Source organism: Ptychodera flava, chromosome 17, assembly GCF_041260155.1.
Source record: "Ptychodera flava strain L36383 chromosome 17, AS_Pfla_20210202, whole genome shotgun sequence".
Lineage (NCBI taxonomy): Eukaryota > Metazoa > Hemichordata > Enteropneusta > Ptychoderidae > Ptychodera > Ptychodera flava.
The window spans coordinates 4,534,071-4,678,249 of NC_091944.1; the positions used below are offsets into that span (position 1 = coordinate 4,534,071).

Consider the following 144,179-nt stretch of genomic DNA (forward strand, 5'->3'; position numbering starts at 1 on the left):
CCATTTGATTGACGGCGATTTTCAATGCACCAGCTATCCCTCCTTTTGTAACTTTCCAAATCGACGAAAAGTAGGTTTAAACCGAGTCCATTTCAAAACAAAGCGCTGTAATCGAGCGTTGACGTACTTTATTTACGATGACGGCAACATTGGTTTTTGTGTGTTTTTCAAACTAAACAAACTCAATAAGCTATAAATCATTGCCCAATATCGCCTGTTCATGTGACGTAGCATGAGTGTCATTTCTTCAGGAACGAGATATAGTAATCTCTCAATTCAATATATAATCTGTAGTGAATGAAGTAATATGAGACATTGAAGAATAAAACATATGTATGGTGATATTTTATGCGGTTACCTTGATACTATTCCTATGTAAAAAGCCACTCACTAAATCATACAGAGAAAGCATTTTTCTGTTCCCTTCCCACGGGGGAAGTTTCTGCGTCATAGCCAGTGAGTTCACAGAGTAGCTCCGGTTACCACGTCTATCGGTATACCGTCAGTCGCCAGGATAAGATGATAAAGTCCCTGCGTCTCAAAAGTGTACGGTCTTGACCAAAAAGCTGCTTGAGAATAATAAAAATGCAATAGATATAGGTATCACACTCATGACTCCAAATGTAACGGTGATATGGTATCGAAGCTTCCTTGTATCTCGCACTTTTTGTGTCAAGAAAAATGTAATCACGTCTTGTAATCAACCACAGACTGCACAGACTCAGAGATTGGTGATATAACTCGTTTATTCTTCTACGCTGCAGTTTGTGATTTCTCGCAGTAGCAGATAACTCGAAGGCATGCATTTCTGGTAGATACTGGATTGTGGTAACTTTTACCCGAGTATTGGACCGTTCTCTATTCATATCGGAGGAAAACAAATTCTACGGCATGACGGAAAAACTCTTTCGAAGAGGTGATCGTGATCAACGTTTAACATGGAATGAATATATCAATAAGTTACCGTTATGTTATATGGGAAACACAATAGCAATGGGGCAAATATGACGTTCAAGGAAACCATTTTTTGCAAAAGAGATATTCACCTGTTCGTTTAAACTTCCAAATGACTTTCCAATGGCAAAATAGTTTTCGTTTTAAAAATTATTTCAGTTAGACAGACGCTACTTAAGCTTATCTGTGTCAGTTATGTTCACTACTATCAAACATGTTCCACATTTCGTAAGTATGCAAACAAATCTATGCAATGTAGAGCATTGGCGCTAGGAAACACAACCATTGTCAATTTATCTTAATAGAATGAGATTATTATATTTTTGTACGATTCAGAATTTAAAAAAATACTCTGTATGTAACTGTAAACGTGGTTTTTACTTCACTTGCATATCGGTCGGACGCCCTTAAACGCAATAAATTACTGGTACCAATAGATAGCCTCTCGGGCCATCTCGTAAGGATTACATTATCATTGTAGATTAATATAGGTCATGTTAGCTTCCAGTATCGTACTTCTAAATTTTTAATTAAATGTGAAATGATATAAAGACGTGTAAAAAATCGGTAACTTTCAGTGATTATGAAAATATCTATTAGAAAGCATACTTGTTTGTAATCAACAAGTCTATCCTAAATGGATGTAAACGCATGCAGTTATAATTGTTAATTAAAAACAAAGGGTTGAGCTTCCTCTCGCTACTCTTAATTCATCGTTAATCTTGTGCACCTCATCCTGATGATACTGTGCCAGTCTTCCTTGTTAAGTGCAGATGGAAAATTTGCTTTCATAGAAATCTGATGAAAGAGTTGTAACCTGGTTCCCTGTCCCATTTTTACCGCTGGCTGCGCGCTCACGAAAAGGCATAGCAGCCAGCGGTAGAAACGGGACAGGGAACCAGACTAGGAAGAGTTGTCCCTTAATCGCTGAATAAAAAGTGACTGTCCATCAAACACACCATTTTTGAAATTTTTAGTTTTATAGTGTTTTTTATTGACTTACAGTATGGTGCATTGACGGATAAATATTATGAAGGATTATATTATGTACGTTACGTAAACGATAGAGATTACTCAAACGTTAACTTTGTAAAATCCATGCCCACATCAACGGCATGTCATGTCTACAAAACTCTACTTGTTGAAAAATACACAATTATTTGAGAAAGATATATACAAAAGTCCGTGGTTATTGAAGATAATTATTTCAATGATATTGGCCTCTGCGGGCTTTAGCAATATATTTATTCTCAGTTCGCGCTAAATTGTTGGTTTAAATTGTTGGTTTCCAAAGTTTAACCATACAGATTTTCAAACCAAAGTAAGCACGAGTGAAGATTGGTCAACGTAACCATTTGATATGAAGGAAAATGATTTTTCTGAGGAGCTTTAGCTATGATGTAGTATTTAAGCCTAGCCCCGTCGACTCCCCAGGTTATTAATGATTAATATGAAACTCTGCCTGTGTCCACCAATCATTCATTTTTGTCACAAAGTAATAACTATGCTTGGACAGTACTGCTGACATTGGTCGCTGCTGTTGACTTTGTAGTGCCCGTTGTACCCGATTTGTTCGAGACGGCAGTCGCTCTTGCTGTGTCTTCGGGTGAGACTTTCCCCTCCTTGCACTTATGAAAGCACGGGAACAACTTCTTGAATTCCTTTCTGTAGTTCTCGTTGAAGTAGGCGTACAGAATCGGGTTGATCCAGCTGTTGCAGAGCAGGAAGAAGGTTGTCATGGTGGCCGGCGTGTTCGACCAGATGAATGGGATGAGGGGAACCCGGGTAGTCACGACGAAGTAGAGTTGTAAACTGTAGTTTGGCAACCACGTGACGGCAAACTGTATCACCACGAAACTGAGCATTTTGACGGCCTTCTTCTTGCTTCTATTGGAACTGTTGGTGGGTGCCTTACCAAACCAAAGGGTGATGATCATACATGCATACAGCACGAACAAGATGACCAGAGGAATGAGGTACATGACAACCAAATCGACATAACGGAATATCATGTCAAGTTTGAAGTCAACGATGTGGCATTCAGACGAAACGACATACCCGAACACAGTTTCATTGCCGTACACCTGGATTGATGTGAAATTCCTCGTTATGACGTCGTTTGTGAAAATCTTGACTGACGAATAACCGAGAGAACACACCCACACGATCGTACATCCAATAGCGGCGTGAGTGACTGTCATTTTGGGTCTCAGCGGTTGGACGATCGCACGGAATCGGTCAAGCCCGATGCAGATGAGGGAGAAGGTGGTTCCACACATGGCAGCCCAGTGAATGTAAAACAGGAACTTACAAGCTCCCCGGTTAGAAATAGGCAATCTGTAACCGAAACTGGCGATGTGCACGGGAATAAAGACCAAAGCTATAATAAGGTCTGAAACAGACAAGGAAACGATGAAGAGGTTCGTTGCCGAGTTGCGTAACTTTGGCTGACGAAAGACAGCGACGATGACCCAGATATTACCCACGGTGATCAACAACATGAAAATCCCGCCCAGGAACGCTTGGACCCATGGCGGCGTGTCAAGAGCCACGGCAGACTCGTAGAATTCGTTGAAATCGAAGTTTTCGGGATAGAGGTCGTCAAAAGGGTCGACTTCAGACATGGTTACAGTGTTATAATCTACAACAAAAACACAAAAATACGAAACAACCGTGAAGATGTGAAAACCAACACGATGATTCCTCTCAAAGATTATTGCTGATGTGATTGCAACTTCTCATTACATGTTCATGACAACTTTACAAAAAATGTTAATTAGCTATTGATTAACCAAATGATTAATTAATAATTGGTTAATAAATCAATTAACAATTGTTTAAATCACTTCATAATTGGTAAACTTAATTTACTAATAAAGTCGTCAATAACAGGCTTAATCAGAGACTGATATAGCTGCTATGTCTTGACAAAATACACTGGTAAAGGTACACTGTCACCTGTTTCAATTTTGCCACAGTTACCATGGAAAGAGAAAATCTAACCAACCACAGATTTTAATCGGTTGGCCGTTTTTAAAAAAAAGCGCCCCCACATGGGCATTTTGAATACCAAGGAACGCCCCTTTGACCATATATGGACATATTTAGATTACAGGTGACTGTATACCTGTAAGAGCCTTTCTCAAGGTTTCGGTACAGTGATCACGCCAAGATCTCAAAGTACATAATCCTCTGATAGCGAATCATGTGAATTTGTATAAATATGAAAATCAGATGCAACACTCTCCCAACAGTGCTGGTGCTACGTGAAGTTTTGTATCACAGTACAGTCCATCCGTTAGAGGGACTTTTACCACTATCACAAGTTACTCAGGGCAATAAAACGCATGCCATGAATAGTTCCACTTCACGTCAAGTTCGGATGCTTCACTTTATTAAACGTTGGGCATAATTTTCGTGATATGATAGCATACCAAGCTGTTTTAAATTAAACTGATCTCGAATACACGCTTTAATCTCAGTCTTTCCATGCTTTAAATCGTCTTCCCACTAAGTCTTGTCCCCTTCATAACAATGTTTTAAACACAATATTTTGTAAATTTTTGAAAGATGGTGAGATCTTTAGAAAGGCGACGCTACAATCAGAATGTGAAAATACTTATGAGCCTAACATAACAGTAACTTACCTTTTTTGATTTGTAAGTGGATCTTATGGAATATACATTACATCGTTAGACACTGACAGAATTGTCTCCATAGGTCAGCTTTGTCTCCATAGGCAGCATAACACCAACACCGACACCACGTTATTGATATATCAATCGAATCAAACTTTATCGACTGAAATTAATCACATATAAATTCGTTTTAATGATCAAACATTTCACATGCCATTGTATAAGTCATCTAAAAATGTACGAGGACAACCTTCAGGTAAAATCTATATAAAAGATTTGGCAGTTGATATGACTTTCATTTTGTTATTTTATGTCCATGAGAACAAGTTGGGACGCAAACGGAACTAAAGAGAAATCAAATTTATCATCAAAGTCTACATTTTCCGCTCCAATTACATTCTATTTGAGACGCTCTGCTTGTGTTAAGAGGAGCATTATAACTATCTGTAGATAAAAGAAATCTAAACTAAACTTGAATTACATGATAACAGCAATCCATTGTAACTATTGAATGAAATTCTTGATCGTTTTTTAAGAAAAAATGCCTTTTCGGAGAGCAGAGAATTTTCCTTAAAACGTTCATTACTTCTTGTTATAAATACAGTGACAAGGAAAAACATTTTCTTGAGAAGAATCGTGTTCAGTAAATAGAAAATTTCATTCCTTGGAAGCAATTCATCATGACATAGCGAAATACTGTACCATGGACACTCAGTGGGAAGAGGCTTTTGAAAAGTGACAAGTGGGCTCAAACTAATTATCGGAAGTAAATACGATTTTCCAGTGGAAGCAATGGAAGGATCTCTGAGGTAATTGACTTGCTATCTCAATTTGTTCAAGTAGATTTGATGCTTGGAGAGAACACTAGAGTTTATTTGTATCATCCGTATGAACATCTAATTATTCTACATCTGATATCTAGAGCGCTTGTCGTTGTTGTCGGTCGCGACTATCAAACTCTAATTTTTAAGTCATGCTTTTCCCGACAAGATAGTATGGCAATCCTGTATAATGACGGCTGATGGCAAAACAGCACAGGGTGACGTATGATCGTAGCATTCATTTTTGGCTCGATTTTATCTTCGAAGACAAGTATGGAAATACATTTAAACTGTGTTCAGAATTTCTTTGTTAATATTTCAAGTCTCATCTATAGCAAAGAAAAAGATGTCAATTATTTTTTCACCCGTACTCCTTAGCAATGTCAAACTTAAGAAGTTACAAATGCGTAGGACCGGCCGCCATCACGACAAGTGATATCTGTCTGTTCGACTTACACGCCGCCAAGGACACTTTGTTTACCGACTTTTCTTCGGACTTTGAATGGGGACAGCGTGACAGGCAACTGATATGCTTCTTTCAAATCTCAAACACGAATCTTCAAAAGAACCACGGTTAAGTCTCGTCATTTGACAATTATGTTCGAGATCATGCGAATTCTCTGCCATCTCCTGTCAAACAAGTTCACACTAATCGGTCGAATATCGAGAAGTGTCGATGACATGGCGCCAACTTACTTGTCTCAAAACTCCCCCAGTAATCTGTCGCTGAACTCAAATGGCGCCAAACTACTAGTTTCGAAGGTTATTAATCATGATATCGTTAGAACTTGAGTTGCGTTGCCGCATAGGGGCTACAATATGCAGAGCGTATGTGACATTGAAATGACACTGATATTCAATAGCCTTTGTCTGTCATTCAATCACTTGACACGCTTTCCATATTTTCGACATTCAGGCTCCAAAAAGGAGCATATTCAGGCTTTTGCTGAATTTGAAGCAATAATTTAACAAGTTCTCTGCTTAGTGTAACCAGATTTACGGCGGTAGAACGTAAATACGTTGCACGAGATAGGTTGTTTACACTGTATAAGGAATAGAAACTAAAAAAGATAAATGTATAAATAATAAAATACACAATTCTGATCAAAAAGTTGTTACGTAGCAACCTCCAGTACTTATATGATAATTTTGTAAAACCAATGAAAATTTTCTTAATAAATTAATAGCAATTATATCCGTCCGTTACCCCCCAAATCATATGTCAAAATTCGTATATATAGTAAAGGACATCACAAACTACCGGTACACCTAACTCAGTCAAAGTCGTGAAGTAAAGATGTATGGATCTCTGGTTAAACAACCAACGAGTGATGTCAGATGTTTCAAAAGGGTAAGCACATCCCGCCCCACATTTGGTACCGCCATATACCAATCTGTAAGTCCAAATGGACAGTACATGGTCACAATTTACAGACCGATGTTATTGATTCCATCAGTGATCATCTGTCTGAGAGACACATCATACTTGTCAACAACTCAATGACACCATTGGGGATAGCCTATATGTCCGTCCCCAGGGGTTGGTAGGTGTTTTGTTGTTGTATTGCTAATAAAGGTTTATTTTACCAAACTTTGGTGTTTTGGTCTTGTACTGCCCTTGACAATCTTGCGTAAACGTTTTATCAGCATGCTGCATCTATTATCTGACCAGTTTGAGTGCCTAATTTGCCAAAGTAAGCAAGGGTAAATTACTAATCTGTGGACGCTGTCACCAGATTATCACCGGATTAACTTTGACAAAGTCAACAACGAGCGCACCAGCAAGGTATAACTGAAGGTCAGTTATACCTTGCTGGTGCGCTCGTTGTTGACTTTGTCAAAGTTAATCCGGTGATAATCTGGTGACAGCGTCCACAGATTAGTAATTTACCCTTGCTTACTTTGGCAAATTAGGCACTCAAACTCATCAGATAATAGACTAAATTACTACCTTGCTTGCTTTGGCGAATTAGGCAATCAAACTGGTCAGATAATAGATGCAGCATGCTGATAAAACGTTTACGCAAGATTGTCAAGGGCAGTGCAAGACCAAAACACCAAAGTTTGGTAGAATAAACCTTTATTAGCAATACCGCAAACACCTACCAACCCTGGGGACGGACACATAGGCTATCCCCTATGATGACACCTGCCAAAACGTTTGCATTCAGAGACTTGCCTTAATAAGCACAGTTGGTAGTATGAGTGTGGCACCAATAGACGATGTTCCGCTAATTGCGAGACTTTAATACATGCCCGTAGAAACAGGTTTCCAGCTTAGTAATACAAGTCAAACTTTGTATGGAACTAGAAAAAGTGCAGAACTGAGCAAAGATTGCAACTTCATATATTTTATGCAGTGTTTAACGTAATTAGCGACTTGTCCTGTTTTAAGCAGTTTGTCCTGTGTTGCGAGAACACGTCCACTGCGAACCACATATTCTCGCGATATCTCGGAATGTCTCGCGCGGTTCGGAACATGGTCTATTGCTAGAAAATGTTGAAATACCCGGTATTTTAACTCCATGAGTATGAACAAGTTGAATGTGAGTGACGATGCTTCAAGAAACAGACTTGTCATTGAATTGATATTGAAATACGCAAAACAAAAACCCTGGAAACGGTTTTCAAAGTAGTTGCTTAACTTTCGAACTACTTTAGTTTCGATTTACCGAAGCTGTTGAACACGGAAGATACTCCTTTCACGGTAAATAGTGCGCGCACGCGCAATAGAGACTTCATGTAAAGATGGGAATCTCTTAATACTGTAGCACCGTATGTGCCAGGTTATTGCTAATATTTGCAGTTGTAAATCTTTTTTAATAGTCCACAGAGAACTAAAAACGACTCTCCTATATTTTTTCTCCATCTAGCTTTCGATGCGAAGACGGCTGAGAAGGCTCTCCAACAGTTGAAAATCAAAGTATTTGAAAAACGACCGAGTAAGTGATGCGGTTCTGTATAATAGAAGTACAGGTATATCTTATGGTGAAAGTTGAGTCGAGAGTACCTGATACTTGTTGTTTCTCGCAGTTGTAACGATAAAGAGATGGTGAAGAAGTCTGAATTCTCATGTAGCGAACACTTGATGTATTCAAGTAGCGATATATATCAGATAGCAATATCCATTAGATCCCTTTATTGTAGGTATTAATGGCCTATGTGTCTCCAATAAAAGCCCATACGGCCAATAAAAGCCCACACGGCAGTTTTTTCTCGAAATGTTGAATGAATCTCCTGACAAGATCTGTCATATGCCCTTGATATATTACAAAATGATGACTTTAATGGCTTTAATACAGCTTTTTTTGAAAGATGAAAGTTCATTTATAAGTCAAGTATAGCTTAATGATCACACATGGTTAATTCAATTGATGGTAGTCAATATTCCAGCTTGCCAGATGCACTCATTAAATCACACGCTTAGAGAGTCGGCCAATATGAAACGAGACCTCAACGATGACACGATCACTCGCAGTCTAAATTAGCTCATGTCTTAAGTAGAGTATTTGGCGCCATAGATCGTCGGCCAGTTCGCCTTGTCGTTAATAAAATGTCGCGATGTCTTAATGTCTTCGATGTCTTCTTTTACTTAGGAAAATTGAGAAACAGTATAGTCTTTTGGTTTTACAACCAAATGTAGGCAACACTTTTAATATTATTTCACTTATTTCCGGTAGTATGACAAGGTAGTTCCAATGAAGGAAGCATGCATTGCTGCTTCTGATTGTGTACTGAATTAAGATTCGTACGTTATACGAACACGTACGTCTACAAGGGCACACGTATTCTATGCGCAAAGTTGTCTTTACGAACTCAGAAAGCTCGGATTTAAACTTGATTTACGGTGCTGGTGACATAGACCAAACTGAAACATTCATAGTTTACGGCAAAAATAATTGTAATACGTGGTGGAGAATCCAGGAATAAATCCCATTAGAGATATCATCAATTAAAACACCAGCTGTGTTTAGCGATAGTGTCCGCAATATATGAAAATAAACTTATAATTAAAATACTGGTGTTATGATTAATCACATCGGTGAACAAAACAAGGATACACAACATCAAACTACAAAACAATACAGAAATATAATCGAATTCCCTAGGTCCTGAAACACTCTAAAAACGTGTGGTATGAAAGTTGTCTCAAATGAAATTGGAATGGAAAATAATGAGAATCAGATATGAATAATCGTCCTTACAAAAATACAGCGAGTACATCGCATTCTACGTGCAAGGTTATACGCAGATTTTCTTCTAAAAATGAGAAATTGTCTTTAAGCAAAGGCAAATGAAATACTAGTATATCGCGACATGTCCAACAACCTGGCAACGTGCAGAGTATTATTAATACAGACAAGCGAACGGGATGAAAATTTTAAAAAACCTGTCCGAGTTAGGCACAATTAATGTTTTACCGAGAATATTAAAAAGTAGTATCTTAATACGCAAAATATCGCCCTAGTTTGGAAATGATATCATCCTCAAGGTAAGATTTAAACACACCACCAAGATACAGAAATTTTGATACAAAATCTTCTACATGATCTTTGGGAGTAACTGTTGTTACAATCCTTCAATTATTTCTAAACATAAAACACATCAATTGCATAGCTTGTTGTCGATTTCCTTTAAAGTCCACTTAGTAATAGCTATCAGGAAACCAGACAACAAACCTGAAAGTTATCATCCCAGTGGCAAAACAATGATAGTATATCGTGTCAGTTCGACGAATTTGCCATGAAATAATTATGATATCGTTCAGTCAAAACAAGATAAATAACATTCAACATTTAAAAGCAGCCTTCTGGGCAAAGATTCTGTATTACATTGTGTGCATTTTGATTCATTGATACAATAATTCAATTTATAAAAGGATGGGGAGTATCTCCTCTGTATATATTTATTATCATTGCTGATAAATAATTGAGAGATTATAGACTCTCTATTGTCAATAGCTGAGTGGGGAAGACAGAAAACGTGTGATGTTTCAAAATTATACTTTCGCCAAGAGGCAGTGCTTCACTATACGTCTTCATCGAAATGAACATGATATCAATTATGGTTTCTGTCGTGCGTCTGAGACGTCTCGAAACACACAATCAAGATTCTAGGATTTTACTGTAAATAAAGAGTTAGTGAGACGTGTGTGTCCAGCAATAAAGTTCTGTTTCTTTAGGCTTGAATGTGCCTCGGGAACATTTTTTATGGGACCTTCAAGTTTTAGGGTACTGTTCCGGTATATTGCTTTTCTGAATTGAGTCTCATTTTGAAACTTGCTGAGTAAATGATATTTTATTGCTTTTACGGAACAATGGAAAATTGTTTTTTTTTCCAATATGGATAGGCCTAATTTCGGGTAAACCGGCCATTTTGAATTTCGAACAATATTATCAGTATATATTTTTGGTAATACATTTCTCAAATCCTATGACATGTATGATTTACACTCCAACCGCCATCTTGATTTTGAAAGAGTAGGGGTTGACGTTTCCCTAATGACAGTCGGAGCAAAAATTGGAAACTTTCTATTCCGAGGAGCGTACTTGGCCCTATTCGCCTGTTCACAAAATCAGTCGGTCTGTTTGATCATTTGTCGATGATGTTAAAGTTCTCGGCGTCACATCCGCGTTTGTTGCGTGCGAATAATATCGATATCACAATACACTATGAGTGTAATACTCAACCGATGATATAGCTAAACGTTCCATTGTGACACCATTTTCATTATGACGAAAAGGTGACGTCATGTCCATTGAAAGAAAATTAGTCTTATGATGTCAAAGCCAAGCTTGCCTTAAACTTGATATTTCATGCTGTGTAATATCCTGTCGGGCTAAAGCGACATAGGATTCTCTTTGTACCATCAGCCTATAGCTAATGTGCCATTGCAGACGTTAAAGCAGCCGACGGGCGTAATTGTCGCAAAACGATGGCTCATTTTACGGTACTTGACTTTGTGCTCATATTACTGTGCATTTAAAATATCGTCTTATGGAAGGAATCATCATGATCAAGTGACTTTTGTGAAATGCGACGTGCCATTTCAATCTTTTTAGCAATAACAAACGGAAGATTTTAAAGATGAAGAAATTTGTATGGGAATTAACCCATAAATTTGAGGTTGTTAGAGTGTAAATTTATGAATCCGGGATACGTTATGAAAGCAAAGATGTCAAGAGTATGAAATTGAGCGAAAAAACTCACGCCCTGTAAACACTGATCATTGGAATTCCCGACCTGATTAAAGTAATACACTCCTAGTGCTATCGCTTGTTGATCTACTCTTACTGAATGGAATCGCCTTCGTCAAGAGATACCGACACTGAAAGACGAACCACAGACAACAAAGGCCATTCCCCGATGGACAAGATCAAACATTGCGCCTAAAACTGAAAAAGTAGAGTTCGGAAGAAAATGCAAGTACATTGGTGAATACGAAAAATTTGCTCCATAAAAGTTCCACTTCTAAATATAAAATGTGGTTATAAAAGAAGAATCAAGAATAATATTCAAGAGGGTTAAAAGAATATATACAAACTTTCCACTTCTAAATATAAAATGTCGATATCACTGAAGAATCAAGAATAATATTCAAGAAGGTGTAAAGAATAATATTCAAACAGCCATTACGCCGATTCTCGTGGGAGCCCTTGGCTCCAATTGTTGTGATAATGAAACATAATGATTTTCATCAAAAGGTTACTACAATTATTGCACCATCTTTGTCACTCTTGGTAACATCAGCTTCTGAAGTGTAATGAAAACTTTGTGCAAAGCTTTGCAAGTTTCTATGGTAGACGTCTACAACACCACAAATGAGATTTCAACAACAATCTGCCTTTAAAGCCAGCCTCTCAGTTTAGCCTCTCAACAACGTACTAGTACGTTCATGATGCAGCACGATCATCACGCAAACATCTATCACCGTCACAACAGGAAATAATGTTTTAGCGAATACGGGCGACAAAATTAAATGTCAATCTCGTTATTGTCAAATGATGCCAACCTTTAATCCTCTATTGAACAGCTAGGCTGGAGGTCATAATTACATCTTTAGTCAAATTGCTTCTGCTACGGACTCGTTCCAGTTCCTATAATATATCTTATAAATAATCAAAGGACCAATTGATCATTTTTTGAACACAATTAGGAGGCAGTTTATTGCATTGCAAGGTGTCGTTCAAACTTTGTATCTTCCATACGTACATACATCAAGTAAGTTTAGTCGCTGCATCTTTGCAATATTTGCCAACTCAGTCATGTCAATAATTGCGTTAAATTGCTATTTGACAAAATGTACTTATAGTTGGAGCGCTCAAAAGCCAAATGTTTGAATAGAAACATTCTGATAGCAATGTCGAAATCACAATTGACTGTATATAGCTGTTACTAAATATACGGGGTCAACGGTTATGCTCCACGAATATGTTCCAGGGTGTGTCTTGGTTTCGTTGGTTTCAATTCTGTATTTGTTCACTGAAATGATTTTCTCTGCAGGCTCTAAGCCCTATCAATCAAAGGACTTTATGACATATATCGCAAGAATGTAAACCGGGAACTTGTCGAAGAGAAACGCATGATTGCGTCTTCCAAGATGTGATGACTCTTTCATCTCTATCACAGGGAAATTACTGTCGCGATATTCAGACAGTGACAGTCAGAAACAAATTTTTCGTCTTCTTTGATAAAGTCCTTCTTGTCGCCAATATGAAAACTGTCAACCTTGATGATCAATTTCGTCTTGATTTGCCTGATAGATGAGTTATAAAGCGACGCCGCGATTGCTACCTTACAACTCTTTGCAATGCTATTCATACGAGTCTTAATGTACAGAGTCAAATTAGAGCCAGCTGACGATCAAGTCGTTATGCATTCATCCTTCGAAAGGAAAAGATTAGGAAAAATGTACCTATGCAATAACCGGTGTGGAATCATATAATGATGTGCATGCTTCGGATGAGAATACGCTTGGACTTGGATGCACTGTTGCAGACAAAAGACAAAAGTTATCATTCTTTGAAGGGAACAAATTAAATCACTAAGTCATGCCGACTGAGTGAGATTTATTCCAATCTTTTCCTTCTCTAGAATCATCAGTACCGAACAAGAAACAAAACATCTCAATACATCAATGAAAACTCACGGGACTGCCTGAGGCGCGTACCATGATGGTACAAAGAAATGCCTTGTATGCGTACAGCTAGTCTTCCGGATGCCCGACATGGATTCGGTCCTGTTGTCATTGACAACGAACTTAGAAAAAATGACGGGATTTGCTTCAAGTCTTGGGGATAAGAGGACCTTATGACAAGGACGACAGAGCTGTTGAAAATCCCCATGGAGATCTGTTCAGTTTAATCCCATGGAAACCATAGGGATTCTTTCGTTTGTCAGAAAATAATACTTGTACATGATGAGATAGGATAAAACCCAGCAGTACATCTGCCGTTTCAGATTCGAATGCATTTATCTCATTACATACTGTCACTACTTTTGCTTGTAAGTTGTTGTATGCAACCCTCGGCAAACTAGTGAATGACGCATCAAGTCGGAGCATTTTCCCTGCGGCAAACAGGTCCGTTCTTTTGAAATTTTCCTCAAAGAACAAAATTATGAATCCATTACAGGATAATCAGGATAATGAAGACCGTCATCTCTGTATGATACGTGAAGATTCTAGGATTTCTCTTCTAGGGGATTTACATTGCAGGAAAGACTTTTCGCAGTGTCAACATCTTGGACGTTTGTGCTGTTAAAAGACATTTGATTCTGAAATTTTGCTTATACAATGTACATATCGTATGCGAAACTTGACTTAATAATTTTTTATTTTTTTTATTTTATTACTCAATGCCCTGGCTTCGTGTAGTGTTTTCAGGTTATTTATAGTACTCTTCGCTTTCGAATCGAGTACTCTTCTCCTCCGGGCAGACTTCTGCAATTCGGTGCAATTGTTTATGTATATTTTGAATTACTGAAATATTCATTCAGATAAACAACAAACGAACCCTTCCTATCTTGGATTATTATTTCATGTCTCTCTAAGGATAATGCTCCAAGTAATGGCCTCCGTTTCAACTGTCATCACAGTCGAATTTAATGATTTTGTCGTAAAAATCGCAGCGACACAATTCACGATAGACACGTGCGACTAGTCGTGTTCGAGGCTGCCACTATTGTAATAACCCACTGGCGTAATCAAGCCTGATTTACGTATATCCGGTCGGCGATATGTCATAGAAATCATTCAAGTATCATGTCAACATATTTTAAGTCGAGCGTTCATACTGACATTTTGAGAACACGGATCATATATTGGGTCGTCATTCATGCCGTGAATGAAAGTTCACAGAAAAATGGCTTTGGAGGGCACTGTAACCTCTGTCACAATGAAATAATTTAATAAAAACGAATGGATTTGTCTTTAAGCGTTCCTATAATGATGTGTCAACTGCTGCTTCACTCTAGTGTATTAACTATTTAACTCTGTCGGACCTTTCAGCTATTTTAATGCACACAAATGTAGCAGTTTTTGACAATAACAGAGCTGTAAGGACTTAAATGGGATACTTATCGTCTAGGTAGTGACAAACGGAATCCGTAACCATCCTCAAAGACGATAAACACGTAAATTCCTTGTGTGAAAACTAAGACATCTTTATAATTGACAGCAGATTTATCCGAGAACCTCTTGATACTTTTAAGAAGAACCTCAAAACTTTTCTGTACAGTAGAGCGTACTGAACAACTCTGACTCTGTAAAGCGCCATTTAACACTACTGCGTTTTGGAGTTTGGCGCTATAGAAATCCATTTGATTGATTGATTGATTGATTGATTGATTGTTTGATTGATTGAAGGGAAGATTCGAGAGGAACTCATATTGAGAGTATTGCTAAAAGTTTAAATTTCGGTTACAACCCAACAAAAACGGGCATAAACTGCTAGTGATAGATCTTCTACGCTTTGAAAGGGAGTTGTGAGTTGATGAGTCGATCAATTGTTTTAACCAAGAGACACCATGTGATAATATATAGGCAGCAGTCGTCTTGTAAAAGTCGTTCTTGTAAAGATTTTGCGCTATTTTGCTATAGTGTCAAGGATTTTTAAATCTTTTATCAGTTTGATGAACTTGTAAATATCTCTTAGGTGGAGACAGGGTCACTTTTTGCTACAGTGCAGTCAAAGCTACAGTCGAGGATTTTCTGGATCTATTATTCACATCATAGGAAACATGTCAGGTATCTGCTTATAGCTAAAGCAAAGATGGTATGTATTTTACGATGTTCGTTTTAATGAATTCGACCATTATTCCCCTGTTTTGAATGAGATGCATAGATCTCAGCGTGGAGTCAAAATTCTGATCGGCTAACATGACGAATCACGCCACCCCGACGGTGGCGGAAGCGCCGCAGCAGCGGAAGACGGTTTCTCACGTCTCGCCCGAAAGTAAACAATAAGTCATACAATTTTTGAATGGAGCTGTCAAAACGAAATCAAACAGCAAGAGATGTAATTGTACACTTATAAACACAGCGTCGTCGTATTTTTTTTTACAGTTTTTCCAGGGGAAGGTCGCCTTTGTTGAAATTTGTATGGCAGATGCCTCGGGGAACAAGCGAGGAGTAAATTGTTCACAACGACGACTAGGAATACGTTGAATCCCATAGGGATTTATATTTCCTGTGAACACAGGGAGGAGAACATACCCCCTGGAACAATGCACTCTAAACTTCCTGATGAAATCCGAATAAATTGATGTTCTGTTCCTATTATCACCTCCAGCTATAATATTAATGATTTTTCTTCACAGCATATGCCTGCCCTTGAAAAGCGGAAACTCGATTTGCCTAATGCAAACGGATACTTTAAGTGTTTTCTATACCTTTTAAGAACATGGGAAAGAGGGCGGAATGATTTAAGCTAGAAAGACTTGTTCATGTGCTTTCCATAACGAAATCGCTAAAGACAATATTTCACGGCTATTTGTGTACCATGTCCGTTAGTGACGGTATACCCAAATCCAGGTGTACGAGTAAACGTAAGTAGCACTTTGCGAAAGACTGTTTCGTCTTCAATATTTCAGATTATACTAAAGAAAACCCTTCGTAACCATGACAACGGTGCGTAGTTTTTAAACTGTTAGGAAAAGATCGTGAAAGTGGACGGGCATAAAAGACTAAAACTTAGCGAAATTCCCTGCACAAAAGCATTCAAAGTAGTACGTACTATGTGCTTTGGAAATATCAGCGACATAGCTTACTGCTGCTGCCTAGTGCACTAGAAATAGAAAACGGTAGAAGATGACGGGCGGCTTGAAATGAGAAAATACACTTTGTAAGAGCTGGCTTAGATCTCTATCTTTTTGATAATACTCTGTCGTGTCTATTTGTGTTTTTGGCGTCTTTGCAATCATTCATGTACATTTCCATCGTTATCATCGTCATGGGCGTACGATTGCAGGGAATGGTTTCAGATCATGCAAGTTTCGATTTCTGTGATTGATATTGGCACGACTGATGTACACTATTATTCCCCGAGGACACAGATATATCGACCGTTGATACACAGCACCTAAAGTCATATATATTCAAACGTAAAAAGAAATGTGGATTTTATTGAAAAATGTGAATCCATCTACCAACTTTAGTACCATTAAGAAGATATTATAGGCTGAAATGAAATTTCAATGGTAACATGTCAACGGATAATTTGTTCATTCTAATGAAATTGTAATTACTTTAGAAAAGTGTTCAAAGAATTTCTATGATTTTTATTCATGAACAAAGTCGAACGTGTCACGAATCATGACTAAATTCAGAGTCTATATTTTAGATCCTTTATTAATCTATTTTTCTCATTTTTTTTCAAAACATGGGGCTAGTTATCCAACATACCCATTAGTAAGCATAGGCAGCTTTAAACTTGATTAAATGGTAAAAACACTGCGAGTAGACCATTCTTTGTGTAATGAGCTCTGGAAATTTAATGGGCAGAATTCCCATTAGCAAAGTTCTAGAGCTATAAAGTTTATTGCCAATTTAATAGACATCATTAAACTATAACATCTCAAGACTTGAGTTCAACATAGCAACTTTATCCCCTTTACATGCTCCATGGACTTCATGGGTGTTGTCATAGTGACATCATCCACAGGTAGTGCAAGCTTAGTGTCCTCTCTTCAGTGACATCATCAGTATCTTGTCCAAGTCTCCTCTCTTTCTTACAAGAATGCACCGAAGAGAATATAAACCTTTCTTGAAAAGTAGGGCGATGCCGTAAATCTTAGTGACATTTACACTGTATCACATGGTTCAGTTGCTGATAATACGGGGCTTTGGTTCTTAACGCTGCTTGTTCGGATTACTGAGATAACTTTCGATAATGAATCGGATTATAAGCAAGATAAAGAAAGCTGTGTGCCATATGCTGGTGCGTGACGTGGGGGTTGTGTGATATAGGGTCGTATGATGTGACTTTTATCCCAGAATATGGATCACGCACTCAGATTGTCATCGCATTCAAAATAACCCCCGTGACAGATGTTAAGATGAATTCTAGTGGCGAGTAAAAGTCATGTTCCTACATCGTTAACAATGAATTGAAAGAGCCAGCTATCTGTGTGCGAGTACGATTGCTTCATGAACTCTACAGCCTATGGAAGAGTCGCGGTCAGAAAACTAACGACTTAGCTCAGGTATTGAACCACAAAGATCACTAGTTCCATTTGGAAAAATTGCATCATGTGATTTTCAGCTTAAATGCCAGTCGGTTACAAAGCTACTTTTTGCAAATTGTATCGAATCAACTTGTCATCATGACTTTCACCACACTGCAAAGCATTGCACTACGTCTCGCAGGGAGGGATATCTTGCCTTCATGTTCTGTGACGTTTGGTAATTGATATTTTGATCTTGACACCTACAACGCATTATTTTGTTTGTAATAACTTAGGGACCGTCTCAGATTGTCGCAGAAGTTCAAGAAACGAAATTCCTTCGTTTAGATCTTAACCCCCTCCCCCTAAACGAAACTTCAAAAGTGCGAAATGTTCATGTCTACCTGAGAGTACATGTTGCATTTTGCTACAGCTACTAAAGATGTATGCCCCTTGCCACACTACAATTAAAGTAATCGATGAGATTTGAGTGCTAACAGGGCATTTTGCCGCATAAAAATTTCATTTATTTTACTTCCCCTTTTTGCATCTCTTGTGCTGTTCTTTGTCTTTGTGAACACGCAATTTGTACTGGGTAGGGGCGGTAAATAAGCGAGAAACTTTGACAAGGGGGCCAAGGCATGTTCAATCATATTACAACGACTATGACCAGGTGCATTACTAATGAGAATAGAGACATCTAGTGGTTAGAGCAGACGCTCATAAATTATAATAGCACATTTTAAAAAATGATACTTTTGTCTTTGTATAATTTGATGAATGAAAGGTTTAGGATACAATGTTATTATTGGTATATTGTGTTTTGTGGCACAAATGAGATTGAAACAGTTACAAATTTGTTGGCAAGAGTGTGCAGTTTTTCTTTAATTTAAAATAAACACACGAAAACTTGTGATCACAAAATAAAAGTGCGAAAGTGAAGTTCACTAATTGAATGGAAGTCAAACCCCCTCCCCCCTCAACGAATGAATTTCGCTTTTTGAACTTCTGCAACAATCTGAGACGGTCCCTTATGTGCTATTATGAGGGCAAGCTTCGAATGGTGCATTAACAAACCTTGTACAAAAGGTCGTGACGCGACAACAGCTTGAAGAATATACAAAAGTAATAACGATACACTATTTGAAATTGCTTGAACATGACCTAATTTACAGTGACATACTTAAGCTCTGGAAAACGACATGTACAAGTGGTTTGACGCCATCAACGAGCTCTGCACCAAAGATGTTCTCACTGACATATATATGTGGCATATTCACAGTTTTTGATTATTTCGCCCTGATAAATGTCTGCCCAAACCGGTGTGTTTCGATGGTGCATTGCGATACAGCGCTGTTGGTTGTGACGAGCCATGTAATCTTCCTGCTATATTGAAGGACATGATTCGAAAATCAAGTTTTTCAAATGTTCGTACCGGAATTTGATAACCGCGGCAGATTATCTCCCTGGTCAACCCATTAATCGTGGGTTCTAAGCGTGTTCCGTATTTTCTGAATTTAGTCCATGATGATGAAGCTTTACGAAAGGATTGCAACTTTTACCCTACATTTATGTACTTACATACCACAAACCAGGTGCTACAAAGTCCGTGACTAAAAGGCGTTGGCCTTTATTTATTTGTCGAGGGACAAACTAGGCTTGTTGAGATTTCCTTTCAAAGAATTGTAGGAGAAAAGGGAGTAGCTGTCTGAGCTACCACTGAACAAAGAGAAACGTCCTTCCGTGACCGAGAAGGTGAGTTTGTCCAGCCGCAGACCAACAGAAAGGTTTTGAATAGCATGCAGGCATGTAATTAAAGTTTTCTATCACGCATGGTTAGTTATTATCATGTTAGGTTAGTGTAGAGTAAATCCAGGCAACGGCACAGATTCTTGGAGAAATTCAAGTCACTTTCGTGTAAAGTAGGTGTATACTTCAGACACATCTCTGTGGATTTGTTTCCAAGTACGTCAGCAACGGTGTAAGAGGGTGGAATGAAAAGGTCTGGATTCACCTGGGACTGCTCCTGTCCGTATAACGAGATACTCACGCTGTAAAGACCGATGATGGGCATATCAATAAACGCCTAGTTACACATTTGCCTGTTCCGTATACCGTGCGTCAGATCGCAAGATACGATGTTCAATGCCATCTCAAGGACAATGGTTCAGCGTCATCGATAACAGACACAGATGCATTGAATTTCGTAATTTTGTCAAAACTGAGGTTTGTAATTTGTTGATGGCATTTCAGTCAAGCATAAAGTGGTTTGTTTTGATGCAAGTAATGTAGATATGGACATCATTGATATTTGACCTGCAGGTACAGCGTTAACGTTGAAATTGGAATATACAAATGAAATCACGTCGTTAGGGGACGTAATTTGATCTTTTTGTTCAATTAAGGAACGCAATGATCGTAGTAGTTAGGATGTTGATATATTGTGAATTGGACAGTCCTTTAGGACACGTGGTGCATTCGATTTAACGACTGATAAGACCAAAGTCGAATCGGCGTACCTTGTAATTTCTCCGAAATTCAAATCTGAAAGTCGAATGATACATTTGACGAGACAAACCGGTTCGTGATGATCGGACCAAGGCTACCAGCTTGGAGTAGACTTGATTTGTTATTCAACTTAAATGTTGTAATTACGGCATATCGATCATAGAAGAGCCCTTTAAGATTATAGATTATAGAGTGAACAACTGTAAATATTCGCATTTTACAAGTTTTTGAAATCTTAAATTACTATAGAAGGTTACTGCTACATGGATCATAAATAATAATTAGCCTATGAGGTAGTTTCAAAGCGGCGCAGGATTCTCTAACATAATAGATATGTAATATTCCCGATATAAAGGTATTCTTGGTATGTCAGTAACCTTTTTTCAGTCTCTTTTACGACGTTTATAAACTTAATACCGAGGGAATTAAGTATTATATTAACTTTTAAGACTTAAACTTTCGCGCAAACTTTCCTCATGGAATATCGTAACCACTGTCTTTTCTAATCTAATCTAAATATGCCCATATATGGTCAAAGAGGCGTTCCTTGATATTCAAAATGCCCATATGAGGGCGCTGTTTTTAAAAAGCGGCCACCCGCTTAAAATCTGTGATTGGTTAGATTTTCTCTTTCCACGGTTACTGTGGCAAAATTGGAACAGGTGACAGTGTACCTTTAACTCTTTAAAGAAAAATAAAATTTTGGATGTTCGAAAAACTAAGACGGTGAAAAGTTTTGTTACCCCAAGAACTTTAAAATGAACCCCCACAAGTGGTAGATTAGAAAAGAATTATAACATTTTGAGACTCTGAATATCTGTCCCCGAGGCGCATTCTACCTTAAAATATAGGGATGTAGACATAACAATTTGTATAAGTCTTGGATTTTTATTCTAACACTGACTTTAACACTACACCTACAGAGGTTGGAACAAAATAGATGCTATTACTTGCCAGAAGATCTAATTTAGATTATTGAGCAAAGAACCACAATACTGAACTGCATTAAAGGCGGAGCCTCCCTTTAAAAGGACGCAAAGCTATGGCGGCGTTCAGTGTGCAAGTAGACACCAGATAGGCAACCCGCGGGCATAAGCTCCAGAAAGTGCCACTTTTTAGTTTTTTCCGGCCTCAAAAACGCAAACAGACTGCCAAGCGGTCAGCGCGAAGCTGCGGCCGATCAAACTCTGTGGTTATATTAAAATTCTAACGCCACTGGAAGACGATTTTTTAGGAAATTCGAGCTTTGTTGGTGGGGAGTCAATGACCGTTGGTAATTTGAACCGACCGTCAATCAAATTGTATAAACTCTGTTTGCAGGATTAGCAAAAGGTGATAAAAGGTTGAGATCAGTTTGTGTAATTAATGTTATAGAAATCAAACATCGTACTGGCCAGGTGTTTGACTGGGAGGAGAACTCCACTAAGGCGAGAACCTTGGATTTAAAGTTGCGGCTTTAGGCCTAAGCATTCGTCTCAGAGATTCACATTGTCAGGAGGTAATAATATAATAATTATGAAACATAATGTAAAAATTATGAAACCCTTGCTAATTAGCATGGCTGTCAGCAATATTATATTGAACAATATTAAACGTTTTTGTAATGTTATTAATCGAAATTGAAACTTTGATCACACCTCAATCATTTCATTATCAATGATTTTGGTCAATTACGACACAATAAAACGGCATGGATTTGAAGGAAATTATCATCATTGCCGTGACATGTATTGTTCTGGTTCAACCTCTGTCATAATCTAAATGAATGCGCTTTTAAGCTCTACCCCACAGCAATGTTATTTTCTTTTCTGCGAAATGTCAAATGTCTCATTAGGTGCCAGTTCCATGAACACTCGTTAGCCGTTCATAAGCATGGTTTTCATACTTTGACGTATGCAACAGCGCACCCGATAGAAACGTAATCTATCTTTTAGATTTTACGCCACACAGATATTCACAAACTATTAGACGACATGACGCCTGAAGCGACCTGAAAGTTGCATTTAACCGAAATTATTAGGTATTTGTGAATCAAAGCACTTTAATCAAAGCTCAAAAGGTCTTTATTTTGATTATTGCAGTGATACCTCCGTAGATCAGAAGCAAGAAGAAGAAAATAACGTAAATATCAAAAATCTAGGAAAAGTATCCTGATCTTTGTTGCTTGAATTGGTGAACGAGAGAAGTAGAAGTGATACTTACCTTGAATGTCAAGGTCAGTATGGGCGTGTTGAAACCTCTTCAGCTCAACGCATGCTTTATGAAGATAGAATAATTAATCTTGGGATGAGCCTTGAAGTAGCCCCTGGTCTATCTGCACCACGTTGTACATCTACTGTAAGCCGTCCACGAATGACGCACTGGCTGACAACGATCTCGGTGTTGGCACGCCTGTCGATAAAATAGAAGAATCGGTGTTATCACTCTCCTTATAAATGAGCTCAAGCGACTGACCCTCCACTGACCCCAAGACTCCCATGATGCACATGATATTATACTCCCTGTCAAATGACATTGTCGTGACATCTTTCGTAACAGACGGTATTTAATCATCGTGTCAGTGATTGTTATGTGCGTTGCATTACAGTTCTTGTGATGTTTTTTGCCGTCATCGAAAACGTATAGCAATTATCAATGCCAGTATTGCCGTCCAAAGTTAGATCTTAGTGGAAATTATACGCATCTAAAGGCGAAAGAACAGATATGCACTGATAAGGAGTAAACAACTTTTCTGTTTTACTTTCTCCGCTATAAAATGTTGCAAACTATGTAGGACCAGTAAACAGGACACGATAAACTTTGGAGAAAGTTTAAAGCATGCTATATCCAATCCTTCTGCCGGCAATTACAAAAACCTTTCTGTCAAGATAAAGATCGTGATGAAAAACAGATATAAACCTTAGTTTTATGTCTTTCGGCAATCAATCAACGCATTGTTTGTATATGTTTAGAGCCATACATTTAAGTATTACTAACCGATTAAACATCGCAATGTAGTGATAAGGACATGCACATAACAAGTGTGAAGAGTCTTTGGCACAACTATGTGTAGGATATTGAAACATAACTGAACAGATGTCATGAAAAGTTTATTTGACCTTACCACACAACAACTATAGTGTGGATATAAACCAACGAATCATCGGGTAATGTAATATCTTGGAATAATATTCGACTGGTTTATTCTGTTTGTGGACTACGATTAACTATTGTGTCCAGAAAGCAAGACATTAACCATCCTGTTGCTGACGGACAACTTCATTGATTGCTTTCTGGTTCAGAAGTTGATTTAGGAAAGTAAATTCTATGGAGAGTACTGATAGTATTGGGAATGACTTATCGACAACACAATTTTAAATCAGTGTTTGTAATTATTGGAGGGTTTGTAAACGGTCATCAGCTGGCAGCGGTCAGTCACTCTTATTAAACTATCCGTTTTGATAGGTTTGTACATTCTGAACGCAGTAGCCTAATAATGTAAACATTACTCACATAAGGTGACTGTTAATAAGCACACGGAAGCGATGACAAAGGCTGCTAACGAGTTGAATCTTTGCTTTAACCAGTGTCGATACTAAAAAAGGCTTATTCCACGTTCTAAGGGTACGAAAAACAGGATAGGTCGGTCGATACCCTATTTAATCTTTTTGCTCACTGCGACCCTTGAAAACGAGCAGTAGGTAAACTCACGTATTACATTTTGGAGAGTAAGAAAAATGTGTAGGCTAAGGGTGTAGCACATAAAAGGATAGATCGGGTTACCGGAAACTATGATATTATTTCATGGCCAAATCACGCGTACATGTATAGAGTGAAATGATAAGACGATTGAATTTTTAAGGCACCCTTTGTGCCATGGCGACACAAATATCACTCTCCTTGTTTAATATGACATACATGACAAAAGGCGTCGTAAAGAATTGACTTTATTTTAAGATGCGGAAGGATATACAATCAGAAGATCTTTGTAGCTAGTAGTTGTTATGGAAATAATGGCTGTGAGCGTAGTATTACAAGCAACAAGTTGAATAAATCCGATCTAATAAAGGCAGCAGAAAAATATCGCTATGGCATATTACTTGATAATTTGTTTTTCTATTACGTACCAAAAGCTTTCATCGCCAGTCCATATCCATATTAGGATAACGGTATTGTGTTTCCCTCCGATGAAAACTTAGCCCACAGAATTACCGTCCGTAAGGTACATGTCTCCGGAGTCCAAATTACGTCGGGGAAACGCGATATGAAATTCTCAAATCTAATTTCTCACATGGTTAGGATTAAATTTCCAATGTTAATAAGGCAAAGCGAGGGACATCTAACTTCTACAAAATAAATGTTTTGGAAAGGAGGAGGGATGTCAGTAGAATATGACGCACGGAAGCGGCACTGTGCTTTGAGGTATGGAAATTAATATGTTTTTTCCTGCTGGGGAAAGACGTCAAGTGGAAAGTTAGAGACTCGTGACGTGCCTCTTTGTAATCGTATTTCATAAATCAGTTGAAGACTGGTAGATTAAGAGACCCCCAGAATACAGTGTTTGTCTAGATGTCTTGGTCTAGGTTTACTACAGTTCCAACTTCAACTAGATCGGGTCGTAGGTAACAACGTAAACAAGGTAGACAGGTTTTCAGATTCCACCTTTTACACTGATTTTCTGCACTACACAGCTTACGTTTCCATGAGCTTAGTTTTGAGAAAATCGAATTGCATCCCTAATAGAGTTAACAAACGCTTGGCGACCATTTTGAATTTTAAATCTCAGAAACTATATTGGGGAGGAGGGGATGTATTTTTTACTAGTTTAAATTTTGCACGATAACAGATGTTTTTGTTCTGGATGTTGAAACGAAAGTTTTTAAGGTTTCTTGATTGAACGTTTGGCCAAAAAGTTATGTCTTTAATTTCAAGGTGATCAACTAAGGTTCCTAGGTTCGCACCTCAAAACTGAAAGACTTAAACTTTTTTTCCTAAAGCCGTCACCAAGTAAACTTTTTTCTAAAGCTGTCACCAAGTAAACTTTAAATCGCGGGGGGGGGGGTAATCGATCAAATTTTGGTACTGGAGAAACAAATTGCCCGAGATATACCGATGTTTGAAATTCAAAATGGCCGCCATCCCTGTGTTTCGCATGAATCGCGTTGAATGTATTCTAAATTACTTGATCATATTGGGATCCATATTATATAAATGTTATGTACAATGCATTGAAGAGGTTTTAATTTGATAAAAAAATGACATAAATTGATGCGGAATGAAGCAGTGTTAACAGTGTTCAAGCGGTTTTAACAGATGTATCTTAACAAATATCCTAGAGATTGTCAACGTAGGATGTAATCTCAGTCATAATAGCCATACGTACACACCGTCGTAACAGTGCTCAGTCGGTTCGAATGTTGACATCGTGATCAGCTAATTTGTTCACATTTTGTTAAATATACCGTGTGAAACCAAAATCCTTTATTGTCTCTGTCGTTTTTTCAATCTGGGTATTATCTATTTCCAGAATTGAATCAACAGTCGTGAAATCATTTGGCCGCATCATTGTCATCCGAGGCTATCTTTGACATTTCTATCAGCAAATAGTGAATTGCTGTCACCAAGAATTGCATTGTATTGAGGGACTGGACACAAATTACAGGGGGGGGGGGTGGGCCGGTGTTTTTTGGGGGTGGGTCGCCATTTTTCGCGCAAGCATTTTTGAAGGGTCATAAAATTTTGTGCAAGCCTATGGGGGAGGGTCACCTTTTTTCATGCATCAAAGCTGAAATTGCATGTGCACGTTATGGAATACTGAAAAAAGAAAAAATACCTCCTGGCACTTTCATTTTCTGCCATTACCATTTTCGGCGCGCCCTTCGGGCGCAAATTTGAGGTATAATAAACAATGTATTGATGTTCCAAGCAGCCACATTGATTTAAGTTGTCATGATTTCTACTTATTCAACACTATTGTGCATAACTGTCCCCTATAATGACTCTTTCAATAACAATTTGGGAGATTACTTATTTGACATCATTCTCCCATTGACAATACATTGGGTATAGGTCGGTGTCAAACGTTCATGTCGCTGTATGTACATTTTTTAATTTTTTGAGGACATTGACAGAATACAAACTATTCAGAATAGTGCATAGTGTCGTCAATAACAACTGGAAGCTTCAGGTCGAACAACTTTTGAATAACAATTTAGGATCAGATAACCTATGAGTTATTTGTAGTTTCCTCATAGCCTACAATGTATAGTGAATCAACATTTTGGTGAAATTGCAAAAATCAAATTTCTTGCACAACCATGGCCACTCTAGTCTAATCATGAATATTAATACTAATAATTAGGTGTACATAAATGCACAGGTTTACCAAGTTTTGTATTGGAAAAAAATTATTCATAGTTTCATCATAGACTGCCATGTATAGTGAATGGACATTTCAGTGAAATTCCAAAATCAAATTTCTTGCACACCCATTGACTTGAAACTACTCTAGTCTAATCATGAACATTAATACCAATAATCAAGTGTACATAAATGCACAGATTTTCCTATTTTTGTATTGGAAAAAATTATTCATAGTTTCATCATAGACTGCCATGTATAGTAAATCGACATTTAAGTGATATGCCAAAATCAAATTTTTTGCACAACAATCGACTTGAAACCACTCTAGTCTAATCATGAAATTAGTACCAATAATTGAGTGTACATAAATGCACAGATTTACCTATTTTTGTATTGGAAAAAAATTATTCATAGGGTTTCACCATAGACTGCCATGTATAGTGAATCAACATTTCGGTGAAATTCCAAAATCAAATTTCTTGCACACACATGGACTTGTAACCACTCTAGTCTAATCAAGAACATAAATATCAATAATCAAGCATACATAAATACACAGATTTGCCAAGTTTGTATTTAAAACAAATTATTCATAGTTTCTTCATAGACTACAATGTATAATGGATCCACATTTCATGCGAAATTCCAAAAACAAAGTTATTGTACACAGATGCACGTGTTACCACCCTCTTCTAATCAAGCACAATTATGTCAATTATTCAGGGTCATATATACACAAATAGTGCATATTTTTAATTCTGAAAATTTTTTTTTACAGTTTTGTCATAGACTCCCATGTATAGTGGATCAACATTTTATGCGAAATTCCAAAAACAAAGTTATTGTACACAGATGCACATTTTACCACCCTCTTCTAATCAAGCACAATTATGTCAATTATTCAGGGTCTATATATGCACAAATAGTGCAAATTTTTAATTCTGAAAATTTTTTGACAGTTTTGTCATAGACTCCCATGTATAGTTTTGTCATAGACTCCCATGTATAGTGGATCACATTTTGACAGAAATTCCAAAATCAAATATCTTGTTCACATGTGCACTTGTAAACAACCCATGCTAATCAAGTATATCTATATCAGTTATTAAACATCTGTATATGAACAGATATAGCTAGTTTTATACTGGAAAATACACATTCGTAGTTTTCTTATAGTCTACTACATGTATAGTGAATCAACATTATCGATAAAATCTAAAAATTACATTTTTTGTACAGCATGCACTTTTTACCTGCCACTTCAAGCAAAGTACATTTACATGAATAACACACATATGATTTGATATTTTTTGGACAACGCGTTATATCGGCCACATTTTGCCTTCCTTTCGGGAGGGCGACTTAAAAAGTATAGCAAGTCAGAAGGGGGTCTTCAACACATTGCGGTTTTTTTTGGGGGGGTATTGAGTAACAGGGGAGGGTCACTTATTCTCATGCACGGATAAGGGGGAGGGTCACTATTTTTGTGCATGAACTTTTGAAGGGTCACTATTTTTTACGCAGCGGTTTTTCGAAAAACACCGGCCCACCCCCCCTATAATTTATGTCCAGTCCCTGACGAGACACAGCGGTAGTCAGTCCACTGCCGTTGAGAATATCTATAGCCACATGCTCCTTGTTCGTTAGATTTCACTGAAACAGCTAGTTTGATCGTTGTCGATAATAATTATATAAAGCAGCGGCCAGAGCGGAACTGGCTCGTGTCTGCAACTTATACGAAGTCTTAATATACTCAGACACTAATTTTGCAACACTGGCCCATCTTATATCATTAGATGTTTTACAAGTAGGGTACTTTATAGAAGCGGTACTGGCGTTTTTATACTTAGGGTTGCATATCAAAATGACAATATAATTTTTAATCATATTTTAATTACGTTTGTCTACAAAACAAATACAGTTCCTTATTTTTTCCTTCAAGTTTGTTAAAATCTAAAGTATTAGCCGTACCGACGAAATGCATAGTCTACATACAATGTCATAGTTGACATATTCTAGTCCATGATAAATTGCCAACAATGACATTGCAGTCGACATCAAATCACATATGTAGGCTGGCTTGACAAATTGAACACTAAACATTTCGACACGATTTGAGAAATGGGGTAAGAAACTGTATTTCACGAGGGAAGAAAAATAACGGAAATTTTATCAAAAGTTGCAGCAAAGTGAGCTTTACCTACTAAATCGATGACCAGCAACAACATTGATATTCTAGTTTGGCATATATAGGTATATTTTTTTATTTGATACCTCCACCTGTGTCATAAAATCGGAGTGTTACCTTCACGCGGTAAATCACATTGAAGGCACAATTCATCGGAAGGACAATAATACATGTACTAAGGTAGTGTGCCCCTTGAGAGTGAAAGACTTTTGCTCAAACTTTCCTAAATGAAACTTTCAGCCATTCCTTACCAAATCAACAATAAAAACCCGGAGTCACCGTGCAAAGTGTGGACTTTGCGAAAATTACCAAAACTTTTGCGATATTTGAAATTTAAAATGGCCGCCATCCATGTGTTAGTTCTATGGGGAAGATTAACTTTTGGATTTTCGAAAAACTAACACGGTAAAAGTTTTTCTTTCTCCAAGAGCTCAAAAATAAGCCCAAACAAGTGGCATTTCGGAAAAGAATTGTAGAAATTTGAAAGACTGAATGTCTGTCTACAAGGCGCGTTCTTACCTTAAGACTCACAAATTTCTTATTCGGTGCGAATCATACCGAAACTAGTCAAGTTACTACTTCCTGCGTTGCATTAGATGTTATTTTGGTTTTTCTGGTGAAAATGACAACACTCACGAGACTTGTCGTAAATGCAATATCTGAGAAATAATTATTCACAAAAATGCGGTGCTTGTTGACTAAGCGTATGTACTTTATATCCGTGGTGTCACAATAATAGGATAACACTGATATGTAGTCATTTTTAATGTTGACTCCAGGTGAGTTCCAGTTTTAGAAGGTTTGTCTGCATTGATCAATCTTAAACAGTAAAAAAATCACTGACTATTCTTTCTATGAAGTTTTTATTATATTTGCAGTCCAATTTACACAACAATACGAGCCTTTATTGCTTCCTTGACATTTGCCCGGTTTTAGAATGATATTCAATGTTAATTTTTTTCTTTACAGGATTTATCGTAGAATAATTGAAATATGAACATCTGTTATTTTGTTTATCTATTTCGAAACGAGTCACGTTTCAATAAATCTAATACATTGTGATGCCAAATCCGACTATTCAACACATAGCCTAATAGATGGCCTAGCGTATACGCAGATGATTTTCCTCTTTTTCAAACAAGGTCCATCTCGCTATTTTTAGATTCTTCTTCTAATGAAAGGAACGTTGTAACAGCTGAGCGCCATAAGTGATCTTGTGGCTAATCACACACTGGTCGATTGAATTCGTTTTTCGGTGACCAGGAAAAGCCGCTAATAAGCAAGCTGACAATGTGGTCCCCGTGATTTGAATCAGCTTAATGGAACACAGTGTACATTCTAATGTTCAAATTGATAAAAACACAGCCACAGAATGAATGCCTCTCTCGCAAACACCGAATGAAAAGTCATGCTTGGCTAACCTAGTCCATGCTTTCCTACCTTAGTACACATCATGTCACACCCCCTAGCCAAGGGCATTGTACATCACACTCCCTAGCATGGGACATTGTACATCAAACTCCCTAGCCTAGGGCATTGTACATCACACTCTCTAGCCTGGGACACTGTACATCAAACTCCGTAGCGTAGGGCATTGTACACCACACTCCCTAGCATGGGACATTGTACATCAAAACTCCCTAGCCTAGGGCATTGTACATCACACTCCCTAGCATGGCACATTGTACATCACACTCCCTAGCATGGGACATTGTACATCAAACTCCCTAGCCTAGGGCATTGTACATCACACTCTCTAGCCTACAGCACTGCTTATCACATCATCATCATCATCATCATCATCATCATCATCATCATCATCATCGCATCATTTTCATCATCATCGTCCTGATTGTCGCCGCCGACGCTGTCGTCGTCGTCGTCATCATCATTATCATCATCATCATCATCATCATCATCATCATCTAATAAGACGTACGTCTAAGTACCCTTCATAATGTTGTCTTTTTGCAAGGGCAATGAAAGTTCAAATATCAGTTATTTCTAATATTGCTTAATACAATTCAATAGGGTTCGTTGACAGACAACTAAACTTACACAAATGAAGGTTTCCGACCCAGACACAGGGAGTTAAGGATAGGAAGGTGGAAATAGTTCAAGTTATCTTGTCCATGGACTTAGGTATAGGTATTAGCAGCTTTGAAGGATTTACTTTCGAATGCAAGGAAGATTTCGCTAAGCTAGCTAATGCTTTTAGTCATTTATATGTGTGTAGCCATAGACCGTAGTCGCAATGGCTAGCTAATTAGACGTTTTTGCTCAGGGATCGTAATCCCAAGATGTTAAGTGATAAGGTGAAATACAATGAGCACCGAACTCTTGTAACCCTGCCAGGAAGGCAAATTCAAATGCTGAATACTAACTAAACTGTAGTTACGAACTACACATATAAATTATAAACAATGAGCACTTCGATGCCTGTTTTGCATATGAAATACTCAGCAATGTCGACATTTATGTCTCATTGGAATTAGTCAAAGACAAATTGTTTGTTGCATGCCAATGGTGAACCAGCAACCATTCGTTTAAAGAACAGTAACACCAGGAGAAGTCATCGTACCTTATACGGGCTGGCCAACACCGTTTCTGAGCTCTCGCACTTCCTCTGATGTGGCGACAGACAGCAGCAAGATACGATGGCTCAGTCAAAGCACAGTATGCCAACAAACAAATCACACAGAAATATCCCCTTCAGTCTTACAAACAAAAAGCGGTTTATAACCCTTGCTGTCTTCTTACCTGGACGATAGCACCTGTGTTCTGATCTTATTTGTAGCTGAGACCTAACCGCAATAGAGTAGAGTACGCAAATGTGACATCTATTAGCCGAGCAAAACACACTAATTTCCTGGGATCGGCAACTCCACGTCATCTACTTGCCGAGGACGCCGCTTTCCCTGTCAAGACCTCTCGTGCGATGGTCAAATTGTGATCGTTTGCTGTCAAGTAATTATCTTGTAATAGAAGGGAATGGGAAACCTGGATATCCCGCTGCTTATTGACTTCCACTTACAGCGTGACTGTTCCAAGACGTCAGCTGAATGTCAAGTACTTCTTTTCCCCTGAAAAGATGTCCAGCAACTTTTTACTCTGGTCACCATGGTAGCCAATATGTGAAATAATTGCATAACATTTTTAAAAAAAAATAACGTGACGGTCACGATATCGTCATAATATCAATCGATTGATCAAACAATCAATGTATTTGTCAGTCAGTAATCAGTCATTTAATAAATGGTTGACTCGAAAGTCTTCCGATTCTTATCCACTGTCTCGTGTGTCTCTTTGAGTGACCGTGGATCCGTTGCAAACTGCGCGGCTTCGATAAAACAAGGCGCCGGTCACGTCTTTCGATCTCATGACAGGCCACATCAATACTTTATAACTTCCTCGCACGTATACAGGCAAAAAGAATTCAGCATGATTGAATCCCAGGATGTTCTCCTGACAGTTCGTGACGATTTAACTTCATTTGATCATCCTGGACACAATGCCCCATGCATACGCTGTAATATCTGCCGAGTTTCACCCTCTTATGTGCTTTGAGAGCAGATGAAAATGTTCTATTTATGGTTACCCGGCGCCATTGAAGGGCGCTTATTTCAGTTGTAGGCTTCAGTCAGTTGTTTGAGTGTGTGACAAATACAAGTATGCCCAGGGGTTGTATTTGTGTAAAATTAATAAGCAAGGCGACAGAAATTTCCGCCCAATTACCTTGTGGAGTACTTTTATCACTCATCGACAAATCTTACAGCTTTCATTCTCTCTACATTGTAACTGGGTCGGTATCATTTGCTAAAAAGTTATAAGGCGCCTTGGTACTTGGTACATTCCAAGTGATCCTGTCTAACATGGATGTTATATAGATATATCCACTGGGTTTCATGTAGCATTCGTGCGATATAAATCCCTTTCACCGTGAGAAATCTGTGATTATTCAAGATGTAAATTTAATTAATATCAGCTCCGTACTATGGATGTCTGTAAGAATACACGCTTTCTTGCGGAGCAGGTGTCAGCGAAATATGGCCGGGCTCTGTTCTTACAAGTTCATCGCGGTGTATTATACTATATGTGCGTTAAGTAATTAAAAAAAAGTAAAAAGAGAAATAACATGTCGAGACCTGCATGATGTCGGCGCGAGGAATAGGACTTTTGAAATATGGTTATATTAAATTATCTCATAAGGAAGGGACATATAAGAGTCACGATTTATGTCAATATCTCTGTATGGTATAGACACTAATATTTTCGTATTCCCTGTACTTACTCTACGGGTGTTTTCCTGCACAGTGGGCAGGATTTTCTAGGAGTCTATGAATCACTGTGTTCTCGGTTTCCGTTTTCAATGTTACTGCAAATTAATATGTCGCTCATGGCAAACATAGATAGAAAGTGATTTGATTCAGTGATAGTGTATCGTAGCAATCTGAGTTAAAATAAACTTTTAAATGGTCAATTACATAGATAGAACTTTAACTCGAGCTGACCGCGTTTCCTACATAGAACGTTAGGGTATATAGTAAATGTGAATTTATATCAAGCAAAATCGTGTTCACCAACACTAAGAACTACTTCGCACGGCATCTTCGTTGATTTGACCATGGTTACTCTACGAAGCGTAACATTGCATAATTTCGTGAAAGTGAAAAATATAGAATCTCGATGGAGGCACGACACTAACATCCGCAATATATAGAATGACTGCTAACCAGCATGAAATACAGGGCACCCTGGTTCACCGTCATGACATTTATTCATCCTCTGTAACAAAGACGAAACAAATAATTACCCCCTACGATATTACCAAACATTATAATGCACTTCTATCGTTGTTTCATGGTCGGCTGGTTGATCTTGATGGACTGGTGAAATCTAATGGCATTCAGTTCCCCAGCGGGAGTAAATAGACGCTAGGAGGCATATAACGTATTACAAATAATTGAAGTCATGTAGCGTTTGTTGCCCAATGGCTTTTCTAAATTGGTTGAAGATTTCGCTCCAGATGTTATAGTTTGGAAAATGCTTCCCCTGACGAGTAGTGTGCATCGCGGCCCCTTGTTTGTTCGTAATTGTATCTTTCGTGGTCATCAGGTGATCGTTTGCTTTCAAATTCACCCAATGGTCGAGCCAGATGCGAGATAGTTAATACCGACTCTGACGAGATTAAAATAACCAATCTTTATACCATTGCATGGATGCTTCATCACCTGTAGGTGCGCCAGAAGTGATACTAAAGACAAATTAGACCGTTTGCAAAACGAAGTTTTGTCTTCTGCAACACAACGTAGGCCTACAGGTTTCCAAACCACTCTCAGTAATTTACGAAGATTGAAAAGTCGTTTAACTACACAGTACCCGAAATATATCCTGACGAATTTTATGGACTAGTTGTTAAACGAACGTGTATTTCCACAGCAGACAGATGATACTGTAATCAAAAATGAGAAATAGTAATGCACTCCAAAAATAGTATGCCCCAAAGCTCTAACAAACACATGTCAAACCATAATTGCAAAAGTCATCTGAAAAAACTACACTGTCTGTAATTACCGACATCTAGTTAAATTGCGTAAATTAGATTTCAGTCCCAATATTAGTTTTTCATAGATGGATAGATGCAGCTTTTCCATTTACGGTTCAGCAAATTGACAAGTGAATTTTATAAAGTTTGATATTAGGTAAAATGCGCCTCGGGGACAGGTATTTGGAGTTTGGATATGTAAACAGATATTTGCCATTTCTTATCTGATTTACCACTTGTAGGGGTTCATATTTGAAGCTCTTTGTATAAGAAAAACTTTCACAGTCTTAGTTTTTCGAAAATCGAAAATTTTATTTTTCTCCATACAGTTAACACAGGGATGGGGCCATTTTTAATATCCAAATATCGGTAAATCTTGGATAATTTGTTTCTCTGATACCAAAATTTGGACGGTGACCCCGATTTTTATTCTTGATTTTGAAAGTGAATGATTTAAAGATTCCTCGAGGAAAATTTGACAAAAATTTGAGTCTTTTACTTTCGAGGTGCATACTCCTTTAAAAGCCCATTCCTATAATTTCATGACACAAGGCCACGCCAAAGCGTGCTGTAATACTTTCCAAGTATTTATCTATCTGTGTTGTTCTCCCTTACGGCGACGGATGGCAGATGTACGTGCGCTGCAACGAAGTTTAAGATGATCTCTGATTTACTTTGAGAGTAAATTAAGGGAGCAAACCTTTGCTGTACAAAGAGTTGGTTCTGTTTCTCAATACTTTATAGTTTGGCGAGAGTGAATGCAAATCTACAACGTTTCGCATTTATCACCATCAACATAGGGAGTCGCCGGGTTCAGAGGTGGGGATAGCATGTTAGATGGCCAAATGAAAACTTTTTTGGTTCCTAATCAAAGCTGCGTGACCACTCATCTTCCTTCGCACTCGTGCGTTGTGCTAATAACAAAACGAAACGTCTAGTTGACATGTACCCAAATCTTACAGGATGAAAGGATCTGTGCTTTAACTTTTGATGATTTTTTACACTATTTTTGTTTTTTTATGTCAACCACAGTTTCTTATTCTTCTCTCCAAGGAATGTTGAGATACATAATATTTAACTTGTCAACTCAGCCTTTAAGTGTGTAAACTTCACTGTTATTGTTGACAGGGAAATTCTTGTCCGGACTAGAATTCAAATATAAACAATATCACAGCATTCTACACGTACAAACGATGTATTGACAAGGGAAAGTAGCTATTTCATCATACTTTAGGAAGTAGAACAAGAACTTGCAATTGACATTCAAAACGTAAAGAAATAAGAAAAAATCAACAAAAATCAAAAAATCAAAAGTTACATCTAATGTCCCTTTAAATTACGAAAACATGGATGGCTTGGTATGATTCCATTGAAAATAGGAACAGTTAGAAATGTTGTCAGTGCCTCAATCACAGTACTCCGGGACCATTTATGGTAGGAAACAAAGTTCAGCAAGCGCCACCTGCGGGTCATATTTTAGTTGTCTGGATGGATGTTACAATGTGGACTTTAAACAGGAAACGGAATACTACACCATGAATCGCAGCCGTCATCGATCATGAAAACTCAACAAGATAGCAAACCACATTGCATTGCAATATTGAAAAACAAATTGAAAGAAAAATCACGGAAGAACAATTTCAATCGGTAAATGTTGTTTTAAGATAACGACATGTCAGTGATATTGTTAAGTTAATATGATTGAACACATGGAACTTCTAAATCGTCTACATACATACGTTTGCTTGGAGCTTGAGCTTTTCATGCGAATTCCTCTTCATTCAGTTGATAGAGAACTGAAAATATCGTTGAAATGAATGAAACTGCACAGCTGAAAGCGTGCTTTCGAGAACAATTCCGTTCTTCAACTAGATGACGACGAATGCTGGCAATTACAAATCAGGGAAAAATCAAGACGGGAAATGTCAAACTCGGAAATTGTACCCCTTCATAGACATTGCAAGGTCAACGGATTCAGCAGATTTCGAAATAGATCATTCTTAAAACCCCGGCTGGATTACTTCGGCATTGTTGGGGATGACGTCATCAGGGGAGACGATGTAGAATCTGAGAAGCTGCCATTCTTCAAACAAATAATTGCAATTACGTAAACGAGCTTTTCTCGTTCTCTGATGCGGTTAATGCGATGGCACAGCAAACTACAAAGAATACCGCAGACAAGAAGAAAAAGTCACAGATGAAGGTATGCCCCTAGGGACACTACGCTAAATGTTGCTGTGTTCGTTGTGGCCAGCGGAAAATCAAAGAAAACCAAGGCATGTAAAAAGAAAATAGAAATTATACACATAACAAATCACAGTATTTGCTTTAAGTTGCTTACTGTTTTGGAATACATACACAAATGGCATTTACGCTATAATGTTTATAGATTGGATTTTCTGTTTTTCTGATATTGAAGGATGAGTTTCTACGGACACTCCCAGAAAGCTTAGAGAGAGAGAGAGAGAGAGAGAGAGAGAGAGAGAGAGAGAGAGAGAGAGAGAGAGAGAGAGAGAGAGAGAAGAGAGAGAGAGAGAGAGAGAGAGAGAGAGAGAGAGAGAGAGAATGAAAAACATGACTGAAAGTGATTCGAATCTGTTTACTTTTTCATTATCTCTGAAAAATCCTCAAAGCGCGAAGTAATGCTAAAAAGCAAATAGTTCAGCGCCTAAACGCATGTGGAGTATATAACATTTTGTGGACACAAAAACATGTACTTACTGCTGGTCAGAGCTGTACAAGCTGAATACCCTTGATGGTAACTCTGCAATCCTAAACAACAGTTCGTTAAATAAAACAAGACAAAAGGGGCCGAAAAGCAATAATATCACCAAAATATGTGTCATACTGACATAATAATTTTGTGCGATAAAATAATCGTCCAATCGTCCGGTTCCTGTGCAATCTTATCTTACATATCGGACAAATGTGCATGCATTTCTCGTATAGATGTTGAAGATATTGGTTTGATTCTAAAGTGTTTGCTGTATAAAACGTCTCCCTACTATTTTTTCAACAATGCTTAGATAAAACTAACGGAATAAAAACAGGTGGACGTATTATAATCCTAATCGAAAGATTATTCACATTCGCTAAACTTCCACGATATCTAAATCACGGAGAAGAAACCTGTAAATTTAGAGAACTCTAGAACCGAGTTTGAACATATAGAACTTTGAAAATCAGCTAAGATCATAAGGGTCGTATTCCTTAGATATTACGTACTGTGTCCGTCACGAATGTGTTTCAAGATACATGCATTCCTGTTTTTTGTTGAACCGTTTTCAAAAACTAGACGAAAGTTTGCAAAAACTTGGCCGTCGAGTTGGTATTCTTGTAGCAAAATGGAAAAATGCTTGAAAAATAAGATAGTATTATTGTCTTGAGGAGCAGCCTTCCAGCATTGTCAGGGAATTTCTATTGTAAAAACCCCCAAGCCATGTTTTTAATGATGAGACGAATATACGCATTAACAGAGTGATGGATAGGTTACCTCTACTCAAAGTTAAGGATAATCCTTACTACAGGCGCCATTACCGGAGTGTATTCGCATCCAAAAGACATCTATACGAGCGGACAAATCCTCAAATTAATGTCGCTGCTCTTCGTATGCCACTGATTTGGGGATTCCCTCTAGGGCAAACTGTCAATTTCTGAATTACTTCCGTCCTTTTAGAAGACTTCGCGTCCCACTACTACAGGGGAAATAATGTAATTTTTTTTATTATTACATCTCACCCCTTAGGCAAAATTGCGTGAACATCGTGTCGTCTGAGATACTCGACTTTCTAGTGTTGTCGTAAATTGACTTCCATGCACCGTTGAAACGGAATGTTCTTCTAAATTATAATTGGTATTCTTCAGAATGCTTATCAGGCAAAATTCCAAACTTAAAGTGCACGCAAATTAGTCAGCACAATTTGGACATTGTTTCACCAAATTTTGCAGAAACATCGTAGGAGTTAAATCACCCGTGCTTAAAGGCGAGAATTTTCAGAGTTATCAATTATGCAAGCTTAGGGAATTTTTGCTAATCCATTTCAATTGATGCTGCCTTTAATTGAACGTAATGCAATCCATATCCGCGTCTACCAAAATCTGCTGTGCTGGTGATTAGTTTTCAGAATTACTGTTTTATTTTCTAAGATATGTTAAACCCGGCCAGACAATTCATGCCAAACCAGTAAGATGAGCACTTCGACAGAAACTAACTGTTATGAAAGTCTTCTCACACACTTTCAAATATACTGACTATGCCTGTACTGGGTTAAAGAGGACCATTTCCCTGTTTCTTAGTCATGTTTTCATGAACCAAAATTCACAGGGTCAACTTATCATAAACGGAAACTGATAGGACTCAATGGGGAAGGAAATATTCAATCGCATAAGAGCGCCGCCAATTGGTCATGATTTGCACAAAGCCGAACACTGGAGCCGATGCCCACTGCAATAATGAGTTCTTTTAATCGCAACAATCTACTTGATGCATAACAGTTTCGTTATCTCTCCCATTTTACTGTCGTTGAAAGTTACAGATTGAAAAAAGCATAAATGCTTAAACAATACACTTTGCAGTTGATAAAGAATAAAAATCTGCGGTCTTGCGCTGAATGCTGACATATATCAGTAAGCGAGTCTTCAACAACATCTCAAAGAGCACATGGCAGCAGTGGACACGGATAAACAGGCAGAGGCTGTTACGTTTTCCCGCCCATTTCTCGAAAGCTTCACAACCAAAGATGACACACATCTCAAAGGATTATCAAATCATTGCGCAGGGAACTGTAATCAAAGACCAGTGAATTCACGGCAATGGAATTTCTAAACGCATGAATGACTAATGCATCCATAAAAAAGGTTGCAATGTTCTTTTTCCACGTCACATATTGTAGTTTAGTCACCAGTTAAGCTTACAAGGAATGAGAGTAAAAACATTTAAGGTAGTATGCACCTCGAAAGTGAAAGACTTAAACTTTTGCTCAAACTTTCCTTGAGGAATCTTTGAATCGTTCTCTTTCAAAATTAATAATGAAAATCGGGGTCATCGTGCAAATTTTAGTACTAGAGAAACAAATGACTCAAGATTTACCGATATTTAATATTCAAAATGGCCGCCATCCCTGTGTTAAGTCTATGGAGAAAAATAAAATTTTCGATTTTCGAAAAGCTAAGGCGGCAAAAAGTTTTCTTATATCAAGAGCTTTAAAACGAACCCCCACAAGTGGTATATCAGAAAAGAATTGTAAAAGTTTGAGAGAGTCCAAATTTGTGTCCCCGAGGCGCGTTCTACCTTAATTTCTAAGCTGCCACACAAACTCACTGGGACTCCAAAACCATATCTCAATTTGTTGACTATACAAAGAAGTAAAGCCCTGTGCATCTTATTTGTCCGTCACACATATAGACTATAAAGAGTTGCATCATGATAAAACCATGATGCATCGACTATTCAAATGTTTGGTATTTATTTGTTTTTGAACCAGCACTCTCCCTTGGCGACTAATAATGATAATCAACATTGTACGAACAGATAATAAAACGCACCAGGTGTAAAATGCACCATTTGAAACAGAAGAAAAGACAGGAATAAGCAATTTCCGAAATTGACACAGCTATATTTCTGAATGAAAGTGTGTAAAGTAATAGGTCTTATGTTTAGTTAGGTATAAGGTGTTATGATTAATTTTTCACGTGCGTTTTACTTGAAAGAATGTGGTCTGCGTGAAAGCTTTTTGGTAAAGTAATCTAGCAGCTATTATTCGTGGAGCCATCTTCAAACTACAGCATGACACAATTTCGGCCGAGTAGCTACACTTTGGAATTGTCATGACGATTTATTACTTTGCTCCATTTCAAATAATGTACCGCAATGTTCTCCTTTGATGATTTGTTATCTTTGCAATGAAAGCCGGCCTTGAACTGATTTTAATCCCTTAGCTCTTCTTGTATAGAGTCAACTTTTGCAGAGTATATATAATGAGAATAGAGAAAGATTTTAACACTCTCCCGACATTACAAAACAGACATGACAGAAGTCGTAAACAAGAGAAGGCTTGAACATTTATCACTTCGTTAATTAGTTCCCTCAAAGGGAACACTGGCCACAGATACTTATATCCCATCACATCACTACCGTGGGGATACAAAACGCGACACGAAAAAAGATGCGTTACAGCAGGTACCTAAGACAGTAAAATTAGCGTCTTTACCCGGGGGACCGCTAAACATAGAGATCCTTACACACCGTGTGATATGGGAGATTACATTCATTTGTTTTCAGCAACAACGGGACACAGCAACGATGTCGTACGAATTGAATAGCGTATCTTCAAAACGTTTGACAATTATTTTTGGTGTTCGATGTTGTAATGAGGCGCACTTGTTTTAGATGGCGATGTATCCACTTAAAAGTGACGCTCCGGTGGATCCGCTGTACAATTTTTGGTCTTTATCGGTTTCTAGGTGGAAGGCTTCCAACTGATCTGAAAATTCACATGTAAATGTATGCATATTCTTATAGATGTGATCTCAAAAGGCACAATTATCAATTGGATTGATTCCTGATACGTAAAGCCACAGACAGCTGTACTCTGAACCACGAAATCATACACAGACAAGGTTATTGGTGCATCGCATATGCACGAGATGGCAATTTTTCATGCGAATGTAAAGTCAAATTTCCTATTTCAAAATTTCCTCGAAGACCCGAAATTAAGACTGGAAAGTATAAGTAAATAAATACTATTATGGACTGCCTACATTCAATGTCCCTTTGCTGTCAGGATGTACATATTAAAATCGCTGCCTCTCCTTTGAACAGATGGATACACTTTTTCTCTATCCTTTTCGATACAAAAGCAGATTATATGTGTCTTACGAGACTTGCACTGATGGGTTTAGGTGGAGTTAGCTCACTCAACGCGGACGACTTAATGCATGGTAGAATGATATCTAGGAAATTACATTGCAGTAAGGCTATCATTGTTAGTCTACAGTATTTCTCGATACACGACGAAACAGATTGCCCTTTAGAACAGCTGAAAAGGGCCATGTCGACAGCTTGAGAGCGCATAGGTTTCAAAATCTATCTTTTTGACAACTGCAAAAGAAAAGTGGACAGGTCCTTTTTCAGCTCTTTTCATGTCACTCTCCATCATGTGTAATGGAACTTAGGAAAAGGCAAAAAATCTGGAAACACGTACGTTGCATAAAAGCACCTTTGTAGTTTTTTAAGAATGACGGTGTTGACTCAAATTGGCGATGTAAAGAGCGACGGTTAATATTTTTTCGTTGCGTGTGAAAAATATCGAAGTTGCAATTATAATGACTTACTTCTTTCCGTTTTAATGCACATTCGATAATGACGCCCATAGTTCCATTATCATTAGACGGCAATTATCAATATTGCCGATCACTTAGTCAAATAGGTGGCACTTGTTAGGTATTCCGTCTGTTTATGAAAGTATTCCACAAAATGCACAGACACATGACTTGAACCCCAGCTATCAACATATGAAGAGCCTTGAATGAAAACTTTTGAGCAGGACTGTAGTGTATTACATAGAGTTACTCTGTGTCAAATATGTACTTATAATGACCCAATTGTAGATACCTTATGTTGGATTAGAATCCCCGGTCGAGTCAAACTATTATAGTCAATCAAAACCATTCATACTTAACACATTTACTTGGTGTTAAAACTTGTAAACCCTGCCACTTTTAACAAACGGATGTCTTTCTGTCCGCACATTGGTTGCTATTTACTTGTACTGCAAAGTAAGTTTTCAGGATGTTGGACAACTAGAATGACGTGTAAATTGCTCGTCAAAAACCGATGCAACTGAAACAACTGCCATTTAAGTGCGCGATTCAATGTTGGATTTAATGGAGAGATTCACCGCATCACTAGAACATATGGTCTTCAAGTGATAGCGTAAAATGGAAATGTGAAAGGTTTACCGGATGTTATCTGTCTTCAATAAACCATTCTTTGCGACCTGCCGGTTTTTTGTTAGTCTGTGATTTTAATGTCACTCGTTGAATTAACTCCGCAGCAAATCATACAGGGTTAGTTATTAACTTACAGAATTGAATAGACGACATAACAGCGGAAAGTGTCGATGTTCGCTATTTTGCTAGATACGCTTGAAACGAAGGTAGGACCAATTGGGAAAAGTATAACATTACTGCTAATAAATGACATAAAAACAACTCCCGAAAATTGGTGTATGTATCTGAAAGGAACAACTGGACTGCAATAATAGGGCGAATAGTATTTAAATCGGAGTCAAATTTGAGAAAAAGACAATTGCAAACATTCATATTGTAATATTCTTAGGTTTAAATGAAATGCATGTAGTTGATAAGTCTCATCTGTTACAAGCAGAACTTAAGCTGTCTCATTCCTCGAAACGTTTCTGTACACCTTCTATGACGACCTTCATCAGCAGCTGTAGAGACACCAACGACAGCTCCCGCTGCAAATATCACATATGTACCATGGTTGGGCTGACCCACGGGCTAATTATCATAAAAATGACGATATGATTGATAACTGTTATTTTGAAAGAGTTTAAAAGTTACCAAGAAAAAGTTGAATACCAACAAAAACTGATTGTGTAAGGACTACGATGGTCGTAACTTTCCGTTCTAAGATTGAATAAACCTGTTCTAATCTCTTCTCACGTAGTGACATTCTAGATGACAGGAGGCACACTTTTCAAACATGCTATGCTCATTGACATAAGATAGACAGAAAAGATACAAACGGAAATTTTGAGAAAGTGGTATGGCATGATTAAAATCCCTTTTGTAGAAAGAAGGCGGTTAATATAAAGGTATATTGCACGGGCAGAAAACAACGCACTATTGAAAACGGTGTACGTTGATACTCTAAAACCAGTTTCTCACTTGGCTTCAACACTGTATAAGCAAACATAAGGCATGTTGTCGCTATCTCTTTGCACCTATGACGTATGTGCCGTATGACGCAGTAAAAGGTACAGACGCTGCTATAACGAAAAACATTTTAGGATCTGGGGACAAAATGCATTGTGAAAGACCTCCCTGTCCTCGCAAGTATGTCATGTATTCCTTTAAATGTTTTGATAACAGCGGCGATGTACAGTAATTTACCAAACTATAATGTACACCATGTGCCTTATAAAATCGTAATTCGTTTTTATCAGCACTGAAAGCGTTTGTGGAATTCCGACTAGCCGCTGTGATTGCTCAATATGATTGCACCAAAATACTTCAAGCTTAATGGAACATGTTTAACTATAGAATTTCTGTAGCTTTCGCAAAGAGGCTATCAGTGTTGTTTCTGATTGTTGAGATACGCAGCTACGGAATCTAGAGCGCCATGTTGTGTACTCTAAACCTTGTCTTCCCGCACTTAAACGGGAAAAAACTTGAAACGATAAGATTAAGAGAGAGATTTACGTTCTCAATAAAAAAGCAATCGAATATCATGGACGGGTTGTTTCCTGAGTATAGAGCATTATTCGCAGTCACTTTCGGGAAAAGTAACCTTTGCTATGATTGGCGAAACCCAAAAATATGAATTAAACTGAAACTTTCAATCACGGTCTTGTTGTTTGATATATTTGTTATACTCGCTATGGCTTTATTGATCAAAGAAGCTGTGGTGAACGTTCTGTAACAGTAATATTTATCTTGTTGTGTCTTTCGTTTACGGCCGTCTTGCAATGGCCATCTTGCTCCAGTATGCACAAAACATTTACCACACACAGTAGTAGGCTATAATTGAAACATTGGATTTACCCAAATGCATGGCACACTTTATGTTTCCATATTTGTCAGTATTTCTAGGTTGTTTGCGCTCAGTGCGCGGGAACTGATCTGATTATGAGATTAATATTATCAAAATAATATCGAAATTTAAAGGAAGTCTGGAGATATTAATTACATCCTTCCTACATCTTAAGATACTTGTCACAGACTCTCTGAAAGCCAATATTTTGTATTCTAGATTCTAGCAATTTTACGTCCGGTAATAAAAAATCCACGCTGAGCCTGCTGAGACCTCGTTGAATCAATAATGGATAGGTAGGTTTGAATTTTCTTTCCACATTTTCTTTCCAATACTCCTTTTGAATTCCAACAAATAGCGCTATTTTCTTGTTTATCAACTGGTGTCTGCAAACTTCTGTACTCGACTATAAATTTGATGAAAATATGTCCTTACCCTCCCGCTTAAATTGAAAACACGGATTTAAGCAGTAATAGCTCGTCATTCAAAAATGATATTTCATGATGTTTACTTACCCGGTGTGTCTAGGTTTACTTGTCGCAGTCAATTAGACATCGATCTACTGTAACAAAATAGAAAACAAAGGTACGTGAAATCTTGAGAATAGTCCGGAAATTCTCGGAGAAGAAACAGTTCCCAATGTGGAAGCCAGTATTCTGTGTCATTATTCATAAAGGATAAGTAATAGGGCGCTATGGTAACGCGCATGGATGGCCATCACGCGATCGTTTCATGAAATCAATCCACGACAAAGAAACTTCTATAACGTGGAACATATATTTTAATTAGGTCACATGTTTTTAGGATTTATATATATCACCAGTAGTATATTCGCACGAAAATTCCAACATTAATTTAATGGGTAACAGTAGAAAGGTTACAAAAGGAAATTATGGGCATTTTAAACCACTAAAGCCATGCAGTGAAGGAAGAATGTCAGCGATTGTGGAAGCCAAGTTAAAACATAAGGATATTGCTGACTTGTGGCAAAACTTATAAAACTGTTTTGCAGTGAAGACGACGATACAGGTAAACAAGAATACAGCTACTGCCTCATTTTCATATAACCATACCATATCATATAACTGTTTTGTCGCTTTATAACTTGTGATATCAAGGGCAAATTAAAATGTTCGTGTCACTATTATTTAGAATTTAACGACCGTTGAAAGTTGTATCATAACTATACAATGATTAACGTTTAATTGTCGTTTAATGACATTTTTGTAAATTACAGTGTCAGTTACAAGACTTGTCAAACGAAGCATAAATCTACATCTCGTCTAATTTACGTCTACAGAAACACGCATCTTATTATCGTAACTTGTTAATAGTGTTGTCTTTTGTTAGGCATTTATCTTGCCAATTTTACAGTTGCACAGTTGTAAACTTTGTCAATCTTACTTTGAACGGACAATGCCGGGTATTATACTTCAGTCTTTATGTAAGGTAGAATACGCTCCAGGGACAGATATTCGGACTTCCATTTTCACAATTCTTTTGTGCTCTACCACTAGTGGAGGCTCATTTTAAAACTCTTGGAGAAAGAAAAATGTTCACCGTCTTAGTTTTTCGAAAATAAAATTGTTATCTTTCCCAATAGCTTTAACAGAGTGATGGCGGCCATTCTGAATTTCCACCATCGATAACTGTTAGGATATTTGTTTCTCCAGTTCCAAACTGTGCACGGTGACTTCTGATTTTTATTCTTAATTTGGTAAGAGAATATATGAAAATTTCATTGAGGAAAGGTTCAGTAAAAGTTTAAGTCTTTCACTTTCGAGGCGCATAATATATCTTTATAGTCTTCAAGAATTGATACATGCATCTTCGTTATGACTAATATTGTCGGTAAACCTTTCAATTCTGTACTATTTTACCAGTTTGTAAAATTTAAGAGGTAAAAATTTCGATTTCATCACTCTCTCCTTCTAAGTACCCTCATCTTATTATCCCAAATCGTTCAAATCGTGTTTTGCAGTCTTTATTTAATAGCCTTTAAGAAATGATTCATGCAGCTTGACGATGATATAGATCGGAATTAATCTTGCATGAAAGATTTGAATTTATTAAAATGTCAGCATGTATTCATTGCGCACGAATCTGAATGCCCTTCCATGGCATGGGAGATTAAACTCAAAATAGACGTCTCTCGTGACTTAGTGTCCCATCAAACCTTACTTTGTCGACTTCCCTCGTAACAACCATGCATGAAACTATCGCTGTGTTAGTTGAACCACGGCAGAACGTGGAACCACCGTTGACAGGTTCAACACATCAGGTGACGTGGTGTCACATTTTACGATGCACTGTCTCCTTCTACACGACATTTCCTTGACCAGAGAAGACCCTGACTTAAACATTTATTTTGCCGAGTTTAAAATAGCTTTTTGTTGAAATGCAATTTTAATACAATTAAGTTCGCCGTCACACTTAAATGTACGTAAATTTCCAACCGAGACATATGTACATATCGGTGTAAGGTTTGTATAACCCGTTTCTAAATGTCAGCAGTAAACGACGTTGTGTAATGTCTGTATGCACTATTCACCACAGACACAGATATTTGGATTCTAAAAGCCTATCATTGTCGCTGATATACAGTTTATGTGGACTTACTTGTAAGTCTTAAAAGAAAATTTGTGTTTAACCATCTTAGGGCTATGTCTGTCTGCTTGATAAACAAATAAAGGTGACGTCGCATTTGTACTTTGAAGTTGGAAGATCGGTAAATTCCAGGTGACGTTCTCCCCTGATAAAATGTCTGCACAGGTACCTGAGACTTCTTAGGCCAGAACATTGATAAAGTTTTGAAGGAGTACAAACAAAATATCATTTCCTGCCCATTCCCTTACACCCTACTGGCCAGTCGGCGATAACATTATTTATTCTGTTCCAATTTTGTCGTTACAATTTTGGCCGGCTACGGTTAATTAAGTAGGGTCTTGAGATTGAAAGTTTGAATTTCTGCTCCAGCTTTCCCCTAGGAAATTGTAAATCAATTGTTTTCATATAAACACCATCGGCCATTGTGCAAAGGTTGGACTGAAAGAAAAAACAAAACCTGATATTACAGAGATATGATATTCAACAATGCCGATATACCATGAGCCACGTGTATTGAAAAACTAAATATTTGATTGTACGATAAACCACGACCAAAAGTTTATTTACTTTACCGGCTTGAAAAGAAGTCAACACAAATATAAGACCAACAAAGTATTGTAAAACTCTGACCCCTAAAATCTGTTTCCGAGGCGCATTCTACGTGAAGATCAACGTGCTGAACTGAAAAATAAATCACTGTTACATCTGCGTGGTGTTGTTTCGAATCCATTCAACTGACTGGACAAACTCTAGACATGTGAAAATTTCTCTATTATCTTGAAGTAGTACCACATCAGTAGCCATTAATAGACAGTAATGTTGGACTAAATCCAATTGTTTCTGCACATGATTGAATTTATGATTCCAACTATTCGGCTTTTGTGATAGTGTCCACTGGCAAAACTTCAAATTACTTTCGATATTTGTCTGCTTGATCATCAACAGGGCGGGTCCTGTCGTCGTCAGGGTAGTCCTGCCTAACGTGCCAAAGATTGTTGAGGGTGGTTATTACTGCACATGCACCAAACATTGCCCTGTTCAACGCCATTCAGCTTCACTCGGTGAATACTGAACCCCTGCATGTGGAAACGTGGTGCTTTAAACCCTACAGCCTTGTTCTACTCGTAAAGATTTTATTATTGATTATTTGGTGGACGATGTAGACTTTTAACGTAACAAGCGCCATATTCAATAATTCGAACCGAGCTAAACGAAAGACTAATGATAGCGATATATGACGCATTTGCGTTTGGACGAGATGCAATGCCGGTTGTTACTTCTGTCAGTCGGTTTTTCAGTGTCCATCACAGAAGATTTCTCTTGTGCTCGCCTGCAACAGAGAACTCTAGTTCTGTTCTAGACTACGCTAGACTATGGTATAAACCGTCGCATGTTCTTATGACTGGACAGAAATATGTAATGATCATCCCTGATGTTTACAACTTTGTGGATAGTTTTAACATTAGGGTTTGCGCCACTTCCGCTGAGTCGCGCCTGGGAAAAATATTCCCATTTGCGTGCACTTCTGCCGAATACATAATGTCGAGTCTCTGAAATATCGGCAAATGCGTTGTACGGTTAAATATCGATGTGCTATGACGTGAATGGCAAACATATTGAAGCAACTCTGTGACCACAACCATTTTGTCTTCGTTGTCTCGATTCCATAATTGAACTGTTAGATTATTGTGCGACACGAGGGATATGTTTTCTAACTTTAGTCACATGATTAAAACAGTCAGTATACGTATAATGCACGCTCTAATCGATAAATACCATTGGCAAATGACAACATACTCTATCCGCACTGGGGCCGTTCACTGTGAGATTAACAAGTCAGTATCAGACTGTCGTATCTTACGAAAATAACAATACATCAACGATCACTTCAATAGATGAGAAATCGGTGGAAACTCCCGAATGGGAACCATGACTACGCGGTAACATGCATTTATTATCACATTGCAAAACAGCGTAAAATGCGACATTACAATATCTATACATAAGCTGTCGAAAATTGATAGCACAATGTCATTGGAAGTATTTTGCTGCTCTTTACGGTTTTCCAAATTCACACATTGCAAATCGCTGCCCTAAAGTTATGAATAACGCGCCCAGTCAAAGTGAAAGAAAAGATGCTTTGGACGTGTATCCGGCGACTTTTCTCATCAAGATACTTGCGTTTTAAAGCTGACTGACTTGGGCACTTGAGTAAAACCTCAAACGCGACGGTAAAGATTATTTTTAGCAGTATCGACTGTAGTAGAAATAACTGTTATTTCAACAGTATTTGAAGAGGATTCAAGTCATGTTCAAAGGAAAAGCCGACCATTCTTTAAAATGTATTGGTGATGGAGAAGAAGCTTGTTAACTGACTCAGGAAGCTAATCTGGTGTCAATAGATATAGCAGCAACGATCAGCATTCTGCTGAAAGTGAGATGATCAATGTTTTAGCAAAAACGTAATTATATTTCATAGAGGAATTATTAATATTTACCTGATTTTAATACGGACATGAAACAAGCACGTATATACCATCAGTGTTAAAAGACGATTGGAACACAGGAGTTGTAAATTTACATTGAAATCGTCGTAGACTTACCGCGTGACAGATGAACCCTTCGAGTTGATAATCAACGCCCGGCGAGATGACTATGCGTCCGATCGCACAGCTCCCGCTAATATAACGAATGTTTCTATGGCAACGGCAATGCCTTCTCTGATTGGTCACATTGTTTAACTACTTTCTTGATGCTTGTGACATAGGCCTACATAGCCTTTCGCTTTATATAATTGAAAACTAAGGGAAGACTTTTTTCTCACAATGTTTCCATTGATTGGTAAAACTGTTCTGTTTACCTCTACTGTGTTCTATATTGGAGACTGCCTTTCTGCAATAATAAATTGGGTTCTTTATTTTAACGATTTGGAGATACTCTGAAGTCTAGGATAGTCTTCATCGTAAAATGGTCAGTCTAAGGCTTTGACTCGCCTTTGTGCATACCTGTGCATATTTCAAGACCGAAAAACCAATGAACCACTCCCTGTTTCGGATTGCATTTTCCCTGTTTAATTGTTCGACATATCTGGGCATGTGTTAACAGATAAATCGGCGTTCATTTGCACACTAGGTAGAGCAAGTTTCGTGATAACACTGTAGATTAACTTTATGACATTGTTTCCTAGATCGAGATTGCAGTTGTCATTCTGAATACTATGACACGATAGATCATGATTAAAACGTCATACCTGATAACAACTGTTGTCATTTATGTAATGCACTTTCAAATTCATTCCTTTCTGTTCAGTTCAATACAACGCTGGGTTCTTTCAATACTATACTAATACCAGGGAGTGGACACCTCCATTGTGATAGCACAAAATAAATGCGTCGTTGACGATATTGCTTTCAAACCATGCACAAAGATGACATCAGGTATTCAGTAAAAACCTTTTACTTATTTTTTGGTACATTTTGGTCGCCCGTTTAAAACGCTTGCACGACATTTGACGAGATTGCTGCAAAAACGTTCAGATCGCTTCTGGCCATTACAGTAATGAATATCGATACAAACGATTAAAAGTGATGAATTGGAGCGTACGAAACTAAAAAATATCCATACCTCTCTCCGGTATACTTAAAGTGTACTTACAGTGTACCTAACATACATACTGTCATAATGAAGAGTCCTCGGGGAGGTGATTAAAAATTGTTATAACGCAAAGCCACTGTCACATGATCACGGAAGAGAGAATAATGAAACCTAAGGAAAATTGATATGAACTAGAGAAAGCAATGATTACCCTTGCCATCAATCTAAAGTTGTCAGCTATTGCATCTTTAGTTATTTGTGGAAAATTACACAAATAGTAGATGTAAGCCTGTTTCCCATAGCGAGGGGGACAGGGAATAGAAACATAAACTTGTGGAGACAGAGCGAGTTGGAACCAGGGGCAAAGAATGACAGACAAAAATTGACTTTCAGGAACATCGAGAAGTGATGTCAGGTTTTTGCAAAAGAGTGAACGCATCCTCTTTAACACTAACTAACAAACATGTGAATATACAGACAATCTGTTCTCGACTAAATGATTTTAAAGTTAGAGAATTTGTCACAGTCACACTTACTGCATACACAGAGATATTATTAAGAGGTCGTGAAGAGCACGCAACGTAAATCCAGAGTTGTATTTCCGATGTTCTTTGTGACTGCAGAATGCGTCGATACAAATTCATGACTTCCTCAACCGAACAGTGCTCGCTATGAAGTGAACATTGATGACATCATGAAGAAACGACGAACATCCAACAGAAGGACGGCACTGTTATTGTATTGTGAAGGACTCGATATATGTGAGACTCCAAACTATGGGTGAGACCCTGTAACATTATCATTTACCAAGATTTAATAGTTCAAGACATTCCGATTATTTTTGTACGGTTTCCTTTACTGTGAAGGACATCAGTCGGCAATAAACCCAGATGCACCTTTGCACTTTTGCCTTAAGTGGGCGTCAATAGTAATTTGGTATTATTGAAAGAAATGAAACCGACTTTCTTTGCTTTGTACTCCCATTGTTCCTCTTATTTTAGTATTCAATGCAACACCCACGTCATATTCTGGGGGCGACCTTGAATCCTATATCCGGTCTGAAAGACCGAGTTATGATGGAATGATTCCTTGTTATTTTTGTATCCTAGTTATAATAAAATAAACTAGTTGAGTTAAAGGCTACTGGGCAGTCCTATCAATGACCAGGCTCGTTCTCCACAGAAGAAACTAATTGGTTTTCTTAACAATTGAAAACCATTGCCAGGGAAGCGATCAGATTGCAATGTAAATCTGCTGAGATTAGAACGATTTTCACTAATTGTGAGCTTTCCATCCTCTGTGTCTACTTACGCCAAGTCGAGTCGCCACTATAATTTGTTACGATGACCGTCATCACACGTATACTTGCCTATTTCACATAATTGTACGTAGAATATCTAATAACGCTTTATCGGCGTGCAAAAAATAGGTCATTCGGCACAAATGCAAAGCTGGATATCAAAATAAGTGAGCCAACTATGTATAGCCAAGTTTAGATGCAATACGCTAAGAGCTTTGAGTGTTTTCGATGCTCGAAAAACAAATTTGCTGTTGCCAAGACATTGTGAATCATGTGCAATAGATTATTAGCGGTCGATTTTGTTAGGTCAGGTTGAGATTTGTCCATCCCTGTAGCATAACAATCAGTGGCAATTACGGCACTTACGTGCTCAGGAAGTATCGGTGAATTGCATCCGCCTTAGTGATATTCTATAATTCCTAAATTGGTATAACCTTTCAAATCCTATTCGTTAAGTATTAGCTTGTTAAATCCTGCCAGGCGAGGTTCATTGAAATATTCCAGAAGAAACTAGACGTGCACGAAGATTAAAGAATAAAATACGGTTGGCTTTACTTGAAAAATATGTACAACCTAATCAACATATTATATTTTTCTCTGAGAACACACATATACTGATTCAATGTTTGTCATTTGAACTTGAGGATGGTTACTCCTAAATGCAAATGCATCAGTCTTTGCCCGCAAGAGTTTGAGAATCCGTCAGATTTACATAACATATGAAAGTGTCTTCAATTTTCGATTTAGCATAAAAATATGAAAGATACTATCATATACAATGCTATTATAGCTATTATAACATTTCCATATACCTCACTGTCAATAAACTGGTATTTCTTTAAGTTATGCACTGCATACCATCTTGCCTTCAATACTTTCGTTATATGACAAAGGCTGTATTTCCGATAGAGAATTTATCGAATTATGTCCTCGTCAAAATTTTCAATGAAACAGAAACAACGCATAAAAGTTTTAAGCCGAACGTAACAACTCTCCACTCAGAAGATTTCGATATGATAAAATCGTGCTGTTGCTGCATAGAGAACCATTGAAAATTTCGTTGTGTGCGATTTAAAACTTCTCTCTAGAAATAATCGACACACTATAAAGAGTTTCAAGGTCATTTCTTCATGGATAAAAATTAATGAAGTTGTGATTTTCAGCCTGCTTAGCAGTGCTGCGAGATAATCGGAGGGCACGACCACACCTGTTTCTATGAATTTCAATATTGAGTATTCATTCTTTCATCACAGTGGTATTTTGGAGAATCTGGTAAAAAGTCTATAGACTTCTTAAGACATGAAAGGTGGCACATTCATTTGTACGCCTGTCAGAAAAAAAGAAAAGTTTTGCAGTACGCCATTACGAAAAGAAGGCTTTGCTGATCATAAAACCTTGCTGACCCCATCGTACATTTGTCCAAAAGCTGATCGATTCTCACGGAATCGCGAATACAACATCCACTTTATTGAAAGCAAGTAAATTGTATAGATCACTATCTAATCGATATATCTGAGGACTGTCACATTTAATACCATTATTATATTACCAGATGTCGCACGATTATACATTGTGATACGTTTACATGGTTTTAGCCAGAAAGCTGCGTATATTCGGGAATATTTTAGGTATGACTCCCGGCATGAAGATGAATTCAGATCATTTCGACGTGAAAGAAGTAACTTAAAGAACCTTCTGTTGTAGGTTGTTTTCCAGCTGGGTCTGTATTAATTTCATTGAGTGACTGAATTGTATAGACAATCTCATGTGAATACTGCTTCTCTATTCTGAAGGCCGCAAAGAGCTCTCTCATCCGGCTCTCCTTGCTAATTGATTAATACAAAAGCCCAATTTAATCACCCTTTTCAATATCGCCGTGTGGCATACAAAGGTCTTGTTCATTAGCAATCCAGCTGTAGCAGGTGGCAGGATAATGCAGCAATAGTATGCGGAGAGTGTTTCTCGGTGTTGCAGTTTACACTTCTAGACTTGTTGATTACGAATTTACAGCTACAGTTGCTTAATCTACGCGCGTGGCTAAAATATTCTCGATCCATTTGCGGTATGTTTACTGCTTAAAACAGTCTGTATACAATGGTTGCTTTAGTACAGAACGTAGATTTACCACGAAAAAGCTTTTAATGTACAGCGCGTTGAAGCTGGTACATGTTACTGCATAATTACAGCTTTCTGTATTTGTATTCTGATCGAATGCCGGACAAGGCTTACACGTCGCGAGCCTTGTAAACCTTAATAGCTTGCAATTGAAACATCTGAAGCGCAGGGGAGTTGTTTCTGGGGAAAATGATAATTGTGTCGTGTTTCATAAGCGTTACATGAGATCACAGACGGTGGCTTCTAAGTCGGTGTTAATACTTTCGACGGAGTTCTTTTCGAGGAGCTGTTTGCTTGTTGAATACTCGGTTGAAATCATTGTCACTTGTTTTTTTTTGAATTCCTGTGGATAAACAGCTCGTCAAGAAAGTATTTGAAATGTATTGAGTTCCTAAGTGAAACTCCGAGAGGTCAGATTGCCTACGTGCAATAGGTGAAGTGGCTCTTAACATTAAGGCTGCAAATGAGTGCCAGCTCCTATGTTTTGTTCGGTACAGTCGCCTAATGAAACCCAGGAAATGAGCGGGCAAACGCCTGCCAAGCTCTGTACCAAACAATCTTTCCTCACCTGTATTTGCCATTTTTTGTGTTTAAAGAGACGTCATGACTTGACGAACTAGCAAGACTACTTTGCTTCAGAAAATAGTCCTGATGTTTCCCCGTCAAAATCGGTATAAATTGCTCGATCTGAAATTCATGGATATACACCATTAGATAATCAGTCATTCCAATCGGTATTTTCACAGTGAAATGACACTTATAATACATTTCGCATCAATAAATATTATTATGTCATGCTTCCAGCGACAGATGAGTGACTATTTGGAAGTTGATAAGTTACAGTGGAGGAAAATAATTTACGAACCTTGGAATTTATAAGCTTGAATAGACTAAAGCCCATACTTGCCCTTGGTACGACCAGAGATGAAAAGTTGTGGGAACATTCAATATTACTTGTGAGATATTGTTCGACCCAAGAGTTCGTGAAAGACTGTCATCGTTTGTGAACAAGTAATATTAAGAATCCCCTAGTCACATTCAAATTTCGCTTAAGCGCAGTCCCTTGTTTATCAGGGACTCTCAATTGCTTTCAGATTGTTTTTGTTTGCTTTTCAAAATTTGTCAGCAGTTTATACTTCTTATCTCCAAATGCATCAATTTATCGTGTTTCGGGGGGTCAGATTTTCGCACTTCGAAACGTTCGTTCAGGAAAGGGTAGTTTAAACTTGTACATGCGTTGCTGTGTCAGTTTCAATAATAATGTAATAAGCTTTGGGACGGTCCACCGATTTCTCCCTTGTAGACACGTATTGGTCCAACACAAGACTGCTGCAGTAAAGTAAGTAAGTATTTATTTGCATTCCAAGGCCATCAGTAATGTTCTTGAAACACCCTTTTGTTAGCACGGATTGATTTCATTCGCAGTCGCAAACATACCAGTGATCTAATCATGTTCATTTTAACATAACACCGATAGACCGTCTGTAGTCAAACTTCTTCACTGGAAACGCTTGACGGTAGTTGATTTGAATAGCTATTTGCTAGGGTTTTCTCTCAGTGTACTGCAGCTTGACAAATCACAGGTGTTTTTGTTCAGGAATAAAACTCTTGGGCCATTGTGTAAATGTTGGTAATACGGAAACAAATTATTGAATAGTTCCCTATATTTGAAGTTTATAATGGTCGCTATTCCTGTGCTAACTCTATGGGCAAAAGCATAATATTTGGTTACCACAAAATATGTCGGCCAAAACTTTAGTTATTCCATGAGCTTCAAAATGAATCCCAATATCTGTACTGGGAACAATTCTACCTTATAAGTTAATGCCAAGCATAATAAATATACTATGATCTCTAGCTTTAAAGTTTAGTACAACAAGTCTATAGCGGCCGAGGAATGGAGTGTGGCGTTTTGAATGACGTCATGCGCACTGAGAGGCGCCACGTTGGCAGGGAAACAATGATCTCTTGCTTACACTTTCTACAATTCATCAAAACTCATAGCTGATATTGTCTGTTTTTTGCGCAACAGGGTTCCCAATCATCACACAGAAACTTTAAATGAACAATTTCATGCTTGAACTTCACCGATCACATATCATATGTTACCAACTACAAGCAGTTCACAGAGTAATTTCCGCAAGACGCGTACAAATGTTGATTTTAACAAGCACTGTATGTTCGATTAAAAGGCATAATGCCTTTTCACTGGTTATTTTTATCTAAAAGGATTGATCGTCTTTGAAGGGTGTCGTTGCAAGCTTAACGTATAAATGAAATCGTTCGAGCTTACTCAACGCCTTTAATTCACCTTTGAATAGCGAACATGCGTTGTACGTATCGCACATTGTTTCAACAGCCACGCAGCATTAAAAGCGAGGAAAGTGTGATTCGCAGTTTTAAGCTTAGAGACAAATATTTAGTATCTTCACGTGATTGGAAACATAACAGATCAGTATGGCTTTTTACATAGCCGTAGAAGAAAAGATGGTGATAATGCGAAAATGGAGCTCAGTGCATAGTTCTATAAAAATAGTTTACTTAAAGCTATATAGCCTTGTGATTGGCTGACTCACTGACTACCTACATACCTACCAATCCATCCACCCACCCACCCACCCACCCACCCACCCATCTACCTATCTATCTATCTATCTATCTATCTATCTATCTATCTATCTATCTATCTATCTATCTATCTATCTATCTATCTATCTATCTATCTATGTATCTATCTATCTATCTATCTATCTATCTATCTATCTATCTATCTATCTATCTATCTATCTATCTATCTATCTATCTATCTATCTATCTATCTATCTATCTATCTATCTATCCATCCATTTATGGATAACAATCAAACACGGGATATGGTTACATAAGGTATGTTAACATCTTTTTTGCGACACAGAACTTAACCGCTGCAGTCCAAACGTAAGAAATAAAAGTAATACGTACGAGCGGGCTTTCTCCAATCCTAAATTTGACATTTATTGCTCGATATGATTCAAATACAAATTACATTTTACCTTTCTACATTTTCACCACTACTTAAACATTTTGCAATTCACAGAATATATATTATTTGTGACAAACAAAACGAACGTTGAACAATACTAATCAGCAAACTACGTTTTAAACATCTTTCAGAGAAATGTACGCATTAGATAGGCTAAGCGTTGCTTTTAAGGTGATTGATAGTACAAAGTCTTTTAACCTAATTTCTGAAGTACGACATTTAATCTTTTAATATCGGGTTCTTCGAATCGGATTATTTTTGTACTGATCGGTGCAAAGGATGGCTGTAGAACTTTAGCTTGGGTCACTGTACTTTTCTGTTTCAATCTGAATATCCCCAGTCCTGTTCACATGACGTCATTTCCAAGTTAAGGAGGATACTTTGGAGTCGGCCGTTACCCCGTAGGAAGCAACAGAAGTATGGAAATTAACAAGTAAGGGAAAAGTACACATAGAGCATACTTTCCCACGCGTTTCACGCTTTGTCGACAGTGCGATCTCAAGAAGAAACATTATGTGCAAGAACTAACCAATTGTTGTTGTAATTTGACAAACCCTATTGATTGCATGAATAATGCGAAGGCGATACTATGATTACATTATTTACGACGCGGTTTGGTCATACGATGGTAATCATCCGCGACATGCAACTCATATGCCAGAACATCGTATCTAGTGTTTTATATACACACTTCCAAAGGACCCCAGAACATCGTATCTAGTGTTTATATACACACTTCCAAAGGACCCCAGAACATCGTATCTAGTGTTTATATACACACTTCCAAAGGACCCCAGAACATCGTATCTAGTGTTTATATACACACTTCCAAAGGACCCCAGAACATCGTATCTAGTGTTTATATACACACTTCCAAAGGACCCCAGAACATCGTATCTAGTGTTTTATATACACACTTCCAAAGGACCCCAGAACATCGTATCTAGTGTTTATATACACACTTCCAAAGGACCCAGAACATCGTATCTAGTGTTTATATACACACTTCCAAAGGACCCCAGAACATCGTATCTAGTGTTTTATATACACACTTCCAAAGGACCCCAGAACATCGTATCTAGTGTTTATATATACACTTCCAAAGGACCCCAGAACATCGTATCTAGTGTTTTATATACACACTTCCCAGGCCCGCAAAAACCGCTACTATTATGCTGCCCAAATATGACACACATGGGCACGTGATTATGAACTATCCTTGAAACAGGACTGCTATCCATAATGAAATGTGGCAAAATGCTCCCCGGCGACAGACATACAGACTCCCAAAATCTTGTCATTTGTCGCTGCTCTAGAAATTGTGTTTACCTATTCAGAAAAATATGCAGAAAATGGACGCGACTCAAAGAGAAAAATTTTGAAATTCAAACGTCTATAAGTTTTTGCTGATAAACTATATTATCACTGGTTTTTGACAAAATAGGTTTCCTTTTGTTAGTTATGACTGATAATTGGTCATTTATTTTAACTTTACAGTAACATATTACCTCATCTCAAGCTGTTGTGTAGCTCTGTACAAATAAAATTCTTCTGCTTGACTGCGTACAATACGTGTCTCAGTACATGTAACCTACTTGTTACGTTGATGGTAATGAGGTTCAAACTACGACATCAGATTTGAGATGTAGTTATGTGAACGTGAACGTGTCGTCATCGTTTTACAGCGCTACGACCTCTATCTAGAATAATTACACTGATTGAAAATCGAAACTGCAAAGCACGGCAAAGTCTGGTTCATCACGGTCCAAAAACATCTTTTTATGTTCTGATAATCGAATTCTTTGGAACTGAAGTTGATATTGGCTGACTGTTGATTATCATGAGTAAGTTCTTCAAGTGAATTAAATTGGTTCGCTGTTACACTAGAAAAGCACAAATTTCTACCTAAATCATCTATTTTTGTAGTGTTTTGCTTAAACGGCAGGGCCAATCTTATTAGAATGATTGAAAATCGAAACTGCAAACGATAGCGATATCGGAATCTTGATTTAATTTTACTATCCTTTTGGCAAAATCAACTTAAATGATCCTCAAAAATCCTCGAAAACGTGCCCCCTTTAGATGGCGAAGCTTTAGGCATCAAATGCATTCTTCTAATCTACACACAGTTTTGTTTCAAAAATAAGTGTACTTAAACGGTCATGTTAACCCATTTCACTGGCTAGCGGAAACAAAAGTACAACCGCCTCCGCTTCTTATCCGTTTAAACTCGTCGCTGACAGAAACCCATCTGAAATCTTAACGAGGTGATAAACGTACACGCTTACGTTCGGCTTGAAGGTAGAGCCTTAAGTGGTCAAATTGAAGCGCTAAGACTCCAACCATAACATCCATCGATAAGACGCTGCTTCGGAATAGGATACCACCTACATGTACATATATAAAAACACTTGAGTATGCCTACATTGTACGATATCTGAAAGTCTTGTCATTGTAGCCGGTGCCTTTGGAAATCGCAAAATGCATATTTTCAAAGAGAAATCACCAAGCTTTGAAGACCTTTCACAAGCGGCATCATATGTGCGATATTTCTTCCTATTAACCTTACCCTGTCCTGTGACGTCACTGAAAAGCTTATGGGAACTACTGTTGATATTAAGCCTTTGTTATGCACTGAATCATATGTAATGCTTCAAAGTCGACGAAAAACGGTGTTATCACAGTAATTCAGAGTTTTCTAGCCATTAGGTTAGTCTTCGGTGCAATCTGAACTCTGCATTCTCATTTCTGAAACCGTGAAGTACATACTGGATATGGTAATCCTAAATGTCAAACCAGGATACTTGCTAGGTATCATGTGGCATTTTGTATTTGGTTCGCCTCTTACAGATACATTAAAAACTCACTTTTTATGAAAATGTAAAAGTTCGCTGTTTTTACGTGATTCTGCCAATGTTCATAGCTCCTTTCCGAAAGGTTGTACGGTATATAAACATGACCGAAATGCTTTATTATCTGCATTTGTAAAGGATGATTGCTTGGAATGCACAGAAAAGCAAAAGATAAGTCAACGTTCTTTGTTGTCGTGTTTCAATAGTTATGAAATGACGAGCGAGTGTGAAAAATGATTACACGGTCTCCCACGTTTAGAGATCATTTAAACGGAGAATACATTGCCAATAATTTGAAAATTTTTAATTGCTGAGGCAAGTGGAGTTCATTTAGTGTCTTAGAATTGTTTTGATATGTGAGGATACAAGTACGGCTTGTAATCAACTTTTGCCAAATTGACCATTTTCCCTGAAGCACAAGTTTTCACAAGATCTCGCATGACGATGATGCAAGCTGATTCTGTGTTATGAAATACTATCCTATATTCCTCATGCTGATAAGCTTCTCTTCACATATTGATAAGGGGCAAAAATTACCAAAGTATTCAATATATTGAATTAATCGCAATTAACAGTAACCAAAGTCATTTTACAGTTATTTACGTAGTTACCTGTAAGGCTGTCTCATGTCGGTTATGTAAGATGTTAGGCGCCACTGCAACAGTTCAATGTAGGATAAAAAACTTAATTCCCTTAGTTTCCCCCCAACCCCCCCCCCCTAGAAACTTAATTGACTTATATTGAACCTGTTGCCGGGCTCTTTCTATGTAAAGCGAAGCTAAGGATCAGTCAATTTAGGGGTGAAATAAAGTAATGCATCGTTAAGGCCCCACTAGCTGTAACTTTTGAAATTTGTTGACCTCAAATTATCTACCTATTCTCTCCTTTCTGAAATCTACCCTCTGAAGAGATATGAACTTTTACTGCATTGGGAAACCATTCCTTTCAGAAACATTTGACATGTGAGTTAAAATTTTAACGGTCATTTTGATTTCCTGGCATTTTCAAAAATTGGTAATATTAAAAAGGAATCAGAACATACAATGTCATAATTGAAACAATTCACCCCTATGCATTACAATTTGGACTACTCTGTGCAGTTTATATGAAGATTTCAGTGCACATATGCATAGTATAAAGGGTTTTAGCTTTTCTGCATGGGGCTGTGATTTAATGTTTGGGCAAACATTTAATCGCAGTGTAATCTTTATCTTGTTCAAAATTGCATATATAGCCCCGGCAGGTAGTTAATAATAAGTGTGTACACAGTACCTAAATGACTACATTGTCACCAACTTATTTTAGTTTGAAAGTAAAATCATAAAAATAATGCTAAAAGATACAGCTAGTGGGGCTTAAGATTGGGAACACACTTTAACTTTGTGTTTCATCCAATGTAAATACAACATACTAACAACAAACTTGAAGTTTATCAGTGAATGAACAAGAACAACAACAACAATAAAGTTCAGGTTTCTCCTTCCGGAGGTATAAAATCTATCTCAACTGTCCTGGTGGTTGTAACAACTCAGTTCACACTGCTCCATTCAGGCGGACTACACATGCACCAGAAATGTGGCAAAATACAATTATAAATTCTGAGTGCAACCATAGACTGTAGAGAAACTACCGTTTATGGTGCAGCAGAAGCCAACAGCCTGCATTGTTGTCACTAACTAGGCCAGGTGCAGCTATACACGTGTTAAAACAACTCCCTCCGCTGGCTTCAACACGAAAGTGTGCATTTCTGCTCTATTTTTCAAAATATTCATTCCCCTGGCAATTTTTACCTTAAATCGATTTGTAGGATAGAAACTTTTTTAGGTCAAAACCCCCCACCCCCAAACTAAAAGAATTAAGTTTTTTATCCTTCATTGAACTTTTGACGTTGCCCCTTACACACTGCAACAATTCAAAGTTTATAAAATAGAAATCGGCCATGACTTCTGTCATTATTCGTACAATTCCTTTGTGGGGGCTTATTACAATACTCTTGGAGTAAGATAACTCAATTTTTCCAAAATCAGAAATGCCATTTTCCCCTGGAGATGGCAGCCATTTTGAATTTCAGGTATCGATAAAGGTAAGTAGTTTGTTTATCTTGTACTTCGGATTTTTATTCTTGATTTGATATGAGAAGGGTTGAAAGTTTCATTTAGGAAAGTTTAGCAAAAGTTTAAGTCTCTCCCTTTTGAGGCACATACAACCTTAACTAAGCGTTACTAGGCGTTCGTTTGTTGGTGAATTGTTGATGGTCAAATATTTGCTTTGAAGTGTTTTGACTTGATGACAATTAAGATGTCGGAGCACGTTTCCGTATGTGGCATCTCATTGAATTTACCACATGAACAAGTCAGTTATGCGATCGGGGATAAGTTATCAAGAAATACTATACGTGACATATAGATTGACAAAACCCTAAAAAGTTCAAGGGACTACAGATAACAAATGATGATAAATCAGTTACTTTTGTTCGATAAATCAAACACATTTTCGTAACCGGGAGTACATTGAAATACAAACTATTAAACTTACAAATACAATACAATGGTCGCAATAGGCAAACACTGACATTATAAATAGTTCCTTTTCCAGTTATCTATGTTGCTATGTTATCATTCATAAATAGATTCTAAGCGGACTATAATTCACTGTCAACAATAACACTGGAGACGAGACATATGCAGCCTGTAATAACATGATTAATCTTCATTTTCCATGATTTTGCGAGTATAACGATAGAGTGCATATAACAGACAACAGTGAAATAACGAAAATATGTCAAATAGTACAGTTAATTGAACTTTAAAATATCAAGTACCCGTAAGATCAATTAAATTCCTAACATACTGAACATTCATCAGAGAGTTTTTCAACAGGGTAAACATTCCTATTAAGAGCTATAAAAACACGATCCGTGGTATTTGATCGGATGGTTTTCTTAGAGTAAAACAAGAGCGGAAATCAAGCACATTTGCTTTGTAACCAACGCGCTGTCATATCAACTTAAAATGATTTTTGGCCTCTAGTGTTCAGGTTTCTGTACGCTCGCAAACGCTGTAGCACATAGATAACTTGCAATGTACAGAGCAGATATTGTAACACAGCCCTCTCCCTTACACAGAAACGTTTAAATGGTTATGGATCTGCAATTATATTACCATGCCCTGTCCATTGCGTTTTAATTGGTCGAGCTTAACCACGTGACTGCCTACAAATACACAGTAATGGTTTGTTTTTATGCCCGTGAATATGAATAATATCGTAAACAAAGTAACTTTACGGCTAAAACGAAAATTGTGATTTGTACAAAGATCATAATCAACCACAAAATAAAATGGAGCATTTGTGGGCCAAGTTTAGACCTTTTTTCGAAAAAATCTCCGGACTTGCAAAATTTTTGCAGCGCGCACTACTCACTGACAGGCTCTGGGGCGTCGTTGTCGTTCGTACGGGAAATTTTTGTAAATGTTGACGGTTTTTCGGGGTTTGTTGATAATATAATTGAAATAACAGACTCCGCGCTGACCGTTAACGTTTATTTATGGGCGCTGGCGAGAGGAAAGCCAAATTAACGGGCTCGGCAAGCCTAGCTCGCCCGTTAATTTTTGGCTTTTCTCTCGCCCTTGCCCATAAATAAACGTTAATGGTCAGCGCGTCGTCCGTTATTTCTATAATACCCTTTCAACCTAACTCTTCTATGAAGACCACGCACTGAAAGCTTTTCAAGTTCAACGATTACAATATTAATAGGAAGAGCTTAGGTCATCAGTTTGACTTCAAACTTTGTCAGCTAGATTATTAAAAATGAACGGTTGCTGCATCCGCATACAGACGACAACAATGGCAATGCGTGTACAGTGACTGAATCATAATGTATCACTCTCATAACGTGTGCATGTAAATTGTAACAAATATGGATAACGCAATCGTATCTGGGTCAACTTAACACTGTACGGCTTCAGAAAGCGGCATGGCTCACAGAGAATGCGATGCCTTTAGTCATCTATTCAATCAGGTAATTGCGCGATGAGCGATAAACTAGACTTCATACATAACATGACTTTTCTCATGACTGTATAACATGTTGTATTCAAAGAAAGCTCTCCTTAGTCGAAGATAAGCGATTCGTTTTTGTAACAGCAGTTCATAGCATGTGCTGTTCAACTCGGAGAGATATTGGAAGTCAAAAGGTCGGTCTCCAAATGGCGCTATTATCTTTTGCTAAATAGTATAAAGCGAAATCAAATGGGACAGCTTTAGAGATGTATCAGTTGATCTAAAACAGTTTAAAAGTCTATTTCTTGAGACATTACTCACCAGTTGTGTTTAAACGTTATGTAAGGTTTTGTTAATTGATTTGATGTCAGCCTGTATTTACATCCAGACTAATGCTCATTATAAATGTACATCTGGTTCACAAAATGCATGCTAGACAGTGTAACAGACGTCATGTACTTTAAAAGACATAGACGTTGGCAATGGAACTGAGCTAGATTCGACCTAGGACAGATTTGAAACCCTCAGACCGTTTCAATAATTTAAACAATAACGTCAGAGTAGCTGGCCGTTACATCAAAATTTCGTAGTATACATTCAGATGACTTTATCTCGAAGACAACAAATAGCAGCTATTCGGCGTGATAAGGGGTGGACCATTTGATATCCTGGGGGGGGGGGCTTGGAAGATTGGTGGAGAGCCATTATTTTTTTTCCCACGTGCTTCACCATGAATTATTTTTTTTCTACAGGGCATATGCTGGCAACTTTTTTTTTCACTTTCCTTCTTCGAGATATATTTTTTTTTTACCAAATTTCGGTGCAATGTTTGTTTGCTTGGTTTTTCACACCCAGTAACAAGATGCTGTTCTATCGCACACAGACTATATTCAAGAAACTAAATGAAGTTATGTAAATACATGTACATTTTTGATTCACTTTACAAAAACATATTTGTAAAATCATGTACATTTATGGCATTTACTTGTCAGTGTTGTCCTTACATTGAAAGTAGCCGGGTAATTTAAGAAAGTAGACGGGTGGACTGCGAGGGAGCGAAGCGACTGAGTGGCGAGTGAGCGTAGCGAACGAGGGGGGGGGGAGAGCGCGAGAGGGGGTGTCCCCCCTCTCGCAAGGCGAAAAATGAAATTTTGGAGTGGAAATGGTTTTCTCTGGTGGCATCTGAGGTGACATTTACTGACTGAAACAGTACTTTTGTTGTGTGTCTTAGACGTGGCTCACATACAACAAAACAAACAAACATGATTTTGTTTTGTTTGTATTATTTATGACACACTTATGGTTTTATTTGCAGTGAAGATGTAACATTTAATCTTAAATCACCTGCTGTCTGCTCATTTCATTGCTCATTTCCCATTCTTCATTACCACATAGTAGTTTCCCCAAAACCATCAAACTCATTCAATTCTAATCAAAACACATTCGCTTTTGTTAAGAAAAACATTGGTAAGATAATTCACTATAACAGTGTTCGCATTTACGAATAAAACAAGCGTATATAAGAAAACTCATAACAATGAAAAATGTGTAATAATGTTGTTTAACTTTTTACAGGATTGTACCATACATGTATCTATCACTGTGACAACTATTGTATTTTATTTTCTTCGATGAGCTCCAACCTTTTGGAACACCAGAAGACTATTGCGCCAAGCATTTATGAAATTGCCTTCATAAATTACAACGGACATATGTTTAGAGGAAAATCACTTGCAGATTGCCAGATTGTATTTTTATTAGACCGACTTCGTAATTTATTGAGGTCATAAACATGTATATTGGTTTACCTAGAAAATTAATAAAATGAGCGCTGTCGTCTTACGACCGGGTGTATTTTCATTTAAAGGTTGCTATTTGCATATGTACAGCAGCAAGGGTGCAGGGCTACAATATCCTGCCCATGCCGACACCATATTACATCACCAAATTACGCTGTACGCCACTGTTTTCTCTTCATGTTCATTGAAAGGGGCACTTTCTGCATAAATTTATCAAAATTAGGGGGCAGACTTGAAATTTTAGGGGGCAGTCACTTTTGATGTGAATTTTGCCTTCCTATGAAGCGCTTCCTCGATGTCATTACGATCGTCATCAAGTTCAGTTGTGTCGTCTTTGTCGTCTGCAGCACATATGCTTAAATATCGAAATGATGACGTTTGTCACCTTTTGATGTGCTCGGCTGCTGTCTATCTTCTGTCTAATTGTCACCTACAAGTTTCCCCGACTCAGGATTTGACATATATGTTCCCTCGGATACGATTCGGTCCGAATTTGGGGGCTTAAATCCATGAAAGTATGCACCGATCCCCCATGCGCTGATCAAACGATGGTATTGCATTGCTATACACGTGCCTACACAATGCTAAAACTCGAATTTTCCCAACTTTCATCATTGATACACACAGTTCGCTGTACTATGCGCTTTGGTCACCCTCATATGTCAGTATATGTGGACACTTTGCTTGTTGTGTTCTGTGCGCGATTTTCGCTCAGTCAGTGACTTTTTCAAGGCAGAAAATGACTCGAAATGCGCAATTTGCGCAATCGCGCAGTCGAGAGAAAACCCTGCTGTGTACGCATGTACAGGTTCCGGCAAAAAACTGCAAGAACCAGTGACAACCAAAAATACTCACTAATGTAATTTGTCAAAAGGCTTGGGTGTACGTGTATAAGAAAACATGTTTTTACAGACGAGTGCGATTTTATTAGCATAACCTTGAACCTTTACATGGCGTTTTACCGATACAACGTCGTTTTGTGCTCTGAAAACGCTAACTCGCCTGTCTTTGCTTCGCAAATTGCTTTAGTTATCTTCTTAACATAACATATCAAAACTCTTTGCTCATATTCGAGCTTGTAATTGTATACTTGTTTATAAAACGACACTCACTCAAATACAAAATGCCAGGTTAAAGAACATTGAGAAAACAAAGCAAAGCGTCAATACCCTTTAGGTAAAATATACATGTAGGTCCACAAAACATGAAACCATAAAGCCGTCAAATATCAGTATTGCTTTTTTGCGAATATGTAAAACTGTTCGCTCACAGATAGAGTTTGCAGTCAGTGATTGCTGCCTAGATATGGATAATTTTTCGTGTGCATGAACCAAATTGAACTTCTCAGTCGATCGCAGATCCCATGCTGTAACAAATTACTGAATCAATTTCCGCGAAAATAAGTGCTACCATCAATGATTAAAAATAGCGTTCAGTAGATCAATCGCAGCGGGTGATAAAACGCGCCAAACACTTCATAATAAACAATAAATGATAAAGCTGGACATTTGGCCTTCTTACGATATAGATATTAATCAAAGCTGTAATGTTCCCAATTCATAGATTAGTTTTTTGGTTGCGATTTCATCAATTATTTTGTACTTACCAGAAAGCAAGATGGGCGTCCCTGTCACGGAGTGTTTCTCAGGCAATTTACTCTCTCAATCGGTATGTTAACACATTGTATTCAGCGAATTTAAATAACACACGTCACCATCTACCTAATCACTATAACGATAACATAGCAACCCACAACGGCAACATTCTTTGTCCGCGACCAAGGCGTTTTAGAGGCTAACAAATGCGCACATTTTATTCACTGTGTGTGTAATTGAATCAGTTAGGAATTTATTGAGATGTGGCATTGAAAAACATTTCTGTTTGCGGAAGTCCTTTGCAATTTTTCTTTTCTAGATTAATTATTCTCCGAAATCAACTTTCGCACAGTTACTAATGCGTCATGTCTGTGCTATTGAAATGATTCTTTTCATTCAACCTTTCTCATGAAATAAAAGTTGTAACAGAGTAAGCGAGCAGCAGTATCGTAACTCACTGTACTGTGGTACTTAAAAAGATAATGTTTTAAAATTTCTATATAAAATGATTCTGTGTTCAAAATTACCGAGCTTTCCTGAATAATTTCGTCTATATCGTCATATTAGTTTTCTATCTGTGGTTATTTTCTAAGTGCATGCCTCTCACACGAGCAGGATCTTACGAAATTCGTTTTCAAATTTGTCCGCTCCACACTCAATTTCTGTTGTCTCCTACATGTACATGTCACATGCGTAGGAAAGGTTGATTTTTATTATTCGATAGACATTTCAGCCGTAGACACGGAATACTGTAGAATTAGAATACGATCAACTTGCGTCACGCGGTCTTCAATTGCCACATGCAAAATATACGTGCAAAGAACCTGTCCACATTTTGTCAGTCAGAGAGTTTGAATATTTTCCCAGCAGGTTTTCACAGTGCTTGGTCATAGTAACAATTATAGCAAGTTTATATTCTTAAGTCAAGCGAAAAATAACATGCTGATTTCACTTTTAGCAGTAGCACTTCGAAGGGTAGACAAAAACTAACTACAGACTAATTAAAATTAAATTTTGTCACCAAATATCGCTAACACCAAATGTTGTACGCTAACGTTGGCATAGCAAATACATCAACACGTTTACTAAGTTAAGTAGACTTGCTTCAAGTCTGTGGGCATATAAGTATCAAAACGTATATAGTAAATTGAGGGACTAAACATCAGCAGACAAACGCGCTACTGGTAGGCTGTTGCGTAGATCGTGGGGTGAACGCTTTGGCCCACATGGCCAGCTAGTGACTCAGCTGCCGAGAAAAGCCAGGCGACTGGGGTGGGGGGCAGTCTATCAGTTAAGCTAAATGTAAAACCCACCTGATTATATGTAAATTGAAACTTCAGTCCTTTAAACGCAGCGCGCATAATTATTTTCGGGCTTTCTTATCGCTCATTCCTCGCCTGCTTTTATCCATGTTATCACGTTTTACCATAGCGACACAATCGTGTGTACCTGAATACGAATACAAATTTTACGTAGATCCTTATTATATTTGTGTTCTTGATAGTATGCCTAATATCACTGTCTTGGTCAAATGATTATGTGATGAGATATGCCATATTCGACTCTGTACAGATAGCAGCAGCGTCATGGTTTTCGATACCCATCAAATTCCATCATTCATTATGAAACACCATTAGCATCCCTTTGCATTTCTGCCAGCTTTCCTTTGATATTTGATACGCAGCCGTTAGCTGTTAAGAGCAAAAGTCATGACTGGTTTTAGCGCCGGGCGTCATGGCTTACGAAATGAAATCCTTTACAAATGAAACTTTCGAGTCCATGATCCTACACTGTCCTGCAGGGTAATTTCGTAGTATTTACTGAGGGAAAATCCGATTATCCCCGTCAACTCCACCACGCGGCCCCTTTCAGTCGCATGATACAAAAAAGAAAATATCCCATAGTCTTCTTTTAGGTGAAGTCTATAGCTTTAGGCAAGTTGATTTGCAATGGAAGGCGGATAGGCATCGCTCGAGCAGGCTGTCATAACTGGAGGCAAAGGCCAGCTAAGGTTGGAGCGAGTTCTGTGATTGTGACAAGTCTTAATAAACACCTCGTTATCTTCACGCCCTCTGGTGGTACCTTGCCATCATCTACCAGAGAACTATGTACTAGAGGAATTACCTGAATAACAAGTGTACGACATACGACGAAAAGTTAATTATCCGCTCACCACCTCGTCTAATTACCTTATAATGTATTTTTCCCTTCCATTCCTCTTGAATATCAATATCCATGTTTCAACGCGACAAGGAAATGGCGCAGATGGCCTGAAAATAGCAGGCCTGTATTTGGAGGTAATAAAGAACTCTCCGATTTCGCAAATTTTTACGGTCGATTTGTTTTAATCCAACGTTTTTATCGATTGAACGTTTTGACGATAAGCGGCTTCGTCTGTTTGACATGACCCTATGCCTCAGTATACACATGGCTGGCGTCTTTTTATAAGACGTGGTATTGTGATGGACTTTGTGTTGGTGACATATTATTAGACTTAAAAACCTACAAAACCTTGCCTTTTAGTTGCTCATGGGAAACGGAAATTAGAAACACCGGTTCGAAAACTAATATATTCTGAAACATATTTACACCCAAACCTGTAATTCAATGTCTCAAAGCACACTGCTGTATGTTCAACGGTAATGAGAAACTTTCTCGTTGTCATAAACATGTCCTTCTGACTTGGTATCCGGTGTCATTGAGTTTATCGACACGTTGTAATTAGACGTATGGAGTGAACGAAAACATACTTAGAAGGTATATGATTTCCTGACGCCATGGCTTACAGTGACAACTTTCACTTGGGAAGCATTTGGTTATCAACACTCCAGATGGGTACAAAATAATTTTCACACTCATATAAAATAGCCTAGACTTAACATAATGATTTATCTACAGAGTACAGTCAAGTAGAACAGACCAAATTTATTGCGCTTCTTATCTTTTGTGTTTGTGTGCTTACTTTTACCGTGTATTTATTGTACAAAAAGAATGACACAGTTTGAACTGCGTTAGGATAATAGGATGAGGGAATGATACCAAATACCTGGGCAGTCAACGCTTAATAATCATTTTGTACAGATATGAAATAACATGTGGCAAACTGTTTTGGCTAACGTTAGAAAACAGTGAATTTGTATATTTGTTTAACTACTTATGACCACTTAGTCCAGTAGCTGTAACTTTGAGTACTTTTTTTCACAATTTTTGTTTTGTATGCTGTCAATTACAAAATCTTGTTCTAAACCCCAAAGCATGATGAAGCACCAACTATTTAGCTTGTTTGCACAGCGTCTATATTTTTGAATTGCACTGTTAGTGCTTATATTTGAATTCTCAACTTGCCAACAATAAGAATGCAGTTAACGAGTGTGAAGGCTAAAATGACAAGCTGAATACTGTGTATCTTAACATGTTTGTGGGAGTAGCGCAAAGAACTGTAGTTGACATCGAAAATATCTAAAATTATAATATAGATTTATCTAACCCTGAATCGTGTGACGTCATCCCCAGACTATTATTGATAATGTATTCCATTATCTAGCATTGTAGCCCCAGATTTTGTCTACATCTTAAACTTCACTGACATTGCCAAAAGTATAAAATAATAGTAATAATTCAACCCCCCGGCCCATATTGTGCGCAAAGTTGCTTTCATCCATTATGGGCAAGTTGCTTCATCTTTTGGGCCTTGAGGAGTACGTAATTGCTAAATCCATAGGTAACAGATATTTAACAGAATTGAATAATTGTGTATCATCGTAATATATACCTACTGTGACATTACAACATTTTGTTGTTTTCCACGTGACGCAGATACGATTAAATGGATAGTCTTTTGACGGGAAGACTAGCATAATAACACTATACAATGAGGTTAAAATATCAATAAATCCTACCCAACATGTGACAGGTTTACTTATAGCGAAGGAAATTTTGTTCGTAAAATTAATGTTACGGTAGGGTTTCAAATATCACCAAAGGTTTTGAAATAGATGATCAGTTCAACTCTTGTATTGTGTTTTTAAACTTTACTTTCCGATGCGTCTTTAATCCCTGGCAACGCCGCTAAGCAACCAAGACTGTTAATGCAAATATGTGTTTAAATCCGAGCTCGTCAAAGCTTAATATTGTCTGGCACATGTGGTGTAATAAAAGATTCCTAATTTTCGGTTCACTGTTAACGATTGTGGGTCTACTCCGTCAAACGGTCGATAAAGCGAGAACACAAATTTGACGACGTAAATCTTTGTAAACCGCAGACATTTACGACCGGTTATGGTATACTGATAAAAACAAATAGTGTCTGCATTGATGGCAGCTCTATACGTGACTACAACAGTCTCGCGTAATTGAGTAATCAGTGTGTACATAGAAAAGTGTTATTGATATAAGACGCAACGTCTACCCCTTTGCAAAGAGATGCTGCAGACATTGTTTTACATCAGCTACTTAAAACGTCGATATCGTCCGATAGAAGCTGATGATAGTGCACAGATTGTAGACGCTTTTGCGACGTTTTTTGTACAACGTCGCGCGTGTTTCGCTATGGCGCCAGAAAGACAATCTCAACAAGAGTTTTAAGACTGCATCAATTTGCGTTAAAGTAAAAGTGTAAGAATACTGTCTACATGTACGTATTAATAACAATAACAGCGGTGATAAGTTGCTGTCTATGTCAGGAAATTCTTGCCTGGCATATGGATTCATGGCTCCGTATTATTGAAGAAGTACATGTAATGTCGAAGATACGAACCAGCTCGTACTGTATCTTGACAATGAATGGAAATTAATGCAACGTTTGAAGGATAATTTTAAAGGTAAATGATCGGATGACTTCTGGGAACATAATGACAATCTTATCAATTAAATTAAAATATATAGCTTTTCCTGCCTGGCACCAACCTTTTACGTCTGACGTCGCAAAAACTAAATGGTCCTGATAGTATTCTGTCTTCCGTGTGTTATATGTGAACATGCTTTTTCGTCATTCCAAGAAAAATTACACTTGAGAGAAGCTTTTCCGGAGTACAAGCGTTCTGTTTAGTAATGTGTACGTGAACAAAGATAAAATTATATTCCAGTGAAAATCTTGTTATAGTCTCACACCGTACAAATAGGTAATGATTATTTTATGTGAAGACACATCATGTGAAGTTTACCTGGCTGAATATAATTTACCTTATATGTTAGATTGATCTGGTTTTAGAATTTGCAGGTCATGAGAGGATCTAACACTCAATAAAATTGGTGTAACGCTAACTGTGAGTGTATACCTTTCACGAACTAATAAACAACTTCGAGTGAGAAATTTGCGTTGCCTGAAGTTTTATCAGTGTGTGTCTCTAAAGCGCAAATGTCATTGAAATTAACAACCAGCAGCAGCATTGGTAAAAAACACCCCAACCGGTGCAAACTGAGTCAACTTAGTCCACCATAATGAATATTACCTTTGCAATGAACAATTAGCGTCATAAATAATGTGGTTTGTTGATACATGATGTGGTTTGTTAATATCACAAAATATCTAGCTTGTTTTGGTGTATCAATCACTGCATTCAATCGAATTCGTTTTGCTTTCTGATGGTTTTCCATGCCTTCTAGACAGGACATGAGTGCAACCGTAATTCCGGAGATTGTTTACTTTGCTAGCTTTGATTACACCGCTATCAATCCCACATTACGTCATAAGCTCACCATAACAGCTTTACATAAAATTGACTACCCAGAGAGAGAGAGAGAGAGAGAGAGAGAGAGAGAGAGAGAGAGAGAGAGAGAGAGAGATGATGGAAATGCAACAGACGTACCAGCTTTATTTAATGTGCCCTGACCCTTTGCAGCACATCAATTGATCAAAAAGGGTATGGAATTTGTGTCGCTTCATTCTGTCATGAGTCAAAACGACACCGGTTTGGAAGCCCTGGGCGACAATAAAGAAGGAGCTTGAACCTACCTCACGCTTTGATAGAAGACAGGAAGAATTGCCATCGCACACATAATGAAGCTGAAAGGTATGACCGAAAAAGCTATTACGTTTTCTATAGTCCATTGCATACACCCAAGGCGATTTATGTCATTGTAACAAAGTAATCTTTATTCGGCTTCGTTCAAGTTAGCATATACTTCCACCGATTTTAGTATTTCGGCAAATTAGTCTGTACACTTTACACTTAAATATTACGAATTGCAAAGCTATGTTCACATATCGACGCCCAGTCATGTCGCTTCGATTTAAGCATGCAAGAGACGAGGCCAACGTAGTCAAGCTTGTCTTTGTAGATAATGTTATTGAAATATTTACACTATCCCTTTAAAAACATTATTCAGGCTCCGTATAGATGCTAAACTTTAATCATTTATAAGGGCACACGCTAGTGCACATTCGCCACAGATTAGTTTTGAATAACTTACACATTCTCCTCAAGATGAATATTGCAGTATCTATTCCGGTTTTACAATGTCGCATAAGTTAGCGGCGCGCTATTTAATTGACTGTGAAATAAGGTGCAGCCAAAACTTGATACGTTTTACTAACGTTGATTATTGTCTTAAATAATAAAATATTAATATGTACCAAAACTTAAATTTGAGATTTGAGATTGCACTATCGATTTTGTCAGTGATTTTTGTTTTGCTGTTTTGTTTGTTGTTTCTCGGACCTGCTTATATACTTGCCTTGAAAGATAAATAATGATGGCTGGAATTGCGATTTGATGTTACATTCCTCTACTTTGAAAGTGTGAGTAGGACTTCTAAATCCCTCCTTCAACTCGGGAATAACAGGAATCTTCAAAAATGATGTATAAGGAACAGTGGGGGTTGCAGCAATCAATTTAAGTTTGAGGAGGTACACTCAAAAACTGTTCACAGAGGCAGAAGTCTTGCACCATTAAAACGATATCGTCCCTCCAGTTGCGCTTTCTTATAATTATAATAAATTGCGTTTTAATGGTACGTCTGGTCACGGGATTGGTATTTGGAAATAGATAATCGATTAGACAAATACCCCCGTTTACGCTTGTAAAAATATCTTAAACCAATCACAGAAATGATACTTTATCATGTGATTTATTACAGCCTATCGTGACCCTTCTCCGCTGTTTGGAGGAGCTGACGTCATTGATATTAGGCTGAACAAAAACATCGTGCTGTTCCGATAACCCCACCTACCCTATTATTTACCTGCCGACCCTAAACTTTTTATAGCTACGTAAATACGGAAATAAAAAACAGAAAGAAAAACCCGTGATATCATTAGTTCGTTGCTTGGCATCTGAGTTTTGCTTAAACGAGGATGTCTTAAAAAGTTCCTGCCGACGTACCTACCCTATTTTTGAAAACAATGTTATCGAAACAGCACAATCTATTTGTTTGCCTTCTATAAGTTAAATTTAGTTTGTCTTTAAAGCCAGTACTAGGCGTGTTTTTGATATAAACAGAATGAACATGATTAGTTTTAGAAGATAAATGTAACTTCTAGGCTGATACATCTTCCACACAGTGAAACTGGAACCCTAACACCAGCTGACCGAGGTGCAGAACAGTTGTACATATCAAGTGGTATGTTGTATCCAAACGCTTACTTCCTTTCTTCCTAATCACAAAACAGGCTGTATATTATTTGGAACACTTACGTGCGAACCGTTGCATGCGATCCGCGCCAATGCGCACATCAGTAATAAAAGGTAATCATAATCGTAATGTTTCTTCCTTAATCATTATTGATGATACAGCTGCAGATTCATTCGCAAATTAAAAGTTTTGAAGGGCAGAGGATTTGCATAAATTCAATGTGGACGGTTTAGGGAAGGTACAAGAACATAAATATACCGGCCCTCCATAGCTACCAGTTCAGTCATTGTAAGTCTACATACATTGTTCGTGCGCTAATTACAAAAAAAAAAACACTTGCGGGATAAAGCAAATGTTTTAACGTGGAAAGATCTTTCGAATTCCGCGAGACGATATGCTTCAAACGACATAAGATATAGTCTGAAAACTAAGTACAAGTAAATCTTTCCTGAAACTTCCGCTTGAATGTAATCAAGTCATGCGGTGGTTTTATACACTCGGCTCATTCGACATTCTGACTACATGGCAGTTTAAAATAAAACCAGAGTGAGAAACACATCAGATTTAATCGAATGCTGGAATCGACGTTTTTCGTTCCCTTGTGTATGACCAGTGTGTACAGAGCCAAGGGAGCATAATGAACTCATCGACCCCGAATCTGTGTAAACCTTAGTTATATTAACCATGTATAAAATCGAAATACATCAATATTGCATTTGTGTGATTTGGTGAGGAAAAACAACAAAATGTTTTGAGTCCATCGATTTCTTGGCTGATATCCGTAATGAGTTGAACTATAATTATGAATCAAGATGAAAATCCCGAACACATGCCACATGTTAATTGAAACACCAACTAAAATAATACGACGCATCGATCGTTGCGGAGTCTCGATGGGTTACATTAGATGTGTGTAACTCCATCGTTATATTAACCGCAACGGATGATGGGAAGCACTGCAATGACTTGGCTGATGAGAGTGATCTTGTATAAAGGTCTAGATCGACAAATCCAACGTGTTCAGATGAGGCATCGAAGCGGAAGACGACGGAGAACGCACCTGTAGACGATTCGCATTGACTTGCCTAACGCGATTGACTCAAAACGTTTCACCTTGACCCTGACCAAGGTAGAGTGCAACCCTTGATCGGCAATTACTCTTTGGTATTTACAGCCTCGTTGTAAACGTAACATGCAAGCTCAATAAAGATACTGGTACAATACTTATTTCTAATTTTTGTCTATATATCTGTATGCATTAAAGGAAACAAACTTTAGACGATATGCACTATAGACGTATGTGCTTTGCCCCCGCTATTCCTTTAGGGCAACGACATATCTTGAAATAAATAAGGTGAAAACGAGTTAGTCGTTGAAAATTGACGTAAAGCCTACCTAAGGGACTGCATTGTAAGCCCTGTATATGCTGGCAATACAATAACGCACTTTCTGTCGCCTGTCATCGCGGAATTGCCTTTCAAAATGCAGAAAATGACAAATCACAAAAATAGTGGATATTTCATTACTGTCAACATGGCGCGAAATGAGGAATTTAATCGACTTTCTGACAATAGACGGGTCTAAAGTGCTTACCTCTCTCCGAAGTAATAACACCTAGCGTAACACAAGTACAACGAGGAAAGAGGTTCTCCGTAGATGAGACAGTAATGACGAGTCTCTTATTCCAGCCGTCACCATGGAAACCGAAAAATCATTTAGATGCAGCATTATCATCAAGAAGCGTGAACATATTCACGGAGTATAAATTTGACGAGCGTCTATCAGAAAACAGTTGGGTATTTTTGCCTTTTTTTACATGTAGTTCTATGTATTATCTGTCAACATCAGGCAATGACGATTAGCACTTGGGGGACAAACGAGTGGTACACGGGACGCCTAACAGTTCGAATAGTGTTATCCTGCGTCCTCTAGATTCCCTGGTTTGATCTTAGCTAACAAACATTTATGTTTGCTGCTGATTAAATGAAATAGCCAGTTATGCAACTGTTACAGAATGTATTTGGTTTCATGAATGCTATCTCTCAAAATGTGTCATTGGATATGAGATTTTGGTGTGAACTGTGCAGTTTGTAGTCATCTAATCAATATATACAATGAACAGGGCGCTGCAGGAGCACGGTATTGAGCAACGATTTGTCGACAACTAATACAAAAACATAAACACACACACATATACACACATAGATAGATAGATAGATAGATAGATAGATAGATAGATAGATAGATAGATAGATAGATAGATAGATAGATAGATAGATAGATAGATAGACAGATAGATAGATAGATAGATAGATAGATAGATAGATAGATAGATAGATAGATAGATAGATAGATAGATAGATAGATAGATAGATAGATAGATCAAGTACATAATCAAAATTCAGAGTTTCTCGAATTTCACCGATCGTCAGATTACATGTAAAATCTAACAGACTTTCTCACTGTCCTTCGTGTTCGAACTGCCACTCCTTTGTTTTAGTCATTTGGCTGTTACCATCTTGTTGTCAGAACATCAGCCTTACAAACGATACTGTTGGCTTGCCAATGTCCTGAAACTATTGAACATGATTCCATCGAAGATTACAATCGAAACAAATCTGCAGAAGATTGGGAATTACTTGGATATTATGAAACTGTCGGATGGGAAGTTCTACCCTTCCGGAAAACAACAGGACCAGAAAGTGTACATTGATTATCTACGGAACATTCAAGATTCCAACTGCTATCAACCATTATATCTCCAGCATTTCCAGTGATCAAGGAGTGTTCAATGAAACGGCGCTACTCTACAGCAAAGCACTAAAAGCTAGTGATTACAGCGTGGGATTGAAGGACAAGAAAGATGAACCGAGTCTAAATAAGAACACTAGACAGCTCGTACTTTACTCCGTCTTTCTGTACTGTAACATTGGCCAGAATAAATGTAGGAAAGTCCTTCCTTCATCACATACAAAAGCATTTTCAAGACTGCAAAACTGACTTGATATTTTCAAGAGGAATGATATCAAGTCAGTTACAGCTGTATGGAAAATATGTCTTATGTAATCCGACGACACAACAAGCAAGTTACTGATAACCAACAGAAAAACCTTCAACCCCAGCGGTTGCCGGGCGAAGGAATCACGTGCTATTTCAGGATCTTGTCAATAACGTAATATGGTATAAATAAATAATAGAATAATTAGTAGTATTAAGGATAACAAGATTGTTATCCTGTCTGACGGTCACTAAGCTGAAAAAACAGACCGAAAGCAATGATACGTTTGTTCGTCGATCCATAAGATGCTACTGATCTTTGAGTTGTACATTGAGGTGTAAAATATTTCTTGATTCAATGCGACTTCTGGACGTGCAAATGTTGACCAATATCGCGTTATTAGCCCGTATAGTCAGAACCCTGCAGTACTAATAAACATGTGAAAATACTGACAGGACAACTATCGGAGAGAATTACTCTTAGCCAGGCTTGCTGACTTATTACATTTTTCCCTGATGCGCCAAGGAATATGCTACCGAGGCGATAACCCATTAATTTGAAAACTGCCGGGGGTGTCACTTTCATACATGCAGGGTGTCTAAGGTTATTGGTACAATTATATTCCCTTGTGGCGTCTGACATGACTGACGCACGGACCTAACGAAGACACCTCATAGCCGCAGTCATGGTTGGATGTTCGGAATATATCAGTGCAAGTTGGCTTTTTTCTTTATGAACATAATACTCTTAAAAGATTTGTCCAATATTTTCTAGAGGGTGATTACTTTTATCTTGATTACGGTTGCAAAAAGAATTCACCACGTTTTCTTCTCGTAACATTGTTCATACTACCCAATGTAACCATTGACATAAGAAGTCGATATAATAGAAAGCCTTTTCGAAACACTTGAAAGCGGGCGTAAAATGTAACTTGAGCTCAAGGCCAAAACTTCGATTAAAGTGGTCATACAATCAAATGTCGTGATGTTGAAAGCCTCAACAATGACAAGAATGTTTCATAACATGTTCTTCTGGATTTTGCGCAATAATTGTGAAAAAAATCTGCAATTTATTCTTCTTCACAGATTCCTTAGACCCGGAAGCACTATGATAAAAACCGAGACAATTATCACTTTAATAATCACCATATATGACAGTCGATACTTTGTTTAGCAGAGACCAACACAAGTCGTCATCAATGAGAGGTATGAGTGATTTAAGGCCCGTTTTCTCTTCACGAGTTAATTTAGGGAAATCATCTTTCGGAATATTTTGTCGGGATTAGCTACAGCGCCATCAGTCGCTGTATCATGTGCATTCATGATAAATGTGATCATTTACGTAGATCAAATAGTCGGACAGCTGCAATAGGTTTAAATTACCCTAGTGATAAGACTTATCTTACTTTAACAACAATAATTTCACATTTAACATCCCTTTTGTGAAGCACATTTACCCCAAATGAATTCATTTTTATCATAATGCTGTTTTAAAGCTAGATGCTCGGAATTTTTGGTGATATAGGCACGCTCGGCAAACTTCAGAGTCGCAGACGGTATTTGAAAATGTTTCTGCCTATAATAGAGCCGTAATATTGACATTCCTGTATTAACACCGTTTCTCCTTGTTGCAACGTGGTTAGAAATACAGCGTGGTCTTGTGCTAGCAGTCTCATAACAAACAGCTCATAAAGTCACTGTTGTGAGCTGCCGATCATGCTCCATGCCAAACGTAAACCATTTGAATAACTTGCCAACTGTTAATGTAAAAGATTTCGTTTTGACTTGAAAATCAACACAAACTACTCCCAATGGCTGTAAATACATATGGGTTCTTCCAAGGGTTGCTGCATCATCTCCATGTACACAGTAAAACCTTTACAATAGGGAAAAGTCACAAGGTAGGCATATCGCCATGGTAACGGGATCGAAAGATGAGAATGGTCATGTTACCGAAGAATATGTAACATTATGCTTTTTGTGAGACAGACACGAAGTCAGGGAAGGCCAGGCGCCATATTAATTCGTGTATCGCTTCTTTCATATTGGTATGTCTGTATTAGCAGCATCTGCAATTTGTGAATCTGAGAGGTGACTAAACAGCGGTCTGTCAAGTTTTAGGTTGATCTCAAAAGAGTTTGCTGTCTGAATTGATAGATCTGTCTTCAAATGTTTGCTTGTACGACATATATGTAATGTCTATTCAGCGATCTCGACTTTCATCTGAAGGAAAACTACAAAGTTTACACATACAATATCACTCTCAGATTTCCTTTGATGCATTCAGGTTTAGGGAAAAGAGTGTTTGGTATCGTGAAACATCAAGTCATAGTCGCTGAAGGTCTCTAGAAATGGAAATACACGTTTTTCCACTTTAACTATCCGGTTCTGTGTTACTTTTACATTACAGGGCAGTGCTGTTTATATGAAAACATCGACTCCAAGAATGTTTGCAACTATCGCGTCAGAACTGACAAACGGTGGCTAGCGTGTACGTGTGCCAAACCGTGCCTCGGTTTTGTATTCATCACCACGTTTGACTTCCTAAAGCCTAAAGTACTTTTCGCACTTCGCTGTCATCAGACCTATAAAGATATTTCGTCCATGTCGACCCGTATATTTATTGACTGTGAAAAACATTTTAACAACAAAATACGAAATTCTTCATGGAGGCCCTTGAATTCCCGTAGAGTCTAAATTCTCAGCCGGTTGTGAATATTAAAATGTGATTTATCTATTTTTCATATGTGACTTTGATTTAACGATTGAAGGTGTGTACCGTCGGGCGTGAACGATATCAACATTAAGCACATACAATCGATTGTTCGTTCGAAATATTTCGTGCAAATTAAAGTACCCAAACATAAGTCATTCATTAGGGCACATGAAAGTGTACTTAATTATCGTGCTGTCGGGAAAGTCATACAATTTATTATTCCCGAGGTAGGATTAAAATGTATGAACGTTAAATATTCAACTTGCAGCGATGAATTATGTGAATCGTGTTTCCTTTTGAAAATGAATATTTTATGAGCAGTCCATGCAATTTTATGTTGTTCGTCATATAATTATAACATGTGTAGAAAGTATAATATGGTTACATCGTTATATCATTTTTTTCAAATTAACTTACAGTGACTCAGTAAGTAGTGAAATGTGAATTTAAGTAATGTTATACCACTCTCCGCCTCGTGCCTATTGTTCTAACCATGCTTTCTAATTTCCATAACCGAATATTTTATTATTACCACCTGGCTTTCTTTTGTTTAAAAAGTGTCCGATTTACAAGTTCTTTTGTTTAAAAGTGTCCGATTTACTAGTAAATCGGACAGTTCTTTTGTTAAAAACTGTCCGATTTACTAGTAAATCGGACACTTTTAAACAAAAGAACTTGTAAAATGGACACTTTTTAAACAAAAGAAAATCACGTGGCGACGAGTAAAAAAAAAACCAAATGCGAAACATTAACCAGAAGGAATTTATTTCACCATCAAGTAAAGAATAAAGACACTTTAAAAGAATCACTGGACTGAATTAATTTTGCATGACTGTACATCTCAAAATCAATTACAGGTCACCGTGAAATAACGGTATTGATTGCAAATGTCACTTCTGTGTTAGGGTTATTGTTATCATGATCATTCGAAGCTGAAATTTAAGACTTCAAAGTCAGTTGTCAAACAGTGAATGTGGAGATTTCAGTCGCCTTTGGTAAAGTTAAATCTAACTATAGGAAACACACGCGCAGTACCACAGTCATTGTGGATCTAGACATATTATTTTTTTTGTACTTGCAGTTTCTGTTGCGCCTTTCTCTGGCGTGGCTGTGTAGCTGGTCTTCCGATTGTGGCCGTTAGCACGGGCGTGACAGGGGACTTTTCTTTTCCATCTTTGGCTTTGGTAGTTGAAGTGCATCGGATACAGCTTTCATTTGTACTTCATCCGCCATATCGAACTACGTAGAGCGACTCGGCAATTGTATGTATGCTGCTCAAAGTTTTCAACCCAAATGAGTAAAGCATGACTCTTACGTCGATCTGCAAACACCTTTTCACTTCATTCAACCAACCAACCAACCAATCAAGCAAATTCATACAATTCAAATAAAACCAGGTGCTCAACCACGTCATCGCACTACAATAGCAACACATGTCAACTTTGTTTTATCCAATCATGGGTTGTTTTTTTATACTTTCGTTCAACAAGGTGTCAAAACACGTCAATGTTTTCTGCCAAAGTTTCAACGTGCACTGCACTAAAATTACAAATAAAAACTTTCGGCGTGCAAACAAGGCTCTAAAACTCGGCAAATTCGTGGTATAACACGGTAGGCGAACTCGTAGTCGGCGGTTTACGGAATTTTGACGGTACAGTTTGCCATAAACTCCTCGGCCCTGCGGGCCTCGGAGTTTTACTGGCAAACTGTACCGTTAAATTCGTAAACCGCCTCCTACTCGTCCGCTTACCTAATGTAATCCGGACAATATGTGAAGAAAGGGTTTTTATGTATCTTGTGTACATATTATGCAAATGAGATAGACATTATCAGGTACGTGCAATTCAATGCAAATACAAATTAGTTGATACAATACAATGTTTATTTTTTTGATACCGGACGATGAGACAATCTTTACAACTTTATTTATTTAAAAAACCGTGTATAAGTTTATCTAATCCGTATGTAGTTTATTCCATGAGATATGATATTCATTTATCTTATCGGTACCTAATATTTATCTGTACAATTAACAGTTGTCATTGAGAATAAGTTCGTAGTGCTATTGTTCTAAAATAATGCTAAAATGTTAACTATGAATATGTGTATACACTAGTGTATTAAAAAACAGATTACTGAAGATTTTCATGCTATGAGTATTGTGTAGACTAACTAGTCTAAGGTCATCTAGAAAGCGGTGATGTTGCAACGATAAAAACATCGAACAGTTCAGGTAAATGGTCCTTTTAAGGTATGTATAATACGCATCGAAATATGCAATGATAATTTTCAGATATCGTTTCAGACTGTAGACAGTACATCTTAAAATTATGCTGACAGATTGCACTCGACTTCCTAGGATGCTTTCCGTTGATCCTTTCTGCTTGAATTTTTAGTTCCTAATCATATCGCTGTATCAAAACAGCTCAAGGATTAACACACAGCATTTGAAAATGAGTGCATGGTACAAACGCTTTTCGAAGATTTTCTGGTGGAATAGTCGTCGTAACATACGTTGTTGAAGTGCAGGACGAGTAAGAATAGTAGTAATGAAGTGATTACGAACATGATAACTACCTAAAAGGTCTCTTGGACAGGCAGTGTGGAAGGATGCGCGCCGATTCTAACAGATAAATAGCATGCTATTTTCTCTTTTCGGCCATTATCTTTTGTAAAGTGACGAAAATGTCACTGGTTAACAAACCTGACGGAATGGAAATAAGCGTTGATTAAGTGTTAGAACAAGCGTGAAATTTACGTAACACTGGCGTTCACAGCTTGATCACGGATTGCCTGCTCGCTAGTGTTCAAGCATATGGGAGGGATATTTGAAGAAAAGACGTACAGCTCTAACAAGCAACTATCGTTTCACTTTCTGCTCACATCACGTTATCCCGGCGTTTCCGCTGTCCCGCCTAACCTTGTTCGAACAAAATGACCCTGAACCTTTGGCTTCACAAACAGGAAATCTCAGGAGATTAAGGACGGAACTCCAAATCCCGCGTGATTTAAATGACGTCAGAATGGCTTATTCTGCCTCAACACTTGTTGCAGCTCACGTGTGAAACAATGTAATTCAAGAAAATTGTTCGTCATTTTTTACACCAGATGACATCACAGACGTCCTTTGGAAGATGAATAGAAGATTTAAGGCCACACTTTCATTTTTCGCTCACCTTTATTTTTCACCAACAAAAATAGTAATAGATTTAGGAATTTTGTTTTGTTTGATTTGGTCAAAGTAATGAATGAACTATCGTGATCCGTTATGATATTAAACACACGAACTCAAACGTCTTTTTAAGGACATTTTGTATATCGTGCCGTTGGAAAGCACACCTTAATGTGAAGGTTGCCCATGCGCCATTACATTAATGAAACGTATCGCTCCTTTGTCAAAATAGGTTTGGACAACTTCTATAGGAAACCCGATCATGTGCAGATTTCGATAAAAAGGATAGATTTACAAGAGGGTGAGAGTGCATGGGTCTCCTCAGACAAAATCCCCGATGACTTTCTACAGCTTTTGGACAAGGTAGATCGTTATCTCCATAAACTTTCTCATCACTGCACGTGATTTCACTTCACAAGCACACAAGGTCGCGAGTGGATGAAACTGGAGTAATGGGCATTCTGTGCACTTGATGTGTTCTTATTTGTTTCCACGTACCTCCATATATCGGTGAATGGCCATTACGATATATATTCGAAACGTGAAACTGTATTTTCACTGTAGTAAAAACACTGACAGGAATTCAAACACTCTGCCTTTTTAGTGCTTACTCCGATTATGATGTGACTATAATAATGACACCTCCTAAAGCGATAGATATGAGGGTAACATTTTTATGCTGTTCTCGTTAATGTTCCAGTCTGAGAACACATTTACGACCTGACACATCTAAATTAGAATTTAAGTGTTCGCCGTTACAAATGTAACCATTTCAAAAACAATGAATGAAATTAGCTATGTGTCTCCCTAACAAAATTGTGGCCTCGTTTCCAATACTAAGTCTTCGTCGTTACAAATGTAACCATTTCAAAAACAATGAATGAAATTAGCTATGTGTCTCCCTAACAAAATTGTGGCCTCGTTTCCAATACTACAACATGTTCACATTTCTACTAAGTCTACCCAAAACCATCATTGACTACATTTACTTTATAGACAGTTTAACTTTGAAATTTTGACTTAAATATATCTTCTGCATTCCCCAGTTGCTGAAAGGCGTTGCGAAGAGGATTCAATGAATTCAAAAATGATTACAAACATTAGTATGTTTACAAAGGGAATTGACACATGAGAATGGCATACCTGTTTCTGCCTCCACGTCGAAGTACCGTTGCGTTTCACCTGGGGCTAATTCAACTTCCATTTACGTGAACGAAATGACTCGGAAGTTGCCGTGGCAACAACCTATATCATTCATTCAGATATACATATTCATCGCTATGGCAGAACCTCTCTGTGATGCCAGCTGTTTCTATGACCTGCCTTTGGTGATGTGTCTTCTTGTGTGTTGCAAAGCACTCGAAAATGCGTCATTTACAATGTATCTCCGTGTGCACGTCAATTCAAAATAACTGTCTTTTTGTTAAGGATTGAAGTAATGTAGTTATAGATAACCAGTCTCACGAGTGAGGAATAGAAAAGAAAGCCATTTGAACACTTGTATCACGTGTCTGTTTTCGCACTTACCATCTCTTGCCTCGCAGCATTGCCAATTTGCCCTTTGCATAACTCTCCTCACCTGTCTTTTAGCGGTTTTGGTAGATTTGAGTTGCTAATCGATTCTGAATGATCTTAGACTTCGCTTACACGGTAATCGAGGGTTCTATATGTGAATCAAATTTCCCGTGGGGTCTAAATAAGTTGAAGGAAGAGATTTGAAGTGAAACGTTAGCAAAGACAGCGGCAATTTGCGACTTCTATAACATTATTCGATATCGCATTATAATTAATCTCTAATTTGTGACACAGGGCCGTCTTTGTTGAAAAGTATCAAACGTCGCTGTTAAATAGTTAACCTGCAGCAAAATGCCCATTTCATTTATTTTGATTCACCAGTAGATATAGATATATTATATCATATTTTCTCTAAAACTGTGTAAGTTCAGAGAATCATCTAATTATCTATTGATAAATTTCATTTTGGAGTGGAATAAAGGTCCTTTATTATCGTATAACGGGCTTTTTCGCTCTGTGTGAGTAAGGATCTAGTTGTAATCATATCGCATATTGACACATGTACCAATGTCATTGAATGTGGAAACACGTTTGCAGGAATGAAACAACATGCCTTAATTTCTGCCACAGCATTGAATATAAACATGATAAAGCAGTGTTTATTCCACGCTTGATCTTGTGCTGCTAGTAACTTTGCGATGCAGCCGGGGATACTGTGCACGTAGAGGTGTCAGTCATGGTTCCGAATGTATTCTATTTTTGACATTAACAAAATCGCACCGTAGACTTGTGGACTTTTTCGATAATCCCTATGTAAGATTTATTGTATTACACGTCCACGTAATACAGTCCTCATTGTCTGTGCACTCAAGAAACCCATGGCTTTAGTCACCAAAATGACGACATAGAAATCGTAAATTTTGCAGATCCAACCTCAAGTCATTGAAGAGCTTAACCTATTGACGTGAAAACGTGACTGATATACGGCAAGAACATAAAAAGTTCATTACACTCTCGCTAGAAAGACTACTTCATGGCCACAATGGGTAGCATGAGAAGACATTTCGCGTGGTATTGAAATACGTGAAAAGAGCAAAGGTATATTACTTGAATTAACGACCAACCACACGAACAGCTTTCAACAGTTCAAGCTTTAACCTTATCTTAGTCATTGAGATTAAGGCAATTTATAATGATGTAGTACCAGTAAATGGTTAAATATAATTGACATAATCACCCAACACAATGTGATATTCTAGGCGGTGCATATAAAGTGTTCTCCGTAAAATGATGGATAATTTCCACATGACAGCACGCACAGCTAACGATGATACAGCCGTCATATATAAAATATTTCTAAACACCTAGTGGCAGCTTTTGTACACTACATTACATCCGTCATCCTTTGTGATGATGTGCATCTAATGGCAAAGAAACGAATATAAATGGACTCTCCACCTGTTAGACCATAGACAGTAGAGACCCGTATTTTCTACACAATAACCATTACTATTTGCCATTGGAACACGATTGCCTCTTTTCATTCGCTCTGATGCGTTGTATAGATGTGCTGCCTTCTCGCCATGGCAAAGTTCAAGTTGTGAATTCTTTTTTAGTAAATAAGAACGCTTTTTCGTTAAATGAAGCAACGAGATCACCAGAACGCCAGTCTCCAGGAAACAGACAAAGATGCATAGTTACCAGCTTGACATAGAGGTAGTCATTAGACATTTCTTTCTTCAATCTCAAGAAAGGAACAATATTACCTAACTTTAGCAAATAGCATTCTCTTAACGGTTTCCCTGCAGACATACTCCCAGGGGTTTTCCTGGTTTCCATGTGATAGCCTTCAACGTTACACATTCACTAGTTCCATTAGGCAATATTGGTTAAAATTTACAGCATATCTGGTTCAGCCACACGTTACAAAGGTAACAAAGACTTTGATAGAAAATGTTCACAATCAAAATGTACGAAAAAAGATCGTACACTATATTGATGACCCAAAAATGTAAGTTTAATTGGTGTAACTGTGTCTAGACATGTTGAGAACTACTTACTGTGTATTTATATTTAACTGAGTCATTAAATGGCACATTATTCAAAGGTAGGTGTGCACTCGTCCACATGGTTACAATGCTAGAAAGTATGAGAGAAGCATTTCACTTAATCGTTCTGAAAGTGGCCGTCCGATGCAACTCAATAGGCCAAGGTCAAAAAGACGTCATCAGCATGCAACAAGAATGTATTTTCATCATCCATGTTCCTCTTAATTTTGTACATGAATATTACTAAAACATGCCAATTTCTTATGTTACCAGTCTCTGTGTTTTTCCGCTGTGCTTTATCTGTTGATTTATTGATACGCAAAGCTTTAGATGCCTTTGAAGTAAATTTTGTTAGTCTAGGTGTACATTTTAAGTTATTTTGAGACCATATTTTGAAAATTGCTTATACTAGAACACATATTATACCATTGACAGAGCTATTATTTGTTCCCCACAAGTTTGTGCACTTTTTATTGACATCCAGCAATTTTTAACCTGCTTTAAAGTGAAGGGTGTAGCAAGGAATTTACCAAAGAGGCAGAGTTTCACCGATAAGCGATATTTAAAACACGGCTATAAATGGAATTCAACACGTTCTTTCTGGTCTTACGTTTGGTGTTCATATTTTACTGTATGTTGTAAAAATATATGAATAGTAACTGCCGTACCTCGTGCCTGAACGGCGGTATTTTAACGGTGTTGCTTTAGACCACCTTACCTCGATGTTCAGAGTATGCACAGCGTCATTGCTTCATAGTTACAGGGGAATATTCTATAGCCACAATAGCATAGTCACAAGGACAATAACAACGGACATGACAAAATGATGAAAGTTTGATGACACTACTTGCTCTTTAGATTGCTATCGTAAATTTGAATGACGACTTCTTTTTTCCCGAGAAAGTATTTTGTACATTCATTGAAAGACTGATGATTAAGAGCACTAAGAGTTTTGTTCATAATTTAATAAAGGTCGCTTCATAAGAAAGAAAGGTCAATGGTTATTACAATACAAGCATACACACTGCAGTTAGTAGCTTATTTTTGATTATAAATAGGTCATCCATAACTCTCTTTACCAATACATGAAATTTTCGACTTATTCTAATTTATTCCCTTCTTAGTCTTCGTCCGTCTTCCTGTCGATTGTTCTTCTTTCGATTGATCTCCTTCCGCTGGTCTGCTTTTTGTCGTCCGCCACGTTACTTGTTTGCCAGTCTGTCTGTCTATCAGCCTGTCTGTGCGTCTGCTCATCCATCTATGTTTGTCCGTGCATTCTTACCGGACCCTCTTTTTCTTGATGTTTGTGTATGCTAATTGTTTCCTATTTGCAGAAGCTGTTTCTGTTGCTTTCTGTAAGGTTCTTCCCCGCGGCAGATGAACAGGATGTCCACTCTCAAAGTTTGGTTAAGTGTATATGTCTGCAGAGACGTTCTTTCTTTCTAATCCCCTCTGACCGACAAAACCCCTTTAGCAGGAAATGCATACACTTTCCGCATCCCCTTGGCAGTGAAACAGATGCTAATGTCTTGCGATTGGTGTTGTGGAAGAAAGCAGTCTTCGTCAGGTCTTCAAGCGTTTTGAAATATTCCCTTTGGCGATCACTTTTGAGCAGTTTTCTACTTTGCGGCGCTTTGGTACAAGGTTTCTCCCCAGTTTACGAACTCATCCCATTGCAAATTTTGCAAAGGTGACTTGTGATTCATTATTTCCCAAGGGGATTAAAGTTTATACTTACCAGATTGGACTCATTCCCCCTTTTCTATGAACTTGTAGATCAGACTGCCGCTAAAAAGACCGTCTGACTCAATCATCATCCGTTCAATACCGGTATGTCAAAGACACAGAAGAGACGCTTAAGAAAAATCTGTTTTTGCAGATAAAGGATTACTCACACGGTATATCATTGCTTACAGAACATCAAAGTACAAATCACTGTCAATGTGATTTGTCGGGGAAAAGGTGATCCTCTCGTTGTGTGCACTGCTCTGCAGCAAACAACTTTGCTCTTTTCTGATACATAAATAGCACGAATATATCATATCTCATACTTCTGTGAGAGCGTCCGTTGTTATACGGTTTAAATCGATTGATATAGAAATGTTTGACGTTTATGGTGTAAACGGTTAAATCATAGGGCACACCTAACAATACCATGACGCATTTTACGTAATTATCAGGAAAATATGCAACAAACTGTGAACGATCTATAGTCATCGGTCTATACTTTAGATGTGGCTCCTTTAAAAGGAGAGACTACCTATCTTGAAATTCATTGGTACCTTCCTGCTTTTTATTTTCAGTTTCAAAGGTTTATCGTTTGCAATTATGTTTTCCCTGGTACACTTTAACCATTCAGCCATTCTGCGTCAAAGCAGACACTACTACAGACATAGCTACGTTCACAAAGCATACACTGCGACCTAGCGACTAGTTCCATGCAATCGTGTGGAACACTAAGGCAAGGTGTCCCGTAGTGTGAGCAATGCAATGGACTATTCCCACTTTGACGCTGCTGCCAGACAGGTTGCCCTGCCTCTAAATTTTAAATACAAGTTTGCTTTATTTATCCATGCCGAGCGTGTTTTTAGCTTCAAACTACCAAATTCACAAGAAATCACGCATTGGCATTTTGTTCACAATAATACCAAATACAGCTAAGCGAGATCATACATGAATCGACCGGTTACCTTTGATGTTTGTCAGAAGAATTTGATGTACATTTTCTATATTTACTAGACACAATTGGACCTTATATCTGCTTTTAAGGATTTGAATCAGTTTACCAATTACGAGAGACAGGTAACTTGATATCTTCCTTGTGCGACACATAAGACCTTTACCATATCAGATTTCTTGAAATCAGTCGGAAAGTAAAACTACTTGTACAGTCATAGTCCTGTACAATTACCAACTATGTATTTAATAGGACTGTTAATATCTGATGTGCCTGGGTATATAAAATGTTACAAATATGTAGTAGTTATCCAATATAACTGCTGATTCCTCTACAGATAAGTTCGACCTCTGTTGTCCATTTGTAAACAATTTTAAAGAAAACTAAAAGAAAACCACGTGGCTTCGCAAGACAGTCCTTGAAAATTTGCAACATAAACAGAATCATACACTGAATGCTCATTCGGTGGGCTCTTTATATTGATCGGGATTGTGCATGAAATCAATCGTATACAATCAGGCTGAATGACTAATGTTCATATACCAAATCTTTGACTTAACCATGCAGTAGACCTGCTGCTCATCTATCTATCTATCTATCTATCTATCTATCTATCTATCTATCTATCTATCTATCTATCTATCTATCTATCTATCTATCTATCTATCTTTCACCTATGTCAAAGACACATCGTTTTTATTCAATTCCTGTGTGCAGATCACTAAAGCTAAACTAAATCTGTCTAGGCTACATACCCACCTACCTACCTACCTACCTACCTACCTACCTACCTACTTACCTACCAGTCTATTTATATAGATAGATATCGATCTATCTATTTGTCTAGTTATGCCTACCCGTCCGTCCACCCAGCACTCCATCCACCCATTCGTACACCTACCTCATACCCACATATCTACCTAACTTCCTACCTATGTAGGCAGGTCTCGAAAACCCTCCTTCAAGACGGAGGTTTCATTGCATGCATTGTATTTAAGTCACATAAAAAGGCGAAGTACGTAACGAGGATGTGATCAATGTACAATACTTTGGTAGGGAACATCACATATCGCGTTCCGGGTAGTTTTTCGTATAATTTCGATTCAAGTTATTGCCTTGATTGTCTCATCACATTCAATATCAATTCCATAAGACAAAGATTGCATCCTAAATGAAGATTTGCGAAGGGTTCAATCTTCGCTAGCCGAGTAAAATTTCGTCCATGGAGATCCATTGTTAACATCACTCAATTTTAAGCGACAATCATTTCGAATCATTAAATGCGTCATGCGTCACCCTACCTGAAATATTGTCCATCTTAAAATATCAACAGATGAAAAGTGTGACAGTTTGCAATTTTACCTGACAATGGATAGCCATTTCCTGTGTATCACTTCAATAATTTGGACGTGAATGTATAATGTATCATGTCAATTTCAATGACACAAGTCATATGAATGATATCACAAATACTGACAACAGACTTTGTACTGAATGTTAGTACGAAACACATTTCACCGGTTGGACTAGAAGCAAGTTGGGTTCAGCGAAAAACAGTTTTTGTCGACTGCATATTGCAAAGGTTCGCATCAATATTTGAAAAGCATGTCAGTGGTGTCCTGGGATGTAACCCCAATCAGAAACACTGCTTATGTGTCTACATTTAACGAAAATCGTGAACTTGAATGATAATCAGAATGTATCATATTTGCTCACTGAAAAAAATACGTCCACGTTATTCATCACCCATAATCACGATTCATACAAGATGTACGAGATCATTAGAACAAACGCCAATGCTCATACATGTCGAACCCACAAATCTATATTTCTCTTCAAAATAACTCTCAGGGCGCTGTCAAATGATTATGGCTTCATGACATCGTTTATAATCTCAGGTTGAGCTCCTAGAGTATACGAATGTCGAACCGCCTCTGGGTTGAAGGACATAAATATGCACAATCTTGGTGAACTACCGAGGTTGGAACTTATACCAAATTGTTTATCTTTCAAAATGTCAGAATCGCCTCTTCAATCCTACGTTGTATGTCACACGCTTCTTATGTCAACGCTTGTCTTGTCTACTGAATGGGATAATTAAAGGTATGTCAAAGGGTGAAAACATAAGCAGTCATGTTTAAGTTACCAACCGACTAGTCAAGGCATGATTATTTTGATTGGAGAGGTAATATAATACAGCAAACAAACAAACTCAATCGATCTGACTGTTAAAGTGAGGTATTATTCTGCTGTTTAAACATGATCCGTGCATTAGAACAGTAGCAAGGAAATAGGCTTAGATCAAACTCCTGACAAATCACCAATGATTGTGGTACAGACTCGCGATACCGCACCAAGTCACGTATTGAATGCTAGGACAACGTATACATATTCATGTACAGTAACGCTCTCCCGCGCCATTTGCATCACACCATTTGTATGTAGTCGTGCTTGTCGGTTTACGGTAACTACGATTTACTGTTGCGGATCCTAACGAACTAGGGCCGCAGGTCAGCTGATTTTGGATATACTGCGATATCATGGCGGACTGAGGCCGACAATATATAAAATGAAATCACTCGGCACCTGAACAAGGTACATTAGGGCAATCGAAGGTAAATTAGGTAAAAAGGAGATAAATTAAGCATATAATTTGCGTTAACTGGATACCGCACGGCGTTTTGGTGCACGGATAATGAAAATCGAAGAAAATATATAAGTTTAACCGAATGCGGCATCACTAAACACTGATCTTTACTTGGAGACCGCGCAAAAATGTATGCAACCAAAATGTGCCCATCGTACTAAAATTCCCAAAGTAAGCATGGCTGACAGATTTCTTTTACAATAAATTGATATATGAAAATTTTCGGTGACTTACTTTTGGTAGATATAATAAAAAACGGCTGTAATGTTGAGATCGTAATATATGACATGTAAGCGGAAATGCAGCGATGGTAATCCTGTGTCTTGCAGTAACGCTTTCTACTTGGTATGCAGATGGTCGACGTAACGTCTTGTTACGAGGAACTTAATGTCTCGGGTAACAATTCATTGCCTTGGGCGAACACAGTGCTCAGAGCGAGATGTTTCACAGGTCACAAATCAACGCTCATCATGTGAACTCTTGGATTCCAAATCAAGATGCATTTGTCCATTACCTTTATCCTGTGGGAGAAGTTGCGCCATTAACGCAAAAATGGTCTACTTATTCTGGGGACCTGTAGATCAGAATTCAAGTAGACTTAAATGTCACCGTAAATGTACTATTAGGAAGACTGCCATTCACAATCATCGCACAACCGCAAAATTTGTCAATAAATGGCACAATGTCACGCATCGAACGCCATAAGCATCGTGACTTTACCAGTACCTCCATTTCATTTGTTTTCGGTAAAAAATGACAAATACACACTGTTGTATACAAACATACTGTTAACAAAATCGCAACAACTAAGAATTTACGTTTCTTAGGATATTTTATCATAAGCTATCATTAAATATGGAAAATACCTAACATGTGAATTCGAAGTCTGAATTGTTCATTGATATTACGCTTTGCTTCTGTCCTTCTGCGTCGCGATGTCAGAATCAGTAATGCTGAGATATCTATATTCGACTCTGTATGAGCAAAGTCTTACATGAAACAAATACATATCAATTTTAATTTTAAAAAAACCTAGCACAATACAAAGAAAATATCTGTAAAGTCAAACTCGAAGCCGAAGCTTGGGTTGCGCTGGAATTTCATGATATGGTTGTCTCGAAAGTTCCGGAGCTAAATATACCGATACAGCATTGCCATGGAAACAACTGACAACAGGGAAAAGTAAAGTATGTATATGTTAGATCATTATTGCATGACTTCATGTCAGAACTCTGATAGCTAAATCTGAGGAATAGTCGTCGAGCTGCTTTTAATGAACCCTTAGAAATGAAAGGATTACAAAAAGTATAGGCATTTTTGATTTACTTATTTGCAACCCTTTAATTTTTGAAGCGGAATAATATTCGCCATTCAATATCGCGCTTTACGGTGTATTCTTGAAAAATAGGGCAATTCAAAGGAACTGATAATAAATTTAGAGTCAAACACGCGCAGGGAAACCATTTAAACAAAAGGCAGAAAACAGAATAAATTCTGAAATAATGAAACCAAGCTTAAGTTTCTTAAAGTTTTATGCAATCATTGAAATCAAATCAATTCGATGTTACTATCCATTCATCTCCTCATCAATTGAACCTTTTTAAGTTCATTTGGCTATTTGTTTTGGTATCTCTTTATACTTTGTCATCTTTGTCGTTCGAATATGTCTGTCAGTAATCTCTGCCTGGATCCAGCACAGGCCTGCATTGGGACTACCATCGAGGCAATGAATAACCCTGCAAGTTACAGAGGGATTATGGGGTGTTCATGTCTTTTACAATAGTTAAATTCGGAGACTTTTTCTATCGGTAAAATGAACACAAAAAAACTAACCTGGTGACAATCCACACTGACTAAGGTATACAACATGGAGAATGTAGATCAACTCTGGGAACTATGACATTTCAACATAAGCTAGCCGATTTACAGTACGAAGATATTGCAACTCACGTTGCTTTTACCTATCACACCCTGGTCCGATGCAGCAAGGCGTCTTTTGGTACACGTTGACCACTGAAGAACTTTCAATTGAAGAAAGAATACAAAATCATTTATCTTTCGACAGGAAATAGGATCAAAATGCCGAAGAATTAGCGACGCTAGGAAGGTCAAACTCATACCTGGTAATATATTCCAAACACTGACTTTCAATACTTCCTCCTTGAATTTTATTAACTCAATAACCGGCAGATATTGTCCGTTTTAAACGAACAATGATGTTTTCTTGACATGTGTGGCCAGAAGGACAATTCAGAGAGATAACCTTATCAAGTCTATGCTTGTTATTCATTACTTGCGATAAGACCAGGGTTTCACCATGGAAACAGACAAAAAAGGGCGGAAACGCTTGCTCAGGGACTACATTCGAGTATTAATCCTGCTTCCTGAACTGGTGAAGTTCAATTATTAGCCTCGATGCTTCAATCGTCATTCAAAGCGTCGGATCGTTGTCGAAACATCAACAGGTATTGAAAAAGTCTCTTCTTGATTGACTGGACTTATTAACTCCTTTGAGAACACCACTGGGAACGTGGCTGTTGCAATCCCCCAGACACACTCGCACTTGATTGGGTTTCTTTTGTTGCAGCGCCCAGACGATTTGACATGTAGGCTTACTGAATATCAATTTGACACACCGCTCAGGAAGCCTCGGCTTTGATATCAATTTGTTATGTATGATCCAATGACGTGTGGTGATTTCAAGTTTATTCACCGCTGAGAATGACGTTAACTTGATGCAACCAAACTATGGTGCACATTTTTGCCTGACAAGTAATACTTAATTTCAAGGTGTTTCTTTTGTTGTTACATTCACTCCCCTGGCGAGCTTATAAAAATAGTAATTCGAAGGGAAGTCACGGCCTTGACTGTGGTCCAGTACAATCACTGAGAATTAACACGATGGCGTATTCCGTTGATAATCATTGCCGGTAGCATGTCGGTTATTTGCATAGACTGAAATCTTTTGGATAAGACGCTCGATAAATTAAATATATAAAAATTATCAAATAACAAATCCTACATTTAAATAAAGATTGGTATTATAGCTTTTTGAATGACTGAATGTTACTCTTTCTACATTGTGAAGTAGGAAGGCGTCTATATATTTTAAATGAATGCAACATTTTGAGCAGAAGGGCCTCTACAAATACAACTAAAACGATAAAAACATGCTTGTATCCTTCTGCCAACATGGCTTACATACATACATACATACATACATACATACATACATACATACATACATACATACATACATACATACATACATACATACATACATACACACACACACACACGTACGTACGTACGTACGTACATACACATACATACATACATACATACATACATACATACATACATACATACATACATACATACATACATACATACATACATACATACATACATACATACATACATACACACACACACACACACACGTACGTACGTACGTACGTACATACATACATACATACATACATACATACATACATACATACATACATACATACATCAGTGTTGTCCTTAGAAGCCGGGTGCCGGGTAAATAACCCGGCTGTTTTGCATTTTTTCCCGGCTACTTTTAACGTCATTAGATTATTTTTATAGACCTGTAATTTCGGGATTGCACTGCCAGCTGTTAGACGGCACACGTACGATTAGCAGTTTCGCGACCCCTTTCCCCGCATGGAACTGCACAAACATAAAACAGTTTCTAAATACCCGTTTTGGCTATCCTTTGAGCCCGATCTTTTATTTGTTAAATAGTGTGATTGGCTGATGGACGCGCCTATGGTGTTGTCTTTGTTACGAGCAGTGTAATTGGTTTGATTAGTATGAAGGTCATCTTAGGTCATTTTTAACGATGGTGTCAAAAAGAAATGTGGCGTTGGCCACTGGCACCTTGCCGATGGAATATTTTTCCCGAAGAAAGCCCGTTCGAAAGGTATACTTGATTCCAAAAATATATTTAGTTTATGTATGAAAAACTTCAATTTCGCTGAATTTGCGAGAAAAAAGCGCCGAAAAGATGTGATTTTGATCGACGATTCGAAGTTCATGAGACTGCAGCTTGTTTTCCGCCGCCGCGCTGGCTGCCAACGTCATGGTCACTACGAGTATGATCTTCTTCTTCTCAACAAATCAACTTATTCTCAGAGCAATACCGACGCATTTTCTAGATTTAAAATAAACGAGCCAGAATTGATTTTTTTAGAAGCAACTGTTTATTTGAATGGGTATTTTATTTCATTGATTATTTTTACGTACTAGAATCCACGGTCACAGGCATGTGTGTTGCCGACCGTTGCCGACCGGCGCATCATCGTCACGGTTCACGGCTTCACCGTGGCGCTGATCCCCTGTTGCTTAAGACAACAGGACGATACGTCGTGGATTCCGGCATGGGTTCAATTTCACTGCGCCTCTCCATGTTGGGTTGCCCGATAGTGTATTTCGATGGACCCTCTGAATAATTTTTTTCACGGACTCGTGGAGCAAATTTGAAAGAAAATAGAGTTGTATCCTTCCGACGCCATGCTGCATATCTGCTTTGATCAAATTTGGGGACAGCGATGATCGTGCGCGGTTTGCATTTAATTTGTTGCAACATTTCTGTCAATCACTCACTTTGTGTCATAAGTTTCAGAAACTATCGCTTGCCTGAAAATTAGCGACGTAGTTAGTTCATAGGCACAGCTGACATGGTAACGTGCCTCTGACTCGACGCTGCCGATTTTTCAGACTACACTCAGAGAATCTGAAACTTTCCACACAAAATGAGTGATTGACAGAAATGTTGCAACAAATTTAACGTCAAGCGGACACTCATCCCGTCTGGTTGTCGCCTAAGCTCAGTCGCGGAGAGTGCTTTCGCAAACATTTTACTATTATCGTTTGCGTAATGAAAAAATGCGTAGAGAGTCAATCCAATGCGTAATATTATTATGCATTGGATCGACTCTCTACGCATTTTTTCATTGTTATGAGTTTTCTATATATGCATTTTTTTTCGTAAATGCGAACACTGTTACGGTGAATTATCTTACCGATGTTTTTCTTAACAAAAGCGAATGTGTTTTGATTAGAATAGAATGAGTTTGATGGTTTCGGGGAAACAACTATGTGGTAATGAAGAATGGGAAATGAGCAATGAAATGAGCAGACAGTGGGTGATTTAAATGTTACATCTTCACAGCAAATAAAACCATAAGTGTGTCATAAATAATACAAACAAAACAAAATCATGTTTGTTTGTTTTGTTGTATGTGAGCCACGTCTAAGACACACAACAAAAGTACTGTTTCAGTCTCAGCTAAATGTCACCTCGGATGCCACAAGAGAACACCATTTCCACTCCAAAATTTCATTTTTCGCCTTGCGAGAGGGGGGACACCCCTCACCCCCTCTTCGCGCTCTCCCCCCCTCGTTCGCTACGCTCACTCGCCGCTCGGTCGCTTCGCTTCCTCGCAGTCCACCCGTCTACTTTCTTAAATTACCCGGCTACTTTTAAATATAAGGACAACACTGCATACATACATACATACATACATACATACATACATACATACATACATACATACGTAGTACGTACGTACATGTACGTACGTACGTACGTGCGTGCATACGTACGTACATGCATGCATGCATACATACATACATACATACATACATACATACATACATACATACATACATACATACATACATACATACATACATACATACAAGCATGCATGCATGCATGCATGCATAAAAATAGACAAATTCACGACAGACCGACAGACAGACAGACAGAGACAGACTGACCGAGACAGACATACGCATCTCTCTCTCTCTCTCTCTCTCTCTCTCTCTCTCTCTCTCTCTCTCTCTCTCATCCATGAAACCCAACTACCAACTAGTTTATACTCTGATTATTACAAAGTTGTATTCACAATGGCTAGGGAAGACTAAAGTAAAACATATTTTTACGAGTAAAATAATAAAATAATAGCCAACAAAAGGCAGTTCTTGTCATTGTTAGCTTTGTTTTTACGGTTTCAATGTTCAAAGAAAAGTCTTGTCATACTGTGCGCACATCAGATTTGGCTAAAACCCATAAAGAGGGCTCTCTATAGCTTCTCAGGATAAGTAATTGGATGACTCGCAACAGTCTAATTACCAAATGAAGTTTATGATTTACTGATGTTCTCTCTCTGATATAAATGATTGACATCAATTTATGTACAACAGTTCTGGACATCTGGTTATGCATTGAAAGTGCGAAATACCTTCACAGCTCATTCAAAATACTGTATTCAAACTTTAACATTGAAACTTTAAAATTCTTATCCTCAACAATTTCAACAAAACATATAATGATCGAATGTTTAAAATATACCAAAAAACTGATGGGGGTCAGGCACTTTTTGATTTCCGCTAAAAATAGTCCACCAGCCCCCGCCTCCCCAGGCTCCAAGGCTCTCGTACACCTTCCTGAGGTTAAAACCGACACCTGACAAGTGAGTGAATAATCTTCCATGAGGGCGATCCTAGAGGAAAATAGCACGACTTCATGAGAACTTTAGTTCTGCATAATGTTTGTTTTAGGTTTCTTAGTATCCTCTATCGATGTATCGAGATTAGTAGGTCAGTCAGTCAATCAATCAGTCAGACAGTCAGTCAATCAATCAATTAATCAATCAAACAATCAACCACCCGACCAACAAACCATCAATTCACTAAGCAACCAAATAATCAATCAACATATCAATCAACCAATCACTCAATCAATTTATTGATCGATCAATCACATAATTGTTGGAAAAAAATCGGTCAATCGATCGACCATCAATCAAGCTGTCCCTCTATCTATCTATCTATCTATCTATCTATCTATCTATCTATCTATTTATCTATCTATCTATCTATCTATCTACTATCTATCTATCTATCTATCTATCTCTCTCTCTCTCTATCTGTCTGTCTGTCTGTCTATCCGTCTATTCTTCTATCCAGCTATACATATCCTTGCATTAACATACGCATCTTTTACATCTTAATTTTACAATTTCATATCTGTCCATCACTCCGTCCGTCCGTCTGTCTGTCTGTCTGTCTGTCTGTATGTATGTATGTATGTATGTATGTATGTATGTATGTATGTATGTATGTATGTATGTATGTATGTATGTATGTATGCATGCTTAAGAATCATTTATTCAAGAGAGCTTACCTGTGACCTAGTGTAAAGCGCCAGTGAATATTGCTGATGGATACTAGGTGTTATATAAATTATTTATCCTATCCTATGTATGTATGTCTCTCTGTAAGACCATCACGCCCTCCTTCCACCTCTCCGTCAGTCCATCTGTTTGTCTCTCTGCCGTTGTTGTTCTCCTTGTCGTTCACCAATGAGGGCGATCTTCAATGAAACTGGTACAACTTGATGCAAACCCGAGATGTTGTGTAGGTTTGTCTAGATCTTTCATGGATCTATATAACTCGATCAGTCAGTTGATCGGTAAGTCAACTGTCTCTCTCTCTCTCTCTCTCTCTCTCTCTCTCTCTCTCTCTCTCTCTCTCTCTCTCTATCTCCGTGTGATTGTCTGTCTGTCCAACTAAAAGTGTTTGTTTGTATGTCTGTCCGTCTCTCTCTCCGGCCTTTTCTCCTCAATCTGTTTTCCCTATCCTATATTTACCGACACGCTTTCCTAAATCCTACATAGTATGTTGGTCGGGAGCAACATCTGTCGTATTAGTGCCATTTTTATTTGGAGAGTTAGCTCATGTGATATTATCTATGTAGAAGAGCTATACTGCTGTCAACGTTGCCTGTAACAGCTCAGAAAGTCTAGTTCTGTTCTGATGCAGTATGCTCGTAGCGCAAACCTCAATGATCTTACACTCGCCTGGAAAACTGGAAACAAATCACAGATAAACGACAAACCTAACCACTATCGAACTTTGCACGGTGCTCCAACGACATCTTTACTGTAAGGGATTGTCCCACGTTACAAGTTTTCATTTACAAGGTTTACTAACACCTTCACGTACCATACAGACTGGAGTTTCTGACATTTCGATCAATGTCCTTATATGGTATTTATATTCAAGTAACAAATAACTGTTTGAGAATTTAAAATAGAGATTGTTTGAGAGTGAGTATTTGCCAATGCTGCTTGTGTTTTATCCCTTTCTTGCAAATTTGGAATATTTGGTGTATTGAGATGAATGACTTGAAGTTGACCGCATTCAAATGTTCGCAGAAAATTCGATGTCATATCAGTTGGCAACCTTAGTTGGTCAACTTTGGTTAGTCAGACGTACAGACATGTAATCATCGAATACACTCACAGTTTGAAATAATGTACTCTGAAGAAAGTCTTAAGAAAGATGTACGTATAATTTCTTCTAATTCTGAATGATCTACATAAACGGTCGGTCCTTAATCCCCGCTTCACGCTTAGTCGTTGATGACATTAAGTATCAATATGGTGTTAGCCCTTTGTTTTCCATTTAAATTTTTATCAAGTTGGCTAATTTGCTTAAAACAAAGATGATAAACAGCCTGCCCCCTTAACTGCATTAAATCAACATCCCCTGTTAAAAGATCATGCTGCATGCAATCAGTCGGCGAAGGCTATTAAAGCATATAATGCATATAATGCATACTCTAACACGCAAACAAGTCACCAATCACAGGCATTCGTGACAGTTTTCCTGATGTGGACTTCCATTAACCAGCTATATTTGAAGATGATCGGCCGACTGTTAACTATTGATGACTCTCACAATTGACAAATGGAAATTAAAAAGTGAACTACGTACCGTAATAAAAATGTCGTGTGATACAAATACATGTTCATGCTAACCGTTTTAAAATTTCTGCTCATAAAAACGACTGACCTTATATTTTGCACTCAACTACATTACATCGTAGTTATCTTTCATATAATATACAAGTATTAAATCATCTTAAGCTCTCTAGTAGAAATGAATGTAAAATTTACTGCATGAAACAACAGTTCATCTATTCGATTAATCATGTCAATTCCGTGGTAGCACCTTTTTGTATTCCCTTTCCTAGCACCAGGTTACATAATCCCGGGTTGTAAAGAGTTGTACTCACTGAAATTTCACAACTTTCTTGAAGTCATGCGTCCGAGTCAGTAACATTGCAATGTAAAAATTTTAAATTAAAAAACCTACGCATATAATGGACAGAGAGATTATTTAAAATACAAGAATATTTGAACTATTCTCTAGGAAAATAAATTTTGAAAAAAATCCCCTCTGAATGAGCAAGTAGGTGTCATAATAACTGCTCAGATACCAAACAGCCGATTGATGACACAAGACTGGCCCAACGTTTTACAATCTCAATAATCCGTGATAGTAGACCTTATGGCTCTCTAGTAGTATCACCAATTCTTAACGTCTTTCTCCAAATTTGGAAGTGGCAGTATGAGCTATGGTGATTTAGAATCTTCATAATCGATCTTGTAATATTCGTTCAGGGTGACTAGGATGGTGTGTTCAAAATGTTTTTTTGCAAACTTTAGTGAGGAATAATCCCCGTACCGTTGCTTTCGCGCATGAAAGTGTCTCAGTTTCTTCCTGTTGTAAAATAGATAGATAGATAAATAGATAAATAGATAGATAGATAGATAGATAGATAGATAGATAGATAGATAGGTAGGTAGATAGATAGATAGATAGATAGATATAAGTGTGTCAGTGATTAAGTGTATAAGCGAGCTAGTTAGGAAAATAAGGGAGCAAGTAAATTTGTAGCAGGCAAATGTTTGGGAGAGAGTAAGTAAGCGGGAAGTAAACGAAGCAGTGATGCTATTGTCTCGACTTCATATGTTTATGTTTTGTAGAGGATCAACATCTGATATTTCTAGGGATGAAGAACTTGCCTCAAAGCAAAGGGTCAGTTCAAAATTATCTACGGCAGGAGCCCTTTCCAAGCCCCTGTTATTCTTTCAATTGTAGTGCGAAACGTTTCAGACATTTCAAAACGTCCTTCATGAAATCGTGCTTATGATAATTGCATTTGAGTATATCTGTACCTCTGTCATTTCTTTTGCACAGATTCCGAATTAACTGACTTTCTGTAGAGTCAAGCGATGTAGTTTCAGGTGAGCAGGGGTTAAGATGGGCTCAGGAGCATTTCTAACCGATTATGTTTAGTGCCACTCTAACATCTAAATTACAACAACATTTAGTTACTTACGTCGGCCAAATAGCGCGACAACAACAATAATTATGATAACAAGGGCCACAGTGATGAGCGAAATGACCAATCTTGCTCGTTGTCTCCATGTCGGCATAGTAGAATCTACAATGATGTGTGTCTTTGCAGGCTGGAGATACATTTGGCGATTCATCATCGCTTCCTTCAAGGACTGTGGTTCAGACGAAACGGCATCTGACTTCGGAGTTGAAAGACGACTATTTAAGGTCTGCTTTTCCCTGGCAGGAGTTGGTACAACATTTTCGGTATTTGTCAAGGCTGAGGGTACATTAGTATCGAAGAATGGCTGTCAAAGATTTGAAAAATGTCAGGTCAGAGTATGCAATGGAGTTTTAAATTGCAACAAAGAAGCATGAAGACCCATAAGATCAAGATATCACATTTTAGATGGGGTCTATTCAAAATAGAAAAAGTATCGTCCCTTTCAGATGTTGATATATTTGCTTTCATTAATCATTACAACAAAAAACAAACAGAAAAGAGGGGATTCAAGTCTTGCTTTTAAAGTTAGCAGTCATGAAGTACGCGTACACGCCTTTTCATATATAAATATTGGAATTTTGGAATTTTATCTATTTTGGAATTTTATCGTAAGGTAGGATGCGCCTCGAAAGTGAATGATTTAAACTTTTGCTCAAACTTTCTTAAATGAAACTTTCAACCATTGTCTTTCCAAATTAACAATAAAAATAATGGGTCACCGTAAAAAGTTTGGAACTAGCGATACAAATTACCCAACATTTTGTGATATTTGCAATTCAAAATGGCCGCCATCCCAGTGGGGTAAAAATGAAATTTTGGATTTTCGAAAAACTAAGGCGGTGAAAGTTTTTCTTTCTCCAAGAGCCTTAAAATGAGCCCCAACAAGAGATTACGAAAGAAATGTAGAAATTTGAGAGTCCGAATATCTGTCCCCGAGGTGCGTTCTACCTTAAATCTCGCACTGTGACACCACCATTTAAATAGAAATTTCTAAAAGATTTCTTATTCAAAGTCTTTTTGTGAACGTTTCAAAAAACCCAAATTATTGACAGGATGTTTATTTGCATTTCTAAGTGCAAACCAATGGATTTGATTGATACTTCACTAAATATAAGTAGTCTTCTTCCTTGTATGGGGGATGCGGTATGGATGCTATTGTCGCTGTGTCACTTTGCATTGAGTGGTTGCGATTCATTATGTTATATTGAGCAATTGCTATTTGAGGGTTCAAAAACCACATTGTAGGTAGACATAAGTCAGAGTCTATCTGGCCCCTTACACCCTTACCAAACTCTAGAATATATATTTGATTAGGGGCAGTCTTCACTACATCTGCAGAACAATTTTCACCGAAACTGACTTATAGTTTAAAAAGCACGATTTTTGTGTACACTGTATGTCTTCGGGATATTTACATTCATCAATTATCAACGGCAATGAGATAATAGGTTTATAGGTAAAATGCGCCATATGAATTAAAGACTACATATACAGGCGGTACAGCTATGTGTCACATGAGCTTGTCATACAAAAATGTTTGATAGCTAGACTGATTAAAGTTTCCCTAATTATCAATAAAACATAATAAGGCGTGTTCCATGGTCATGGTGTACTCACACAAATTTCTTTGAGGAAAATCATCAACACCGAGCATTTTATCCACTTGTAACGAATTTTACACGTTTTAAAATTTAAAATGCAAACACAGATAATAAACATGATTACTCGAGTTTTTCACATAGAGGAAGATCAAATCATTAAACTCTTGCATTGGATATTTCTATGGTTCGATAGACAATATTTTTTATCAGTAAGAGAGTTCCGACCCCTGTTGGACATTTCTAGCAGTATTGCATGTCGTACTGCAAATCATACCAAAAGCAAGATACATGTAAACGAGGTGTGAAAAAAGTATGTTCAATTTATATACACTTACTTCAAGCGATATATTGTCAAAACAAACCAAATAATCCAAATCATTCAAGGTAATAAAATTACCAGGTCGCATTAACAAAAAAATGACAATTTCAGAAAGCACAATCTTATAACACGTATATAAGAAATATGTGGTGGTACCAGGTGTCTGGAATGCGTAAGCGTACTTCATTATTGATGCATGTATTTTTTGAAAGTCGTTATATGAGCTGCAAGCTCTAGAGTATCTCAGGAGTTGAGAAAGATGTACACCATAAGCTGGAGCAAGTGGAAATTGCTAGACAAGAACGGATAGTTGAAAATTTGAAAATCAAAATATCCCGCTTTTCATATAGCTTAGTGTAATGATTATTCTGTTTTATTTGGAAGAGCATTCCTCATCAACTTCTTTTCTTGTAAAAGCTTCAGCAGCATCCATAATGATTTTAAAATTGAAGTTCCAGTCTACTTTGGGTGACTCACGATACTCAAGACATCAAGACATCAATAGATCTAGACTCAAGACATCAATAGAGTACTGTACATTTGTACTGCAAAGAGTGTTAGTGTTAGATTGACATTGTAGTCCCTATCACTTCGTTAACATATTTCTGGCACGTTACTGAACATCTAAAACTAACATCTGTAACCCACCATACCTGCAAGTTACTACGTTTGCTTTGCCCTGAAGGTCTATTTCAATTTCTTCATCGTAGCTGCTCGGCCCTCTTTCTCTAAATCTGCTTGTTTCCACAGCGCCCTCGTGCGATACTTAGGGACTGGTCAGTTTCTTCAGCCTGGGGGGGGGGGGGGGCGGTGGATTATTTTTTGCCGACGTCAAAAACTGGTTGACCCCCCCTATTCCAAATTTTGAAAACAGGGTGACCCCCCCTATTCCAAATTTCGAAAACAGGGTGACCCCCCCCCCCCAGCGCGCGACATAGGTAAAACAAAAGGTGGACATAAATTATATATATATATATATATATAATATATATATATATATATATATATATATATATATATATATATTATATTTTACATTTTACATATATTTATATTTTAAATAGTCATTCTATGTTTTAATGAAATTGTTGACATGTCAGTTGTAATATAGGAATTTCAAAATGTAAATCTTAAAGTTTGAATACAGTAAATTTTGAATGAGCTGTATTTTGAATGAGCTGTGAATGTATTTCACACTTTCTATGCTTAACCAGATGTCCTGAACTGTTGTACAGAAATGGATGTCAATCATTAATATCAAAGAGGAAAAAGCAGTGAATCAAAAACTTTTATGGGTGTTAAGACTTGCCAACCATCCAATTAAATCTCCTGAGGAGCCATAGAGAGCTTTTTTAGCCAAATCTGATGTGTACAGTGTCTGAGAGGACCTTTTCTTGTAACATTGAAACCATAAAAGCACAGGTAATAATGACAAAAACTGCCTTTTTAACTGTTATTTTGTTCATAAAAAAGCATCTTTCTACAGAAAACCAGTGACACAAAGGAAAATAATTGCATCAATGAGAAGGAAAGATATCTTGTCATTTTTCTATTTCTAAAATAAGTCACTGTATCAAATATATATTGTGAAATATTTGTGCATGTTGCTTTCTCATACTGAATTCTCATAGAGAGAACAGAAAAGTATCAGGAATTTGTCATCCTTTTCATATGAAATGCAGATTTCATAATGGTACACTTTCACTTAGCAAACATCAAGATATCTCTGAAATATTAAAGTATGGCGCCGGGCGCGCCGAAAAATACGAAACATCCTGATATCTCCGATATACCGTATATGCCTTGTATATTAAAGTCATGCACCTGAAGGGCATGCTGAAAAATGTCTGATATATAAAAGTATTGAGCTTGAAAAGCACGCTGAAAAATATTGAACATACAGATATCTCTGATGTATGTATGCTTGATATGTTAAAGTTGGGCGTGCTGAAAAATATGACTGATTATTAAAGTTACGCGCCCGAAGGGCGCGCGGAAAAATGCAACTGAATGATGAAATTTGTGGCTGACACTAGCATTTTAGGCAATGATGAGCCCGTGTCAAAATTCAAAAACACACTGACCCCCCCTATTGGGCATTTCAAAAACATGGTGACCCCCCCTATCACCAAAGTCAAAAACAGGGTGACCCCCCCATGAATCCACCGCCCCCCCTAGGCTGAAGAAACTGACCAGTCCCTTATAATTGAGCATGAACTGCGGGTTTGAAAGTCTCGCGATTAAGGTAGAAGATTGTAAACGAACTCTGGCTACTTTGTTGGCACCTTCCTGTATTAGTAAATGCACCTTTGACCAGAGCAAAGAGTAGGGGGAAGTGCCCTGATCCAAGATAGCTAACCAAATTCAACCGTTCTCTGCTCAGTGGTGTTCGGTTGACGGAAAATTCGGAGGATTATTGTCTCAGGCCCTGCCTGCTCTCAGAGGTAGACATATTACCCAAGGGCTACCGCCACCGCCGGCGACTTTACAAATTCTGATGTTCTATATTTTCACAGTCAAACCAGATGGTTGTTCTTGTTTTAAATCATGGTTTTCTGTGTAGTGTTGGTGTATTTTATAGAGCTTCATTTTTTCAAATCTATGTAATTTGTGTTTTTTGAAGTTCTTTATCTTTTGGAGCAATATTTACACATATACGAACGTAAATTAGTAAGGCAGTATAGCTTTTTCGAAATCATTTCAACTGAAATCTTTTACGTTTTTTAGTTATTTTTCCTCGGGAGACTTAAAAGGAAGATATATAAATTAGTAGTTTCCCTGTTCTATTTTTAAATTGAAGTTTTTGTATATTTAATTTATATCTTTCCTAAATGCTAGAGATTAATTTTATCGATGGACATTTCCTTTCTGCTGTCTTTTTCTGTTAATACATATTCATGTATCACTTAAGACTGCCCCATATTTTCAATTAAAATCTAATATTACCATACCAGAACTTGAACAAAGGCGGCAGGGTAGCTGTGGAAGCACTGCATGAGAAAACACGTTGTTGTGCAGTACAAAGTATCTCGGCACTGAAAACTCTTCCTGTAGACGTTTTATGTTTCATGAGACGTTATAGCTCTAGAACTAACTGGCGATGATTGGGGTCTCATGCTGACGCATACACTAAATGACCTTGTTTGCTAGGGTGAATTTAACTTGTGTAAACAAGGTATCATTTGTGCATGTGAACACGGTAACATACCTCGCTTTGTTCTTCCAGCGTAAGAGCGGAGACTTCTGCCGTCTTAAGAAGTGTTCCATCGCACACGTCAACCTTGAAATTGTCTGCCATGAAATTGTCTGCCATTTTGTCACCAAGCGTTCTCGACTCTTTCTCGAATGACCTGATATCAACTCACCAAAACAGTGGAGGAGAGAAACAAACGAACCGAAGATGACCATTACACATTGAGTAAACTGCCCAATAAGCGTAACCATGGTGTATGCTTAATCCTCTGCAAGACAAACACGATGCCTCGAAGAAAAGATAAATTATCAGTTTAGACTGAATAGGTTGCCAGGTTTTTTTGAATCAAATTCTCTTTGCTTTGTTGTCTTTATGAGTTGACAGGAACCATTTTACTTTCAAGGACCCTTGACCTGCCCGTATAGTAAGGTATGCACTGCACTCATCAGTATTCACCTGGCATTAAAAGGTCTGTGAACTCAGAAAAAGGGTGAGTTCAGAAAAACATGACACTGGTGGAATAAAATGCGAGTTGTAGCTTTTATCAGACTTGCAGTCGATTACAAATCTCGAAAACGATGTATTTTGGACGATTTGCTTTGAACGAACCTTGGTCGATTGGATCAATTTGGTAGAGGGGACGTCTCCGTACAACAAAATTATACATTAATTTTAATTTTAATTACTTCACCTTATTAAATGAAAGTTGTGGTCTGATATCTGATCTTGGATAATTTCTTTCTAACTCTGCAGTCGTTACAGTATTTCACGATGCCTTTGGTATTTACGAGACATGATCTCTGAATTTGTGGTCAGATCATATTTCGCAAATTGATAATTAGTGAGTAATATTGTCTCAGCAGGTCAAGTGTTTCTGTGTGTGTGTACCAAGTAGAAAGCTGTCAACACACGTTTTGCTTTTCAGAAGCTCGAGTGGAGGAGATTTACCTGGATTAATTCGATGGAAAGATTGTGAGGACCGCCATCAAGGAATGTAAAATTACAGAGTAGAACGATGAAGTTTGTGTGATCGTCGAGAGAAGGCAGATGACATAGAATTCGATGTTTATAACAAGATGGCCATTGAGAGTCGCTAGCGTTACTCTTTTTTGCGAAACAAAACGTTGTGATGTTTTGAATGGTACACCCATTGCTTGGTTCCACTCCAGTTAACATTTTAAATAGCCATCTGTCGGGTCAACACCCGTATGAGCCGTGTCATGGCTTTTCTATCTTTACTGTAGAGTCTAAACCCTCTTTAAACAGTCTTAACTACACAGACGTCAAGTCAGACATCACCACTCACTCTGGTGACTCGAGTCTGTATTCAGATGCATGTCTGAGAGAAGACATGTCGTATAATACTGCAACGGGTACAAACTTCGACAAATGTATCAATGTTTGTTATGTATTGATATACCACTGACCCGTCACTTACACAGCCTGTCTTTAAGATTGTATACTTGTTTACAGGGCACCTCGTTCTGAATCAATACTTAACGGATCGTTATCGGTTTATGAGAGTTCGTTCACAAATGCAGATTCGTGACCTGTTTACATATATCATTTCATCTGATCTCATTGGTCTTTTCTTACGCTTTTGTCATACTTTGTTTATCATTATGGGGAACGCAAGTTTTATTACATTGACAGTTTCAAGGGGCCCTAGGCACAGAACATTTCGTAGGGTCTTTTGACAATCATCATGGACACCATAGGATGGGTCGTGCACTTAATGTAGTTACCAAGATGTCAGATGTACGTTGTCGCTTGCATACAGGAGTGTGAAATAAGGGACTGGTCAGTTTCTTTGGCCTGGGGGGGGGGCGTTGGATTCATGGGGGGTCACCCTGTTTTTTACTTTGGTGATAGGGGGGTCACCATGTTTTTGAAATGCCCAATAGGGGGGTCAGTGTGTTTTTGAATTTGACACAGGCTCATCATTGCCTAAAATGCATTGTGTCAGCCACAAATTTAATCATTCAGTTGCATTTTTCGGCGCGCCCTTCGGGCGCGTAACTTTAATAATCAGGCATATTTTCAGCACGCCCAACTTTAACATATCAGGCATACATATATTAGAAATATCTTTATGTTCAATATTTTTCAGCGTGCTCTTCGAGCACATTACTTTAATATAGCAGACATTTTTCAGCACGCCCTTCCTGTGCATGACTTAAATATACAAGAAATATATATCAGAGGTATCAGGATGTTTCATATTTTTCTCCGCACCCTTCGGGCGCCATACTTTAATAAATCAGAGATATATGCCAGAGATATCTTGATGTTTGCTAAGTGAAAGTGTACCGTTATGAAATCTGCATTTCATATGGAAAGCATGACAAATTCCTGATACTTTTCTGTTCTCTGTATGAGAATTCAGTATGAGAAAGCAAAATGCACAAATATTTCACAATACATATTTGATAAAGTGACTTATTTTAGAGATAGAAAAATGACAAGATATCTTTCGTTGTCATTGATGCAACTGTTTTCCTTTGTGTCTCAGGTTTTCTGTAGAATGATGCTTTTTTATGACCAAAATAACAGTTAAAAAGGCAGTTTTTGTCATTATTAGCTGTGCTTTTATGGTTTTAATGTTACAAGAAAAGATCATTTCAGACACTGCACACATCAGATTTAGCTAAAATGCCTCTCTATGGCTCCTCAGGAGATTTAATTCGATGGCTGGCAAGTCTTAACACCCATCAAAATTTTTGATTTACTGCTTTTTCCTCTTTGATATTAATGATTGACATCAATTTCTGTTCAGGACATCTGGTTAAGCATAGAAAATGTGAAATACATTCACAACTCATTCAAAATGTACTGTATTCAAACTTCAAGATTGACTCTTTAAAATTCCTATCTTACAACTGACATGTCAACAATTTTTTTAAAACACAGACTGACTCTTAAAATCTAATGTAATATATACATATATATATATATATATATATATATATATATATATATATATATATATATATATATATATATATATATATATAATGTCCACCTTTTGTTTTACAGTTGTCGTGTGCGGTGGGGGGGGTCACCCTGTGTTCGAAATTTGGGATAGGGGGGTCACCCTGTTTTCAAAATTTGGAATGGGGGGGGAGTCAGCCATTTTTTGACGTCGGCAAAAAATAATCCACCGGCCCCCCCAGGCCGAAGAAACTGACCAGTCCCTAAGAACATTTAATGTGACATTGTGGAAAATGTCGACTGACGCATCAGTAGCGAATTAGGCTGCCAAATTGATAAAAGTTTAAACGCCTTAAAGTCGGAACGTTGGTTGGTTTTCGCCGAAATATGTTCACCATAACATCTCATCTGATATTCTGCATGGATTATAGAATTGCTATAGACGTTATATCATGATCTAGGTTTTGGTAAATAAGTTATTAAATTTTGAATAATGGCGGCCATTTTAGACGTAGCCGTGCAGTAGAAATGAAAAAAATGACATTACTGTATACCTTAACAAAGCACTGAAACTGTTTGATTTACCTTATTAAATTATAGGTTTGTTTTATAATTAGGCAACAACGAACAATGCAACTTGAGACGTGTGAGGGAATACAAACGATAGCATACAATTTTATCCGGACGGATATTCAAAAAGGTCATAGAGTTACAAAGCACCTTGTGCATGACTCTGCTGGAAGACATTATCCTACAAGAAATCCCTACCTCAAATTAACCAAATTAACCTTGAACATAAAATGTTTATATATGCTATGACTTCTCGATGACATGAGTTGGACAAGTAGTCTCTGATAACAAAATCCCTGCAATTTGGATAAAATGAATGTATACATAATCTCAAAGTACAATAAGCACTTGGCAGTATTTTTAACAAGCGCTTTGATGCAAATGATTATAAGGTTAATTTTGAAAAACATCGATGGCAGACGCCAAATGACTTAGATTGACCGAGGACTCTAATTAGTCACAGTTTGCCTAAAATATCATATTCACTTGATCTGATGCCAAGTAAGTCATATGGTGATGAGCAATATATAAAGTGACTTTTTAAAATAAAATTGCACATGAAAATTCACGTTTACTTAAACAAAACTCAATAGGGGTCGCCTTAACACGCTACATATCAAACTTGGAAGTCATCAGAGAATGACATTGATTAACTAGAATGAGAAACTGAGCCCTGACATTTTACAAATGCAAAATTTCTCATCACTGCAAGAAAGTCGATTCATATCATCCCTTTGATCTTACGAACCAAAATTAATTTGATTCGAGAAGAAGATTGCGCAAAATTTCTCACTTAAAAAGTTTACTCAAAGTTTAGCAAAACCTTAATTTTTTGAACACTTCCAAGTTCAGCTATCATGACTGACTTTTAAACAGACAGAGGACAGAGGCAGGCAGATGAACAGCGCCGAGGGACAGTTAACTTATTATGTAAGCACCTCCTATTTTCACAGCAGCGCTAAAAGTTATAATATGTTTATAAGAGTGTACTTTTTAGTTATAATTAGAAAACAAATCCTACAAAGCACTGGTATGTTGCAGTGGGGCAGATTGACCAGCTAACAGTTGACTTATCGATATTTTATTGGAACATGGATGACAATCACATTCCACAACCAAGCTGTCCCATTACGATTGATCAAGTTTCTTTAATAAAGGTCGTCACAGAAAGTAGCTGCCATTAATCATACTGTCCTGTACATCACATCGTAAATGTGATCGGGCAAACAACTTTTGACCTGGGAACATTGTCAAACAACGAAGACTAATTATAACTTAACGTGCACTTTTGTTGGGTAATGTTCAATTTCTCACAACATATGATCCAGTGTTAATTGTATATTGCATTGCATATGAATTATGTTCTTTTCCACTGAAAACTAAAGTTTTACATCATTTTTACGGGATGATCCTAAACAATGTGAACTTTTAAATGTTTACACAATCATCAGTCATCATCAAAGTTTATGCTATCGTTTGTATATACTCAATATCATCAAGTTTCTTCATTCATCATGAAGTTTCTTCATTATAAAACAAACTCAATCCTCAACACAACTCCGTCTCGAACTCAAATCTTGCGACAGAACAGATTCAAAAGATTTACGGTCGTTGGTAAATAAATAGATTAAAAACGTGAATAAAAAATGCGATAAAACAATCAAAAATCAACACAACTCAGGTGAGACCTGTAGCACAGTATACAGAAGATGTGATCTTGTGATTTTGAATAAAAACTCTGTACATTTGATATCTTCATGATTCACGCATAATTTATCTAATCTAAACTCCATTAAAGATTACTGGTATATGAAGACGGACAACAAAAACTTATTACTGCCGCAAGCACTGGCAATTATTTTTAATAATCAATGATAAGAAATTAACTTAATTTGTTCAAAATCCAATTGTTTTTAGTTCTTGTGTTAAACACACATGAGGTATTGCCATTTCGATTTGAGTCTGGTGCTCTCTCTCCCCCTCCCTCTCTCCCCCCTCTCTCTCCTCCCTCCCTCCCTCCCTCCTCTCTCTCTGTCTCTGTCTGTCTGTCTGTCTGTCTGTCTGTCTGTCTGTCTGTCTGTCTTTTTGTCTGTCTGTCTCTGTGTTCACTTGTCTGTCTGATTGTTTGTCCGTCTGTCATTGATGCAATATCTCAAGAAAGGCTCATTTGACTGGAATAAAAACATCGCAGGAATATTCTATTGCAAGAACTGCTTTGGTGTCTGATAAGTATTCTTGAATAATAGTGTACAGGCACAAAATCAAGAAAAGAATAGTAATATTATGCATTGCACCTCACTTGAACATAAACGTTTGACGCCTTTTCTTCTTATATGAAGCAGGATTTAGACTCTTCCGTTGTGTAATATGCTAATGAATGCACACTATTTTCTACTGAATTATGGACAGAAGCATATTCAGTTCACACCTGATTTTGTGACGTGCATTAAGAAGTAACGTTTTGAACATGTTACAAACTTACTGGAACTATACAAAGACTAGAGGTCGTATCGATGACATTTGAGCAATCTTTATTAAACAGTTACTCATAGTACAGGAACAAACATCAATCAAAATTGAATAACTTTATTCTCCGATTATCAAATAACAGTGAGGTCTAGCCTTCCTGTTAAACACAACCAACTAAGGAACCTAGTTTTACAGGCAACTCGGTCGATGTTTACATTGGACACGTAAGGCAGTCAGCTCGCCTTCGAAGATAGCGTTAAAATTGAGATGTTTAAAACGATTATTACCGGCTACGATCGTGCTCTTACTGATTTTGAAAACACTTCAATTAGTTCAAAATTACGGGAAAACGACTGGATCTAAGGTAACTGTGCTCGAATATAGTAACTACTGATACTGCTGATGATGCAATACTTGTAATGCCCATTGTATGACAACAGATATGTGTAATATCGAGATCTCAGTCGTTGTTTTCCAGACAGAAATGTACTATCGTAATAGGGATATCGCAGTGTCATATCTTTTAAGTGAATGATATATGAGTACAACATAACACAAAAGTACTATGGTCATATTTCTTTGAAACAATCCCCACTTTTTCAGCACGTGCACGGCCATGTTGAATACCTTTTTCCAACTTGTCCCGTATAATAATTCGACTTAAAATTCAGCAAATTCTCTGTCGGATTCGACCTCAAAAGGTACGGTACCCAATCGCTTGCACCAAGCGGAGTAATCACAGTCAAAACTACTCGGCTAAATCTCCATTGTTAAAAAGGCAGTGGTTCAATAACCGAGCTAAGTATTTACAATTTTCTGACTGCGACCCCCTCCACATCCGGTAGAGTTCATAAAGCACTCCCGTATATATACTTGCTTTAACACACCGCACAAAAACTTTATCAAAGTATTTAGCAATGAATACATCGCTTACAATAGAGAGGTCTCAAAGTGAAAGCTGGAAAAGCAGAATATCATATTTGTACATTCTTACTACCTAAATGGGCTTAATATACTTGTTCTTGACTTCTATTTAATCAGCAACAAACGAATTTGATTAATTTAATGTAAAGGTGATCTCAGTTCTATGGCGCTCACGAACTGTATGAACACGATATGTAAAACTCAAGGCTTCATGTCGTGTTGACGGTTTTAAAGATCGTAAAAAGATCGTATTACAGCCAACGTTATGACCCTTTAGATCCTTCGAGAAAAATGAGTGTTCCTAGAACTTCAAAACTCAGAAAATACATGAAATAAAATACATGAAATGAAACGCAAATGAAATTAAAGACATGGTTGATAAAGGATTGGTCAATCGATTTAGAGACAATAGACCATGACACTGTCTATGTCCCAGGATTACCGATGATTGAATTAATCCAGCCGTTATAAATGTTAACCTTGGTGAATATACCGGGAATATACTCTCTTGCGCATCCGACGCTTGCACTTGTCACCCCGTAGAGGAACCATCGTCCATTGTCGGCATTAGCGCACAGAAGAGGTCCTCCACTGTCGCCCTAATGTTAGAAATAAATTACCACCGTGTAAATTATCTCATGTTTACCAACGTGCATTGAGAAGTGAAATTTGCGACAGTCCCGCTAGAATACGAGTGTCTAATGAGAGAAGCAAAACATATCGTTCGGTAGGCGAAATGCTAAAATTGTTGTTATTCTTGAAGCTGACGAAGAAACGGCAGTAAACGAAAGCTCTTTCCCGAGAGAGAGACACAACTGGTAAATACAAGGCGAAACTTTATCCTAAATACCTGACATGTGTCGGTACCACCGTGGCTGTACCCGGCACAAACCATACCATCATGCAGTTTGAGTATAGAAGGCACTTCAGACAGGAATTGCTCACACTGTGAATTAGACACAATGGGTATCTTTGCTTCTTGCAAATCAGCGGGTGCTTCATCGGCTATAGGAAAAATAAAAACAAACAAACAACGATTACGATATCAAGTCAAACTTGGTGGTAAAACATAATGAACAAGATCGGGTACTGATTTCGTAATTGTCGATACCGCGAAAATAAAACAATTTGCAGAATTCATCTTTTCTAACAGTGTTTGTTATCACATATTATATCATACAAGTATCTTGATGGCATAAATACAGCGCTCTGATTGATCGAGACGTGAAAAACCATGCTGTGTTGCCGATATAGCACGGTTGGCACATGCGCGAGCTCTCGGCAGGAGAAAAACTCCTATTTCAATGTTCAACACCAGAATTTCAATGTACTGTTATGATATAATAGCATAAACCACGCCCAGTAACGGTATACCTAACGGTACACCACTCGGTTTTGACCAGTTCAATCTATATATGCGCTATCGCTCGTGCATATATATGTTGTGAAATGTTCAAAATCTCGTGGCATACCACCGCTGGGCGTGTTTTATTGCTTAAATATTCTACATTAAGCACTTGAAAATGAAATTTCATTTGTGGCAATCCAACAAAGCTTAGCAGAAAGGGACAATTTTCACTAATATTAGGTAACAAGACCAGTTTGCTTAATAAATAATCAAAAGGAGTGCTTTAGGCAAAAAAAAGAAAAAGAAATGTTTCTGGTCAGCGCGCGCGTCACTTTAACAACAGCGCGTCACCCTTTTTTTCTGTTTGTGGCCGGCGGCCGTGGCTGACACCAAACCAAAATGGCTGAAGAGAAAGAGAAAATTCTTTGGGGGGCATGATCAGTGACTGCATGCATGAACAGTATATATGTGACTATATTAATAAAACTATAAAACTGACCCTCCTCCCTCCCTTGAGAGAAAAAAAATAAAAAATAAAAAAAAATAAAATGCGCGTCGCCGCACCATTTTTTAAAGAAGGACCTGACCAGAAACATTTCTTTTTTTTTTTTTTTGGCCTTATAAGTGTTTTTTATATTCCAAATACATAGCATGATTAAAGCACTATAATAAGAAGAAATCTTCTCACCATCTTCAAGGGTATGTCCCCATCCAGCTATCTCACATAGTGTACCAGGACGGACAGTCATTTCCGATGGAGCTATGCATGCTGGTCTTACGTGGTCGTTGTAGGTGACTGGTTCCTGTAATTCCAATATGGCGACGTCATTTTCAAAGGTCTGAAAATGGTATCTAGGATGTATGTAGAACGCTTTGATGTTCTTTTGTTGTCTTGTAACTTGGTCGGCTCCAGGGCTTTTGTCTCGAACTCCCAGAGCTGCCACGATCTGGGACGGGTCATCATTAGCTAGAATCCTGGAGAAAAGTTCATGTTGTTGGTAACAAGAGATTTAATTTCTTATGTTTCTGTTTAATAAACAAGGACAGAATTCACATCATAAATTGAAATGTTTCTCGTATCAAAAAGTCACTACCGTGATAGATACTGAAAACACTCATGGTGCAAGTACAAGGCGACTGGAAGTACTACAAGACTGAAAATTCATTTCTTACATACTGCACTAATACAATTTGGCGATGATTAATACAAATGTTTCTTAATTTAAATATTGTTAACATGGTCAATTTATGAGGCAAACAATTTATATATAAATTATGGGGAGGCTAACAGTGAGATATTTTATATTTACATAGTCTCGTAAAAGCAGTGTGCAGCTGTAATGAGCCAGCGACTTCCAACCAAGGTCGCACCGCAGAAATGAAAATTATCATTGCTTCTATTTTGTAGCGATGCAATCCATGGCCAGGCTCCAAGTGCGGCTGGTTCGCCACCAACAATTCTGCTGCTAGGTTTCGGCGGTAATGCTGGACGTACACCACAAACTGAAATGAAAGTGTGAGCCATAGACAGAGGAGCGGAAGTTCTTCCGCTCCACTGTCTATGAGTGGACGTACTTATTGGATCCACAATATATTATAAATGCGTTAAGAATAAAGGCTATATTGTTGTTACAACGCATACTTTTGATTTCATCAGTGGCAGTGAGTCGCGGTTTTAGGCACTTTGCGATATAGCCATTCCTAGTTTTGTGTGTGTATGTACGTATTTATGTAGAATGTAAGCTTATGTATGTATGTATGTATGTATGTATGTATGTATGTATGTATGTATGTATGTATGTATGTATGTATGTATGTATGTATGTATGTATGTATGTATGTATGTATGTATGTATGTATGTATGTATGTATGCATGCATGAATGTATGCATGTATGTTTGTATGTATGTATGTATGTATGAATGCATGCATGAACATATGTATGCATGTTTGTGTTTATGTTTGTGTATGCACAAAAACATGTAAGTATCAATTCATTGCTGGACGGAAGGAGAAATTGATATATATATGAATTGATCAGTGATGATAGATAGGTGTTATGAAAGCAGTCTTTATACTAAACGTCATACAAACATTTTGAGCTTTTTTATCTTCTAGGTCTATACATAAGAACAAGAGGCAGTTGATTTCAAATATCATTATTTAGATGGTTCACGCTGCGATAACCCATCGGGAACTGGCCTACTTCACTTTCTTAATTAGGCCCATCGTGCTGAATGGGTGCTAAAATAATTATGATTACTTACTAACTTCACTTTTGTCACATGAAACCGTCACAAGTTCGCCAGCCTCACAGCTTTCATAACTGATGGAATAAAAAGAAATAACATCCGGAAAAAGAAGCCCTTTTCAAAATCCAAGTATTACCTTCAGCCAAAACGTTTAGCATGTCTTAATATCAATCTTCCACTCCACTGTCTATGATCAATGTTACCATTCAAGAGCACACTATACCATACATCTACTCATACCCAGCCTGTTTCCGAGCCGGCAAACTTCCCATCTGTTTTTTTCTTGGACCAAAACTAAAGTCATCACCTAATCTTTCTGCCAAAGGATCCTATGGATTCAACAGGGACTCGCACAGAAGTCACCAACTTAGGAATTGATTTTTGGTAATGAGGATCAATCATACGAACGATGCAAAGCCAGAGAAGTGTAATAAACTCACTATACACGCATATGAAATGAAAAGCCCCATCTAAGTAACAGGACCAACCACAGTAATTCCGACTGATCCATTGACTCAGTTGGTAAAGAATCCGAAATGTATTCGGGGGATGTGGGTTCGAGTCCCGCATGGGTCACTTTTCATTTCATTTACTACAAAATAAATATAACTCGTATAGTGAGGTGAGTCACAATTTCAAACCCCCAAAAATACACTTCTCTGGTTTTGCATCATTCGTATGACTGATCCTTATTACCAAAAATCAATTTCCCAGTTGGTGACTTTTGTATGAGTCCCTGTTGAATCCATAGGATCCTTAGATGAGGTGACGACTGTAGCCAAAACTCACTATACACGCGAATGAAATGAAGAGCCCCATCTAAGTGACAGGACCTTCCACAGTAATTCCGACTGATCTAGTAAGCGCATCCGAAATGTATTCGGGGGATGTGGGTTCGAGTCACGCATGGGCCACTTTTAATTTCATATACTACAAAATAAATATCTTGCAGTTTCTCACATATTCATCGAATGAAGCCCATTGAAGGAGATAGCCTGTCATTTCAATATAGCAATATATTCTTTTTTAAAAGAATGGGCAACCAAATTAAAGAGTTTGCACTTCATTTTTAATTGTCGTATATCCTCCAAGTTTAGAATTTTGTAATGTGTTCCAATGGACGAAATCATATCGTTTCAGATAGAATTTAAGGTACATGTGCACCATGATCCCTTTTTTAATTCTCCTTTATAGGCAGCCATATTTGAGCGAGGAACTCGACTAGATGAAACTTGCACGGGACAGTAGCCAGTGATGCATGTGCTCACATGTTTCAGTAGGTATATACTCAAAAGTCATGAAAATAGCGCGAAATGTTGCAGACAGGTCGTAAAGTTTGAAATCTTATAGAACAAAATTAGTCGATAAAAACTGAAGAGGATTAAATCAAGTACGAAAATATTATTTTGATCTGAACAGACTGCTGAGTGAGTAATTTTGGCGGGCAACAATTTTGACCCATTTTCAAGAAGTAACTACCTGTTCACTAGGACCTCTCTGATGCTGTGTATTCCAAGAGTAGTAGCGCCGGCTGTCAACTTCATCGCACCGGTTGGAATTGACTTGACAATGACACCGGTTGTTTCAACGTTCCTGTCAAAGAGAACGGCATCAAGGAATGTAATTACACGAATGATAAAGCCATTGTTCACTTTTGGAGGATAGTGCCAGCAGGAATGTCAGGACCGCGGTTTTTAAAGAGCTTAATTTCTTGTTTAATGTATTTTTCGATTGTACAGAGGGACAGCAAATGATTTAATGAAACCCGACTTGTAGGACGAACAAAGTAAACGACGGATAGAAAGTGGTGTATAATATCAGCCGTAATTATATTAAACAACAGATATAGATATTGTTAACAAAGTCAATTATCCCGCATAAATTATTGTCGAGAATTTTGCCTCAAAATGGCATTCCAGTGTTCATAGGACGATAGTATAGACGAAAAAACAGTTCATCTGTTGACCACACGCAATGAATGGAAGAATGTTACCAATACATTATCCACTGTATATGGTATGACCGAATCATTTCGTATATTTATGATTTACGCGTTTTCCTCCTGAAATAAAGTCTATGGAAATGCCCATAGCACGTACTCATAAACGTCAAACGTGAATTTTCAGAAACAATTTGCAAGTCTCATCCATTCTGACCCCGTCGGCTGCTGATTCACTGGCATTGCGAAACAATCGTTGTAAAATCACTTCTTACGACATATATTTCATTACAACCAAACATCAGCCATTATTTGTCGGAGTTTACCAAATTTCAATTAGATCAATCAACTCATTTTTACTTTTTGCCGTGTAATTAGCATTGACCAGAGAACAATTTGAGATTTCGCATTAATACCGATACCTATCGTGGAAGTGTCCTCTGATAATACCAATAGCCCTGGCAATCTTTTAACCAGTACTTACTTGTACCCAAGTTCATTGCAGACTAGCTGGCTGTGGAACGAGGTCCAATCATCTGCACACACAGGTTTCCACACACCGTCGCGCTTCATGCTGAGCCACGTTCCCGTGTCATTATCACCACTCAGCTGAACTGCAGAGGAAAATGACGTATAACTGGCATAAATGTACGATCTTTAGCCAGCAATACTTGACATCAACAGATTCAACAAAACCATTGTGAAGTTGTTTTCGAAAAAGAAAACACGGTTAAAAATGTTCATGCATATCGTGTCTGGTTATCTACCAGAAGTGTAGGTTTTAGCATTTGTGTTGAATATGCAGTTGGTTCAAATTTACATTTGCAATGGTCAAACATTGTCGTGAAAATATTTCATAAATGTCTTCTTATTAGCTTTGCACAAGAAATTATTTTGTAATCGCTACAGAATCCACATGAAAGTTCAAGTGTACTTTATGGTTCACTTCGAAATTGAAAGACCTAAATTTGTGCCGAAAGTTTCCATAATAAAACTCTAAATAATCCCCTTTCACAATGAAGAATAAACAAACGGGGATCACCGTACAAACTTTGATACTGGAGAAGGTAATTCTTGAATATTTATCGACTCTTAATATCAAAATGGCCACCATGCCTGTGTTTACTCTATTAGGAAAAAATAAGTATTCGATTTTCACACATACAAAAAAATGAAAGTGAAAATTTTAATTAATCCTTCCATATGACCCCCCCCCCCCGGCCAAGTGGTAAACTAAAACAATGGTGCAACAGTTTGGCAGACTGGCTGCCTGTCCCCAAGGCGTATTCTGTTTCATGAAAACGCACTTTGCCTAGTACATCTAGAACACTGATAACACCATGATCGTTATTTTAACAAACTTGGAAGGATGAACAATAATTTTGTTTCAAATACTGAACGATCTCGTATTACTTACTGCAGTGCATTTCATCGGACGAATCCTGGCAATCATACACGCCATTGCACAGAGAATGTGTGTTAACACATTCGGTGGTTGAGGAACATGACCAGCTATACAGCCAATCACTGCAATAGCTATTTCCACAGAGTGAGGCAGTTTCATCTGAGAAATCACCACAATCGTTGACGAGGTCACACTTTCTGAATGAACTTACGCATTTTCCGTTATTGCATTGAAACTGAAAGGAGTCACACTCTATAGAATAGAAGAGGACATAGTATATATTTAGTGAGTTTTCAGTGAGCAATATTAAAGCAGTAAGCATTCAGTATTCAGTAAGCATTCAGTAGTCAGTAGGCATTCAGTAGTCAGTAAGCATTCAGTAGTCAGTAAGCATTCAATATTCAGTAGGCATTCAGTATTCAGTAAGCAATCAGTAGTCAGTAAGCATTCAGTATTCAGTAGGCATTCAGTAGTCAGTAAGCATTCAGTGGTCAGTAAGCATTCAGTAGTCAGTAAGCATTCAGTATTCAGTAGGCATTCAGTATTCAGTAGGCATTCAGTAGTCAGTAGGCATTCAGTATTCAGTAAGCAATCAGGAGTCAGTAAGCATTCAGTAGTCAGTAAGCATTCAGTATTCAGTAAGCATTCAGTAGTCAGTAAGCATTCAGTATTCAGTAAGCATTCAGTGGTCAGTAAGCATTCAGTGGTCAGTAAGCATTCAGTAGTCAGTAAGCATTCAGTAGTCAGTAAGCATTCAGTATTCAGTAGGCATTCAGTATTCAGTAAGCATTCAGTATTCAGTAAGCATTCAGTAGTCAGTAAGCATTAAGTATTCAGTAAGCATTCAGTATTCAGTAAGCATTCAGTAGTCAGTAAGCATTCAGTATTCAGTAAGCATTCAGTGGTCAGTAAGCATTCAGTATTAAGTAAGCATTCAGTATTCAGTAGGCATTCAGTAGTCAGTAGGAATTCAGTATTCAGCAGGTATTCAGTATTCAGTTCGCATTCAGTATTGAGAGGCATTTAGCATTCAGTGAGGATTGTGAATTCAAAAAGCTATTTCCTGCTAACACTATCGGTTGGCATTGCAAGCTTTAAATTGCAAGCTTTTAGATGGTGTTGGTATTGGCACTTGTAACTGACTGCATGGTGTCAATAATAAAATTGACAAAATGACACTTTGAATATTTATTGTAGTCTTTAGAAGTCGTCAGTCCGATAGAGTCCTAAAGTGCTAAATCATTGACTATTATTTGAAACCAATCCCTTTCTGCTGAGTTGTAAATGATGTTCAATACATTAATCATAATATTTACGTCACAGATTTTTGGATGAACTACAGTTACAGCACGATCATAGCTGATAATGATAAACAAGTCATTCTGCTACCTTCATTTGTTATAAAATAGCGTAATTCAACCTTGTAATAAAATCAGCAAAACTCAAAACAAAACTGGTCCAATGCAGACAATCATATTTTTTTATTCTGCCAGGTATACACACAGTGTATCCCAGATTGGAACCGAAAGTATTCAAAAGAGAAGGATTCCTTTCATTAATCATAAATCAAACATATGTAGCAATAAACCACAAAGAAAGGTAGTTGTGATGAAGTCTTTGAATGTGCATACATACAGTCTCAAAAGTAAACTTTACAGCAGTATTAAAACTTTCGCAGCTGTAAACATTTCCATTTCGGTGAATGAAATGTTTAATGTCATAAATGTTAAGGAAACAACAAACTAAATGCATTGTTATTCTTGACTTCAACGCACTTTACAATGAAACTGATCAGATTTGCTGAAAGATTGTATGATGTAAGTGCACTTGTATTTGAGGATTGGTCGGCATTAAAAGGTATTCCACTTCCTCATCACTTAAGACGTTTAGGCGCCAAATTAAACAAGACTATTTCATTAACCATCATTATTCAAATCATTTCTGCAAGCTATTTCAAAATAGCCAGTACCGTCAACATTTTTGTACAAACACAGGCATTCCCACTGCCATTGACCCAACTTCATTGTGGGTGAACTTATATACCTAGATACGGAGATAAATTCATGTCAGCACTGATTCACACTGATATAGGTCATGGAGGGAATTTCCGTGGATGAGCACAATTCATTGATGAAGAATATGTTTTGCAGATGATAGTGGAATTTCATTGCTCATATGAATTAATGTACCTGTAAAGTTTGAGTTGAAATTTTATCATATTTGTAAGCTTGCCACATTTCTTTGATAGAACTGGCAGGTACACAAAGCAACATATCTTCTACTGTTTGAAAAACTCAATAAAACACCCTGATACATCATAGATAACCTAGATCGAAAATTAATAAAGATGGGGTGCTACCGGATTAGAGATGCCATATAGAGCCGACTTTTGTGATGATGTCGTTTTAAAATTCAAGCTATTGTCGTCTTGGTTTAGGAAACTGAACTGTTAGGGGGTTCTGTGGTGTTCATTCTTTGTTTAGTAATACGTTTTTTATAAACTACGGCCCCGTCATCCATCTCTCTCTCTCTCTCTCTCTCTCTCTCTCTCTCTCTCTCTCTCTCTCTCTCTCTCTCTCTCTCTCTCTCTCTCTCTTATACGAACAATTGTCAATTTCCATCCAAGATCAATCATAAAGTAAGATCACCTGGTTTAGTAAGGCAAGATAGCTCATCAGAATTATCTGGACAATCGTTTTGACCATCGCATTTCCATGCAAGTGGAATGCATTTTCTGTGGTCGTGACAACGAAATTGGTGAGTTTCACAGCTTTGGTCATCAAGAAAACCTGAAACGAAGGTACGATGGATATGAGTTTTTCATCATAACGCAGACACTTCAACAACCGGTCGACTGCTCATTTAAGCCAAGTTTATTTTTTATCTTAAGGCTGCATTCACAAACACCTCTGGAGGGAGGCAGGAGATTTCAGGGGGACTTGAAAAAATTACAACATAAGGGGGGGGGGTTTCTGAAAAAATTGACGTTGCAAAGGTGGGGGACTTCAAAATTTATTGAATATAAAATTCCTTTTTAAATACCTTCTGGCACTTTTCCCGCCATTTCCTTTTTCGGCGCGCCCTTCGGGTACAAGCTTTAGTGTTTATTAAACAATTTATGGTTGTCATGATTTCTACTTACCCAACACCTCTGTTGTGCAAAACCGTCCTTAATAATGACTAAAAGTTTCCACTTAACCTTTCAATAACAGTTTGGGGATAACTTATTTGATAATATTCTCCCATTGACAATACATTGGGTTTAGGTCAGTGTCAAACGTTAAAGTCGCTCTATGTACATTTTTATCTTTTGGTGACTTTGGCAAATTACAAACTACTTAGAAGAGTGCATACAAACTATTTAGAATAGTGCATAGTGTCATCAACTACATTAATATCAATGATCAAGAGTACATAAATACACAGATTTAGCTACTTTTGTATTTAAAAAAATATTCATCGTTTCCTTATAGACTTCAGTGTATAGTGGATCAACATTTCGATGAAATTCCAAACTCAAACTTGTTGTACACATATGCACACACACATATAGACTACCATGTATAATAGTGAATCAACATTATCGATGAAATCTTATAATTACATTTTTGTACACACATGACTTTTTACAAGCAAAATACATTTACATGAATTATCACACTCATATAAATGTAGAGATATAGATGTTTTTATGGGAAATGTTAATAGTTTGCTCGATAGACTCCACAATTGTGATATGATATTTTAGGACAAAGCACTATATCGGCCACATTTTGCCTTCCTTTAAGGGGCAATTCAAAATTATAGCAAGTCAGCAGGGGGGACTTGAACACATTGCGGGTTTGTTAGGGGGTATTTGAAAAGAATCTGAGAACTTTTTTTTTTAAATCTCCTGCAGCCCCCCTCTAGAGGTGTTTGAGAACACAGCCTAATAATGACAGAATGCACACTTTAACATCCATGAATGATTAGCATAGAAAACGGGTCATTTTTTCATTCTTAATATTTCTCATTATTTTTGCATGCATCAAAGTGTTTAGACTATATATATATATATATATATATATATATATATATATATATATATATATATAAACAGATTACTTCAAGTACAAAGTAATGAAATCTATTACTTAAGTTTCATGCATGAAACTTAGAGTAAAAGATTTCATTACTTTGTACTTGCATGAAACTTAAGTAATAGATTTCATTACTTTGTACTTGAGGTAATCTGTTTATTTATAACGCTCTGCTTTTGCATTGAGCACTGTAATTTCCCTCGAGGACATCTGTATGCTGCGATATATATATATATATATATATATATATATATATATATATATATATAATATATATATATATATATATATATATATATATATATATCACCTCAAATATCAGTGCTTGCTTTGCAACAAACGGCCAAAATAAAAATGAATGTAAATGATACGTATATTTTCCTTTAAATGTTGCATCAGAATAGTTTCTACAATAATTTATTAGTCCCCATGGACACCGTCCGGCGGACTTATAGGTTTGGTAATGTCCGTCCGTCCGTGCGTTCACACAGATATCTCAGAGATACCTGGAGCGATTTCATTCAAACTTGGTACAAGGATTACTTCATGTGTCATACATATGCACGTCGATTTGTTTTGTGATACAATCCAATATGGCCACCGTGCGGCCATTTTGTTACGATATTTTTCATCTGCGGAGCCATAACTCTGGCACATCTCAACCGATTTCATTCAAAGTTGGTACAAGGATATTGACCTATATCATACATATGCACGTCAATTTGTTTCACGATATGATCCAATATGGCCGCATGGCGGCCATTTTGTTACAATTTTTTCATGTACGGAGCCATAACTCAGGCATGTCTCAACCGATTTTATTCAAACTTGGTACAAGGACATTGACCTATGTCATAACTATGCATGTCAATTGGTTTCACAATCCGATGCAATATGGCTGCCTTGTGGCCATTTAGTCATGATTTTGTCATGACCTGAGCTACAACTGATTGGTTTCAAAGTTGGTTCAAGGACATTGACCTATCATGTCATAAATATGCATGTCTATTGGTTTCACAGTCCAATGCAATATAATGGCTGCCTGATGGCCATTTTATTACGATTTTTTCATATATAGAGCTATAACTCAGACATATTTCCACCAGTATCATTCAAAGTTGGCACATCGTTATTGACGTATGTCATACATATGCACATCAATTTACGCATGTAGCAGTATCATGTCAATTACTAAATTTTCGTTATTAGTCTGATATGTCAAGAAATACTGCATCAAATTTCATATTGGTACAGATGTTGAGCTCACATTGCTTTCACAGTGAAAAAGACATTTATCAGTGTCAAGTTGATTAATTTGTAATTGCACATGTAATAAACTTTCCTAATTAGAGTGATATATCCACAAATACTCCGTTAAAGTTGATGAAACTTGGTGCAGATTTTGATCGCATTGTGCTGTAAATACAAATCAGTGACACTTAGTGGTATCATTTATGTATGAAGTAATTGCTAATTTGCATTTACATAATGGATTTTTGTTTTTAGGGTGAATGTCCAAGGAACTGCATCAAACGTTATGAAATATGATACTGGTGACAATATGGTACCGGTGATAATCTGTCAGTGTTAGGATAGGATGCCAAAATGTTTGGCAGCATTCTGTCGATTAAGAACTCATTGATTCATTTTAATGACCTTTTGTAATTAGTATGGCGGCTTACATTGGTTTTATGTTTTCACCACCATGGAACACATTTTTGGCCATTAAGCCCCATCTGTATCGCAGTATTCTTAATCACAGACCTAATTAATGAAGAGGACTCTTTCCTCTCAGAGGACTTGTAATTTAAGTACAAGTGGGGACTGTGTCATTGTCAGTGACTTGTTGTGAATGTTTTCGGTTTTGCGTAGTATAAGTTGACACCTTGCCAATAAGGCATTACTGGTAAATTAAAAAAAATATTCATTGAAATAAAAAGGTCAAATAAGGAAGAATTTATCAATTATTGTAATGATATTGAGAGTGGCAAGGGCGAGCTTATTGTTTCCAATACATTGAAAATGTCACTTTTGGTTCTGCCAAAGTTTTTGAAGGGTTTCTTTTTCGAACGCGTTATTTTGAAAACATCAAGCGCTCCCCCACTTTAAATATCTGTCCATTCCTGTGGTTCTACTCACACCTTTCTTCGTCCCTATCACCAACACAGTCACTCTCTGAGTTGCATCTTTTCAAGACAGAGATGCAATTTGATGTTTGGTATCCGTGAGTACTCCCACAGTCAAACTCCATCACATGGCAACGTTCTGTATGAGGGGTCAGGATAGGAAACAGAGAGACAGAAAGAGTAAGTCAATAATCATCGGTATTCAGAATGTATCGGGAGACGAGATAATGTAAAGAGGGAAAAAATCCAGAAAAGCTTCAACTTTCTTATGAAGTAAAGGAAAACTAGCGAGGTTTCCGTCAATGCTACTTAAAGAGATAAAGACAAACCACAACTTCATCGCATGCTCAGTCGTTCTGACGTTATATTCAGTTGGATTTCCCCAGACACTTGTAATACTTAGTACCTGATGGCGGTTGAGTCAAGCAGCCAGGACCGTTGTCCAAGGACAGGCAGTCAAAGTTTAATCCTAGGTATCCAAGCTCGCGTAGTACATGGAAACAGGCAGTCAAGATCGAGTAACAGAAATTTCGGCATGGTAGCTGGACAAACCCACTGGAATCCGGACAGGGTGGTGCGTACAATGCACGCGAATAGAGTCGTGCGTAAGGATGGCAATCAAGGTAGGGGTCAATCTGCCGGATCCTTTCCTCAGCTAGTTGTCTGCTTGATACCATGGAGTTTGGGAAAAAAGCAGATCCATATGGAAGAGACTGACCCAACGTACTGCCATCGAGTGAAACGCATTCTGATTTCAGGAGAAAGCAAGAGATACAAAATGTGATTGGAAGTCAGATTGTCAAAATCATTACGCCACAGTTGCTTTCTTGTGAAAGTGTTTTTTACGACTTTGCAGACCTTCACAGCCCTTGTACTTCAAGGTCACTGATGTTGAATGCATAATGCCATCCACAATTTCAAGTGGGCCTGATACTCTTTGCTAATTAAAAGTGTTAAGTCCGGGAAGTGTTATGTTCTCAAAAGTAATCATAAGACAAATGACTGAACTGCTGTACTCAATTGTACTTCTGATCACGTGATAGAATATATTTTCTACTGTCACCTATTCGCCGATAATGGTTGCGTTCATTGAAAAAATGCGGACGTACAATGAAATACTGGTACTCGCACTATTCTTGTGATGAATATCATCATCACGTCTGCCTAAAATTTCCATGTGAAGAACTTTTTCGGTTTCGGCGTTCTTTAGAAGATAACAGTATTCTTTGTGTGTACATACACATACACATACAAACTGTATATCACACACACACACACACACACACACACACACACACACACACACACACACACACACACACACACACACACACATATATATATATATATATATATATATATATATATATAACGTCTATAACACAAAGGAATATATATTCTTTATTTCAATCCATACACATATATTATATGGACAAATGAACAAAACATGTATGTGTGTATGTGTTTACGTGTGTGCAAATGAATACATAAAAACACAAATAAAAAAACACATATATATTCTTACCATAACAACGCCTCCAATCTTCATCTGATATGTCAAAGCATTCACTGTAACCGTTACATAACAACGTTTGATTGATGCATCGTTTTGATTTGCAGACAAATTCCCCTGCACTGCAAACTAAAGTGCGGGAAACATAATATCATTCCTCATATTAAGTGTGGTGTGAAAAGGTAATTCCCCCCTGATCAACAGGCAACAGTGTCGTCTTGCTGCATATTTGTCATTCAAGAAATATGATTTAACTCCAATAATGAAAGGTATGTCTGTAACGGACTCTAGAGTGTAACGAAAAGTGGCATATGGAGATTTTCCGTCAACGATTTCTGAATTTCAGCTGGCGTATATAATAGCTGCCGTAAAGCAGTAATTGTTACTTGCAGGTACATGTAATTAGACACTGGGTATAGTTATCTTATTATACCCTTATTATGTCATTTTCCGATAGCATGTATATCATGTCGATTTCGGTGAAGCAGAATCTGGGCAGACATTTTTTCCAGTTGTAAAACATATGTTGTGTCAAATTTCTAGACGTGTTTCTTGTTCGATTGTAATAAAAAGTAAATCCATATCTCATAGCAAATTCCAGTTCAGCGCGTGTCAGTTTCAATCTAAAAAAAGTAAATTACTTGAAAAGACGCCATTGATAGATCTTGATGTAATGATTTTTTTAACTTTTGAGTTACTTCGTTTGATCTGTGATGAACCTGTCATCAGTACAAATAAAAATTGTTTCAGTTGATGAGTAAGTAGGACAGGCGACAGCATTCCAAAATTTAACATTTTTCCATTTCATGGAAAGCATGAAACATAAACGAAAGATTGGATTCCAGGTTTGTCCCATAATTATCGCACGCATACGTACCTTCATTATGATATGTTGGCGAAGTAATCATGTGATTGGCACTGTTGTCTGGGTAAGATATACTTGTATCTGCAAGGTAAAGATGCAATTGCAGTTAGTTATTAAGTTCCGCCTATCACCAGCAATTAGAGTAAATGACGAGAGATGTGATGGTGACAGATGTTCGGACTTTAAAACTTTAACAATTCTTTTTTGGTCTACTGCTTGTTGGTACTGTTATAAAGCAAAATGTAACAGCACATACATAACAGTGCCCCATTTTAAAGCTCTCGGTGCAAGAAAAATCGAAAATCTATTTCCCCTTTAACACAGGAATGGCGGCGATTTGAATTTGGGGTATTTGTTTCTCGTACCAAACTTTGCACAGAGGTTCCCGATTGTTATTCGTGATTTTGAAAGACGATGGTTGAAAAATTACACAAGGAAAATTTGAGCAAAGGTTTAAGTCTTTCACTTTCGAGGCGCATACTACCTTAAACCTCCAGGAAGGGGCAAATGCGCTGATCATTTGTGCATATTTATACCTTACTGCCATCAGCCATTACGGACTGTGGCTTTGCAAGCCTTAGGTAAACCGGCTGCACTGAACTAGATGATTTCATATTCCTTCCATAAAATCGAGGCTGTATTTAGAAAAAGGGACTAAAGAAAGTAACCATGGTATTATGCCAGTAACATTAGTAATGGTTTTCTCACCAGGAGTGACAGTTAATGTCGAACTTTGAGCAGCTCCAAACGTTGATTTTTGTACGGCAGCATCGTAGATGAAATTCGTCAGAGAATTTTTTACGCTTGTCGTGGACATCGTAGAAGTCATAAATATCCAAAACGTCAAGATGTCATCGTATGCACTGTTGAAAAGATGAAACTATTACATTATTTTGCTTATGTTTCTCACTTGTTACCCGCTTTCCATGAGCAGTACTCTCCGTCCGTCCGTCCGATCGTCCGTCTGTCTGTCTCTGCTTCTGCCTCTGTCTCTGTCTCTGTCTCTCTCTCTCTCTCTCTCTCTCTCTCTCTCTCTCTCTCTCTCTCTCTCTCTCTCTCTCTCATATGGATATACCCAAATTAGAACATTGTGTTGTGATTGGCATTTTGCATTGAAAAACTAAAGTTATTATGAATCGATAACGTGACTATAAAGCAGACAGAAATTACCAAAGTGTAATTAGTTCAATGCAGTGTCTACTTGCGGACAAATACGTGAAGCTGTGTGATAGATTGATACACTCTCCTCAATATGGAGCACCAATAATTGTACTCGGGAGATTTTGTGTGTGAAAAGACACTGTTACTCAACTGAAAGATGCAGTTGCCACCAAACCCGTATATAAAAGTATGTCAGCGTGTGAAACACAAAACTTTCTCGAGTAGTTATACAGAAATGAGGAATGAATATAAAGTCGTCAATTTTGTCCCATCATTACCAGGGTACAATTAAAATAAATATATTAATTTTGAAATTGTAAAGAAACGAACCGAACGAACTTCATCATGAAGATGATACACATTTCTTTGTTTGGTTAATGTAATCTTATTGTAGGTTTGGATACTCACCGAAATTTCACAAGTTTGCTGAAATTATAATTCTTGTACATGTCTGAGTCACTCAGCATTCCACGGTCCAACTTGTAAAGACAATAACACAAGGAGGAGAAAGATGATCAAGAAACATGAATATTACAACTTCGATTAAAACGTCACTGACACTTTCCTTAACAACTGATGAAACATTGCATGTCCCTATGTCAGTATTTAAACTTGACGAATGCCTTTATCATGAAAGCTATTTAGAACAATCAACTGATCGGGACCGAACACCTGATTTCCGGCTGTTTTTGTATGCAATTACTTTATGATGTGGACATGAGCCCAATCAAAAACTGCCAAGATGGTTTAAAATTGTTGACATAGTTTCTACAGATATCATCATTTCGTGGGAGTGGCTTGTCGTTTCTTTCAGCAACCCAAATTGTGCTTCAGCACCCATCGAGCTCAAACCACGTATAGGTTTACTAAAAACTGCTATCATGTCGTAGCTACTTTACTGACTACAGAAATGGGAAGGAATCTTGGAAAATGACATCAGTTATAAGTTACAGGACTCAGTTATAAGCTAGCGTTTAACCGACAAGAACATACTTTCATGTGTAAATAAAAGGTAGCATAGGATTACATGCAAAGGTCTTTCCCTGAATAAATTTGGTTAGTGTACACAATCTGACACATAACAGCCCACTGTTGATCCTTATTTCGAGAAGAACGTACGAAGAAATTTATCGTTGTACATTTCAATGACAGTGGCGTGGCCCACCTCTCTCTCCAGTGTTGAAGCTAGAAACTTGAATTCTGGCGAACTGGTATCTTCAAAATCACTCTCGTACTTTTCATTCACGGTCATTTCAACGGTAACCCGAAATGTATTGTGTAAACCTTGGTCATGCGTAAACGTCGAACCAGGTACGTCGGCGTTGTGTATGAAACTATCATCATGTCCAGCTGTCGTCATGTAAGTAAATAAATATGTAAGTTGGTGAGCAAAAACGCAAGTATAGGCTGACCAATATGCTTAGTGAGCAGAACCTAGCTAAGCTAGGATTTGGGCAATTTACATAGATTTACATATTGGCGATGCACAAAATTCCAGGGGGCACTTGCCTCTATTCCCCCCAGGAAGGCTGCGGTCCTAGTGGCGAATGAATTCAGGGAATGAATCAGAAAACTTCACTACATGTTGAGAATACATCGAATGCTGCGACTACTTATCCCTTTGAATAAGACGCATCATCAGTAACTATGCTCTTGTGTAACAAAAAAGTTAATAAATGCATTGAAAAGAATATATTGTTTGTTTTTCTGAGGTGATATTCACATTGTCACCTGGCATTGATTGTCTTGAAATCATTATAGGGTGTGCTTGTATGAGTGGCATATATCATATACGTATCACATATTAGCTAGCTAGCTAGAGATAGATAGATGATAGATAGATAGATAGATAGATAGATAGATAGATAGATAGATAGATAGATAGATAGATAGAGACAGAAAGACAAATTGATGAATAAATAGACAGACAGCCAGACAGAGAGACAAACAGGTTGGCAGCCAGAAAATAGACAGACAGACAGACAGATAAACACACCAGAATGCAAGTATCATATGTGCCTTGGATAGTGAACACATTTATGCATTTAACCTATCGGGTGTAAAGCTAACTATTTTTACAGGAAATACACATTATTGTTTTGTTTTGCCAAATGAACTGTGGGAAAACTGTTACAAAAAGGATCATTGTGATAAGTTTTAAATTCTCTAAACAACATATGGAAAATATACATTCATTAAAAAAATTGCAAATGTATATTAAAGCTGCGAGCAGCTTCACGGAGCCCAAGCACTAGCATAGATTTGCTAAAGGTACCAGAATGATATTTCTAATCCCTGTAGAGCCTGATATACACTGACAAAAAATTACACGATTAATTCTCTCTCTCAACCACAAATAAGATGTTTAGCTCTGTTACATAGAGCAGAATTTGATATAGGCATTTTAAAAGAGGTTTTGGATATGGTGATATAAGGTGCTTCATCCTACATAAATATGAAGGGTGTAGCACTTTTAGTTACTGATTTCTAGGCATATTTATTGAATCGAGGTCATACGATGTTTTAAGTCTTGCTCAAACTCACATACTACGGTATCTAGTCACCTAACGGAGGAGGAACAGAACCGCTCAGCACATTCCCACTCTAAAAAAAAGTGGTTCAATAGCCGAACTAAGTTGTTACATTTTTCTGACTACGATCCCTCCACACGTTGTAGAGTTCAGAAGGACTCTTGCTCGTACACTCACTATCGCACATCGCACACAAACCTTATCGAAGCAATGAAAACATAGGGAAAACCGATTTTTGAAAGGTTATGCAAATTACCTGTCACGTGATAGTTATGTAAACAATGGTGACACTGTGGTTACAAAAATGTTCCTTATATCTAGGTTTTCTGAAAATATATAATTTACGGGGGTTTTGAGCTCATTAACACTAGAGAATAGTTAGCTTTAAAAGGTCAATTTCTTGTCTTGGAACCTTAAACTGGGCGAAATACAGCCTCGGGGACAATTCTGTCTCATGATATTTTGGCAAAAGACTCTGATTTCATATATCCCTGTCCACAAAAAATGAGACTTCAAGATCCATTGAATTGCCCAGAATTAGATATGTACGTAATTAATGAGGTTCAGGATGGGGCACCATAAGGTCCCATATCCTACCAAATATGAAGGGTATAGTACTTGTAGTTACTGAGTTATAGGCCTTTTTTATGAAATCGAGGTCAAAGGTCACTCGGGTTGCAAGACATTTTATCAAAAAAACTTTGCTCCCATACTTATCTGTGTGGGCCAAAAAACGGACGTCTAGCTCCATTGGCTGGCCTAGAATTATATGTGCATAATTAATTTGGTACAGGATGTGGCACCAAAAGGTCCCCCCGTCCTACCAAATATTACGGGTATAGCACTTATGGTTACTGATTTCTTGGCTTATTTGTAAAATTTAGGTCCAAAGGTGGTCCTAGTCTAGTGATATTTGGTCACAAAAATTTGCTCCAATAATTATCCCTTTGTAAAAACATCAGAACTGTTGCTCTATTTGCAAGCCCAGAATTACATATGTGCATGATTAATGAAGTGTGGCACAATAAGGTCCAAATCCTACCAAATATTTGTGAAATCGAGGTCGAAGGTCATCCTGGTCATTGACTTGCCGTCAAAACACTTTGCTCCCGCACTTGTCCCAGTGTACCAAAAATCAGACCTCTAGCTCTGTTAGCTTGCCCAGATAGATATGTGCATAATTAATGGGGTATAGGCTGTTGTGAGGGTCAAAGGACAAGGTGCCGCCCCGAAATTTATATATGCAACTTGGTCCCATGCCTAGCATTATTAAATTGATACCCCTCTGTCAATCTCTTATTTTATTTTATTTTATTTTACTTTGTTTTATTTTGTTTTGTTTTGATTTATTTTATTAAATCTTATCTAACGAGTGTAGCCCGGTAAGCTTCAGCAATGATGCTTATCTATCCAAGGCCGTCATTTGAACATACAAACTATAAAAAGCAGAACTCCATGAAACACGACAATCAAAGCTTGCACAATACAATGCACAGAAATAAAAGGTGGAGTGATCGAGTGATGAACCAGCGTACAAAAGACAAGAAAACGAAATTTCTAAACATATGAATTATACCCAATAAGCTTCAGGGTATTAAGTTTTAAAACTACTCAGTGAGTTACTAGATCTTATATTTAAGTCAGCATATTTCCACTGTTTCGTACTATTTACAGTAAATAATCAGCAGTAAAAATTACACCAATTTTGAACATTTTCTTAGTCACAGTTTAATGTTGTCTCAATTTCTTGAATACATTTTGCACTTGTAGTTATGGTTGAATCATCAGCGTATATGCCGATGTTATTATCAATGTGAAGTGGCAATCGTTTATCTCTATAATGAACAATAAAGGCCCAGGTATACTACCTTAGGGAACGCAAATCAACGGATATTGCTTTTAACAATAAAAATGTTTAAATTTAACCATTTGCATGCGATTTTTAGGTAAGATTTAATCCACCGAAGAGATGTAGCATCGCACTTGCAAATTGATAATTTTGTAAATATACATGATGATCAACAAGATCAACAAAACCTTCTTGAAGTAGTATGCGCCTTGAAAGTGACAGACTTAAACTTTTGCCCAACCTTTCCTAAATGAAACTTTCAACCATTCTCATTACCAAATCAACAATAAAAATTGGGCATTGGGGGTGGGGGAAACAAATTACCCGATGTTTGAAATTCAAAATGGCCGCCATTCCTGTGTTAACTCTATGTGGGAAAAATTTAATTTTTTATTTTCACAAACTAAGACGGTGAAAGTTTTCTTTCTACAAGAGCTTTAAAATGAGCCCCCGACAAGAGGTAGATCAGAAAAAAATGTAGAAATTTGAGAGTCCGACTATCTGTCCCTGAGGCGCGTCCTTCCTTAACATCCAGAAACACTACTTCGTTAGTATTTCCATTATCCATAGCATTAAGCATCTTGCTAAGTTTAGAAAGGCTGTTTCGCACGAATGATGCTCTCAAATCCTGATTAAGAATTGTTCAATAGCGGCTTGATATACTTATACAAATGAATATGCACATGCTTTCAAATAATTTTAGAGACAATTGATGGTATCAAAACTGGCATGTAATTACCCAAGTCATTTTTTGAGCAAGCCTTGAACAAAGAAACAACTCGTGCTACTTTCCATTGATCAGGAAAAATACCGAATTTTGTACTAAAATTAAATTTTGGCATAATGGAGGCAATGATAGCAGCAGATAATTTAAGCATTTTATTACTCAGATTGTCTACCCCAGTTGTCTTGTTATTGCATAATTCCCTAAAAACACTCAGTCAAAAATTCTGGTTTCATATACATTATTTCAAAATAATTTACTTGATGAAAGTAATAATGTCCTTGATCTCAGTAACTTAATATGTTTATCATCCATATGTTGATTATTTATATTATCAAAATAGACATAAATCTTTGAAACATTGACAGTCATTAAATGCATTTGCAATGACCTCAGGGTCAGTAAGTTCTGTGTTGTTTACCTTTAATATCGTCGACGAGAAGACTTTTTGAACCTTTTAACTCTCTTAAATACTTAAACTGACCATAACAACATATGGCCATAGCTTTACTGCAAAGGTATAGGGCAGACCAAAGAAGGAGAAGGAGAAGAAGAAGAAGAAGAAGAAGAAGAAGATTTTTCAAATAAACGTTTATTACTAAAATTAAACTCCTGTACAGAAAAGTACAGATCAAATAATTTCAATATTTGAGACGAAAAGCATAATTGAAATTAGATAAATGTGTAATAGCAAAGGATGATCAATTACTGAAAAAACTAAGCAAAGTTGGGCACTATAAAAACAGCAAAAACTGCACAATGGCAATGACACTGAAGTCGAAAGAAAGAAGAAGAAGAAAGTTGAAATATAGTTAATACAAATCTTGGGCCCCTTAATATGACCCATCTTCTCCTCCACCAAAATGTGACTCTCTCCAAAAAATAGCAGATTTTTAAAAATCACCCTTTTTCGTTCCTCAAGCCCATCTCATTAAAACTGAAGTTGTCCCAAAATTTAAAACATTCCACGTCGTCTGAACGGCGACCTGCTATAATTTCTCTTTCACGTCAATTTTGTTTCCTTCAGAGACATGATTATGAGTGTTATTCATTGACAATACTCTAGTAATATACTCATTTCATACAATTAGAACAATATTTAGTTACTTACCATTGTGTGATATCACTGCAGCTACAATAGCTGTGACGACAAATGCCAAAATACCGAGCAAAACTCCCAATCGGACATGCTGTTGCCGTGGATTCTTGTTCTGTGGCTGTTGAGACTGACCACAGGGCTGATTACTAATCCTCGGTCCAAACGGATCAGCGACCGGCTGAGGAGAGGATGGGTGACCAACAATTGTATGCTGATCTCTGGCAATAGTTGGTACCACGTTTACCGTTTGCAAAGGGGTTGGCACATCAGTATCGTAACATGTCTGCAAAAAGAGGAATATACAGTATGATCCAGATACTGTCGTCGAGTAGGATGTAGTATGCAGTTGTCTCCGTGTCGTTCTGAGCGATTGAGATTTAGTGACAGCTATTTATGTTTATTTCTTCTGCTTAAAAATCTCATTGTGCGAAGCCACAAAAAAGCCGAAGAACTCGACTGCTAAATCTTTCAATAAATTCAGCTGAGCCTTCGCCATAAGCTTACATGCAAATCTAAATTTACTGAAATTTGCGTACGACTGCACTAACAAAATGAAAACAGCAACAATCAGCTGCAGATACCAGCTAATGAAATGATGTTTTTGCAAAGCTCGATTAAATGAACACTGCATGCCTCTGAGATAATGTGTCTACACCTTTATGGATTCGGACACGACCTCATACTGTTTTGGACATAGGATATTTATTGTCCAGTGTCCGAAGTTCGACTTCAAACATATTTATGTCAAAGATATCGATACCGGACGATACGTTGTCTCTCATGGGTAACCACCTATCGAATCACCACCGAATCTCTGGAAACAATCTCTTTTAAACGTTTGGCCGAGTGATGACGTCTTGTGCAATGCCGAAAGAAGTCCACTACGAACCGATTGCATACCGCTATGCTTACCGTGTTCTGAAAATCATCACTGTCTTTATAGCGAAGAAACAGGAGAAATTTTGAATACCGCATCCCAAACGACTTCTGTCATCGGTAAACAATCATATAAATTCTGACGTTCAATGGCAATGCTGTAAACATCATGATTTTGGACGGAGAGATGTCGATGTGGTAGATTTACTGGTTTCCATTTTATGTTGAGAAACTATTAGTAGCATTGGTTTTAGGGCTAGCAAGCAAACAACTGTGGTGATCCAACTGTGGTACATCACGAACAATGCAACGGATCTTTTTTTTCGAATTTGAACTGATCAGACCGCTGGATTTGCAAGCTGGTATTAAAGTAGAAATTGGGGCATGCTGTCGGCATTGCATAGTTGCTACATAGTCAACAAACCCTATGAAGAACAGTCGATGTGATTGATATTGTCAGATTGTTTGTGTTTAGAACAAATTCACAATTGAAGAAACCCACCATCGATCGTCAAAATATCACCTAAGAACTGAATCGTTACTAGCAAGCATTCCGAAGCCAAAATATACACGCATGTTTTGAAGTAGTGAATATTTCTCATGCCTTCTGTTTTTGTCTTTGTGCTTTGTGATCGAATCAGGTACCAGGTGCAAATACTGGTCAGACGAAAGCATGCGACGGATCGAAAGCTAAACGGAACACGCAGGGATAGCCATGTCTACAATAAAAATAGCTGGAAAGGCTATATGCAAAAGGGGCTTCTCCGGACAGACCAGCAGTACCACTGGAAAATTAAGTCGCTGAAACTTTTTACAAGGAAGGTGTGGACAGCTACAGACGAAGTTGTAAAGGAGAATCTTGATTCCGTTCTTTGGCGAACCTGACAGTTTTAGAAACTCTAAATTTAGACAGTATGTCTAGTTCCGTATTGCCGATGCTTCAACGCAAACCACTGCAAATAACATCAATTTGTCTTGATTGCTCGAATATGTATTATGATGTAAATTTGTTAATTTCGGTTCTAATGCAAACATTATAGTATTTAACACGATTGACACTAATTTGGGAGAATTGGATCTTTATATTTTTCAAATTTGTAGACTTTATGGGAGCTGGTCAACTTCACTTCCTGCCAATTGGACCCACGCAATTGACCCCATGATTTGACAATATATAACTTTTGGTTTACATTCTTTTGGTCATTAATTAATAAATTCATATGTCATGCTCTACGGACGTTCTCTCTGTCTGACATTTCCAAATTGAATGTTGTATTGCCAGTACAGCACTGATGACACAAACACAAGTAGTAATAGAAAGTTGCAGCATCTCTGTACTGTTTCTAATTGAGGTCAATAAAAATTTGGACGACCCATCCATTATGTTTAAGCATCATAATTAAACCTGTTGGTGCAAGACTCATCACAGCTCGAGAATGGAAACGTGAAGAAAAATTACAAGTGGTCGGCACAGTTTCTTTTCGAACTATACGTAAGCCTATACACGTCATAAATTATATAAACTAGATAGAATCACATTTTCGATGAGTGAATTTGGTGAAAAGAAAATCACATGATTGCTCGTAATGATTACAGGGTTCAATAGGTTAGGGGTCCAACTGTCTTACAAAGCTATTTTACGGCTCGGGAGCTGACCATCCTATCTTGTTAATAACGTATGCAGTAACCGATTCTTTTTTGGGGGAGGGGTGCATTTTCCGACAGCTAAGATTCCAGGACAAATGAAACCGGCGTAAACAGGACATATTGGTACATATGAGTCATCATACCTGGGTTTGCGTCTCCGTCGTCGCAACGACTTCAGCAGTAACCAGAGCTTTTCTGTCATCCATGTCAAGCCCGAAGTCCCTCTCTTTCCCGAATGACTTGATGCCCCAAAACTCGGAAAGAAGTGCAGGGGTGAAACAAACTGACCACAGCCAATAATGAAAGGCGGAGTAAACTGCCAAAAAAAGAGGAACCATGGTGGACGCCTAATTCTCTTCAATACAAACAAAGAACCTTCGAAAATTAGTGCATTATCTGCTGATGATTACTAAGTGGTCTGCTCGAGCCAACCGACAACTGTTCACACTTTCGTTTGCTGTTTGTTTTGACGGGAACTATTTTACTTTCAAGGACGTCTTCGTGTGCTCTTCCGCACTGGTCTGATTAGTATTCATTTTGGTATTGAGAGGTCGTGAACCCGGAAAAGACTGATGTAAAGTAAAAGTAAATGAGCGTCCTTCAATAAGAATACAGAAGTATTTTGTAAGCCTGGCATTTGGAAAATCCACAGACTCTCATGCCTACGTTCTATTCAGCTGATCACATCCCCGTCGGTGCAAGGAATCCATTCCATTTTCACAGTTCCTACGCGCTCGCCGCATTTGCTCTGACCAAAAAGACTTTGAGCAGCAGTTAGACACTAATAGCACTTGGTTTTCGGCTCGGGGTTATCCCCACTCTGTAGTGGACAAAGCTAAAACAGCGCGTCGAACCACTAACACGGGAGGATGCGTTTATGTCAACCACCCGTTCTCAATGTTATCGCATTCCTCTTGTGTTGACATACCATCCTTTCAACCATAGAATCCGTAAAATCATCTTTGAGGAGTTTTATATCTTAACTAACTCCCCTAACACACAGCATATTTTTTCGGCACCTCCCATCATGGCATTTCGACGTGACTTGAATATCAAAGACTGGCTCGTACGGTCCAGTTTGCCAAATCATCACTGCGCAACTGGAACGTCATCATGTGGCCGTCGAGTATGTAACACCTGCCCGCACACTTTCACTACCAGTGTCATTCAGGGTCCGCGTGGTAGAGTCAATGTTTCCGGCGTGTTCACATTCACGTCGGCTATATCATTTATTGCATCAAATGCAGACGCTGCAGCATATTATAAATTGGCGAAACCAAGCGTCGCCAAGGCGATCGCTTTGCTGAACATCTTCGTACCGTGACCGACAACAAGCTTGCATACCCGGTGGCTAAACATTTCTGTTCACCTCCCCACCGTGGTCGGTCTGACAAGGCAGTGTCTGCTATTATTTCAACCACCGACTCTACCCGCATACTCGAACAGGCCACAATTTTTAAACTTTGCACTCTGGCGCCAGCCGGATAGAATACATATTTTTGTTGTCTGATTGGTTGTTTTAATTTCTTGTGTCTCCACGTCCTCCAGCGAGTTTTTTAGTACTGGCGATGGGTTGAACCTGAAACGTCTATGTGATTTAGTCTTTGCGATTTGCAAGTGTTTTAATTCCCGCTGGTCGGTCAGTACTTTGCTGTATTTGTTTTTATTATTGCAGTTTTTATTCTCTGCTTTTTAACATGTATTGTATCTCCCGCTGGTCGGCCTATTTTCACTTTATTCATTTTCACTTGCTGCAGTTTTATCCCTCATTTGAAGTTGTTTGTAATTCATATCAAGGCATTTTGGCTAGGGAGAAACTTAATTGGAGAAGACGATGCGATGACGGTGGAAAGTTTGTGAAGACCGCCATCAAGAAATTCAAAATGACAGAGTGTAGCAATTGAATTTTGCCTGATCTCCCAATAGAATTAGACCAACAATCATTTATATCGCCCTTCGCCCTGCAATATACTCGATACGAGGCACGTTCTTGGTGGTCTTTGAAGATAGTGTCTGGGACACTAGTCTTCCGTCATTTTACATGCTCAAACAGTTGTCCAATCACACCAAAGTGACGAGACCGTATGAACAAAAAAAACTATTCTATTAGGGAGCGTTCAATTATTACGGCCGGGGCAGGGCTGGCAAAATCCAGGGGGTCACCTTAAATTTGAAAACTGCAAAGGGACGGGGGTCATATATTTTTCAAACAGCTCAGAGAGAGAGAGGGGGGGGGGTCCACTTAATTTTCATTAGTATCCGTAACGTCAAAAAGCAGTTTCAGTGTTCAGAAATATTCTGGGAGATAAAAATGTTTCGCTGCAAGATTTCATTCCCTGAAGTAATTTAACTGCTAATCTGAACAAAAGTGTAATTGGACATCTTGCCTTGGCAACTCTTAGGCTTGTCTTATTGTAAATCGAGCTCACTGAGGGCAATGAACAATTCCTATTGCTTACATATTAGAGATATAGCAAGTTTTGTCAGGAAAATTATTTAACAGTTACCTGTAGACTACTAGTACCATGAAAAGTGAAATTATACTTTTAGGTGAAATTCCAATATCATAATTGTTGTCAACATCTGAACTTCAATTATCCTATTTGAATCAAGTACATTTGTATAAATTGTCAAACACCTGTAAAAACACAAATTAATTTAGCATTATCAAAAAAATTATTCATAGTTTTCTCATAGACTGCAAAGTATAGTGAATCAACATTTCTTGCACACATATCGACCTTTAACCATCCCTGTCTAACTAAATACTTTAAAATGAATTATCAAACGTCTATAAATACACAGATTTAGAGAGTCGTGTATTTGAAAAAATATTCAGTTTCCTCATGCACTGCAATGTATAAATATATAATTCTGAAATCCAATTTCTTGGACATATATCCATTTGTAACCATGTAATCAAGTACATTAATATTAATAATCAAGATTACATAAATACACAGATTTACCTATTTTCGTATTTGAAAAAAATTATTCATAGTTTCCTATTAGACTCCCATGTACAGTGAATCTACATTTCGGTGACATTCCAAAATCCAATTTCTGGCGAACACATCTATTTGTTACCATCCTAGTCTAATCAAGTACATTAATACACAGATTTACCTATTTTTGTATTGGAAAAAAATTATTCATAGTTTCCTCATAGATTCCCATGTATAGTGGATGAACATTTTCAGTGAAATTCCAGAATCAGATTTCTTGTACACATAATATGCACCTTTAACCACTATATTCTAATCAAGTGCAATTATGTTAATTATTCAACGTCTGAATATGCACAAGTAAAGCAAGTTTTCATTGGAAAAAAATTATTCATAATTTTATCATAGACTCCCATGTATAGCGGATGAACATTTTTGGTGAAATTCTAAAGTCAAATTTTTTGTCCACATACCAGTTGTGACAACCATGTACATTTATGTCAATTATCAAATATCTATAAATGCATACATATAGTTTTGTACTGAAAAAGTATTACATAGTTTTCTCATAGACTACCATGTATAGTGAATCAACATTATCAACAGCTGATTATCAATTAAATCCAAATATCAACATTTTGTACACACACTCTTGCACAAAAATATTGCAATCCACCTGTAATTTCTGTCCAATGCCTTTGAGGGGTAATTTCAAAATATTGGCAAGTCAGAAGGGGAATTTGAAACATTAACACCTTGTGAGTTTGTAGGGGGGGGGGGTCATTTGAAAAAATCTTATAATCTTTTTTTTTGATTCTATCCCCCCTCCAGAGGTGTTTGTGTGTGCAGCTTTACTCAAGCAATGGGGGTGTTATAAAATTTTTGTCGTCTTAAAAAGGGGGGGGGGGTGTCATCCATTTTTTG

At 37.6% G+C, this 144,179-nt stretch overlaps 2 protein-coding genes and 1 long non-coding RNA gene across 4 annotated transcripts; all 3 read right to left on the reverse strand.

The window, feature by feature from the left end:
* Nucleotides 1-331: 331 nt before the first annotated feature.
* On the reverse strand, nt 332-49,698 carry LOC139115207 (G-protein coupled receptor 83-like). Its single transcript, XM_070677158.1, has 5 exons — nt 49,645-49,698; nt 44,950-44,996; nt 22,787-22,975; nt 4,602-4,755; nt 332-3,595 (listed from the first exon to the last, which is right to left on the reverse strand). The coding sequence occupies exon 5, from the start codon at nt 3,576-3,578 to the stop codon at nt 2,457-2,459; it is 1,122 nt and encodes a 373-aa protein (XP_070533259.1). The 5' UTR covers nt 3,579-3,595; nt 4,602-4,755; nt 22,787-22,975; nt 44,950-44,996; nt 49,645-49,698; the 3' UTR covers nt 332-2,456.
* A 51,327-nt stretch (nt 49,699-101,025) lies between these two features.
* Nucleotides 101,026-109,103, reverse strand: LOC139115210 (uncharacterized). The gene is made up of 3 exons (XR_011548075.1): nt 108,018-109,103; nt 102,887-103,193; nt 101,026-102,264 (listed from the first exon to the last, which is right to left on the reverse strand). It is a non-coding gene; the product is annotated as an uncharacterized lncRNA (long non-coding RNA).
* Nucleotides 109,104-114,017: 4,914 nt separating this feature from the next.
* LOC139115208 (atrial natriuretic peptide-converting enzyme-like) lies at nt 114,018-141,357 on the reverse strand. 2 transcript variants are annotated; one of them, XM_070677159.1, is made up of 18 exons: nt 140,454-141,357; nt 137,800-138,070; nt 132,750-132,934; nt 131,993-132,063; nt 131,132-131,286; nt 130,436-130,504; nt 129,571-129,687; nt 128,452-128,793; nt 128,059-128,184; nt 124,489-124,629; nt 121,853-122,092; nt 120,920-121,049; nt 119,976-120,089; nt 118,512-118,570; nt 117,555-117,747; nt 116,933-117,219; nt 115,747-115,901; nt 114,018-115,495 (listed from the first exon to the last, which is right to left on the reverse strand). In XM_070677159.1, the coding sequence occupies exons 1-18, from the start codon at nt 140,646-140,648 to the stop codon at nt 115,322-115,324; spliced, it is 3,024 nt and encodes a 1,007-aa protein (XP_070533260.1). In that variant the 5' UTR covers nt 140,649-141,357; the 3' UTR covers nt 114,018-115,321. The 2 variants fall into 2 exon arrangements, with proteins under 2 accessions (XP_070533260.1, XP_070533261.1); XM_070677160.1 differs by lacking the exon at nt 121,853-122,092 and having other exon boundaries at nt 140,454-140,779.
* Between the last annotated feature and the right edge of the window lie 2,822 nt (nt 141,358-144,179).

Coding starts and splice junctions, on each gene's coding strand:
- LOC139115207 (XM_070677158.1), bottom strand. CDS start 3,578: ATGTCTGAAGTCGACCCTTTTGACGACCTCTATCCCGAAAACTTCGAT.
- LOC139115208 (XM_070677159.1), bottom strand. CDS start 140,648: ATGGTTCCTCTTTTTTTGGCAGTTTACTCCGCCTTTCATTATTGGCTG. Junction 120,090..120,919: donor TGCAATGAACTTGGGTACAA/GTAAGTACTGGT, acceptor TCTCTTTGACAG/GAACGTTGAAACAACCGGTG. Junction 115,496..115,746: donor GTGGTACCGACACATGTCAG/GTATTTAGGATA, acceptor TTCTAACATTAG/GGCGACAGTGGAGGACCTCT.